General features: G+C 51.5%; 9 protein-coding genes and 1 long non-coding RNA gene across 21 annotated transcripts; 5 read left to right on the top strand and 5 right to left on the bottom strand.

Annotated features, from left to right (window-relative positions):
* The first annotated feature begins 20,954 nt into the window (after window positions 1-20,954).
* LOC137853761 (epoxide hydrolase 1-like) lies at window positions 20,955-30,752 on the top strand. Its single transcript, XM_068676521.1, has 10 exons — window positions 20,955-21,095; window positions 22,453-22,476; window positions 23,325-23,538; window positions 24,228-24,408; window positions 25,179-25,409; window positions 25,713-25,842; window positions 26,196-26,410; window positions 29,053-29,161; window positions 29,347-29,472; window positions 30,448-30,752. Exons 1-10 carry the CDS (start codon window positions 21,067-21,069, stop codon window positions 30,647-30,649), a joined length of 1,461 nt encoding a protein of 486 aa, XP_068532622.1. The 5' UTR covers window positions 20,955-21,066; the 3' UTR covers window positions 30,650-30,752.
* A 1,048-nt stretch (window positions 30,753-31,800) lies between these two features.
* MAD2L1BP (MAD2L1 binding protein) lies at window positions 31,801-34,326 on the bottom strand. The gene is made up of 2 exons (XM_068676524.1): window positions 33,631-34,326; window positions 31,801-33,159 (listed from the first exon to the last, which is right to left on the bottom strand). The coding sequence occupies exons 1-2, from the start codon at window positions 33,916-33,918 to the stop codon at window positions 32,629-32,631; spliced, it is 819 nt and encodes a 272-aa protein (XP_068532625.1). The 5' UTR covers window positions 33,919-34,326; the 3' UTR covers window positions 31,801-32,628.
* Window positions 34,327-34,901: 575 nt separating this feature from the next.
* Window positions 34,902-43,459, top strand: GTPBP2 (GTP binding protein 2). Its single transcript, XM_068676520.1, has 12 exons — window positions 34,902-35,179; window positions 36,306-36,332; window positions 36,623-36,807; window positions 37,115-37,223; window positions 37,740-37,937; window positions 38,234-38,408; window positions 39,058-39,277; window positions 39,680-39,815; window positions 40,183-40,241; window positions 40,961-41,132; window positions 41,406-41,570; window positions 41,954-43,459. The coding sequence occupies exons 1-12, from the start codon at window positions 34,961-34,963 to the stop codon at window positions 42,149-42,151; spliced, it is 1,863 nt and encodes a 620-aa protein (XP_068532621.1). The 5' UTR covers window positions 34,902-34,960; the 3' UTR covers window positions 42,152-43,459.
* A 1,847-nt stretch (window positions 43,460-45,306) lies between these two features.
* Window positions 45,307-52,559, bottom strand: POLH (DNA polymerase eta). The gene is made up of 10 exons (XM_068676519.1): window positions 52,332-52,559; window positions 52,121-52,255; window positions 51,827-52,038; window positions 51,328-51,497; window positions 49,297-49,400; window positions 48,163-48,282; window positions 47,752-47,875; window positions 47,242-47,307; window positions 46,641-46,804; window positions 45,307-46,231 (listed from the first exon to the last, which is right to left on the bottom strand). Exons 1-10 carry the CDS (start codon window positions 52,466-52,468, stop codon window positions 45,424-45,426), a joined length of 2,040 nt encoding a protein of 679 aa, XP_068532620.1. The 5' UTR covers window positions 52,469-52,559; the 3' UTR covers window positions 45,307-45,423.
* A 100-nt stretch (window positions 52,560-52,659) lies between these two features.
* On the top strand, window positions 52,660-79,362 carry XPO5 (exportin 5). Of its 4 annotated transcripts, none has more exons than XM_068676515.1 (33): window positions 52,660-52,832; window positions 53,435-53,556; window positions 54,189-54,261; window positions 54,821-54,958; window positions 55,265-55,447; window positions 56,355-56,396; window positions 57,261-57,287; window positions 57,483-57,668; window positions 58,334-58,410; window positions 58,866-58,965; window positions 60,032-60,115; window positions 60,537-60,662; window positions 60,782-60,872; window positions 62,123-62,251; window positions 62,516-62,631; window positions 63,574-63,729; window positions 64,146-64,187; window positions 64,787-64,876; window positions 66,217-66,416; window positions 66,999-67,098; window positions 67,973-68,154; window positions 72,746-72,846; window positions 73,606-73,702; window positions 74,120-74,256; window positions 74,377-74,474; window positions 75,031-75,077; window positions 75,437-75,531; window positions 76,330-76,392; window positions 76,725-76,807; window positions 76,952-77,059; window positions 77,228-77,365; window positions 77,496-77,660; window positions 77,797-79,362. In XM_068676515.1, the coding sequence occupies exons 1-33, from the start codon at window positions 52,662-52,664 to the stop codon at window positions 77,935-77,937; spliced, it is 3,708 nt and encodes a 1,235-aa protein (XP_068532616.1). In that variant the 5' UTR covers window positions 52,660-52,661; the 3' UTR covers window positions 77,938-79,362. The 4 variants fall into 4 exon arrangements, with proteins under 4 accessions (XP_068532616.1, XP_068532615.1, XP_068532618.1 ...); XM_068676514.1 differs by having other exon boundaries at window positions 64,769-64,876; XM_068676517.1 differs by lacking the exon at window positions 56,355-56,396 and having other exon boundaries at window positions 52,661-52,832.
* A 560-nt stretch (window positions 79,363-79,922) lies between these two features.
* On the bottom strand, window positions 79,923-82,648 carry POLR1C (RNA polymerase I and III subunit C). Its single transcript, XM_068676522.1, has 9 exons — window positions 82,491-82,648; window positions 82,333-82,404; window positions 82,131-82,238; window positions 81,618-81,750; window positions 81,379-81,498; window positions 81,015-81,167; window positions 80,691-80,840; window positions 80,401-80,517; window positions 79,923-80,212 (listed from the first exon to the last, which is right to left on the bottom strand). Exons 1-9 carry the CDS (start codon window positions 82,557-82,559, stop codon window positions 80,094-80,096), a joined length of 1,041 nt encoding a protein of 346 aa, XP_068532623.1. The 5' UTR covers window positions 82,560-82,648; the 3' UTR covers window positions 79,923-80,093.
* Window positions 82,649-82,677: 29 nt separating this feature from the next.
* YIPF3 (Yip1 domain family member 3) lies at window positions 82,678-87,090 on the top strand. Its single transcript, XM_068676523.1, has 9 exons — window positions 82,678-82,837; window positions 82,916-83,116; window positions 83,191-83,297; window positions 83,846-83,891; window positions 84,292-84,384; window positions 84,723-84,854; window positions 85,105-85,218; window positions 85,508-85,631; window positions 86,598-87,090. The coding sequence occupies exons 1-9, from the start codon at window positions 82,739-82,741 to the stop codon at window positions 86,717-86,719; spliced, it is 1,038 nt and encodes a 345-aa protein (XP_068532624.1). The 5' UTR covers window positions 82,678-82,738; the 3' UTR covers window positions 86,720-87,090.
* On the bottom strand, window positions 86,752-91,134 carry LOC137853765 (uncharacterized). The gene is made up of 2 exons (XR_011094696.1): window positions 90,641-91,134; window positions 86,752-89,972 (listed from the first exon to the last, which is right to left on the bottom strand). It is a non-coding gene; the product is annotated as an uncharacterized lncRNA (long non-coding RNA).
* Window positions 91,135-91,233: 99 nt separating this feature from the next.
* On the top strand, window positions 91,234-96,536 carry LRRC73 (leucine rich repeat containing 73). The gene is made up of 6 exons (XM_068676513.1): window positions 91,234-91,732; window positions 92,133-92,293; window positions 93,110-93,232; window positions 93,869-93,969; window positions 94,582-94,765; window positions 96,109-96,536. Exons 1-6 carry the CDS (start codon window positions 91,461-91,463, stop codon window positions 96,177-96,179), a joined length of 912 nt encoding a protein of 303 aa, XP_068532614.1. The 5' UTR covers window positions 91,234-91,460; the 3' UTR covers window positions 96,180-96,536.
* A 494-nt stretch (window positions 96,537-97,030) lies between these two features.
* TJAP1 (tight junction associated protein 1) lies at window positions 97,031-131,622 on the bottom strand. 9 transcript variants are annotated; one of them, XM_068676504.1, is made up of 13 exons: window positions 131,498-131,621; window positions 130,768-130,839; window positions 130,385-130,467; window positions 110,899-110,993; window positions 109,473-109,526; window positions 107,816-107,974; window positions 104,994-105,022; window positions 104,138-104,299; window positions 103,586-103,652; window positions 103,076-103,105; window positions 102,105-102,212; window positions 101,591-101,674; window positions 97,031-100,129 (listed from the first exon to the last, which is right to left on the bottom strand). In XM_068676504.1, exons 6-13 carry the CDS (start codon window positions 107,939-107,941, stop codon window positions 98,810-98,812), a joined length of 1,926 nt encoding a protein of 641 aa, XP_068532605.1. In that variant the 5' UTR covers window positions 107,942-107,974; window positions 109,473-109,526; window positions 110,899-110,993; window positions 130,385-130,467; window positions 130,768-130,839; window positions 131,498-131,621; the 3' UTR covers window positions 97,031-98,809. The 9 variants fall into 9 exon arrangements, with proteins under 9 accessions (XP_068532605.1, XP_068532607.1, XP_068532613.1 ...); XM_068676506.1 differs by having other exon boundaries at window positions 130,390-130,467; XM_068676512.1 differs by lacking the exon at window positions 107,816-107,974 and having other exon boundaries at window positions 131,498-131,622.
* Window positions 131,623-135,677: the final 4,055 nt, after the last annotated feature.

Raw genomic sequence — 135,677 nt, 5'->3', positions numbered from 1 at the left:
TTCATATGCTCGAGCCACATAGTTGTGCTTGCAAACTCCAGCCTTTCCTGGTTTGATCTCTTTTCTATTTCTCAAATCTTTAAAGAAATGAAAGAATTTATAGGGGAAAAAAAATAAAATTAAAAAAAAAAAAAAGTGCTGTTAATTTAGAGGTCTTCCTTTACATGAGCTCAGCTTCAGTTTTACAGGTAATACCTGTAAACTTCAAGGATGGCGAGTCACTGTGGGGTTGCTTACTACCTCTAGCAGAATTAACTATTCCTCCAGTCTCACTTGTGGTCTTTAGTTTTACTGAAATACAAATAATACCACATATAATAATGGTAATAGTGACTACCAGTTTGCATTCCTGCAGTAATGTTTATTTGCCTGTGTTTCTACATGCCTCTACCTCTGAATTTTCCATAGCACAGGTTGACACTGTCCAGCAAAGGCTGGAGATCATTCCAGATCTGAGCTGGGGAAATTTGCTCTATGGCTGAAAACAGGTTGGGCCTCCCATATTCAGCTGCTTAGCCTTTATAACCAGCCACAGGGCAATTACATGCTGACAACAACTTTCGAGGTGTAGAGATACATCTGAAGTGAGGCTTGGGACTGTTTTTCCAGCTCAGAGCCCCAGATGTGCACCACACTTTTCACGTCCTGCTTGCTTGACAGGATGCAGTCCAAACGTGTAAATGTCCGTCCTTTCCTCCCTCCCCTCCCTGCTGTGCTTCCTGGTTTCCAAGAAAACTGGGACTGAGGGCAGGGGAATGGGTGGTGTGGTGAACTCATAGTTTAGACAGCCGTAGCGTCTCTTATGCTTCACCTCAAACTAGAAACAACCCATCATGAAGCTCGAATTGCCACAGCAGCATCACTGTGGGACGGGCTGTCACCAAAGTCAGATAACCTGGTTGCCAACTTCTGAGCACCTGAGACATGCAGGCTGGGACTACAGGGGCGCTTTGGAACCAAATTTCCTTACCCAGAGAATTACCGTGATGCAACCTCAAGAACTGTGTTTGGTTTTGGTTTTGGCATTTTTGTTTCTTCCTTTGTTTAATAGCTGCCAGTACCAGCAGGGATGAGTTAAGCTCTAATTGTCTGGAGAAAGCTGTTCAGGTCAGTACTGACTGATCTGGATGTCTAGTTCTGGGACTTCGGTGTGTAAATGCTTAATCAGTTACAAAATACAAAACAACTTAATGTTTCTTTTTCATTTGACCACAGCTTTATTTTTGCCCCTGTTGACCCAGAATCACATCTTGGCAGCTTGAGATCATTTGTCTTTGAAGTGACAGGCCACAGCTGTCTGAATTTGGCTGAGGGTAGGCTGCCAATTTCAAAACATTGTCCACTTGGTGTAAGCAGAGATCAGAGCTCAGGTAAGCTGTCAGATGTGTCTATTGCTAAACAGCTGGAAAATCTGACTGAGAAAAAGAATAAAATGAGAAACTGTTTCTGGGTTAAAATACAGAGGCTAATGATTGAAGCCTAGGTCTCACAGAAGTCAGTGGCAAAGCTTTCATTGATTTTGCTGGATCAAGATTTCATCCGTAGAGTGCAAATGAGGAGCCAGTGGAATGACAGTAGCGGACATGGCAGTAAAATAGTTGTGGTAAAGTGGGATATGGTGCTCAATGTTTTACATGGAGAAGCAAAATCATAAACCTACAATACGTACACGATGAAAAGAAGTAGTTGTGAGGTAGTTACGTGCTCTGAAGAACAGCTGTAAGATTAAATCATGGGAGGTGATCAGGGCATGACTTCGGCACTGGCCATTAGGAGTACCCCTCTCCCAAAGAAAGTGGACAGCTGTTCTACATTACTGACCAATGTGGACTCCTGAGGGTAGAGATGCCTCCCAAATTACTTACGAGAGCACAACAGCATGGTTCAAGCTCCCAGAGGATTTCTGGTTACAATTATATAACAATGCTAAAGTCCATGGAGCTGATTGCTTAAGTAAGAAGTAACCATGGCTGATGACAAGCTGCCTTGTATGCCCTAGCAATCCTACCTTGCAAGTATTCATCGACTTTGTACCCACCAGAGCAGCCCCCCAGCACCATCAGTCTTTAGAAAGAGCATCAAGGCATTCATTCCTACCATGAAAGCATGAAGAATTTGATTTTGGAGACTACAGCATGAAATAAATATCTTTTTTTTTTTTTTTTTCTGTTCAGTGTGGTATTAAATAGCACCTCCTTGAGAGATATGAGTAGCTGAAGAATAGTAACATTATAATTTCTCCTCCGTTGTTTCTCAGCTGAGAGACTTAGTGCCAATAAAACCTGAAGTTAGCAAAGGGAGGTTTGGTTTGTTCATTTAGTAAGTATTTCTCCTTTTTAAATCACATTTTCAAAGGATTCTTTCTCTGCAGGGTCATGACTAGAAAAGATCTGGGGTGGATGAAGAAATCTCTCTCATAGGCCTTGTGTTCCAGAAATAGGTGTGAATTGTAATTTATGGGTAACTCATTGTTTTTTTTTATATATTTTTTATAGGCTGAATCAAAAAATAATGGGGCTGGTGAATATAGTCAGGAGAGCAGGCCTGTGAAAGTAGACAGTGGGCAAGCAGCAAATTTTAATTCATTGAGTGGATTTCATACAAAAGCTTGGTAGACAGTGCCCTCTTTGTTCCACAGAGAAGAATGCATCTCTCTGCTATTACTAATTTGCTGTTGCAAGTAAGCAAAATCCTGGCTAAGAAGCGTGTTGAAGAGGTTCCAGCAGTTCAGCTTGGGCTGCTTAATCTTTGTTTGCCTGGAAATCCTGTGCAACTCAGGGTTCCTCCAGCCCAGAGTGGTGACCATGACAGATATTTGAGTAGAGACTTTTGTGTCCCTGCAGAGAGGTCTAGCACAGACAGGGACAGACAAGGTTTTGCAGGAGGAAATAGAGGCCTTGATCCCCTGTAAGAGCACCGAAACTGGATCCATTTTAAGTGCTGTTTCTGGTGAAAGGGTCTTGGAATTTGGAGACTTTGCAAGACCCAAATGTAGGGACCCAGTGAGATTGTCTCTCATATTCCCTGAATATTACTCGAGTACAGCCTGGCCCTTCACAAACTGGAACTTTCTCTCCCCTTCTCATTTCTGTAGCAGCACGAAGATGGATCTTCTCAGGTGCACTCACTGCACCAGAATAACGGGAGCCTTCCTCTTTGAGAGGAACACAAAATGCGGAGGTGCCCGGGGACAAAGAGCAGTGCTTTCATGCTGCACGTAAACCCAAAGCTTGTGTGTTTAGAATGAAAACGTGCGTGGGAAGGATCTAGAAGCAGGCTGTTGCACAGTGGCGGGGAAATACGTGTGGCTGCCAGGCTGCGCTCAGCAGCTGGGGACGCTGCAGCTGCCGTGCCTGGCGCACGCACACAGGTGCTGCAGAGGAGCACGGCTCCTCACAGTTCCTGGAACTGGAGGAAGGGGAAGCCAGGAGCAGCAAAGAAAACACAAACTGAATAATCAGGGAAAAGAAGATAAACTGTGCTGAGTGGCAGCTGGTCTTTCAAGAACGGGCTGTGTAAATACCCCGAGGGCCTTGTGCATCATCCCAGGGAAGCGAGACCCCAGAGAAAGACTCAGCTGGATCACCACACCACTCCACACTGGAGGTATGTTTACTTCTGCACAGTCCTCAGTGTTTCCTGTGAAAACATTCCCCTGCTCATAACCAATATATGCTGACCTTTCAACAAGCAATCTTTCCCTTCTGTGTCTATACACATCTGTCTGTGCCAGGAAAAGCCTCCAAATAAATTATTTATTGCTCAGCCTCTTCGAGGCACAGAAGACAGAGGTGCAGTCCAGGCTCACTTTTCCCAGTGCCCACTGAGGATACCAGCCACCAAATAACAGGATTCTTCATCTTGTCTTTCGAGCATAGGTGGCATACAGTGTAGTTTCTCTACCTGTATGTTCTTAACCTGGAAGCAGTTTTTAGGAAGAAGCTGCCTGGCTTAATTTTTAGTGCCATATACACTGACAGCCCTGTACTGTTATCTTTATAGTGGTCAGTATGGGTGACTTTGGGAAGAGGAATGCAGCTTGCCAGCCCATTGAAGTTTCAGTGCCTGCCGTAAATGCTGCTTCTGACTGTAATTGTGCAAACCACCATTCAATGAATAATTAATAAAAGGTATCACCAGTTTGCACTTTTAATTTACCTTCAGGTCCACTTTGTGTCTGCCACATCCCTTTATTTTTCTTTTTGCCCTTTGCTGCATGTCCCTCTTCTCTCTCTGTCTCTGCCCCTCCCCTGGTTCTCCAGCAATGTGCCTGGTTGTGTTTGTTCCCTGTAATTCGGTTGTAATTCGGCTGTAATGGTAGACTTGCCAGTGCTGGAGGCACACAGCAGTTTTGGCGCTGGCTTTGACGTGATCTCCAATGATCTTGGCCAAAGAACTGCCTTCAGCCGGGAACTGTGGGTTTCCTTACAGGGCTCTGCAGAGGCCCCACAGAGCAGGGAAGGCCGAAGGAGAGGAAGAGCTGAAATGATTTACTATTAAATAGTTTTTTTCAGAAGTTGAGGTTTGGATCAGAACAGCACTGCTGTCGAAGCAGCACTTCAGAGCCTTCCGGTTCTGCTCAGCGCCTGGGCTGTCGCTGTTGCAGCAGTGAGATATTTGGTCCTGCACCAACCAAATCCTCGTGCTCCCTTCCACTATGCCTAGGCTGCCGTTTACATCCTCCTTGTCCACAGTTTTGATACCTGTCATCACCCAACGTCTGGTTCAGCAAAGAAGCCATCTGACAGACAACATTCAGTTGCTGATTTACTGCAGGAAATTAATAAATAAGGAAACCCCGTACGGTCTACACCAATGGCTTGACATAAGAGCTACAGTGCTGTAGGCACACTGTGCTCCACGACACAAAGTCCCTGCTCTAAGAGACTGACAGTCTGATTTAGAAATGAGAAATGGCAAGAGACTGCAAGGAAAAAGAGCGATGATACAGACCGTGGGCAGGGATCAGCCCTTGCTCCAAAGCACGCACATTAGTGTGTTTATTTCATGCAGGGGAAAGAAACTGGGGATTAACTGTTGTCTTTACTCTGCAAGTGAGAGACAGATGTAGTAGAGACAAACCAGGGAGCGGAAAACAAATGTAAAGAAAGAATTTGGACATTCAAGAAAAGAGGTGAAAGGGACTTATCGCATTGTGAGTCCTGGGGTCTACTCCTGAAGTTATTGCCCCACTCCTTAGCTCTCTATTTAAGATCCGCACAGTGTCAGTTAAAGATCTGAGTCATCCTCTTGTTATTTATTGCCTGCTGGTGGTGCCCACAGGCTCTAAATGAGAACAGATAATTATTTACATTTACAGCAGAACCAAGGAACTTCTGCTGCGGATCAGAATCTAATTGTACTAGGAAGACAAACAAACAGAAAACAGAGAAATGGGGAAAAAGAAAATAAAAAAGAAAAAAAAAAGACAAGTTGCTTTCAGTCTAAGTAGGTAAAAGAAAGAGCTGAGGAGAGAAAGCATTATCACCTCTGTTTCATGGAGGGGAATGAGAGCATTAAAAGATCAAATAACATGCTCAAAGTCATAGAGAGGGTGGGTCAGGAAGTGAACCCAATCCATCAAGACTCCTTGCTTGCAATCCCATCTCTTCTTGGCGTAAGGACTCTGCTCCACCTGTGCAGGGAATGTGGTCCTTAGCTTCCAGGCAATAGTCTGTAAGCGGACATAAAACTCCTGTTTTACAGCACATGCTAAGCCGTAGCTTTTATAACATGTAACAACTAAATTTGGGGATTTCTGTAAGAACTGAAACTAAGAATGACTGGCTACTCAAATCCATAGACCCATGAGAAGGACTCAGTCTGATGACTTCTGTATTTACATGTGCTTGCACCTGAGACTTCCCTACACCTGGCAACTTATAGGAGACACAATAACCACCTAGACACTCAGGGTAAAGTTTTAGGAACTAAGAACCTTGTAACAAAACTCTGCTTTTTGCTGTCTATTTTTAATAGGAACTGTCTTGAGTATCTTCTTGAAGAAAACCTGGCCAGAAGTTGCTGAGGACAGGAAAAGGCTGCTTGTTTTTCCAGAGCCTGAAGTGGTCGCAGCCACTTGTTGTACTGCAGGTGGGCAGTGGGCATGCAGCTGGTGACTCCTGTGAGCCCATCAATTTGCCACTGTCATCACAGCTGCTGGAGATCCATGCCTGCATCCTGCACTCTGTAAACAGCAGCTCCTAACCGCAAAGCACCCAGTGTCTCTGGTCCAGCATCAGCTCAGGGAGCCAGAGAGCTGCCTGCTGAAAGCTGCCTTCTGTTTGCTTGCAGACGTGTCAATATTTACTGAGTGAGGCTCCACTTTTGCCCAGCTGGAGCATGACAGCTTTGCCACTCTTGCACTCAGTAGCCCTATCTTCCAGCATTAACATCAGGAGGTGATGAGTGACCAGGCTGGCCTGATAAATGAGAAGAGATCTGCAAACAGAGAACAGCAAACACTTCCTGGGGGGCTCAGGACACCTGCTGAGAAAGATGTTCTTTTTTTTTTTTTTCCAAGTATCAGGTAGCATATGATGCTGTATCAGGAGAGACACAGAAAAGGTGATATTCACGGTGATATTCATGGAGTCGGGTGCTGGGAAGATGCAGCTATGAGCAGGGGTGCATGGTGAATCATTAAGGCAGCCTCACAGGGATGGCACAGTGTGATCTCAGAGACGTAGCCCCATCATGGGGTTTTCAGCAGAGCCCTGTGAGTGCAGCAGCCTGAAGAACCATGGCAAGGAGGGGGCAAAACCAGTCCAGACATGCAGCAACAAAGGTGTCCCCATCTCCCATTTCTGAGTATATAGGAGATGGGGAAGGCTGGACCTGGGATGCACTTGTGGGGAAAGCACCATCACAGGCTGAAAGGCAAGGAGCTCACTCCACAGTTACAGCTGCAGCTTCTCAGCTCGGCTGTAGGACATGAGGGAGCTGGCTCACGTTAACAAACATGCATGAGCGAGCCATTATATGCAGATAAATAAAAATCAAGAAGCCAGTTTCTGCCATTACGTCTTCAGGCTTAATTCTCTGGGATTTCACAGCTAATTGACGGTACTTTAGTGGTAGGCACGTTACAAGTAATGGTTTGAATTTGGCTTGAGCTTGCAGGCGTGTTCTGCTCTGCATTAGATGGACAATAGCTCCCAGTGGTGGGAAATGGCAGAAGGGAGGGATCAGTAAACAGCAGAAAGGGCTTAGAGATACTGAGGGAGAATATTGGAAAAAGAATAAGCTGTTCAGTTTGGGCTGTTTCTTCTTGATCAGTTTTTTTTTTTCATCCCATTCCACCAGGACCCTCCAGGAAAAGAAATATAAATGACTGAAGGCAGGGCCTTTTTCTACAAAGAGACACGAGAGCATAACTTCTCCAGAAGCTGGCTGAAGCACATTCAAAAATCCCTCAGAGATGACAATGTGGGTGGCGGCATTTCCCCAGGGATTTAGGAAACAGAGAGGTTGAGCAACGAGGATATGAGGCGAGGGAGTCCACCCCTTTTATGAGTAAGTGGTGGCTTGGTACAGCAGAGTGAAGAATAAAGGAGACAAGGATACAGACAGTATTGAAAAGAGGGCTTTGGACAATGAAAGGAAAGCAGCAAAAAGATAACAAAACAAGAATAATGTGGCTCATGCACTAAGTGAGAAAAAATAGTTTGAGCTGCTGAAGCATGTGTAGAGTCAGGCGGTGTCAGAAGCCCCTTCTGCCTTTTCTGATGGCACATTGTGTGTCATGGATGGCCTAACCTGCCTTGGGACTAATGACCCCGTTGTTCAGATCTTCTTTCCTGATAGGAGTTGGATAGTTCACCTCAGACAGGCCCAGTTTGCAGTTTGAGCAGGGACCCAGTGTCCTGCAGTCAAATGCTCATGTCTTATGGTCACAGGGGTTCATTTAAAGGAATTTGTACAGAAAGGCCTCCCCATGAAACAAGCTGCCAGGGCAGAAAAAGATATTACCTTGAGGATATGCACCTCAAGAAAAGGAGCACACTCAGTACTGTCCTCTGAGGGTCATGAGGCTGCAAGAATCCCAGCCCTGCTGCCCTGCCCTGAGCTAGCAGGGCCCCGGGCAGACAGCAGCTGCACTGGGCTGCTTCCCAGGAGCAGGGTGGACACGATCAGCCAACATCTGTTCCCCTTTAATCTCCTCTTCATTTACATTTTGGTGTAGTGCTTTTGTACATAGTGAGTTGCGTGCTCTGGCGCATCCACAGCCGCTCTCCTGAACAAGCTCCCGTGGACAGACAGAGCTGTACAAAGGGCTCTTTGCAGCTGAGATGTTTTGAGAAACCGTGCAGGCTACAGACCCAAGTTTATGCCTGATGGTGTTGTCCATCCTGTCCTGCCAGACTCTACAGGGTTCTCAGGACCCACCAGACCCCACCGGGAAGAGGCTGAACTGTTCAGGTTGGTTCCAATTTGTGTCACAACGTCTTCCATAAAGGCCTTGTGCTTTCTCAGCTTCTGCTGCTGCCTCCAGAAGTTCACTGAGACCCTGGGAAGGGAGCCAAAGATGGCTTTCTGCTGAGGAAAGCAGTCTGTGGCCTCTTTCTCCATTAAACACTATGCTGAAGGAACTGACAAAGCAGCATCCAGGGCAGTAGCCTGGAAGGTAAAGGCTTTCTTGTGATGCAAAGGGATTAGATAGATTTTAGGAGACAGGGAGGGAGCTTTTCTCTCCAATCAGTGTGGGAAACTCTAGATAACTTCCTAATGCCTTGGTGGTTGATGGTGTCCCTGCAGCTCCTCTGGGTCGGAAAGCAGAAGATGGTATTAATTGCCTTCCATCTCTAGGCCCTTGGAAACATGAGGGCTGGGATCCATGCAGATGCTCATCATCCAGGAAATCACCAGCAAGAAGAATGAATGTACACAGGACTGAACTTAGCTGAAGCAACAGCTTCTGCACGATAGCAAACTGCAGCCAGGAGCAGTAACATTGGCAATGCCACACATGGGAGAGCAGTTAGATGGAAAGGGGATGTCAGGAATACACAGTGGGATAGATACTAGAGGCCAGCACACCCGGAGCAGCTCCAAAGGATTGTGAAATGACCCTTCTCCATGTCCAGCTGTAAGACAAAGCTGGCTGGATCTATATTCCCAAAACTCAGAGCAAAGGAGGATGAATAAAGCATGAGGCCCTAAGCAGAGGGAGCTGCTGGCTTCCAGATTTTCCAGACCAACATCCGTGCAGGCTGACCAGTGTGTCTCTATTCTGGTGGACATGTTCTCCTTTTCAAGTCAAAAGGGGAAAGGGTGGGATAACAGCACCCTGCAGCTAAAGTAAAAGAGCAAGAGGGCAACTAGAAAGCCGAGCTGCTGTCCTTTTGACACATCTGAGAGGCAGGGCCCAACAGGAAGACAGAATTTCCATAGCCAGCATTGGCTGTGAGCTGGTGGTAAAGCACCAGGAGATATTTGGGCACCTTTTTCTGGCCCTGTCTCAACGGTAGGGGTAGGATGCTGGGCTTTCTTACACCTCTTGCCTCAGTGTCTGCACAGCAAGGAGGGGGCTGTCATGGTCACAGGACACAGGTAACTGTGGGCACCATGGCTGTCCCACAGATCACTGTTTGAGGGCTCATCCCTTTTCTCTTTCACATTCACAACAGATATATTTTCCAGAAGCCAGTTAAAACAGGTTATGATGACATCAAATTAATATCTCTGACTACTTCTCCCAGGAAAACAGCTGGTGGGCAAGGACCCTACCAACCCACGGAAGAACAGCCAGGAAAAATAAAACAACCTCCTAATGATGACTTTCCCTCCAGCTAGGGAGACCTCTGCCATTTCTTCTCTAAGAGAACAGTTTGTATCTCCCTCTTCATGTCACTGCACAGGTCAGATACTTGAGTGTGTTGCCAGATACCCTTTGTATGTTGTTTTTCAACAGTGGAATGTAAGGATTGGAGATACTAGAAACCAACACAGAGCAATAAGCACTTCAATACTGGTGTCCGTTCCCCATGTCATCCTCAACTCTGAGGTACCAACTATGGGAACCTACAGAGGGTGCTGGTAAAGAACAGATAGGGCTTTAGGGTGCCAGAAGACCCATGGGCTATTGTCCTCAATTGGAAAACCACTCTGCTTTTTATATTTTTTTAAAAACAATTTCTTCTAATTTTGAATTATACAGCCTCTCTTACACCCTTATATGCTCTGGGTTCTAGCTGCTGTGCCATAGAGGCATGAAGGTCTTTGGGGCACAGAGCTACCAATACAAACAATCCAGATAGAAAGAGAAATTTGTCCTCTTTCCTGGGAACCAGTGGTTCTCAAAACAAGTGAATGCTCATTTGTTTGCTTCTACTCAAACAGAGATCCAGGGTGTATTCGGTATTAGCGTCAAAACAAAAGCTGTTTGCTCTTTGATTATTAATCTTTAGCAGTAATCTGAAAACAGCAGGCTGTGGGGATAATGCTTTGGAGGATATGGTGCATTAGACTGGCTCCAGGGTCTGAGGCTGACTGAGTTGAGTGTTGACTCCTTGATCTCTGAGAAAAATAAATATATTGCTGCAAACTGTAGGAAAGGGATCTAGATAGCCATAATTGCAAATAAGCTCTTTGAGAGGAGACAGTAGATTTACCCCTTTTTCTTAAAAAAAAAAAAAAAAAAAAAAAAAAAAAAAGTAATTTGTACAGGTAACCAGAAGAATTAGGATTTTCTTTCTTCAGTGGGGGTCCTGGGAAGGGAATGAGGGGTTGCTGTTTTCTATTGCTTTCCATTTAGGGTCAGTTTAGTTACTTGAGCTCAGTTTGCTTCCCAAATTTTCAGGCTCCGTCACACTCAGGGCATACTTACCACAGAATCAGAATGTTTAATTGCAGCATAGCAACTGCAAGTAAACTCTAACAGTGATGAAGTAACAGCAGGACAGACTTCCAGGAAGGCCAGACAAGTCTAATCAGGGCTTGAGCAAGCTTGTTAGGCCTTGCTGCTGCTGCTTTACCACTATTGACATCCCAGTTACTTAGAGATAGATAAGTCTGCCCATTCAGCATTCCCTTCCCTGACTGCATTTTAAATAAAGAAGATCCTGCAAATCTTTCTGCAAAGTCATGGCGTAAAGCTGGTGCTCCGGACATCGGGCAGGACCAGAATCCCTTCTTTTCCAGGGCTTTTCCAGGGCTTTCTGGTGGCCTCAGATCACCCTGAAGCTTCCAGCTCTGCACTTTTTAAGAAAATGAATCCCAAATCCTGTGCCACCGAGATGCAAGTCTACAGCTGCTAATCATTTCCCTTCAGGATTAGCCGAGCCTGCTCCACTTTTGCCTAGGGGCCTGGCACTTACTACAACACCAGGCAGCTTTCCATGGTCACAGGGAGCTCTGCGCTAGGAGCTGGTTTTGATGCTGGCACGTTCCAAGAGCTGGTGTGGTCCCCTCAGGTCAGTGACCAAAGGAGGCGGGTGGAGGGACAGAACGGGAAGAAAGGCAAAGCCTGCTGATGGGAAGATTGAAATTTGGGTGCCAGGTAGAGAGCTGAGGGAGGGGTGGGGAAGGAGGTGGTTCTCAGCTAGACCAGTGCCACTCAAACCTCACCATCAAGGGATGCTGAGAGGGAAACAGGGCAGGAGAGCCCACAGGGTGGTGAGAGGTGCTGGATAGTGACTCCAGCACCTGCACAGAAACACTGCCACAGCCACAAGGGAGCTGGGTGCAGGCTAGGCCGACACAAGCAGGCAGGAGATGCTGGCCCTGTGCTGCCCTGATTCATGACATTTGCTTTATTGAGTCCCACTAACCTGCACAGGCTGGCAGCACCTACCAAATAGGTAGGCTGTTACTATGCCTTAGCACCATCACCCAGCAGCTCCAGCCACCTCAGGCCTTGCTTCTTCTGTGGAAACAAACACAGTTTTCCCCTTTCCCATGGACCTGCTTCCCGTAAGGCATGAGAGCACTGAGGGCGTATTGACCTCGTTGGCTGGCTCCACAAAGAACACGCTGTGCCCCCGTCATCCCCACCACATGTGGTGTACCAAGCCACGTGAAGCTAGCTTCTCTGCACCCCTTGCCCACAGACCTACATGAGGCTGAGCTGAATCAGATTTTCTTGCGTTGTGCTGACAGAGGCATTCAGAGCCCCCCGTGAGCACTTGTAAGCTTTTCCCTTCCTGAGCAGAGGACAGATGCTGCCCAACCCCTAGTGGCACAGCTTTAGCTCGGCAGCTTAGCTCTGCCTTCAGGCCTGGCACGGCGTGATCCTGCCAACTATGTGCGTTCCCAGGTTGCTAAAGCTGCTTTTTGTCCCGAAGAGGCAGGGGCAGCACACGGGCTTGCAGAGCGGCAGTTCTGCTGGCTTGCCCAACACATCTATCTCACCCCATCCCATCCTCTTTATGGCCATCCTGTGGCCCTTCAGGGAGGCTCACAGTTGTCCACACTGCACAGGACCCCATACTCAGTCCCACTGGTAAATGGTGTCTCTTGTGTCTGGCCAAGGACCCAAATGCCTTCTTCCTTGGAAAAAAGTGGGAAGGTGAAGAAATAGCCCTGGCCTGAAATCGGTATTGCTCTATAGCATCCAAAAATTTGTCATAGACCAATAAAGACGAAAGAGACTTCTTGGGACCACATGTATTGTGAAATTTTCAGATGGGGGAAGACAGCCTGGTGTTCCCAGGCCTTCAGGTATTTTTCCTGGAAAAATGACTTCTCTTTCTCAAAGAACTGCATATTTTGTGCTATCTTCCTGCCCCACAACAGTGATGCACTTTACTCATTAGTCATATCCTGGTTGCCACTTGACTATGAGCTGCTCTTCTTGGCCAAGAGTCTGTGGTCCTGGCCTGTACCACAATTACCTTGACAGAGCCTTGATCTTTATTACACAATCAGAAAGTCAATACATTTAATTCCCAGACCAGTATCTCACAGGTAGGAAAAACACAACAGGAACACCAGGCACATTTTCCTTGCCTCATTTCCACCAATTACTCCTAGTTCTATGTTCCTTTATTATGCTGAATAATTTCTCTTCACTCTTCAAATATTTGGAGGTCAATATGCTAATCAATCATTCCTTAGGCAAACTCGATTTTGCTTTTGTATTTTTTTTTTCATTTTTTTTTTCTACATGGTAGCTCCAGCCTCCTAATGATCATTGCTGCTCTTTGAGTTGCTTCTAGTTTGTCATGGTTTTTTGTTTGTTTGTTTTTTTCTGGTAATACGGTTCCTGGAACCAAGCGCGGTATTGCAGGCACGGGAGCTCAGTGCGGGTGATTGCATGTGTGAGATTGCCCTCAGGTGGTTAGTCCAGAGAGAAGATGTGACCTTGAAAACAAAAACTTATCTTCAGGACAGGGGCTTGTAGATGCATGGGAGCTATGGAAAGAGTATTTGTCTCTCCTCTAACTCAACTCTCCACAAAGCTAAGCCATGCTGTTCGCTCATTCTGTTCTCCCATCACAGCCTCCACTGTTCCATGACTGTTACACTGTTTTATTTTCTGCCTTTTCTACTACTCTCTGCAGTTTAGATAAGGAAGTGATCGTATCCAACACAGATTTCAAGGTGGTGATACACAGATGACTTATTTAGGAATTATTAAGACAATATATAAATTCCCATTTAGTACATGACATCTTATTTTGGTTTCACTTTGCTCTGCTCTCAGCCTCATCTCTAAATACTGCATTATTTGCTAGGTTAAAGGTTGGACCAGATGGTCTTAGAGGTCTTCTCCAACTTAAATGATTCTATGATTATCTGTGGAAGAACCCAGGTTTCTTCCCTGAGATCAGCTCTATTGCAGAATTTTTCAGAGTGCAGATAAGTAAAACAGTTTTTCCAGCTTTCCATGACTTAAGCTGGCATGCACAGAGCTCCATCTGCCATCACTTTTTCCCACTTACCTAAGTTTTGCTTCATTCCTGCTCCCACTGAATCTAAATGTCAAAACGTGCATTGGATTTAGAAGGAGCAGCCTTTGCTTGGGTCTTTTGAAGTTTTTCCCAACCATTCTGTATCTCATATAGACTTGGCCATTTCACTGAACTCTTCATCTTCTGGATGTGGTGCAAAAGCAAGCTGTAGCCTCAGTAGCAGTGTTGAAGATTCTGCCACTGCAATAAAAGAGTTGGAGTGGGTCATTTTTGGCTGCTATACATCACAGTGCTGATCATGGGAAATGCCTCGCAACTCCTGTTATAAAGCACTGCTAAGAAATGGATGCTTCCTCCTATGTTTTCATTCACAATTTCCATTTATTCCCTTGTTTTCTGCAGAAACAATGCTTGTTCAATCATTTGGTGTGTCCCCCCAGTAATTTCTTGATCTATTTGCTGATCAATTTCAGCAAGCAGCGACTTCAAAATAGTTATGAAATGTGTTTGTACACATTTCATGAAATCTGATTGTTCTGGGAATTGCAGGGGGAAATTTTTAAATGTGCATAGAGAAAACAAAGTCTTAAAATAATTCAGTTTAAAAGTTTTTGTATTTGTATTTGCAGATAGTAGCCATATTTTGCAAATATGTTTAGGAAACAAAGCTTCATTAGTTCCACTGCTTGTGGAACTGCTTATTAATCTTTGGCAAGTATTCATCCTGCAAGCTGTTGTTGCCAAGCTTTCTTAATAGCCATTTGCAAAGGGCTTTATCCTTGTACCTTTGGGAAGGGCCAGTTACGTATGCTGGGATAGTGCTTAGATAAGTCTTTCCAAGAATGCTGAAAAGCTGAAGGAGAGAAAAAAAATAATAATAATAATTATACTTACAGACTTGTTGATAGAGTCTTGTTTACCATAATCAGCCTGATAGCTTAAAATACAATACCTAATTATTTTCCCAGCTGTATTTGTAGGTCCTCTTATAAGGCTTAAAGTCCGCAGCTCTGTTTTCTTTAGAAGAGATGTCTGCAGTGTTGTTATTGCATTATACACAAACTTCCCTTGTTTCCCAAACTAGCTGATTTTGATGAAAAATGAAAATCATATCCTTATGTTAGAAGTTCAGCTTATTGGGTCTTGATTTGCTTAATGCCTCTGGACAGAGTTTCTTCATGTCACTGTTGTTGTTGTTACACAATGTAGGCATAACAACTAATAATGAACAGTAGGGAAAATCACACAGAGAATAAATGATAATTCAGAAAGGAGGCCACAGAAATGTTTCCAGATAGCTAGCGCCGTTCCCAAAGAGGGAGGAATTGACGCATAGGATCAGAGCAGAAAACTTTCTGAGATTTCTAGTGAAGTGAACACGCCATGAAACTGACTTCTCATTAATTAATTAAATGCGTAAATAAATAAATGAAATCTTCTTTTGCTTGCATGTTTCTTCAAGCCTGCAAAGGGGGGCTTACATACTCCAGCGGGCTCTCATATCAGTTGTGGGAGCTCTGCTGGTGTCTCTGCAAAACCATGCTTAGGTTTGGGCTTCTCCCTTTCCCTGTGAAGTCCTTCTTTGAAGGAGGTTTGCCTCGTCTCAGGACTGGCTGGCAGACCTATGTGAGAGCAGTGGGGCAGAGACTGCCTGCCCCTCTCCTCCAGTGCACCTACTCCCCGCAGCCACTGAGCACTGCTGCCCACCAAAAGCAATTCCCAGAGCTTGCCAGGACAAGGGCTGAGAAAAGGAACCGGTGATCATAATCAGCATTGCAGGATCCTCAGCAGCAGTCATTGTTATGGAGAGGGATGGAGTTCATTCTCCACCATTTCGTTTTGCCTCACCCAAATATTGCTTTATTCAGTATTTTTTGTTAAACTAAATAAATTATTGAGTACAGACCACCTGTGCGTACTGATTTATCTTCAGCCCTTTGATGAAGATAAGGCCTTCGCTTCTGCCTCCAATATTTCCATCACGACACTAATGACAAATCACCCAGAATATTCTTTTCTATAAGGTATTTATATCTTTATTGCCCTACAGATCTTAAGACTGGTCTTGAGTGCCTTTGGTAAGTTGCCTCCTCTCTTCTTCAATGATTCTTGTTTGCTTTGTGAGGTGGTGATTTGGGGCAACTGTTGCAGGAGGTACACGATGCCCTGCTAAGATTGTAAGGCAATGAAAATGACATAACTGGTCGGGGTTTTAAAGCTGCATCTGCACTGATTGTATGGAGCTCCATCCCGTGTCGGAGATTATTATTTGATGCTTAATGCATAGCTTTGATACATAGCCCTTAGGACATCATCCAGAGATCCAGTCTCTTGGGACACACGGCTTGGGAACAGCACATTCAGCTTTGATGCTCTCAGCCTCCAGCAGGGATTTTACCCATGTCCAGGCTGCCAGACTCCTGGGTTAGCCTCAGCCACACTCACTCCATGTGTCCAAGGCCAGGGGGGCTCTGCCTCAACATTACGCTCCGGGATTAGCAGGCCTCATCTGCAGCACAGCGGGATCCACATCCCAGAGCACAGAAAGGGGCCGAGCACCCAGCTCCTGGCGCTTGGAGGGGTGCACATGCGGCGACCACCACGTTTTGCACATCCAAGCTCTGAGCATGAGTTCCCAGCGCCCGCTGCCTGCTTCCCATCACCGATATCCCCGAGATTATCCCCGGGGTATCAGTGACCTAAATACGCTGTTTTGGACTTGAAAGTTGCTTTTGTTTTTAATGTTGCAGAGTCTCTACAAACCAGCACACGTAACCAACTGCCTGTTTCCAAACAGCTGTTGTGTAACTTTGCTCCCCACCCCCTGAGACGTTGCCTGCCATTCATTTAATGGGCTCGGTTTCACTGGGAAGTGCCTGGGGGAACCTCTTAGCTCCCTAATTAGCAACAGAAGGGGCCAGTCCTTGCTGGAGGTAGCAGGGAAACATTTGTGAGGTCTCCTGAGAATAAGGGAGGCAGAGAAGGGGCCATTTCCAGCTGGGAAAACACTAACTTTTATTCAGCCTACACTGCAGTGCAAAGGACTAAACAGATGGGGAAGGGGGGTACTTGCAGAAGAGAGCTGGAGAAATGAAGATGGGCTTTCTAGGCAAGAAAGGAGCATTTGTGAAGGGGGAGGAGGGAAGAGGAGAGGTTGTCCATGGCCCTCCCAAGTTGTTCATTGCTCCTGCCATCTGAGTTTTATATAAAATAGCGTGGAGCAGCCTCGTGGGCTGGCTGCTGGTGGAGGCAGGAGCGAGGTGTCGCTGCGATCTGCTCTCAGATGTTTGGTCTGGCTCTTGTTAATACAATTCGGGAATTAACAGCTTGGAAGCGCTTAGGAGCTCAGTGTTTCCTCCGGGATGTAATCACTGAGGCCGAACACAGAGGCAGCCATTCAGGGCTCAGGCAGATTTTGGTGAAAAGCAAATCTTCCGCTGACCAGCTGCACTCCCCGAGGCCTCGCCAGGAAGGTGAAACCTCTGCCCATCCATTGTGGGCAGGGAGACACGCTTGGGGCTCTTCCTTGGCCCCCAGGACACAGCCACACGTGGTAAGCTCTGCAGTCCTTCCTGTGGGATCCCATTGCTGGGCAGTGTCGTTTTCATACAACACCTGTGGAAAGAGACCTGCGTGCACGAGCAGACCCAGCTTGGACCCGTTGGGTTGTGCAGCCTGTTTCCCTCCAGGGTTCGTGCAGGGAAATGCTGCATTTAGCACCTGGAGCTGTCTTTGGTTTGGGGGAGCAAAGGTCCAGTCAAATTGAGGAAAGCCTCCTTAGCCTTCGGGAGTCTCCTTAAAAGAAAAGGAAGAAAATGGAGTGTCACAGAGAAAGTGGGTGTCATCAGGTGATGCCACGGGTCGAGCAGGGTTGTGTGACAGCCTGGAAGGGGAAAAGAGCAGCCCTGATGTTCCCTGGCACTGCCCTGCCCTGCAAAAGCATCGGCAGCCAGCAGCTCGCCAAGTGGCCACTCATCAGCTAAAAAGAAGACAGCTGGTCCTTGGTACATGGCAGGAGACCACATGCATAAAGATCTCCTGTTACTGCACAGTCTTTGCTCTCCAGTAATAATCTCAAGATAGTGAACCTGATTTTGCACATGCAAAAGGAGAATTAGATAGGGAATTCTTCATACAGAAAGGTGAAGGGCAGAGCATTACAGGCAGGAGCATAAAACCTAAGGGTCAGAATGATCATTTCCAAGTTAGCCCAGCATCTCAAGCTGCAAAACAGCTGCAGTCAAAGCTTTTGTGCTCCAATCTTAACTCTGTTCACAATCTCGTTTCATGACCAGAAACCACCAGCTTTCCTCCCCACGTCTCAGGTTTTGGAACTAAGGGCATTTAGGAGGCTTCCACTCTGATTATGTGCAAAGGACAATGCGAAAACCACAAAGTGTTCAAATAAGGGAAAAAAAAAATAGTGGTTATTATGCTGTGCACTCTGAGCTGCTCTTCCCACCAGAGGGCACCCAGTATTTGCAGAAGTGCTGCGAGTGCCTCTGCTGGCACTCGCTTAAGCTCTGCTTGGGCTTTTGGTGCTCGCTGTAGCAGCAGCTCTCCCTGTGCCAGCACTGTGAGTGGCCCAGGGAGAGCTGGCAGGTTTTTTATTTTGTGTTTGGCTGCTGCTGCTTGTATCCAGGTGGGAAAAATGCACTGCAGTTACTTTTCCGTGTGCGTATTTTCTATTGTTGGTGCAGGCGTGATGCTGCCGATTGGTGGCAACAGCAAGGGAAAGAGGAAACAAGCCCTTTATTCACATGGGATTTGTGCAATGGAAACATGAGAGCCTTTTAAAGTTTAGACAGATGCAATAGTGAAACACTATACACCAATTATTATTCTTCCTTTTTTTTTTTCTCCTCCCCATGCCAGAACAGCAGTTGGACCAGGAAAATCACAGCACTGGGACAGGGGCAGAAAATGCTCTAATAGTGCTTCAAGGAGGCTTTTTAACAACGAGTTTGATAAAAAGTCCATTGTCAAGATTAAGGGATCCTGCCCCAGAGCAGGGAGATGCTCAGAGACATTCTTCTGGGTCCTTTCCTCCAATAGTTACATTTATGGGACGTGCATCACAGCCTCCTGGTAGGCAGCCTTGTTGACACCATGCCTGGAGTTGTGCATTTGGGCCACTAGGGGTTGTAAGAGAGAAGGGTAAAAACTTGTTTTCCAGTGGAGGGACAACCTGCTGCAGTATCCCAAAGTGGAGGATTTCCTCCAGGACCCCTTGATCCCTTTGCTCCAGCACTCACCAAACTCTTGCTCATATACCCTGCATTTTAGACAGTATCCTAGCATCTCAGCTGTTTCAGATTTATCAGATTTATCACTGTCTTGTGGCTTATGGTTTTTTTGTTTGTTTTGTTGCCTTTTAGCCTCAGGATATTAATGGCCTTGGTGTGTCCCCCTGTATCTCAGAGAAACCTGTTCTGATAGTCCCAAACCTTTTAGACAGACAGCAGCAGCTTGTGTCTTTTCTCTGCCTCTTTAACTAGCTCTGCTGGCTCTTTTCCAACATTCCCAGAATAGAGATTTTCACTCTCAGTTACTTCAGCTAGATCTTCCTCCTTTGTGCCTTTTCCTAGTGATAGGTAAGAAACAGAATTCTCTCAAAGTCTCTTTTGAATCCTAGACACATCACAGCCTGTTGTACCCCAACACGTCACACTACGGGGGTCCTCAACTACCTTTCACCCAGGTGATCGTTTTTTCCTCCTGTTGATCATAATTCTCCAGTCTTCTGACTACAGCCCTCTCTGCAATCAGGGATGCCATCTTCCAAAAGACCTCCAGACCTGCTTTCAATTTTGGAAAAAAGGCCTTAAAGCTAAATAATCCCAGCCATCTCCCAGCCATAACCAGAAGTAGCTGTGGTGTAGCAATAAACTGAACTTCAGCCAAATGTAGGATTTACAAGGTTTTCCTCCTGATAGCAATTTTTAAAAGTACAGCAATATAAGACATGATCTTCACAGATCTCATTGGTGATGGGACTTTACTTTGAGCGTTGCATGGAGGTAAGAATCATTCCCTCTGTCAGTAAAATGTAGCTATCCCTGGAGCAAAACACAGCAAGGACAGTGTGCAACAATTCGGGGAGAAAAAAAAAAAAAAAAAGAATCTTTATCCAATAAGATTTAATTGACCATTGGGGAAATGAAATCTAGTTCCCTGAGCTAAATCAAAGCACTAGTTTCTGTGGTATATGAGAAAATGTAACTTTTCCTTTTTTTGTTGTTTGTTTTGTTTTGTTTTGGCTGCTGCAAAACACAGGCACACAAGGGATTGAACCACACGATGCACAGATGGAAGGGACCTGTGGAAGTCAGCTGGTCCCACCTCCTGCACAGAGCAGGTCCAGGTAGGTCAGGTTGCTGAGTGCCTTGCTCCTAACAAATTCTGAATACCTCCAAGCATGGAAATTGTAGATCTTCTCTGGGACCCTGTTCCAGCATCCTTTCTGGTACACATTCCAGTGTCTGAATGGGGGACTAATTTATCCCAATATCTAACCAGAACTTCCTTTGTTGCAATTAGCATCCATTGCCTTTTGTCCCTCCACTGTTGCTCCCCCGGGAAGAGTCTAGCTCTATTTTTGCTATGCTGTCCACTAGGCAGCTGTAGCCAGCAGTAGCATGGACACACACACACACACACACACACACACACTTGCCTTCTCTCCTCCGGGCTGAACAAGCACAGGTCTCTGCCTCTCCAGCCCCTGGCCAGCCTGGTGGCCCTGCACTGGACTCACTCTGCTCTGTCCTGTACCAACAACTCCAGACCTCAACACAGCGCTTCCAGACACGGTCTCACAAGGGCCAAAGAGAGGGAAGGATCACTTCACACAGCCTGCTGGCTAACGTTATTTGCTGTATAGATACACAGCTAGCCTTTGCCAGAAGGTCCCCTCCTTGCCTGATTCACTTGAGGACCTCAAATCAGGCTCTGCAGAGCTGCCTTCTGTGTTTTTTGGCACCCAGCCTATGCAGGAGCACAGGTCTATCCCCTCCCCATGCAGGACTTTGTATTTGCCTCTGTTGAACTTTGTTGAACCTAATTTGCATGCGCACACTTAAGCAATAGGTGGCACCAAAGAATGATGTAGCTTGCCTTGTCACTGAGAGAGCGTCAGCGCCAAGAGAAAGCCAGCCGAGGAGACACCTGGGTTGCTTCGCTCGGAGCTGCAGCAAGGCGAGGAGGAGCAGACATGTGGCAGGAGGTCCTTCCCAACGCCTGGTGAGATGCCCTCAGCGTGGGGAGGAAGGGCCCAAACGGGGCTGTGCCGTGGTTGGGGTGGGGGAAAGCCCTGCGGGGTCACCCAGGCTGAGCCAAGCCATTGGAGGGTATGGGGAGCATGCAGCTGGTATCTCCAGAGCATGACTGAGGAGGAGGTTGTACGAGACTGAAGCTTGCTTTGTGTTGCTCACAGAGCTGTGTCTCTGGCATGCTTGATTTATTAACAGTGTTGAGCTGGTGCTACTGCCACGATAACTTGCTCCATGCCTCCGACTCACTAAAGTCTGGGATATAAGTGCACGGGGATATTATTACCTGTTGCATAAGCTGCTCAGCCTCCATGAGGTGGAGGGTGACACTGTTTGCTTACAGAAGCTTTGTTTTGCCTTGGCAGGGAGCTGCTTAAGGAGGTACCTCCTTACAAATCACACACGAGCTATCAGAGATCATTACCAAATTGCTGTGGGGACTGCTAGGGTCTCCAGTGCAGGCACCAGGTTATGTGCCACAGGTAGTGGTGGGAAATGATAGCAGGCAAAAAGAAACAGCGAATGGGTGTGTGTCTTCATGGAGTTTTGTGTCCTTTTATTTGTTTTGAGATACCTTAATTATGATGCCAATCAATTGTGCAATCAATTAATTATGCTCCCTACTTTAGCCACCTTCCCTAAGGCGGAGTAACAAAACTTTTTGTTGTTACTTCTAGTTTGTTTTTTTTTTCCAGAAGTAACTATTCTTGCAAGACAATCCATCAGGCTAAAACAGAACCAAGGAGGAATTTTCATTTTTCTTGACGGCAGATGAGACCTAAAAGCTCAGTATCCAGTTAGGAGTTGTTAGAAGTAGGAAAGTTATAGCAACTCTCTGAAATCTGAGCAGGTAAAGGTCCTACAAGCCTCTCCTCGTGCCAGCCCTGTGGCACAATGAGCACGGCATGGCTGGGAGCAGGGTGAACCTTGATCTTAAAAGTTCCCTGCAGGGCTGTGTGCTTATCTCCATGCAGTGGTCTAAATAACTGATTTTCCTGGCTGAAGTATCACAACCACTCGTAGGATGAAAGTCTGCAAGGACAGCTACCCGTCTGTTTAGGGCCTTTTATCTAAATTGTGCTGAAGGAGGTAACATTATTTAAACAAGATATCTAGCTAACATGCAGCCAAGAAACATTGCCTCTGCACTCCCTCTCTTTCTCATCCAAATGTACAAGAAAAACTGTAGTGTCCATGAGTCTAAACAGCTCATGATCCCAAGGCGGGTGAGGTTCTTTGCACTGTCCCCAGGGATTGGTACCATTCAGAAAACACGATCAGTCTGTAAAGATCTTTTTTTTTTTTTTTTCTTTTTCTCTTTTCTTTAGGGAGAGCATCTTATCCCGCATCAGGTGAGTGAAACAGCCAAGCCCTCCACTTTTCATTTAACACCCTGGCTGGGATACAGCATAGTCCTTTCCCACCTCCATATGACAACAACAAATTTTCATTTGTAGTCCTCCTGCAGCCCCCTGCAACAGGCACAACTCCTAATCCCCAGGGAAAGCTGGAGATCTTGAGCCACAGGTCAGAGGGACAGGAAGGTACACTGCATTTGGGACTGATTGTTCATGCATTTAGAGAGCTTCAGAACATGCTACATGTCTGTTAAAACCAGCAAGTTAGCTCCCATATTTCAAGAAAGTCCTAAACTCAGCTGTGTGGAACAGAAACGGGGGCACCAAACAGAAAACCTAGACCCCTATCTGTGGAAGGCTATGTTAGAGGGCCAGTGTTGCCCTAAGAGATGCTTGAATTTGTAGGGTAGCTATGTGTAAAACACTGCCAAGAAGCATACATCCAGCACATCAAGCTCCTTTTAGCAGCTGAAGACCCTTGTCTACTCAGAAGCCTTGTGATGAGCAAGTCATGATCAGCAAGAGCTTGAGATCCCTAATAAGCACTGGTAGATGTAACCTTGAGGCTTCTTGTCTTCAGACTCTTGTTGTTGAGTTTAATATCTCTATACTGGTTCCAGATTGCAGAGCTGGTATTTGTGGGACTCATTGCCCTCTGGGGGGCTGCCCCAAATCTTGCATGTGGTCTTCAGAAATAAGAAATGCTCAGCCCCTGCTGACTCCATGTGGTGTTTGGACATCTGCTAATTATTGGGCCCAACCACTGTGAAAACAAGCCTCTCAGCACAGTCCCACTTCCCTTGGCGCTTTTGTTATTGAATACAAATGTTGTGCCTCCCTAGGTCTTTTCAATATTCACAGAAGAATGCAGTCTTGGTCCCTGCAGCCGCTCTGGGGGTCGGAGGAATGGTGGTTTGCTGGCTGATGTCCAGACGCAAGGTCAAGAGACTTGAAGTGGGTGATGGATGGTGGGGCTCCGGTGAAAGAGCCCTAAGAGAGAAGGAAGATGAAAGAATCCGCCCCTTCAGGATTGAAACCTCTGACAAAGAAATTGAGGTACCAGTGGCTGGGGTGCAGGGAGGGGAAGGAAGCTGTGAGATGGAGCCTCCCTCCCTGTCACCACCTTGCTGCTTACAGACACACCAGTGCAGTTACTTAATACCCTTAGATGAAGCTGTCTCATCATCCTTTTTGAGTCAGATCTGGGATCAGATTCATTGCAATGTCCCCTGAAGACTTTCAGATGTCACAGCCCCTCTGTGCAACCTTGAGCAGCTCAGTTTGCCAGTGGGCTGTGGGCAGCGGGGTGTAGGGCCAGCAGTGGCTACAGCACAGCAGGGCTGAGGAACTCCCACAGAGAGCTACCTAGAAAGGGTGAAGGGACAGAGACTTGATGAGTTGTAGCACCTGTCCCTAATTATCCAATCAATTAGCAACACACAGCTGGGCCCAATATTTTTTAAATTCTTTTTCCAGCCAGCAAGGCCTGGAAGCTGCTAGCACCAAAAATCCTAAAAGAAGTTAGCAGCAAGGCAGGAGTGGGACCCTCTTGGGGGAACAGCTAATCTGTAGAAAGATGTATTCCCCACATAAGTGATTAATGAGATCGTTTAGAGCATGCCACTGCTTCAGCTGGGCTCATGGCGGCCTAAAAGCTGGTAGGACCTGGAGAGATGGCTCCTGCTTGTGGCTGCCCTGGTGCACACAGTATGGGGGGCAGCTGGGCAGCCTCGCTTCTCCTGCAGGACCTGCACCGCCGCCTGGACCAGGCTCGCTACGCACCCCCGCTGGAGGGGGCAGCTTTCCACTATGGCTTCAACTCCGACTACCTGCAGAAGGTGGTGGCCTACTGGAGGAACCAGTTTGACTGGCGCAAGCAAGTGGAAATCCTGAACAAATACCCTCATTTCCGCACCACCATCGAAGGTGAGGGGGTCACTGTGTCTCAAGCAGGTCCACGTGGCTCCCTGGTCCAACACAGGGTGCTTCTCTGGCAGATACTAGCTGCCCTCACTTTGCTCTTGCTAGTGGTACATGAGGAGCTGCTGGAAGCCCAGCTCTGATGGCTAGTGTACGATGGTAGAATACTTAAGGCAACAGTATGCTTAACAGCTTAGTGATATAAGGGAAATATCACTAGGGTGGCCTACTCTATTAGTAATCTTGTATAGATCGAGCCCATCATATGTTGGCAATAAGTTTAGGTATGCTTCAAGATAGTCTTCCTCTGGCTCAGAACCTGTGTTAACTAACAGTGGGGATTTCTGGTTTTCTTCTAGTGATGCACTGACAACACCTTCAAAGACTGCAAAATTTATCCAGGCTCTAAGGCTAGAATATTTTTTCATGTCGTTATGTCATGTTTTTACATGGTAATGCCCAATGCCTCACCTGCATTATGCTGTGCATTCAAGTGTAGCTCTACCCATTAGTGTGAAACCACTTTCTCAGGAAAGGGATGTTCAGTCTGCTGAAACCCCAAATTCTGGGGCTGGGATCAATACCTCGTCCAATACACAAAAGATGAGACATAATTACGATGCCAGGCATCCCCCTTTCGGCTGGGCATCTTCTTGCTGTTGGTTGATTGTATAACTTCTGCTATGAAACCTGATTACTACTTTGCCAGCCTCCTTCTTCAGAGTCCGGAACAGAATTTGAGATGGAGCTTAATTTATTTCTTTGATGTCTGGCAGGGATTGATATCCATTTTATCCATGTGAAGCCCCCCTACGTCCCTCATGGACGAGCTGTTCAACCTATCCTGATGGTCCACGGCTGGCCTGGCTCCTTCTACGAGTTCTACAAGATCATCCCTCTGCTCACAGAGCCAGCCAGGTACGGCCTGGGTGATGGTGACGTGGTGTTTGAGGTCATCTGCCCATCCATCCCAGGCTATGGCTTCTCAGAGGCTCCGCACCAGAAAGGTAAGTGATGAAGAAGCTCCATCAGAATCACAAGGTTTTTGGCGTAACGCTTCAGCTATCCCCCAGCCCCCTGTGCACTGCAGTCTGTGAATGCAGGAAGGCAGGCTCTGAGTCTGAGGTTCAGTAAACTTGGCTCTGCACGTATGCTGACGTGACTGATACCCTGGGGCTGGTTGTGGAGATTTGGAAGGCAAAAGTAGCTGGAAGCAATCTCTGCTTTCCACTTTCTCCTCTTTGCATTGAATTTATATCATCACGCTAGGACAAACAGGTCTCCAGTGTGGTGTTTCTCTTTACATACAGGCTTTGACACCCGCGCAACTGCTCGGATATTTCACAAGCTGATGAAGAGACTGGGCTTCAAGGAATACTATGTTCAGGGAGGAGACTGGGGATCTGGTATTACTACAAACATGGCCCAGATGCTTCCAGAGTGAGTAGCAAAGGGAATCCTTTCAGCATAGCACTTTCCCACCTAAAATGCAAAGTTGAGGGAGCCTGATGAGAAACGAAACATAATACCTTCCTTGGAAGATGGCATTGTAGCTCAGCATTTAACACCTAAAAACTGGCATCGTACCAGTGGCACAGCTGAACGGAGATAGCACCAGCTGTATCGTTTCTAACTCCTACAGTCTTAACCATGATGAACCTTTCAGGTTCTTTCAGGGCTTTATATATCTGGCTCAGTGATATGCCTCTGTCATAGCACCAGTCACACTTTCTGGAAAATTTGGACACAGAAAATTTCTTGATTTAACTTCCTATTCATTGATTTGATTTTAGATCTGTGAAGGGGGTTCATGTGAATCTTGTCTTCATCACCATACGAGGTTTTAAAAAGTTGATTCAAGCGATGCTTGGGGCTTACGTACCATGGCTTGTGGGCTTCACTAGGGAAGATGTTCGACGGATGTACCCCTTCATGCAGAAGAATGTATATGATATTCTGCGAGAATCTGGCTACTTACATATCCAAGCCACCAAACCAGACACTGCAGGTAATGAACCTTCTTTATATTGCTATATATAGTATACAAACTGCTTGTGCAAATATTACTTTTAAAACTGTTTAAAATGGAGTACCACTTCTCTTGAGGAAAGAACCCCTTTGCAAAAAGCCTCTTGAAGTGAAGCATAGGGTCTTGAAACTGAAGCTTCTAGAAACGGGTGAAAACATGAAAATAAGCAAGCGTAATGTGAAATTTGCAGGAAGGTAGACTTAGCCCTAAATCTTAAAAGCCCAAAGGCTGACAGAGTCAGTGTGGCCAGTAGATAAAGAGTCAGAAGAAACATACGGCCATCTCAGAAAGGTTAAATTAATTATTTGTGTTAGTCCACACTAATAAAGATTATGAGGTATTCTAGTGAGAGAAACACTCAGAAGGAATAACAGCAGAACTGCCTCAGACTGGTCTCACTAGCAGAGATCACAGAATGAATACTATCTCAGCCTGCTACTCATTGAGACATTCAGAAGTAAATGAAAGTGAAATGTTAATACATAGTCTGTTGCTTGAACTCATCACAATACCAAAGAAATAAAAGGAGGCAAGCAAGATAGCAGGGAGTTTTTTGTTGTTTTGTTTTTGTTTGCTTTTGTTGTGTGTGTTTTTTTTTTTTTTTAATAGACAAGAATAGAAGTGGTGGGACAGCAGCCCTGGAAAAATACAGATCAGTGTGTCTAGTCGTTGTGATCAGCAAGCTGGCAGAACTATTTTAAAGAAGAAAATTGATATACAGGTGATAGAGTCACAGGAAAATCAGGGCTCAAAGATGAGAGCTCTGGCAGAACCAAAGAGCAGTGAATCCAGTAGTATAACATATTTCAAATTCCAAGAACTAGGTTTTGTTGAGGTTCCTCCCTGATGTTTCCCCCAAAATTAAAGTGCCTTTAGAATAGGACTAAGTTCATGACTAATAACTGGTTAACATGAGAATCTGAGCACAGGAACAAGTAAGCAAGTTCCAGGGGTGAGGAGAGTATCACAAAAATCTGTGCTGGCACCTGTACAATTCAGCATGATCCTAATTTCTCTACAGAGGAAAGTTAATTGTTAAGTGAAAAACTGACTGCTATCCAGGGCTTAGTTTAATCTAAAGATAACTGCAGAGAGTTGCGAAAACATTTAATTGACTAGTTGATTAAACTGGCCAATAAAATTTGATGTCACCAAAGTGCAAAGCAATTAGGGGAAGAAAATCACAATGGGCTCCTCTTTAGCTGTTGCCATATAAGAAAATCCATGAGTCATGGATAGTTCTTTCAAATGTCAGCCAGCTCAGCCAAAGTTCAAGAGCATTTTACAGACTGTCAAACAAGCAAAACAACAAAAAAAGACCAAGACAAAATACCAAATCCATGATATTCAGGACCCATTGCATTCCTGTTCAGCCTGTTTCATAAGCATGCCTTAGAATCAGAATACAAAAAGGGGGGAAAAAAGGAAAATTGAAGTGATCAAGCAGCTTACATAAAAACACTGTACACATTATAGAACTCTGTAGCATGGAAGAAAAAACAGCAGGGAGTTCTTAGCACACTAGAGTTGTGAAATGTAGAAAATAAATATGAAAAAATATATATGTATTCCCTACTCAGTCTTAAGAAATATCTACATTATCAGTTTAGTTCTCATCAGGCAAGTTTAAAGCAAAGTCACCGTATTTTCACACAGCACCAGTTGTGGCGTGTTGAATAACAAGCTGCAAACAAGACTGCTATTTGAGTGTCTAATCCACAGACACTCAATAAAGTGGTTCAGAGGCAGCTTTCAGCCCAGAAACTGCTCATCTCCAGATGGGTTGTATGCTGGATGACACATTTAAGCCTGCCCTACTGTTGCTGGCCAAAGCATTTATATGATTTCAATCTGTAGCACATTACTCAAGGCCTGACGTGCAGGAAATTGTTGTGCCAATGTACAAATTTCCTTAGCTAGACCCACTATTAAACTGAGACGCTGGTGTGCATCATCTTCTAAAAAGTCATTCAGTGCTGAAGTCACACTAAAGTACACCTGAAAGTACTCAATGCTTAGTACACTCTAAAATTACAGCCTGGATTACTGTCAAGGAATTTTCTGAAGGCAAGCCCGTATCACTACTGAAGTAAATATTATCCTTGTTTTACAAGTAAAACATGGATATAAGGTACTATGTATGTGCTACCTCTCTAACATTTCTAACATAATGCTCCCCAAGGGCAGGAACAGGTAGTGGATACACAGCACTCCACTCCTTAAATGACATAAAAGGTGATGAACTGTGCTCCGTGTCCTGATTACCCATCCAAAGCAGGACAGCATTCCCAAATAGTTTATTTAAAAATTCTTTGTAGAGTGTAATCCCTTTCCATCCCAGTGTGCTCCTGCCGCGTGCCAACAGGAAGCTGACGGGTCTGGTTTTGCTCCTTGCTTCTCTTGCATAGGAGCCAGGTGTGTTTGCAGCACTGTCACTTACAGCTGGAACTCCATAGGGGTAAATTCATCACGAATAAAGTACTGCCAGGGCAAATTAAAAACAATCTCTCTGCCAAATTCTCATGTAAAACTCCGAGGAACTTGTGAAAGTCCAGTTTAACTTCAGTTGCGATGTTACAATGCCATGCAAATGCCAAAGCTCTGCTGTTCTCCTGAATTAGGTTGTGGACTGAATGACTCCCCGGTGGGGCTTGCTGCATATATTTTGGAGAAATTCTCTACCTGGACAGATAAATCATTTCTGCATAGAGATGATGGAGGCTTGGAAAGGTAAGGAAACAAGTGCTCTTTGATGAGAAAACTCATTAAAAGGAAGCGTGATGATAGCTAATGAGGAGATAAGTAAAAGACTGGGTGAATTTTAAGGATGAAAGACTACGTGACAAGTAGTTAACTTGTAGGCTGCCTGCAAGCTACTGGTTCAGATAAATTGCTTCTTCTTTCTCTCTCCATAGGAAGTACTCACTAGATGAGCTTTTGACCAATGTGATGATTTACTGGGTGACATCGTCTATTGCGTCCTCCATGCGATACTACAAGGAGAACTTATCCCGGGATCCTGCTCTATCTGATAATACCAGGTAATGAAGTGGCAGGTGCAAAACAGATTTGCAGACAAGACAATCAGATTTGCCTGTACAAACACTCAGATCTCTCACAACAGCAAATCTAACCCAGGCAAGAAAACAATTTGAGTTCTTATTTTCTTTGATAAATTAAAGGTCACTTTTCCTTTGAACCTAAAAACCTACACAGGCTGGCCTGTGGTCAAGAAAATAGGTAATTCTGTCTTGTTTTCCAAATACAGGTCTATAATTTACCAAACAAACAAACATAATCCATGTTTTGGTTTGGTAAAAACAAAACAGAAAACCATGAGCATTTCTAACACGTTTAAACTGAATTAGGAAGGATATGGCTTACTGCTGGATAAGCTATGAACTACAGCTGTTAAGCAGAAACTTGTAGAAGCAGTTCGGGAAGGGATTTTTCTAAGTAAACAAGCTTCCAGGAGAGCAGTACTTGAAACTCAACACCTTCTAACAGCTGCTGGCTTTAAGATGACTACAAGAGAGGCTGACCAGGAAACACACCCCTGAGCAGAATTCCTCTCCAAGTGATTGATATTAGAAACAAAATAGGGGAGTCGTATTCTCTGTAGACTGACAACCAGTTTACCTTCCCTCTCAAGAGAGTAATTTATTATTCTGGTACCATAAATCCTGAAGTAAATATGAGTTAGCCTATTTCTGAGTTTCATGTAGAGATGTGATGTATCACCAAGCTATACAGCAATCTCAAAAACCTGAAATATTTTTCAAGATTTAATACTGTTAGTGGGCTTCATTTTATGCATCTTTGGATATAACATTTTTGAACTCGAAGAGACTCAAATACAAATTGAAGCTCTTCAGCAGAGTGTAGACTACAACGTGGTAAAATTTCTCCGACTTGCCATGACAGCTACCAGAGTCAGAAGGTTTTACTTCAGACTCTGAAAGCCAGATTTTCCCTAAGAACTCTTTTAAAAATGCAGTTAACTAACATCTTTTTAGGTTTGGAGTGTACGTTCCTGCGGGGATCGCAGCTTTTCCTGAGGAGATAACGCATGTACCACGTTGCTGGGCGAAGACGATCTTCAAGAACATTGTCAGTTATTCTTACATGCCCCGCGGAGGGCATTTTGCAGCTTTTGAGGAACCAAAGCTTCTGGCACAAGACATCATCCACTTTGTGAGAAGGGTGGAGCAGCTGTGAACCTGCTGTTTGGATACATACATAGAAAAGAAGCAAGCTGCTCTGCTACCCACAGAAGCCTTACTTTGAGGGATTAAATAAACAATGTAATCACAATACAGAAGGCAATGTTTTATTTTGATAATGATTGTAACTACTAGTTAATCAAGTTCTAAAGCTCTTCCTATGTAAAAAAGCATCTTGTCATCTTTTTATTTCCAGCACCATATCATTGCTGCATTCATAGTTCAAGTATAACAGAGTATGTAAACAGTTTAATGCAGTAACATTGCACTCATTTGGGGGATAAAGCAGAAAGGAACATGCCCCTTGATCCTCAGAACTAAGGCGTCTTTTCAAAAGCTTCCTTAAATTCTTGAGTGCCAGCATTCTTAAAGACGTGTTACAAGTAGCTTTGGTGGAAGTGCGGAAGGGCTTTGATCTCCTGAGCACATCAAACACTCCTACTGAATAGTTCAAGTTACATTTCATTTGAGAGACCTGTGATTACATTCCCAAGTGGGCAGCTGCTTTATTTTAGCAGTTTTCCCCTGGAGCTAGCTTTAGCAGTTACTACACATTATATGACAGTTTTCAGAGGCTAGTAAGGCAGAGACCATCCTCCTAGTGTTCTCCAAGCTCAAGAATATGAATTCAACTAATTTCCCTCCAGTTCTACAATCTTATTCCACGCCAAAATGTCACACAAGCTTAAAATATATAACAGGTATGGAAGGTCACTTCACCCTCTGATCTCCTTTCAAAGGACTTTTAGCACCCCATCGAGCAGCTTTTGCTAGCAGATAACTGCAAGCAACCTCACTGCCAATAGACTAGAGATTCTCTTCAAATGGGATGGAGCTATTAAGCTCATTACATTACAAATACATGCACAGCTGATTCCAGACAACTCCAGCAGATATCTAGTTCTGGCACATTGTGCTTTACAGGTTTCTCTCCCTCCCTCCATGTCTCATTCTGTACTAGACATTAGTCCAGAAGAAAGGATTCAAGTTCTGCTTCCTGGTAAGACATTCTGACTTAAAGAAAGTGCTGAACTTGATGACATGCCCCTTACCTCCTCTTCACATTTCAGAAACTTTTAGAGTCTAAGACTCTGAAATATCTGAAAGGCAAAAGCAAGCAAGAATTTTGCCTTTTTTTTAAGAAAAAAAAAAGGCAGAATAAACTAGCACATTGGGGCAGGAGTCCTAACTTTCTCTGAAGAAGGCTAGAGAATAAATTGCTTACTCCTAATCTTAACTGTATATCAAACTGATTGTCAGCTCTGATGGACTAAAGGTTAGTAGAAAACAGGAAGAAAACGCGCTCCCTTGCCTCCACAGGACTGCTTAACCTCTTTCCACTGCCTGTAAAAGGCACTGTGCTAGGCATGAAGTCTCCCAACTGCTGAAAAGTGCCACTCCTTAGATTGTTAAACTGGAACTGAGTCACGGGAAGTCTGATTTTGTGAAATAGATGGGCAAGCACTTCAGTACTCGAGCCTGATCAGACTGCAGGAAATGTCACCTTTCACAGCAGTGGGGTAGATAAGAATAGTTACAGCCTTCATTGTAAAGGCAAACTATATTAATAATTGCATACATTATCTAGAATCCCAGATAATCAGCTAACATAGTCATTATTACCAGAGATATGGCTGCAATAAAACTCAGAAAACTGTATCCAGTATTTGTCAGTTCAGCAAATCTGTGGCTAAGAAGTTTTATTCCCAAGACACTAATTCATTTCCTACGCCTCAGGTCAGGTCCCTAATGAATCATGGTATCTGTATGCAATTGTGCCTTAGAGGGTATTTGCTTTCAAAGACAATTCAGGAGACGAACTTGGAAGAACACAGTCCAGCTACAGGAAGGCAGTAGGTACCCTGGGGAAGAGATCCAGATAGATAAAAACGTGCTGTTGCATTTGATAAAATTACCACATAAAGCAGCACCAAAGGTTATTCAATACTCCATTTAAATTCTACAGAGCACAGGTCATTCATGAAAGCCCTTGAGCGTCACCGGTGCTTGAAACCATACGTAGTCCTCCCAAGCAGAAGTCGTACTCGAAGGAGCTGAGGCACTTATACTGATATCTCCATCACAGGACAAATTAACAGTTAGTTTCCTTCCTCGGGTTGGCACTTTATAGTTGAGCTTGGGCCGGAACCATTCAACACCACAATCGCGGTGTCCTTGGAGCATAACAACAGTGCCCATGGCAGGCAGAGCCTTAAGTTCACTGAAGACATCCGCTATGAAGAGCGAGTGAAAGAGCTTACGCACACAGGATGTGGTCTTCAGGCTCTCCTCAGTGCTGCCCACACACACTGCCTCCAAGTTGAGCTCGTAAAGCTCCTTGGGACTCACGGCACTGCCTCCGAGCAGGATAAGGACCCGGGGAACCAGAGTCAAACTGAACATCGTTTCCAAGTGCTGGAGCATTCCCTCCAGATCCGTCAGCACCTGCTGGCATTTCTTGCTCGCCAGGTCCACAGAGGGTGGCTTTTTAATCATGTCCCCAACCTGGAAACCGAAACAAAAAACAGGTTAGCACAGTTATGAAGAAGCGGAGAGGGCCCCAATGCGTTCTTCAGAAAGCACGGCACATGCCCTCCCTGAAACATGAGGAAGATTTGTAGGGTTTTATGCTTCTTTTAAAAGGTAATAAAGTATTCTAACGTGAAGTCAGGAGGCCTAGGAATAACAGGAAATGCCACATTACTGCTGCTCAATTTGAGTCTGCATCAAGCTACCAATGAATCTTAAAGATAAGAAAACCCATCTTTCAAAGACCAACTTCCACCCTGAAGCCACTTCAAAAGGCTTTTGCTAGCCTTATTTGTGCAAGAAGAGCGACGTGTTTTGAGTGCAAACTGAGGCAAAAGGGGGTAAAAATAACAACTCGCTGAGCCCCGCCAGCCGCTTCCCGTAACGTTGGCGGAGTTCCTCAGGAAAAAAAATAAAATAAAATAAAAAAGCAAAACCTGCACCCACCTGCGAGGGCCGCCGGCAGAAATACGCGAGCTGCTCGTAGGGCAGCGGCAGCTGGTGCCGCTGGTACAGGACGTGCTTCAGGAGCTCGCAGGCGAAGCGGCAGCAGCTCTCCCGGCTCACGGCGCCCGGGAACACCACGGACACCGTGGGGCTGAGCGGCGGCGCCGCCATCCCGCCGCGATGAGGCCCCCTGGCGAGCCCCGGGGCTGCGGGCGGCTCGGCGGGGAGCAGCGGGGGAGCGGGGCTCGCCCCCACGCCCTCTGCCTCAGCGCCCCCCGGCGCCGCCATTTTGTCGGCGGCGGCGGCTCCCGGCTCGGGTTTGAATGGCCGCCGCCGCGGGGCACCATGGGAGCGGCGCCATGCCCGGCCCCGCGCCTTCCGGAGGGCGGTGGGGAGGGAGAGGAGGAGGAGGGGGCTCTGCGTGTGGCCGCTCGGTGGCTCCGTTTTCTCGCCACCCGCCGCGCTGAGGCGGCGTGGCGCTGCTTGCACCAGCCCTGAGGCTCCCTAAGCGTGTGTTGTCCCTGTCCGTGGCGCAGTGGGAGCCCTCCTGCGGCCAGCGGGGTTTTTCTCCCCGCATCTCCCGTGGTTGTGAGGGAGCCGCGGCTGTCCCTGCCCTCACTGCCGGCCCGGTGCCCCCCCCGCTGGCTCCGTGGCGGCGCCTCCCCGCGGCCGAGGCGGGGAGCGGGGCCCGGCGGCGGCGGGAGGAGCGGCCCCGTGTTTGGCAACAACGTGGCCGCGGCCCCATTGGGCGCAGCCGCCGAGCCACGGCGGAGGGCGGGCGGTGGGACGAGCGAGCCCGAAGCAGGCAGCTCAGTGACAGCGGGGCGGGGGCGGGCACGGCAGCTGTCCCCAAAAACAGCCCGCGGGTCTGGCTGCCGGCCCCCTTGTAGCAGCAGGTCGCGGTGTCTCTCCGAGCAGCTCGAGCCGCTGCCGTTTCTGCGCAGCTGATGGCGAGCATCTTGGCAAACGCGCTGCCTCCCCGTCCCTGCCGGCAGCCGGCGAGCTGCCAAACCCCGAGACCCCCGCGGGTACCCCCGGGAGGCACGGAGAGACCGCGCAGGGGAGGGGGGGGGGGAGAAACGGCAGCGCCCCCCCCCCCGAGGGACTCCAACTCCCATCATCCCCCGCGAGGCGGGCTCCATAGAGCAACCCGCGGGGCGCGGCGCGGGGCGTGCCGGGAGTTGTAGGCGGGCGGGGGGCGGTGGGCACGGCCTCGCTTTCCCGTGACGCCGCGCAGCGGGCGGGGAGGGGAGGGGAGGGGAAGAAGGAGGGAGAGAGGGAGGGAGGCAGGGGGGCAACGGGGAGCCCGGGCGGCGAGCCCGGGGCCGCCATGGACTCGCGGGTGTCGGAGCTGTTCGGGGGCTGCTGCCGCCCGGCGGGCGCCGCGCTGCGAGGGCGCGGGGGGGGCGCCCCCGGCACCGGCACCGGGGGCAGCGGCGGCGGCTGCGGGGGGAGCGGCGGCGGCGGCGGCGGCGGCTCCAAGGCGAAGAAGAAGAGCGGGCGGAGCCGGGGGGGGAAGGCCAACAACCCGCCCTACCTGCCGCCCGAGGTGAGCCCTCCGCCGCCACGGGGCTCGGCGGGGGTCGGGGGTCCTCGGGGGAAGGGGGTCCGGGGGGGCTGTGCCCGCCCCCGTGCCCCCCGTGCTGCGCCTCAGCCCTGCTGGGCTCGCAGCCTGCCCGGGGGGGTGGCACGGGGGGGCTGGCAGGTCCCCTCCGTCACCGGGATCGTCCCCTGCAGTCGTTGTTCCCCTCGGCCCTCGGCGCTGTCAGCGCCGCTTCCTCTTCTCGCCCCCCCCCGCTTGCTGCTTCTCCTCCCTCTGCTGCCTTGAGGCAGACCCAGCCCTTTTATTTGGGGTTTTTCTCACCCTCCGCCAGCTTCCGAGCGCTAAGAAAAACCTCCCGCGTACACCCTGCTGGCTGCACAGCCCCGCTGCCCCAGAGCGCAGCTGGCAGCTCAGCGCTTCCCTCCCTTGGTTTTTGGCCACCAGAAGCCGGGCTGTGGCCAGCAGCTGGGCTAGGAGGCAGGGGCAGAGGGCTGCTGCCTCTCCTCACCTGCAAACTGGTGTCTGGGGGGAAAGGAAGCGCTGAGCGTGGGCTGGCAGAGCGCTCGGCTCCCGGAGCTTAGAGCAAACGAGTGCAGGAGTTACTGGAGGGTATCAATAAATGAGCAAATACACAGCAATTTTTGTTCCCCATCCCCTGTCTCTGTGCACACCGGGCGAACAGAAGGTGCTGGACGAGGTGGGAGGGGGATGGTTTGGCTGACAGTGTGGGGTGTGAGCAGGGAGGGGGGAACACACTAACACACTTCATCATATGCTGTACGTTTTCTGAAACTGGAACTCTCTGTGACTGTCCCTATCTTTTGCTGGCGGTAAAAAAAATAAATAAATAACCCCCCCCAAAGCGGTATGATGCCCTGTGTCACTCTCTAGTTTTGTCACCTGGTTTTCATCATTGTTTCTGCTTCTATTTACATCACACAACCTACAGTAAGTTCCAGTTTAGTTTAGGAGTGAATGGCAGAACGGGCTGCGACCTAACAGTATATTTCTGCAGTTTTGCCTCTCTGAAACTGTCAATACAAACTGCAGAGTATCTGTGCAGCTGATATAGCCCATAGAAGTCCCTGCTGGCACAGCATCTAACCTTTGTTTTGTTTTATTCTCTGACCAGGCAGAAGATGGGAACATCGAGTACAAGGTGAGCCTTTTGTGGTTGCAGGAAGTCTTCCTCCCAGACAATTACCTTGCAGTGAGTAACGTATGCAAAGGCAGCCTATGGGGAGCACGTCAAAGGAAGGGACAGAAAAGCAGCGCTGCACTAAAGAACAATCTCTGTGCCTAGCAATGCCCGGTATGCTGAGCTGGAAGAGTTTGATCTCAGGGTTGGGGGCATTGCTTCATGGGGTTGGTTTAGAGAGTTGCTGGCTCGGGCAGTGGGGTTCCCTCTGCACCCGAGCTGCGGCTGTAACTCCCCGCTCTGTTAAACAGCTGAAGCTGGTGAACCCCTCGCAGTACCGCTTTGAGCACCTGGTGACGCAGATGAAGTGGCGGCTACAGGAAGGCCGCGGTGAGGCCGTCTATCAGATCGGTGTGGAGGACAACGGGCTGCTGGTGGGCCTCTCGGAGGAGGAGATGCGCGCCTCGCTCAAGACGCTGCGCCGTATGGCAGAGAAGTACGTCTTCCCTTTTGTCTGCGGGACCCGCGGGCATAAACAGCCTCCAGTACAGAGACTTGGCTCCGGGAGTCCCCAGAGGAGCTGGTGGCTCCGTTCCACAACATCTTTGTATGACTGAAATTCCCTTATCACGAGGCTCTGGAAATAGGAAGGCAGCTCGAGGACTTTTTGGCTTAAAGCCTGAGGCGCCTGCCTTGCTATTCCTAGCTTTTGTCCCGTTCCCTTTGCCAGGTCTGACTGTGCAGGTACAAGGGGTGCCGAGTACAAGCATGTGTCTCACTCTTCCCTCCTGTGTTTGTGCCAGGGTTGGGGCTGACATTACGGTGCTGCGGGAGAGGGAGGTGGATTACGACAGCGACGTTCCAAGGAAGATAACAGAGGTGCTCGTCCGAAAGGTGCCTGACAACCAGCAGGTAGGGAGCTGAGGTTTGGCTGTCCTCTTCTGCTGGCATCTTAGAGCCTTCACATAAGAAGCTTGCTTTTGGGATGGGAGCCTAAACCCTAGAGGCACTTTACTCTAGGTTGGGACATAGCAGGTGCTTTAAAGAGCTGCCAAAGGGCGACTTTGAGGACAGCGCTTTTTATCTCCAAGGTTGTGGTTGCGGCAGATTCCGAGTAGCAGAGATTGGCTGGATCGGATGCGAGAAACTATTTCGCTTCTTTGACAGCAGTTGTGATGCAGCCCAGTGTGCAAACAAGGAAGAATTTAGACTTCCTGCTGATGAGTCAAGTCACAACACTCAAGAGTGTATCACAACTCCTCAGCTGTCATTTGCCATGAGCAGGAGCAGAATCAGAGCAAGATTACACTGCAGTGTCCATCGTGGAAGGAAGCTCTCTGGGGCACGTCTCCATTGCCATGCAGTGCTCACACACACCCAGCAGAGCAGCAGTTTGGTTTCATTTTTTCTTTTCTCTTTTTCCCGTAGTTCTTAGACCTGCGGGTGGCTGTGTTGGGGAACGTGGACTCAGGGAAGTCAACCCTGTTGGGTGTCCTAACGCAAGGTGAGCTGGACAACGGACGGGGCCGAGCACGCCTCAACCTCTTCCGGCATCTCCATGAAATCCAGTCAGGAAGAACATCAAGCATCAGTTTTGAAATTCTCGGCTTCAACAGCAAAGGAGAGGTGAGGGAGGGGGCTGCTGAACTCAGCTGGGAGTGGTTGGGATGGTGGAGGAGAACAGGACTACCCTTCTGTTACAGCACTGAGGGGGACATGAGAGAAGAGAGGTGGCACAGCTCCGTGTCCCCTTAACTGAACTTGAGTGCTGCCTGCCCATTTGCAACAGAAGTAGTTTCTTGCACCCGTGGTAAATGATCTCTCTTCACTAATTTTGAGGTCAAAGTGGACTGATAAGAGCTGCCCCTTCCTTCACTTCCCTGCTGAGGCTGCTCCGCTCACCAAATCCTCATGTTCCTCAGGTGGTAAATTACAGTGACTCCCGAACAGCAGAAGAGATCTGTGAGAGTTCCTCCAAGATGATCACGTTCATTGACCTGGCTGGCCACCACAAGTACCTGAAAACAACCATCTTTGGCCTCACCAGCTATTGCCCGGATTTTGCCATGCTGGTGGTTAGCGCCAACACTGGCATTGGTAAGTCTGGTGCTGTCTGCATACACCAACAGCAGTGCGAATAGAAATGGGGAATGTGGGGAGCAGGTCTTTGTTAGCAGTGGTAGTTGTCAGAAAAACATTTTAGTCTGCGAGTCCCTAATGATTTTTTTGTAGGCCAATGCCTCTGAGGGCCTGGGAGGGGAGCAGAGCTGGGTTACCAGCCGTAAACCACATTAAACAGTGCTCTGGACAGAGAAGCTTGTTTGGAATCTGGGGCTGTGTTTGTTAGGGGGAAAAAAGAAAAAAAAAAAAAAAAGCTTTTACATATTCTTAGGGGTGCCGAATCCTTCAGCCTTGTGAAAAGGCAGCTGGAGTTCTCCCACATCTTTCTGTGACATTTTTGTGGTTGTTCCCTGGCAAACTGTAGCTCAAGAGGGAAAACTACCGCCTCTTTCTGAAGCAAAGAGATCACTTACAATAATTCTGGGTTGTTTTTATTTTTCTGGAATGCTCTTGGTTTTTGTTGAAAAGAATAATTTCGTTTGTTCGTTGCTTGATGGACTGAGCAGTTGGGGTGAAATCTCAAGGGTGGGCAATTAGGAGGGCCTAATTGGGTGACGTAGCTGTCACGTAAGCAACCAACAGTGGTGAATGCTGCTGCACCAACACTCTCACTTCTCTCCTGCAGCAGGCACAACGAGAGAGCACTTGGGCTTGGCCATGGCCCTCAAGGTCCCCTTCTTCATCGTCATCAGCAAAGTTGACTTGTGTTCCAAAGCCACCGTGGAGCGGACAGTGAAGCAGCTGGAGCGAATTCTGAAGCAGCCGGGCTGCAACAAGCTCCCCCTGCTCGTCACCTCAGACGATGATGCTGTTACAGCAGCCCAGCAGTTTGCACAGTCTCCCAAGTAAGGGATCATTCTTTTCTGCTGGGACCTGGCAATTCAGACTGGGCTGCTGTGCGGAGCTGGGAAAAGGTGACCACAGGGGAGAGCAGCACATTTTGAACATCTGGGCTCCTCATCAGGTTTCCTACCTCTGCGTTTTTGCCTCCCAGGCATTTTTCTGGGCTCTGGGAGCAGAAGGTGCCAGAGGTTTCATGGAGCTGCTTCTCCAAGACAGAAACGTGGGTTGACAGAGGGTTGGTGCCTCAAGCAATCGCTGAGGCAGGGGTTACTGCAGGTTTGCACCTAGCCCATGTGCCCTCCTGCTCTGGCTGTTTATCTTTGTAGTCTCTGTCCTGTTGCTGACTGGGTAGATTCAGAATCCCAGCCACCTTCTGCTTACTCCTCTCTCTTTGTGTCTGGCAGCATCACCCCAATCTTCACACTGTCCAGCGTTTCTGGGGAGAACCTGGATCTCTTGAAAGTCTTCCTCAACATCCTTCCTCCACTGACCAACAGTAAAGAGCAGGAGGAACTAATGCAACAACTCACCGAGTTTCAGGTACGTAAGGGTAGTTTGGCTCGTTTTATTACTGCACTTGTTGTGCCATGTGACAAACATCTGGGAACTCTGGACACCACAGGGAGAGACACGGTGAACTCCTGAGCTGTTGGTTCAAGTAAAGAAAGAATTAATTTCTTGAAAAAAGCTTGTTAGGCTAGGCTCTGTCCTAAACAAGGGATGTACATTCAGAGAGAAGATTTTTTTTTCCCCTTAAAAGGCAGAGGGTCCTCTAAGAGAAAGGTTGTAGAGGCTGATGAAAGCTCTCAAGTGGTGCCTGATGCCCCCTGGGTGGGCAGCTTGTTCTCATCCTGGAGTGCTGTTCCTCAGGTGTCTGAGCAGCTTGTTCCTTGTTTCCCTGTTGCAGGTTGATGAAATTTACACTGTGCCAGAGGTGGGGACTGTTGTGGGAGGAACTCTGTCGAGGTAAGTGAGGCCAGGCAGACGGGCGTGGGTGTGTGTGGTTGCTGGGGTTCCCACAAGGTTACAATTACCCGCTGCAGGTGGAAGCAGAACAAAGCTCCGTGCTGACTCCTGCCAGATAACTGGGCCAAGGGAGGATAAAGCCCTACAGAGTGCTGGGAGGTGCCCCGAGCAGATCGTTGCTCGTGCAGTGGCAAGCAGGGTGATAGGAGTGTGACCTGGAGTGTGCTGGAGGAAGGCACGCTGGCATCCAGAGGTTAGCCAGGATCCCAAGGTGTTGCTTTGCTTCTTCCTCAAGCAGGGGGAGATGTAGGAGGCAAGTCCCCTGATCCCAGGAGAAGCAAACCTCATGCCACCCCATGAGAAGCCAGCTGTCCCTCAGCATTTGGGAGTGATCAGGGCAGTTTGGATAAGAGTGCACTAACACAAAACAGGTGGCAACTGCAGTCTCTCCAGCAAAAACAACGCAGTGTGGCAGAGAAACAGGCCCCGTGTGAGGGATATTTGGTATTTTGTGGGGTGATAGCGTGGCTTTTGCTCCTACTGTAGGAAATCCTTGTCCCCACCAGTGTTTTGTCCCTGTTAGTTGGTCCCACGCCTGGGTAAAAGCCCAAAGGCGCTCACCTCCCTGGCCCTGGGGAGTTTGTGTAGGGTGATCTCAGAGGGTGCATCTTCCTCCCTGTCCCCTGACGAGCTCTGTCCTGCCGTTGTGCCCCGGCCAGTGGGATCTGCCGAGAAGGGGAGAGCCTGGTGGTCGGCCCCACGGACGACGGGAAGTTCCTCCGGCTGAAAGTGTGCAGCATCCAACGCAACCGCTCGGCCTGCCGCGTGCTGCGGGCCGGCCAGGCAGCCACGCTGGCCCTCGGGCCTTTCGACCGCTCCCTGCTGCGAAAGGTGGGTCCTGATGCTGCCAGCTTCATCTCTGCTCTAGGGAGAGGGACTGGAGGCTTTCCTGGGGATCCCCTGTTGGTAGAGCAGGAATGAAGGAGAGATGTTTGTAGAAAACCTGTTGGAAGGGAAGGAAATGGTCTGTGAAATAGGGTGAGTACTGGGCTGAGAGTGGGCTGCAAGGCCACGTCCCGGAGTGCAGATGTTTGTGGTTTTTGGGTGCTGTTCAGAAGCTGGGGGATTGGCCCTAACCGGTCTGAGCTTTGGGTTGTCGTACAGGGCATGGTCATGGTGAGCCCCGAGATGAACCCCACTATCTGCTCAGTGTTTGAGGCCGAGATTGTGCTGCTGTTCCATGCCACGACTTTCCGGAAAGGCTTTCAGGTGACAGTGCACGTGGGGAACGTGCGGCAGACGGCTATCGTAGAGAAGATCCACGGAAAGGTAAGGCATGGGAGGAAAGTGGAGGAAAACACACCTCCCTGTGAGGTTTGCTGGGATTCTGCTGTGTCCCCTACTAAAGCGAGGGGCTACTGCTACCCTGAGTACTCATGTCCCTTCCTAGGAGCACACTCCATCCCTTTACCCTCTACCCATTTCCCCTCCCAACGTGTTAAAGAGTTTCCTCCTCAGCAAGACTGAGGAGGGGGATGAGCTCTGCCTTCTCCAGAGCTTGTGTTTTCCTGCCCTCCCCTGTGCCAACAGCAGTGGGAAGGACTCAAGCCGTGCAGCCTGAGGGAGTCAACCCGCTCGTTTGCTTCCTCCCCTTAACATCTGCGTGCACGGACAGGGCAGATGGGTCTAAGCTGTGCCCTTTTTCCCTTCAGGACAAGCTGCGGACGGGAGAGAAGGCCGTTGTCTGCTTCCGATTCATCAAGCATCCGGAGTACCTGAAGATCGGAGCCAAGCTGCTGTTCCGTGAAGGAGTCACCAAAGGCATCGGGCACGTCACTGACCTCCAAGCCATCACCACCAAAGAAAACGGCCTGGAGGAGTCCCTGGGGCCTGGGCAGCTCAACTTCTGACTACCACGAGGTCAGGGAGATCTCCGCTCACCGACGGCCAGGGAGAAGGATGGAAGCTCCCGTGGCTCTCCGAGTGGTGCCTGGAGCTGCTGCTGTCCGGTTCTGGCAGGGGTGGCCCTGCTCCACGCTGGGAGATGGAGCCTCGGAGAGTTTCTTGCCTTCAGTGCCATACGAGGGGCAATCTGAGCACTTTCTCCGCATTGCCTGCCGCTTTCATTACCCTGCCCTCCCTCAGAATAGATCAGAGGCACCTGCAGACCTGGGCAGGCAAGTTCTGGCTTTGTTTACTGTTTGGAAATTACTGGTTGGGAGGAGCAGAACCCTGGGAGACGAGCAGTGAAGGGATGTTTTCCCACCTTGCATACGGGATCTGGCCCCACTCCAGCTCTCCGAGCTCTGGGTTAATTAACGCAGCACTTCCTCGGGTCACCCCGCAGCACATCCCTCCGGGCCGAGGGGATGGAAGAGGCCCTGCTCGAACCTCTCGAAACGCATTCAGGACCCTTTTTCACCGTTTTAACCCTGGTTGGCTTTTAATCTGCGGTGTGTCCCTTCGTCTGTTGGTTTTGCATCACTCCAAGCCGAGTGCCTGACTGTCGGGCGGGCGCCCTGTCCCGTCCTGTCCCCGTGCACTCCATCAGCATCCCACTTTCAGACTCTGAGGAAGCTGTGGGTGGTGCAGGACGTTTGCACTCGGGTCTGCTCCTCGCAGCAGCAGAGCAGGAGGCTGTGTGGTGGTGCAGAGCGGGGCCCGGGCCCTGTGCTGGCACGGGCAGGTTGTTTTTGTGGCCGTTCGGTGCCGTCAGCGCGTTGGCCGCAGCGGTTTGCAGCTCGCTGCTCCTCACACGCTTGCCTTAATGTGTGGGGGCAGGCAGCCTCGCTAACACCAAGGTGACTTCTGTGTGGCTGTGATTTGATAGCGACGGGAATTGCTTTCTTTTTCTCCTCAAGAAAGACTTTATTTTTTTTTCCCCTTGCCACTGGGGCGTGCTGCGAGAGGAAAGCTGGTGCTGCCAGCGAGGACTCTGGGCACGAAAAGTGGGGCACTTCTGGTTTTCACTCGCTGTCACGCAGCTCCTCCGGGCCCCTCTGAGCCTGGAGGGTGCAGCAGGGGCTGCCGAGCTGTACATAAGCTTCTGGTTTTGCTGCTGACTGTTAAATCGTGGGGGTCAGCCACGAGCACCAGCCCTTCAGCACGTCCATTTGGTGCTAGAAAGCTGCCCTGTACGGGGGGGTGATGCCAGCTGGTGGCAGCCGTGTCCCCCAGCACCGAGATATCACTGTACAGAATAAAGATGTTTTATTGAGGTGGCTGGAGTCGTGCAAGGAGCAAAGGCGGGCTCTTGTCCTGCTGCCAGGGTGCTGGGTCACCCCTTCCTAAGCTTCCTGCACTCAGCCCTATAAATCCCGTGGCGTGGTGGGGCTGCTGTTTACAGCCTTGCCCTCCCGGCTTATCTGAGCGAGCCCGGGGTGGCCACGTCACCCTGAGCACAGCACTTCTGGCTGCTGCTTCCTCACGGTCACGCATTCCCTCCCAGCCTGGTTCAAGGGATGCTTTCTAGGGCACAGACCTAAGCCCCGGCTTGTTTTTAAAATAGTGTCAGCCTTATCAAGGGGTTTGCCAGCGCCGCCCATGAGAACACGTCGTTCCCTGGGGACGAGCAGGGACAGGAGGGCTGCCCATGGAGGTGACACGGCACTGAAGGGCTGTGCCTGCTCTCTGCGTGGTTTTGTGGCAGGCAGTGGCACCTGCTGAGGCCGGTCCGGCCAGACATTTAGGATGTGAGGTGTGCTGCCGGCTCAGGAACGTGAGACAACCCTACCCGACTGGTTGCTGTTTCCCTTTACACACGGGGACTTCAGGGAACCTGTCACTTCGCAGCGTGAGGGCTGTCATTAAGGGGAGGGACGCTGTAATTCCTTCTCGTGACTGCAGGCACAAGCACGGGCTGTGCCCTGAGCTTCTCAAAACTTGGTGACAGCTGCCAAGTTGGTGGAGGGAGAGCAGCTCGGCGGTACGAGCAGGGTGGTGCCCCACAGAAACGAGGAAACGACAGCGTGCAAGGACAGCTGCGCTTTGCATCAGCTGCTGCCCAAAAGGCTCTCCCCCTGCTGAAGGAGGGGAAGGCTGCAGCTGACGAAACCCTCTGCAAAGTTTCCAGCCCCCACCCGGCGCTGCTTTGACGTGGCGAGTTCCCTCCCCCTGCCTGGAGCCAAACCCTTGCGGCTGCACAGCTGGAAGAGCTGAGCCCTGAGCGCATCTCCTGCCCTGCAGGGCATCTCCCCTTCTCTGTGCCCGCAGTTTCCATGTAGGATATTCAGCTGTCTCAGCTCCCTTGCCTTTTTGGGGAGGCTCTCATGTGTGAACCGTGGCCCAGAGAGCAGAACAAGTTGTTCTGCCAACCAAAACCAAAGCAGATACCTCTAATGGAGCTGTGTGCGCTATCACCCAGAGCCTGTAAGGAGGAGAATTGTGGTTGCACTGTCAACAGCCTGTGTGACTAGCCTGCTTCCCCCTCCCTGGCATTAGGATTTGGGCATATGCATCAATGACAATTACCTAGAACTAGCATTGAGACTTCAAAAAGCCCACTGAAAGCATGACCCTGCTGCTCCAGCCTCCTCAAAGCAGGGAGCAGCCTTTCCTGGGTGGTAAGCAGCTGGTGATAAGCATCATGCACTCAAGTACTACATAGAGAGAGTTGTCAGAGTGTATATTTTAAAAAAAGCCCCTCTGTAGAAGAAACCATGCAGTGGAAAATGCATTTTGGTGGAATAAAAAAAAAAGTGTTGCTCTCCTGAGTAGAGAAGGGAGATGTAACCATCAGACTAAGCTACTGTACATAAAATACAGTAAGGGCAAGGCCTGCAACTGCAGCCAGGGGAGAAAATCATGAGGTGAAGGCTTCCTCTGAAGTGACTGGGTTGGGGTTCAGGCCTGGTCTTGGCTGGAGATGCCCTAGGATGAGCCACTGTGCTCCCAGCACCTGCTGTTACAGTGTTGGGAGCCCCCGTTCCCATCCCATGGAAAAGCAAGAGCAAGATGTGAGGATGATGCAGAGGCAAGCAAGCTGCCACCAGCCCAGCTGAGCAATTTGGGAAGCTGGGTACATCCTGCACCACACGCTATTCATCAGTTCCAGTTCCTCTTAGACTTGGGGTAGAGATAATTTATTAGACTTCCCCGCATTAAAACCTGGCAAGGCAGGATAAAATCTAATAACCGTATTTAAAAACGGCAATTATCTAAAAACTCCCAGCCCGGCTGGATGTTAAGGAGGCAAGCGTTTAAAGAAAAAATCTAAAGTTCTTGTCACGCCTTCCCTAGGGCGCTTTGCACTAGATCCTGCCGGAGTCTTGGGCTTGTTCTTTGCCTTGGCAGGAGAGCTGGCAGCTGCAGGCGGAGCCGTGGGGAAGCTGGCCTCCAGGAAGGAGCTTTGCAGCTCCACAGCGAAGTGGTAGTCCATGTGCTCCGGGAGCTCCCACACCAGCACGTGCTGGCCGCACTTCTCACAGCGCTGCTGGTCACCCGGCGAGGCAGGAGGGAGCAGGGGGAGCTCGGGAGAGGGAGGCAAGTTCTGCTCGTTGCCTTCCTCAGCTGGCTCCGATCTGCGAAGCATCCTGGAGCTGGGTGGGGTGGAGGGCGTCTGCGTGGCATCAGACAGCAGCGGCTCACAGGGAAGAAGCCTCTTGCTCGGAGAAGGGCTCCCATCTTTGGGATTCTGCTTCACGGGGGACTCCAGATCACGCTGCTCAGAAGTAAATCCAACAGCAGCTCCCTGCGGGTGCTCTGAGGAGCTGGTAGCAGCTGGCAGGCTGCTTGCTGCTGCCTGCGACTGCCGCTTTTCTGCTGCCTTCTGGAAGAAGGACTCAATAGCGTTAGCTGGCTTCTGCCTGTGCTCTTTGCTTGGGCTCCTGAAAAACTTGACCATGGGCCCCCTGCCAGACGTGGCCTTCGCAGTGTCAGTGCCATCAGGCTGGGTGTCACTTGTCAGGAAGGCGGCGATGCCCGCAGAAAGGTGCGTGGTGGCCTCCGAGAACTTGCTGGCTGAGAGAAACACGGATATGAGCGGCGGAGACCTGCAAGGGACAGAACAACAGCCACTCAGACACCATCCTGGGAAGCAAAACGCCCTTTGAGGTAAGGCTTCAAGCAACATAAAACGTTCACAGGCAGGGGAGGGAGGGAAACTTGCAGAAGAGCTTAGTCGGAGTATCTGGCACGGGGTGGGAAGGAGGTTTCCTGTGAGAATTGCTATCTCTGCAACACAGCCTCACGGACACAGCAGGCTGGGTTGGGCAGAGCAGAAAGTTTCCCAGAACAGCATTTCCCCCAAGAAAAAAAGCAACCAGGCACTGGAGCAGGGGTAGCGAGCTGCCAGCCTGCACTGCCAGCCCACCACAGGCTGGAGCTGCGGTGAGACCTCAAGTCAAAGACAGAGGGCAGGAGGGACACGAATGGACACGAATCTTTTCCTCCCCCACTCACCAGGCTGCCTGGTGAGCCCCAGCCATGTTGCAGTTTTGGATGAGGGCGAAGGCATCGCTGTAGATCTTCTGGGCATCGTAGCGGGTGATGGCGCAGAAGCGGGACAGCCGGGTGTCTCCCTGCATGCGGATGACCACCATGAGCTGCTTGGCCACTCGGTGGTTCTGGGAAGAGAAGGCACAGCTGAGTTGCAAGCGACATCTACAGGGAAGAGCAGGAATGGCTCCAGAGACGGCCTCGCTGCCCGGAGCCCTCTATCAGTTACTTCTGATGCTGGGTGACAAACAGCAGCTTGTCCTGCCCAGCCTGATCTCCCAGGGATGTGACACGGGACAGCAAAGGGCTTGCAAGCTGCAGCAAGGCAGGATGAGGATGCAGCAGGCTTTAAGGACCAGCCTTAGCCCTGCAGCGTTCTAGGACAGAGCCATCCTTGCTGGCCAGACTCTCACACACCTTTTTGCAGCACCTCAGCACAGGAGAACACCTGAGAACAGGCAGACCCTCCTCCCACCACCACCAGCCTCCTGCAGACAGCACCCCGTGGCTTCCCGAAGGCCTGGCCTCCTCAGGCACAGCAGGAAGGCTGCTGTCCACTCCTTACCTGATTCCTGTCTTGGATCAGTCTGGATTCCAGCTCCAAGGCCAGCTGCAGGAGCCAGTGTTGCACCTGGACAAAACAACAACAGGATTGGGCCCACGCTGACAGCGCTGCCACCAGGCCAGAGCAAAGCCCTCCCCAGAACACATGGAAGGTGCCTCCTCCCTCTTTCTTTGGGCTAATTACCTTCTTTCTAGCAACCAGCCCTGGAAGTTTGGCACCATGAATACCTTTTGAACAGCACAAGCCTATTTTGCTCATGGAAACGACATGGCTGGACCTTTTTGTGGAAGAGTTTGTCAATGCAACTCTGTCAACAAGAGATTTCTCTAATTCATGGGACCTAAATCACTCCCTCCTACCAGGTCCCTGGCTCAGGTTTCAGGGCACTGTGACACAGAAAAGCACTGTTTTTGCTAGCTAGTTTCTGCTTTTAATGTTCTTTTATTCCCTGGTCCAAAGGCCAAGCTTTTTTTTTTTTTTTTTTTTTTGCCAGATGTGGGCTTCTCCTACCTCCTTCTGCGTGGCCAGGGCTGTCTTCCCAGGGAAGTTCTTGCTGCAGCCAATGGACAGGGGCAAGTGCCGATTTTTGACAGGTTCGTCATCAATTCCTCTGCACAAGTCATAGAGCCAGGACCTGAAAGCCAGAGGAAGCACGAGGTAAAGGCAGCCAACGGAAAATGTAACCATGGAGCAGGGCAGAGGAGCTGGTGACAGGCAAAACGTTGTCTTGGTGAGGGCGTCAGGGAGAGGGCAAGCCCAGAAGCCTGTTTGTGGGCCTGCTGCACCACTGCTTCTGCCCCCTCAAAGATCTCACTGCATTTTTGCCTCCCAAGCTTCCGAACCGCTCCAGAACAACCTACAGTCAGAAGGAAGTCTCGGTTCCTGCCAAGAGCCAAACGGCAGCAAGCGGTACCTCCTTACCCTGTCTTGTCTCCAAAGTGAGTCTGGAGCTCCATCTCGCTGAACTGCGCCACCTCCCCAATGTACTCCACTTCCAGGATGTCCATGATGGCAGCACCGAGCTTGCCCCCCAGGTTACGGCTACAGCAGAGACAAGAAAAGGAAATGAAACACCGTGGGGACAACTACAGTGAGCCTTTGTGCAGCAAAAGCTGCTGCTGTTCAGGGCAACCAGAAGTTAGGAGGACAAAAGGGAACACTTGGTACATAACAAGTCTTCTGCTCACAATAGAGGAATGCGTAAGAGATGAAGTGGGAATTGCTCCTTCTCTCACCCAGTTTCAGTGCCTCTCTCAGATCCATCTTCGGAAGATGATCCCAAACTATGCCCTGAAGAACACCTCACGGGCTCCCTGCTTCCTTTCTACATGGACGGGACCCTTCCCCCCAACATTTTTCCATCACCAGTGACACACCGAAGGCAGAAAGCCACTGCACGCCTGGACACCGGTGACATTCCTCCAGAGCAGTGGGGCTGGTGACACTTCCCCACACAAGGAACAGCACTGGTGTGTGCAGAATAAAACCAGAACTGCTTTCTGGGAGCATGGCTCTGTCACTCGCACCGGGGCACAGCTCTGGTCCCCTTGCCCAGGGCTGCTGCTGCCTTACACCTGTGCATCCCAGCAGTCGTTTTGGGGACAGCTCTTCCCAGGGAAAGGCTGCCCAGAAGATGCTGCTGAGCTCTTCAGGTGTGGTTCCTTCACTGGCAGGGCTTCGACTCCCCAGCATGCTCCTCTTGAACTGCCACGCACAGCTGTGAGGGATTCCTAGCAGGATTTCCTCTCCCTCTTACACACGCTGGTGAGTGGTTACTGTGGATGAAAGCCTTTGCTGGCTGATATAAATTGAGATGAAATTGCTCTCTGTTGAGGCAGCCAGGAACCGTTTACTACCCCCAAGTCACTTTGGTTCTCCTTACGCAAGCAACAACAAAACCCACAGACACGTACCCCAGCAATGAAGACAATCAGGGCCCTCTTCCTGATAAAAATCTGGATTGTGGAAGCACAGCACCGGCATTTCAAGCACACACTCTCGCCACAGACCAGCTCAGCCCAAGCCCCAAGCTGCAGGCAGCTCCCCAGCACTTACATGTTGCTGACGGGCATCTGGCTGAAGAGCTGCGGGACAGATCGTGAAGGTACCAGTGTCTGGCGGTTGGGCTTGTTTAACCCACAGGCCAGTTTTGCCAGCATCTGTAACGTGGAGGAGTGGAAAGCCTGTTATTACAAACCAGCATCATTGCAAAGCACTGTACTTAACGGCACGTGCTGCAGCAGCTGCTAGGAAGGACGCAGCATAACGCTGCAGAAGAAAATCTGCAAAACACAGAAGCTCTTGGAAGGGATGTCCTCTCACCCACCTGCTGTACAACTTCCCCTCCCACCCTAATCTAACTCAAGATCAAGAATACACAGACTAGCCAGAAATAAGCATAGCTTGTTTTTTAATTAAAAAAAAACAACAATGATTTTCCTCTTTCACTGCTTTACATCCTGTAACTAAACAAAGCTTCCCACAGATTAAGTTATGACATTTATTAGCAGCCTTTCTCACAGGCTTACATGTCCTCTCTCCTTTCTAGAGGAATTTGATCTTTTTCTCTTCATTTTCTCTTCATATTCATTTTGCAGATGCCCAATTATTGTTATTCTTGTTTCACTGGAGGTTCTTCCAAGGCTACCCACACTATTCCTGTGGTGAACTGCTGCAAACTGAACCAGTGGCTGAGACTTCATGGGGAGAAGTAATCTACTTTTTTCCTGGCACCTAATTAACACATGCTGAGGCAGGACTTGCCTTTTCTACACGAGCACCCCTGTTACTGACTCATCCTGATGATTGTCCACAATAACTCCAGACTAACTCCCAACTTACTGCAGTTCCCAACAATTTAAAAGGAAAAAGAACACCAGTTTGTGGCTCTGAGGTGAGTTGAGTTGCTTTTTCTCTTTCTGGGCAGTCTTTACCTGCCGTTAGCCATGCTGTGGGTGCTGCTCAGCCAGCTGCTGAGAGCTGCCCCAGGAGCACTTCATGCACGACAGCAGCTGCAGAGACAAACTGCCTTTGATGCTGCTGCAGTTGTGGATGGTTTCCTGCTGGGCGATATGCTTTGGGTGGTTTACTGAGAGCCCCTAACAGGAGATTCAGCCTATGCAAAGAGGGGCTCATCAGTTACAACTTTAAATATACAGGCTCTGACCAAAATAATAATTTAAAAAAAAAGATAAAGACTAAACAGATGTTTTGGAGCTCTCTCTGCAGAGCTAGCTGAGGAAGAGCACCGGTGTAGGAACTTCCAGTGGAAGGGATGCTCAGCTGGCCTTTTTGCTCTCATTAACAGCACTAACAGAGAACATTCCTGCTCTTCCTAAGAGCATCTCCCAGCTCTCATCCAGTTTCTATGCCAGCACTGTGTTTTATTTTTCAAGGGAAATAAGGAAATTACGATGGACTGTGCTGTCCCTAAAGAACTCTATCTATGCTATCAAGCACAATGCAGAGACCACCAGGTCAAAAGCCTGCACGTGACTGTGCAGAACGTGCTAAGATGCTTCCACAGCCTCTGTATGCACCAACCTTTTCTGCAGAGGCTGAAACAAACATTAGGGGCTCTCAGTAAAACCACCCAAAGCATATCGCCCAGCAGGAAACCATCCACAACTGCAGCATCAAAGGCAGTTTGTTTCTGCAGCTGCTGTCGTGCATGAAGTGCTCGCAGCAGCTGGCTGAGCATCACCCAAAGCGTGGCTAACAGCGGGTAAAGACCGATTGACCAGAAAGAGGAAAAGCAACTTGACTCACCTCAGGGCCACCAGACTGCTACTCTTCTTCCTCCAAGTCACTGGAAAACAAGTCAGTAAAAATATTCCCTGGATGGACCCACTGTTCCCTAAAACTCAGGATGCGACCTGCTTTAAGCTCTTGTGTTTTGTAGTTCTCCTGAGGGACTCCAAACCATTTTCTTCCTAGTAAGAGAAGTGGTTAGAGTACACCATGAAGGCGTGCTCACACACGGCTGCATTCCCCACTCATCTTCCATCTGGGAGGAGCACAACAGCATCTACCGCCCGTTCCGACCCAGCTACTCGGGGAAGTCGGGCTGACACCCTCCACACCTACCTTGTTGTGCGAAATCCCAGCCGAGCACCTGAACCCAGTGGCTTTCTCCACGGCCACCCTCATTTCTTCCACGATGACCGCTCCCATGGTCAGCTGCAGGTCGGGACAGTCGGGGTCATCGAAGGAGAGCGAGGCCAGCCACTCCTGCACGCCAAGCTCCCGCAGCTCCTCTGCAAGGGGGACACAGAGGGGACTGGCGTGGGCATCGCTGAGCCCAGCAGAGGGGCTGGTACCGCTGCAAGCCCTATAGGGAAGGGCTGCGTGCACCCGTAGCTGCAAGGGGAAGAAGCAGGCGACTTAGCGGAGAAAACAGAGATCCTGGTCACAGCGCTGTGTCTCCAGGAGGGATGAAGCAGCTCATGCTCTGCCAGGGGATGGGGAGCACGCAGGGGAGCAGCAGGAGCGGGCTCATCCCTCGCAGCCAAGCCGTTGGAGCATCCCCATCGCATCAAGCTCCGGCCCGGCCACCGGGAGCCCCTCGGGGCGAGCTTCTGCCTACCCTTGGCGGCGTGCTGGGGGTCCGTGCTGGCGGGCAGCCCCTGCACGAAGGTGGTGGGCAGCAGCTGGGCTGCCAGCGGCCGGCCCCGCAGCTCCCGCAGCCTGTCCCGAGCGCTGCCCGTCAGGTCCAGGTACGCCTCGTCGATGCTGGCCCGCTCGATGGCGGCGAAGCGCGACAGCACCTCCATCACCTCGGCGCTGGCCTCCCGGTACCTGGCGGCCCACAGGCTCAGCCGGGCTGTCCCCGGCTGTCCCCGGGTGTCCCCGCAGCCCCGTCCCGCTGCCCCCCGCTCACCGGCTGAGGTCGGCTTTGCCCCTGGCCTCGGGCACCCTGGCCAGCAGCAGCTCGGGGCACAGCGCCCGCGCCTCGCTCGCCCACATGCCGCGGGCCACGCCGAAGGAGCGCGCCTCGTAGCTCACCGCGATGATCCTGCAAGGCAACGGGGTGGGCATGGCGCCGTATCGCGACACGGCGACACGGCGAGAGACCGCGACGCGGCACCTACCCGCCGCCCTGCCACTTGTTGTACTGCACCACGGCGCAGGGCCGGCCGCGCAGCTGCGGGTCGAAGCGCTGCTCCACCTGCATGAAGAAGCAGTCCATGTCCACCAGGGCCACCACCCGCTCCCGACCCCGCGACATGATGGCGGCGGCGGCGGAGCGCCGGCAGCACCCCTCCTCCCCCTTCCAGCGCCACCCGCCCGACTGACTGCCTCACCGCCCGCCCTCCCGCCACCGCGCCCCGCAGCCTATCGGGAGCTGTAGGCGGCGCGCGGGGCACGCCGGGACTTGTAGTCCCACCAGCGCTCCCTCACGCACACCTTCCTCGCCGCGCATGCGCAGAGCGCCTCCCCCCCCGCACGCCGGCGGCCGGTGGCGAGGGGCCGGCGCCGCCATCATCATGTCGGCCGAGCAGGTGAGCGGGCTGTGCGAGCAGCTGGTCAAGGCCGTGACCGTGATCATGGACCCGGCCTCCACGCAGCGATACCGCCTGGAGGCGCTCAAGGTACTCGGGGCCCTGTCCCCGTCCCTCCCCCGGCCACGCGGGGCCCCGCAGCGGGCCGCTAGGGAGGCGGGGGGGGGGGCGCTGAGGCGATGAGGGGGGCTCTGAGGCGATGATGGGGGCTCTGAGGCGATGAGGGGGGCGCTGAGGCGATGAAGGGGCTCTGATGGGCTGAGGGGAGCTCTGAGGGGGGCTATGAGGGGCTCTGAGGTGCTGGAAGGAGGCTCTGAGGGACTAGGGGGGCGCTGATGGGGGCTCTGAGGGGCTGAGGGGGGCTCTGAGGGGCTGAGGGGGGCTCTGAGGGGCTGAGGGGAGCTCTGAGGTGGTGAAGGGGGGACTATGGAAGGCCCTGAGGTGCTATGAGGGGCCCTGAGGTGCTATGGGGAGGCTCTGAGGGGCTGGAGGGGGCTCTGAGGGGCTGAGGGGAGGCTGCGAGGTGCTGAGGGGGAGGCTCTGAGGGGCTGGGGGGGGCTCTGAGATGCTATGGGGAGGCTCTGAGGTGCTGAGGGGGTCAGGGGGGTCCCCACCAGGGGCTGCTCAGCTCCATGGTGAGGTGAGCAGCCCCGCTGAGCGCCCACCGCGTGTCTGTCCCTGTCCCCGAGCAGTTCTGCGAGGAGTTCAAGGAGAAGTGTCCCATCTGCGTGCCCTGCGGGCTGAAGCTGGCCGAGAAGACGCAGACGGCCATCGTCCGGCACTTTGGCTTGCAGATCCTGGAGCATGTGGTCAAGTAAGGGTGCTCCTCCAGGGCTGGGGGCCAGCCCGCTTCCAGCCAGCCACCGGTCCTTGCTCCACTCCCCTTCGGTGCCTCATGGCTCCAGGGAGAGGTTTCAGCACACACAGAGCCTGTCCTGCAGCAGAGGATGCTGCTGGCCCGCTTGCCATTCCTTTTCCTCCTTCTTTCTCCTCCGAGGAGAAACAGGCTTTCAGGCAGGTTGGGAGGGTTAATTCACCACGCTCTGAGCCGTGTTGACACTGCAAGACGTAAACAAGCACGCAGGGTTACCAGTAGGTCCTTTGCAGTGCTCTCTGTCATTACTCACACGCTAACAAAGAGGCTTTGTATTAGTTCAGTTCTGAGATTCCTCTCTGTCGCCTCTACAGACCTGATGCTTTGTGCTTTTGCTGCTGCTTCTCGTGTCTGTTGACCTCAGCAGTGCACGCCCGTTTGCCAGCAGCAGTTTTAACTCAGCCTTTTCGTTAAGCGATTGGGCAGTGGCAGGGACATTGGGCTCCAGTGTCTCGTTGTACCTAGTTTAGGTAAAGAACTGGTGGTCCAGTGAGAATTGAGTCAGAAATCTTCATAAATGTTTTGACTCGGTGTCCTTTCCTTTCTCTTTTCTTTCTAACTCTTGTGAACAGGTTCCGCTGGAACAACATGCCTCGCCTGGAAAAGGTTTATCTAAAGAACAACGTCATGGGCCTCATATCCAACGTAAGTACCTTCGAGCCTCTGAAGCGTGATTCTTTCACTTTGAGATAGAAAGTGGGAGCAAAAAGGTGGAAAGGCTCCAGTTAATTAGCACAGAGGACCTGAATTCAAGTCTGGATTTCGTTACTTTCTTGCTGTGCATCCCTGGTTGTTGTAGTGTTGTCATCTCACGTGGCAGGAGGCTGTGAGGCTTCTGTGAGTTACTTTTGCTTTCAGAGAAGGACCTTCAGTAAATACAAAAGTTTTATCTTTGCAAGAACACTAAAGCCATTATCTTAGTCGTGTTTACTTTACATTTGTGGTTGTTGTCATGGCTGGGTGAGTTCCCTTTGAGGAAAATGGTTTGGGTTCCTAGAGTTCACCAGCTGTGGATGCTTGGGAGGGCAGAAGTGCTTCTCAGGGTAGCTGAGATGTGGAGTTTCCCTATATTGTTGTTCTTGGTTTTAGTGGTGTTCTTTTTATTATTTTTTAGAATATTTGCAATCCCTGTGCAGTTCTGTGACAGAATTACAATTGGCTGGTGTTTCCTTGCTTGTGTAACTGCGCCTCTCTCCTCTCGCAGGGAACTCAAAGTATTCTAGAGGAGGAGAGTCACATTAAGGACGTTCTGTCTCGCATCGTGGTGGAGATGATCAAGCGTGAGTGGCCTCAGCACTGGCCTGACATGCTGAAGGAGCTGGATACCCTCTCCAAGCAAGGGGTATGGACCACACCTGTCTGTTCTCTTCCACTTGCTGGTAGGGTGGGTTTCAGTCTTCCACAATTCTGAGGAAAGCCTAACTCACGGTCAGGTGAGACAGGTTGATGACACACTCAAAAAGTACCTGCAAGAGTCAGTTATTCGAGGAGATGGTTTTAGCAGAGAGGGAGCCCTCCTTCTGATTTATTTTCCCAAAATGTGTCTCGTGTCTTCATGTATGATTATTTTCTGCATCTCTGAGCTTATCTGTAGGGATTTTAATGTTTCAGCCGTGCTCATGGAGTCTGTTTCATTTTGGGACATCAGGAAACTCAGACAGAGCTGGTGATGTTCATCCTCCTCCGTCTGGCAGAGGACGTGGTGACTTTCCAAACGCTGCCCACCCAGCGGCGCCGAGATATCCAGCAAACCCTCACCCAGAACATGGAGAAGATCTTCAGCTTCCTGCTCACTGCCCTGCAGCAGAACGTCAACAAGTACAGGCGCATGGTAAGCGGCTCCTTTCGTCAGGTTCACTCGCTGCTCGGAGGCATTTAGGAACTGGCATGCAACTCGCACGGCTTGGGAAGCAGGGGCAGAAACGGTCTGAAACCCATTGCTGGAGGTGTGGGGCAGGGATCTGCTGTGACAGGGCTGACAGGTTTAGTGCTGATAGTTTGGATTTGGAGTGTAAATGGCTCGAGTGGACGCGTGCCTCATGAGCACTGCTGGAATGCTCAGCTGGCTGACACCAGATTGGGGTAGGCAATGTAACAGGCAGTGGTCAAGTGATGTCGCCCCAGGCTCAGCTCTGCTGTTGTTTGCTGCAGTCGTGTTTGTGTTGATGCACACATCGCATTTCTCCGGTCCTTTTCTCCTAGAGCTCAGGGCAAGAGGCCCTTCTCTGCCAAGGTGTGGTGAGGAATGCTCTTCCTTTTTGCACAAAGAGATTTTTTTGTCCTGAATTCTTACCTATTGTCAGAGGTGTGCAGCTTGGTCAAGATGGAATAGTGTAGGCAAATGTCTGCCCCCGTCTGTGCTTGTCAGAAGGAAGTGAATTTGAGAAAGTGAAGCGGAATTCAGAAACCAATGTAGAAATAAGTTGCTCAGGTGTCTCTCTCGTCCTTTTTTTCCCTGTAAATTGAAATCCAGAGTTACACTAAAAGCAAAACTGGGATGAAATGGAAAAAAACATGCCTTACCTGACTTCTGTTCCTTTTCCTAATAAACTGATCCACTGAACAACCTCTCCTGCAGAGCAGACAGTGCTCTGCGTAGGTCATGGTGGTGGGTGGGAAGCCCTGGTGCGTTTTGTAGTCTGGTTGAAATGCATTTCCAGGTAAGGTTTGAATTGCAGTGCTTGAGGTTCTGAAGTGTGGCTGCTTCTGCTAACGGTGGCATCTTTCTGATTGGCAAGGTTGGAGCACCCCAGGAACAAGAAGCCCTCACCACTCCACAGGTTAGCAGATTTTGGGATGTTTGTGCGCAGGGTAAATGCTGAGGGTTGGGTGCACACCGAGACTGGGGGAGATGATGGACAGTTCCCCAGGAGCTGTTGATGGACAGTTCCCCAGTGCTTCTAAGTATGTAGTTGTGCGGTAGTAGCTCAGTTGTTAAACATTTGGGACCCAAACAGATTGACTGAAAGTAACTGCACTGAATACATCAGCAGACAGTTTCCAAACCAAAACTTTGCAGTGGAAAAAAATGCTTCTGGTGTCTTTGCATCTGCAAAACAAGTAACATTTGCCCTCTCTGAGAGCCTCAAACTGTGTGTCAGGGAAAAAGATGGTGCAAGCGGTGCCTTGTGAAGTGTTTGCAACTGTGAGTCACGCTGTAAGCTCTTGCCCCAGCACTCTCTCCAGCTGCCATTCTAACCACAGACAAATTACCTATCATTTTCACACGTGAATCTTAGTAGTTTAAAGCCACCAGCATCTTTCAGAGACTGACTCTTGGGTGTAAGACACTCTAAAAAGGTCAAAAGCTTCTTTCCTGGAAGCTTCCAGGAAGCACTGAGATGCCTTTCCTTCTTGTCCGCTGTCTCCCTGCTGCCTGCTGATTGGAGCGTCATGTTTTGGATGAGAAGGAAACTGTGGCTCAACCTGCAGCTGAAAGTCCTGCTGTCTCACTCTGCAGGCAGAGGTGGTTCTGATGGCTGTAGCAGTGGCTTGAGCAGGAGACGGCTGCAGCCTCTTTCACTAGGGAGCTGTTCCGTGGAGCTTCTTCTGGCTGCGTTCTCAAGAATGAGCCTGTCCAGCAGCGGCTGGGAGTAAGCTCGTGCTGTCGCTGCTCACTCACCGTTCCTTCTTTTCTTTTTCAGAAGACCGATCTGGCTCAGGAACCAAAGGTGAGTGGAGCTATGGAGGCATTGGTGCACCGGCCATTTTTAAAACCAAGGTTGCCTAGAAATGAGCCTCTCCCAGACTTTAGAGCCTGTTACCTGCAGATGGGTTTGTTCACTCATTAGACTAATTACTGAGAAGAGAGAAGTGGGAACCTGTGCTTCTCTTCGGTTCTGACTTCTTGCCTCCTCTGTTCGCAGGCCCAGGCAAACTGCCGCGTGGGGATAGCAGCACTCAACACGCTGGCTGGCTACATTGACTGGGTGGCCCTGAGCCACATCACGGCGGACAACTGCAAGCTCTTGGAGATGTTGTGTCTGCTCCTAAACGAGCCTGAGCTCCAAATAGGAGCAGCAGAGTGTCTCCTGATTGCCGTCAGCAGGAAAGTAAGTTCTTTATCAGCCACCCTGAGTCCTCTTTGTTTCCCTTTAATTCTATGTAATTCTTCAGACCAAACAATGCTATCTTTACTCTTTTATTTAAGACAACAACATTCAAATGTGACTGCTTTGTGTTAATGACATTTATAGTGAATGTCATGCCAGCACACCGTGTGGAGCAATTGTTGGAACGCTCCAACTTGCGTGCTTGCCTCTTCTCACAACTCTGGAGATCCCCGTTAACATTTTTTTTCATTTCCTACAACTGGGGAGTGGGAAATATGTCACCTAGCTGCGTCATCTAGCAGCTCAGAGCAGAGACAGCAGGTTCTGAGCAGGTGATTTGCACTGTTCACAAGCAGCTAAGTGTCAAGGCTGAGAATTCATCAGCTGCCATTAAGTAACTAGCCAGACTGCAATGAAAAAGAGCTAGCGTCTGAGGATCAATTTTTCAGTTTAAACCAACAACTGAGGTTGCTGTGGGAGAATTCTTGGAAGGAAGAATACCTTTTTCTTTGTGGGGTAGAAGGGTACCAGTTTTTACTGAAATCATTTGTGAAATGCAAACCTTCCCCTAGATGGAAGAACAAATGGGGATCTTCCAAACTTCACTTGCAGGTGGGAATAAGTAGTAGTGTCTAATCGAAGCATTTGGCTTTTCTTCTACGTAGGGGAAGCTGGAGGATCGGAAACCTCTGATGGTGTTGTTTGGAGATGTTGCCATGCACTACATTCTCTCCGCTGCCCAGTGAGTACCACCTTGCTGCTGTCATTTCACATAAAGCTGCATAGCAATGGCTTTCTGTAAGTAATTTACCAAAAAAAATAAAAATAAAAATAGCGCTGCTCAGCTGCAGAAAGCTGGAACTGGGTTAGGAGAGAAAAAAACACAACCTTTTTTTTCCTAAACGTGAAAAACTGCATTTTTTTTTTCAGATTCCATATTTAAAGGACAAAATGGGATAAATATCAGCTTCCCCAGCTTTCTCTTTTAAACTAAAACTGATGAGGGGGGACTCTGAAAGAAGCTATTTTAGAGGTTTTAAATGCCAGTAAAGTATTGGTTTTTGATAGAAGCAAAGAAAATCTCACCGTGAAAGAACCTAATTGCTCTAGTGTTCTCTTTGTCTACAAGATAGTTACTTACAGCATGAGTAACTGTTTTTGTTTTGTTTTGTTTTTTTCCATTCCCTTCACACCCAGGACAGCAGATGGAGAAGGCCTGGTGGAGAAACACTATGTTTTCTTGAAGAGACTTTGCCAAGTTTTGTGCGCGTTGGGCAGCCAGCTGTGTGCGTTGCTAGTAAGTCTCTACTAATACCAGCAGCAGTCTTGGCAAGGCTAGCTTCTAGGGTTGGGGGTGAGACAACCCTGATCTGATGTGAGAACAGGGTTCTGTCTGCACGATTGGCAGCCCTAAGGTTCTCCACACATTTGGAAAAGGCAGAAACGACTCTGCTTGCAGGTAGGATAACTGTGTCCTGCCAAGTCATAGGAACACAGAATGAAGAGACCCTGCCTGATTTCAGGCCTCTGCTGTCATCAAGAATCATCTCCAATAACCTCTGTAATCTGCTGAAAATTGTTTCAGTTTCTCACTGCCTTTTACTACAGGAAAACTGCTTGAGGCAATTACTCATGTGGGAAGCTTTTTAAATTTCACCACTAAAAATATCTAGAAGATAGATGTTTGTAACATACATATATAGCATCAGAGATGTTCTCAAAGAGTATACCTGTTTATTCTTCTACCAACGTTCTCTCAAGAAACAAGAAACTGTTTTCTGTTCTGCTGTTGATCTTTTTAATACTGTTTGTGTCAACATTGAGATGAAAGTGCACACTGATGCTTTGGATGCGGTGCTGACTGCTGAATTCCCACTCCCTTCATTCAGCACAGTGCTCCTACAGCAAGGAAGGCAGGCTTGCTGAGAGATACTTTTCGTGAGGAGACTGAGGCAGCCAGCCTGTGTAAAGTGATAGAGCAGAGTAAATTCTCACAGGTAGGGAAAGAACAAAAAAATCTTTGAGAATTTATCCCTTACAATAATAGGCAGCAAACAAAGGGTGAGTTATTACTTCCAGAGACAGGGACTTCACTTGGTGTTAGGCACTGGGAGTTGTTAGTCCATAACGAAGTAATGAGGTCGGGATTTGAGTCCAGCACCCCCAGGCTGGTCAGCAGAACTTGCTACTCGTTAGGCTGCTGGTTTCAGAAAAACTCACTGGTGTTCTGTGGTTTTGTCTCTGCTCCTTCACAGCCTGTGGCCTTGGATGTAAGTTCTGCTTTACCCAAAAACATGGCATTTGTGAACCCAGCATGACACGTGTTCAGTATTTTTGTCTGAAATTCTTTGTCTTCCTCGCAGGGCTCAGATTCTGATGTGGAAACACCCGCCAACTTTGGAAAATACCTTGACTCATTTTTAGCCTTCACAACCCACCCCAGCCAGGTATGTAGAGGGCTGAAAGTCTTGTGTAGGTCTCTGTAAGGATGTGTGAATACATAATTAAACTACCCTATAGAAGACTGCAGAACTTCGTCTGCCGAATATTGCTTTCCAGTCTCTCAGTTCAGCTGAAGACCTGGAATAGAGTGGATTCTCCTTCATTACCACCCCATTAGGAATGGTACCTGACACACAAAAGTGTTGAGTACAGAATCTAATGCAGAATTTGCAACCAGCCCTAGTTCTTATTATAGAGCTTTTTGACTTTCTGGAAGTTTAGGTTGAGCCTGCAGGGTGCCTTGGCCTCAGCTGAATAGTCAGTATAATCTGCTCTTACCTTCTAATTGCAACGCTGGAGGTAGCAGTGGAGATTCCAGTACTGAAATCCTTCTCTGTTCCCATTTTTCCCCTCTTCCCCCCCCAGTTTCTGCGATCTTCCACTCAGATCACGTGGGGAGCCCTTTTTCGGCACGAGGTTCTGTCTCGCGACCCCTTGTTGCTGGCGATGATCCCCAAGTACCTTCGTGCATCTATGACCAACCTTGTGAAAGTATGTGGAAGTTATATTGCATTTTACTGTCTGCTCCTTCAGTCTCGCCTCCTTGAAGCCTGTGTTAGCTCTGACGGGCGACTTCTCTTCCTTCCTGATGTTGTCCACTCTGCCTCTAGGTGGGCTTTCCCTCTAAAGCAGACAGCCCCAGTTGTGAATACTCCCGCTTCGATTTTGACAGCGATGAGGACTTCAATGCCTTCTTCAACTGTAAGTTGCCCTCACCCCACATGGATGCTGTTGTGCGTGCCTTTCCTCTTACGTTCAGCTGCTGGCCGAGCTTGGAGACTGCCGTGTTGATTTGGCAGCTTCCAGTCACATCCTGACTCTTTCAGCCTGAATCCTGAAGCTGAATGAGTTTGTGGTTTTCCTGCAACAGCTCGGGCATTTCATTTTACTTCTTTGCTATCATACTTAACAATTATTTTGCTTGCTGGCCAGGTGACTGGTCAAATAGCATTTGCTACCTAGTGTCAAAGAAAATAGCTCTCTTGATCACCTAGATGAGGAAATGAAATGGCCTGGAATCCTGCTCAGACTAGGATAGGAAAACACCTTATGGAAGACTTCATATGTCATTCCAGAGAGTCTGTGTTGGCCCTGCTAAGAACTTTTGGTTCAGTACCAACTGTGTGATTGAGCAATTAAAACAGCTGATCTTAATCATGATCTTATATCAGCAAGCAGGGAAACCTGGATTTTAATAATTTTATATTTGCTTTCTTTCTGTATTTTACTTTCTACAAGTGAGGTTGGCTCTCACTGGCTGGTGTAGTTTGGTACTCGGTGGCTGAGAGGGTATTCTTAATAACTACTTGCTTTTTACTTTTACTTTTTTGTTGCATCTGTAATCAATAGAGCTGTTTCTTTTCTGTGGTCATGTCCTGGAATATTTTGGAACAGATAAAATTCTTGTTTAGACTTTGCTTTTGTTCATATTTCTGGAAACGAAAACAAGGCTTGCTGGTTTGGTGTAGTGTTTTTTTGATTCTTTTTTTTTTTTTTAGCATTAGCTTCTCAGCCTGTCACTTAACTGGGTAAAGTTGAATAAACTGTAAAAAGTGTTCAGCTGTGGGAAGTGATAGTTAACCTACAGCTGGGTTTTGTATCTCCGTATCTCAAGGTGCTTTGTAACAGCAAACATGTATAGTTTAAAGATTTTTTAAAATGAAAACAGAAGCTCAATTTTATTAAATCTCAGTTTAGAGTAATTTTAATAATTCATATTGCATTTTAATTGTTTTTATTTAACCCATTATTTTTTAGTCCATTTGTATCTCTTCCAAAAAAAAATGTGCATCCTGTTATAGCTAGTTTACTCACTGAGATTAATACACAGCTATTGCTGGAACAACAGTCCAAAACGTTCCCAGGTCTGCAAAGATGCAGGTGAGCTTTGCTGAGGTAGCAGCGTTTGTAGCATCAGCTCATTGCATGGTGTCTGATTGTTTTTACTGCAGCTTTCCGAGCCCAGCAAGGGGAGGTGATGAGGATGGCTTGTCGTCTGGACCCTCGAACTGGCTTCCAAATGGCTGGTGAATGGCTGAAGTACCAGCTCACAGCTCCTGTTGATACCGGACCCATGAACTGTAAGTTATCTGAAAAAAAAATATGATTTGGTTTGGAATTCAAGTCAAGATGGACTTGGTGCTCTACGAAGTCACGCTGAGGGCAGTCTTGCCTGCAGTGCTGAGTCTGGGCATACGGCCCTTCCTTTTCTTTTCCCTTCTGTGAGTTGTTTGTGACAAAAGTACTTGGGAGTGCTGAGATGTTGCGGTGTGGGAGCTTATCAGCCTGGTGCTGTGTGTGAGGGGAGGAGCGCGGTGAGAGCTCCAATGTTTTTTTCCTTTCAGCTAAGACGGGTGAAGGTCTCTGCTCCATCTTCTCCCCATCCTTTGTGCAGTGGGATGCCATGACCTTCTTCTCAGAGAGTGTCATCAGCCAGATGTTTCGAACCCTGGATAAAGACGTATGTGTACCAGATGCTCTTACCTGTTCTCCTGGCTTCTTTTGGGTTGATCTGTGTGTTTTTTCCAGCTGTGTTGTCCTTGAAAACTTGTAGTTACCATTCATCCCCATGCAAAGAAAAAAAAAAAATTGTTTGGTGAGTGTTTCTCATGAGTACTGACCCTTCTTTAGGTGGAACCAGTCTCATATTGGCTTATTCTGTCAGACATTTTTTGGTTCTGGATGGTAGGAGAGGTCACAGGAGAGTGCTCAGATGACGTGGTTTGACAGTGCCTTGCTAGAGGCCTGCTTAAGCAGAAATTTCCTACGTTTATGTTTTTTACTCATCCTCAAGATTTGACATGTTTTTTCTTCTCATTTTCTGTGCTTTTATCTGAGTGAGAAAGACCCATGCTCAGGGTGTGGGAGATCAGAAGATCTGATAAAATTTTTCTCTGCTGTTTGTTCAACAGTAGGCAAATCAGGAGAGCATATTTTCATCTCAGTCTCATGTAGACTGGCTTGATTTTTGTCCCGTTAGGCTGCTCACACTAATTCTAATCACAATGAAATAGTGACATGGGTTGATGTAGTTGGTTAAGCATGGAGTCTGTTGGACAGTGAAAAGGAAAATTGGGATCCAAACAGAGAGAGGAAACTTGCCTTTCTCAGAGGCACAAGCAATAGTGGGGATTTCAGATTGACATGTAAGACTGCCCTGGCAGCAATGGCAATGCTGCTCTCCTCCTCCCTCAGCAAGTGCACACAGCACGCAGGTAAGCTGAGGTTTCTACTGCTTTTCTTTCTGCTTTGAGATAAGCAGTCTTCAGCTGAGAAGCCTGATATCTTAGCAGCAGCAAGTCAGTCTAGCTCTAAGAGTTGTAGGCTGTGTGCTGCAGGCTGAAGTACTGAGTGTTGCCTCCTTTTTTTCTTTCCTCCTCCTTTCCCTTCCCTGTTCCTGTAGGAAATCCCGGTGAATGATGGCATAGATCTCCTGCAGCTTGTCCTTAATTTTGAAACCAAGGATCCTCTCATCCTGTCCTGTGTGCTCACCAATGTCTCTGCTCTCTTCCCGTTTGTCACTTACCGACCAGAATACCTACCGCAAGTACTTTCCAAGGTAGGTGCTTGCAGGCCATGCGAAAATCAGGTAGGCTTTTTGTGGAGCAGGGCCCTTGTACGAAGCTGCAGTAGTTCATTCTCTCAACATTCCCATCAGGGAAAGACTGTCCTCCGTGTTAATGATGGTAAAACACTTGGAGTCTTGTTCAAGAAGAAACTGTCAAATAACACAAATTTTGCAGTTTCCAGCCTTAAATCTTAACACTGGGTGCACACTCTGGCCAATGAGCACCATGTTTTATTTCAAGGCCTCTCTGTGCCTATGATTCATCTTTCAACCTAGTCAGGTGTTAACTGACATTAATGAAATTGCACCAAAGTCTTATGATCTGTTCCTTGAGCTCAAAACACCTGTGACTGCTGGATATTAACAAATGACATGGGCTTTTGGATTTTTCCTCCCTTTTCTCACAGCTGTTTGCTTCAGTTACCTTTGAAGTTGTAGAAGAAAGCAAGGTACGTCTGAATTAATCTCTAATACTCTGTAACAGTTGGATCAAATTATGTTTTATTATTTAAGAGCATGCTGAGTCTGAAGACTCTGCTGTAGTAAGCTTTTCAAGTATAGCCCTGCTCCTGGAAAGAGCTGAGGAGTCTAAATATAACTGATCTCCTGATGGACAGAGCCTAATAGGCTTTGGCTCACACACGTAGAAGGCCACAGGCATTGTCTGAGGCCAGTGCACTTGGTCCCAAGCCTATGCTGGCCCTCCTGAGAGTGAAATATATTCATTAGCTGTGGGTGGTCTTCAGGGGTTGGTATCCGTGGCTGTGAGCAACGGCTGTAAAGCTGCCAGCTACACTTGGAGTCTTGATGTAGTCATTAAGATCCACAGCATCGCTCCGGGAGCACAGCTTGTCCAAGTGTAGGTTCCTTGGGTTGCTTTCCAGAGGAAATTGGTTGTTGCATGGCTGGTCGGGGTGTGTAATGTTGGGGGGTGTTTTGATGTGTACTCAACGGTGCAGAAAAGTGTATGTAATGCATTTGTCTCTTGATACCCTGCATTTGTCTGAACTTTCGTTTTGTTGCATTGAAGTTTGTTATGTCTGTCCAGGCTCCTAGAACTCGAGCAGTGAAAAATGTGCGAAGGCATGCATGCTCCTCAATCATAAAGATGTGTCGGGATTACCCTCAGCTTGTCCTGGTACGTAAATGCAGCTCTGTCACCAAGAGTCTTGTCTCAATTTCAGCTGGATTTTATGGGATCTTCAGTTTCCTTGGCTACAGCCTCTGTTTTTCTTCAAGGAAATGTTCCTGCTGCTCAAATGATGAAGTGGTTTTTATTTCCTTCATCCTGCCCCACCACCCCTTGCCACCCCCCAAATTTTTTTTTATGACTGAAAAGCTGAATTGTAAAGTTAAGAATTAAATTCAAAAGGGATGATGAGGAGGAAACAAGCAGTGCTAGATTCATTTTGTGGGAATGTTTGCTGATTTTCTGTTTTGCAACTTGTGGTAGTCTCAGTTGACTTCTTAGCTGAAGACGTTATCAATGACTAATCTCTAGGCTCTCTTCTGTTACTTAAAAGAATGAAGGAGCAAGAGGAGACTATTTGTTTCTGGATTAGCTTGAGGAGACTGGAAAATACAGACATTCTTTACTTTTGAAATCCACAAGCTGATGTTCTGTTTGATTTTGCTGAATTAAGTGGGCTGCACACAGCATGAATACCTCTTGAGCTCCTTTCTTTCTTGGTGTTTATCTTAGGTGGCTCTAGAGTTAAAGAAGCACAAGAGGGAATTGCTAGTTTGTTTAAGCAGGGTTCTTGAGGATGCTGATTAAGGTAGTTTAGGGGTTCTAGTCTGCATTCTGCAACAGCTACCAAGAGTTACTGGGTTTGTCTCTTTCCCTCTGTACTGGTCCCTGAACTACATCTCACAATGGCCAACCAAATACTCTCCCTGGAAGAGCCAAGGGCCTAGAGCTGCTCCCAAAATATCTTGATGACTTTGCTGCAGCAAGTGATTTCTGATACTTACACAAAATTACAGGAAGACGTGGTTACACTGGAGTAGGTAGGGAAGAAACTCAACCATTTCCATGGAGATAGCGTTGACCATATGAATCATTGTTAACCTAGTTTGTGAGCAAAGATTGGAAGAGTCACGTAGCCAGAAGAGCAAGGTACTTCCTGTGGCTAAGTATAAGGACCAGAACTATTTTGAGGTGTGACCCTACTGCAAGGGAAACGATTGCTTAGAAGAGAGAGATGTCCTCTGCATGCTTCAGTCGTTTTGGAGACTAAAGTAAACTGGATGCTGAATGATGACAGAGGAGCAGGGAAGAAAAGAGGCTTTTTTTTAGACTGAACATTCAGAGGAACTTGAGACTGAAAAGGAGATGGATATGTGGAAAAAAACTTAGAACATGCTTCTCCAGCTGTTTTGGATAGTGCAGTACACCCCAATTCCCACCCCTGTCCTCCCCAGTGGTTCTCCTCCACACCAAATGGTGACGCTCTTCCACTTGGATGTGTTTTCCAGCCAAACTTTGAGATGTTGTACAACCATGTAAAGCAGCTGCTCTCCAACGAGCTACTCCTGACCCAGATGGAGAAGTGTGCACTGATGGAGGCCCTCGTCCTCATCAGCAACCAATTCAAGGACTACGAGCGGCAGAAGGCTTTCCTGGAGGAGCTCATGGCCCCCGTTGCTGGCTTGTGGCTCTCCGCAGAGATGCAGAGGTACGGGCGCTGTGCCCAGCTTTGAGCTGGCCGTGTTGCAGAGGTGGTGGGAAGCCCAGCAGGGAGTGTACCAAAAAAGGGGGTGGGGTGGTGCCTGGTGACACCTGGGCTCTGGGTAGTCATTGTCATCATAGCTCTGCCATCCAGAAATTGCCGACTCAAGTCTAAGTGCTGTTTGTTGAACCTTGCTAGGGAAGAGTTGTTTAACTCTTCCCAGTATGCTTAAAGCATTTGCAGAAAATGAGAAATGAAAGATCTTTGCTCAGCTCCTGCAGAAGCTAGGGAGCTGAGCTGTTTCTGCAGCCCTGGACAGCTGGGCATGCACAAGAGTTTTCCCCAACAATGCTGTCTATGTGAGATTTAAACATCTTGGGTTCTTATGGCCCAAGAGGACTGAAGATGCTTGGAGAACATCCAGAACTCAGCTGTTTCTTTTTTTTCATTCTCTCAAGTACAATGTGGAGTGCTAGCCAACCTCTCTAGCCTGTTCTGTATTTTTAAGATGTTTATTGGCCAGTGTAAAGCTCTGCTAAAAGTACCCTGGTACAAATAATAATCCCCTGTGCTGTCTTTTGCTGCTAGAGTCCTCTCAGATCCTGAAGCCTTTATCTCCTACGTGGGTGCAGATAACAAAATTGCTGATCCAGTCTTGGAAGATCCCAGTGGCCTGAACCGCTCTAGAGTGAGTATCATTACCAGGAGAGGCACAGTCCCTAGAGAGGGGCCTCACCTCCTTGCATCCTGCATTTCTGTTGTGGTTACACATGAGATCTCTCTCGATGATCTCTTTTTTTAGTGTGTGGATGAGTAGGTTTTTCTGATGGCAGAGTAACAGGCAGTTTTTGCCTCTCCAGTGAGCATGCAGGCCATGCAATATAGATTATTCAGCACAGTAAAGCACTCTATTCCCTACTCTGTGTGGCAAAGTTTGATTTTGGAGAAGCCATTGTTTACACAACTTCTGGAAATACAGCGTGCTGAGTTGTGCTTTTTGAGCCAGGCAACATGGAAAGTGTCGTGCTGAGACTGCAGCATGCAGTACAACTAAAATTCACCCAAGGACATTCACACTGTTAAGGTTGCTAGTGACATATCTTCACTTCTGGACAGGCTGCAAATGGAGCTGCTGTCACTAGGGCTGCAGAAGACGCTGAAATGCTCCACGGAGCTGTGCTTGTGATTTGATGCTAATGCTGTTTGACAGCTGTGCTATTGCCCATGTCCACATCTGTCCCGGTGCGTGAAGGAGTTGAAGGACTGGTGGTGCTGAGCATTTTAGAGGGGAACCTGCCTGGTTACCTGAATACGAATTGGACTGTATCCATTCATGTTTTGTCTAATAATGAGCCCTGCCATGGCTGAGGGTCCCTGAACATGATGGAAAGGAGCACGATTTTTTGCTGCGTTTTCTTGGTAACAAACCCACCAGAGTTTGCTCCTAGTTAGGCTCACTAGAGTCTTCCTTTTGAGATGGGATGATGACAGGTTTCTCTGGATACCTATTTATTCAGGCTGTGCTTTGGCTGAAAACGCCCTGTTCCCCTCTCTTGCTGCAGATCAGCTTTTGTGTGTACACCATCCTGGGAGTTGTGAAGCGAGCTCGCTGGCCTGCCGCAATGGAAGAGGCGAAAGCTGGAGGATTCCTGGTTGGGTTCATGCCCAGTGGAACTCCGATCTACCGCAACCCCTGCACTGAGCAGGTCCTGAAGCTTTTTGACAACTTGCTCGCTCTCATAAGGTGGGTCGAGTTGCCTCAAAATCATTTCTGTTGCCTTAAGAGTCTCTGAAAGCTAAACCGTGATAAATTCAGCTTCCTGGTATGCTCGGAGCATGTTCCCCCAGCGAAGCCAGTGGGAACGCAGGCTGGTGCAGGTGCCCAAGTGCTGTTCCTGACTGTTCACAGTGGGGAATGGCACTGGGGAAACTGGAGCCTTCTGAACACCCCTTGGCCTGGCCTGCGAGTGTCCATCAAAGCCAATGGGAGCTTGGGCTGGGATTGCTTCCCCCACCTCCACTGCTATAAATCTGCCACACCGTTAATCGTTTCTCCACTAACATCTCTGCTCTGCCCTCAGCCCCCACCAGGCCACCTCTCCAGTCACCACCGGGGCAGTCCCAGCTCTCATCGCCTCCTGTTTGCCTTGTTCTCTTCAGTCTTAAATTAAGCTGGTTTTGCTGAACGTGACTGTCAGCTGCCTGAAGCGCTGCCTGCTGCCGGAGCCAGCGGATGCACACTCTCAGGCTCTTGCTACCCTGCTGTGCCTCTCTGCACATCCCTGGCGGTGTAGACATCTAGGGCAGCCAGAGGAGGGAGAAAAATCTGGTAGAAAAAGGGAATCCTGCATAACACTGTTCCTACGCTTACAGATGAGGAGTTTATTTCAGGGTGACAGTGGGGTTTTGCCCTTTTACTCGTGCTGTGCAGTCAGGTGTGTTTGGTAGTCACTGCTGAGCTCCAGGTTGTGTTGCTTCCAGTGAGAAGCTCCGTGCTGGGCTGGCAGGACAGGCACACGCTGTCTTGGCCCGCTCTAGCACTGCTTCTCCTCTCAGAGCTCCGTGTGGCCCATCAGGTGGTTCTTCGGCCTGTGGTTATGGCTGTGGTGCAGGTGAGCTGTGCTCGAGGTGGTTTTGCCTTTCATTATGAAGGAAATATCCAAAGGGGTGAACTTCTGGGGCAGGTTGGGTAGAGTAGAGTTGTGCTCCTGCCAGAACTCGTGCGTTCTTAAAAACATTAGGCATCCCTCTTGCAACAAGCTTAGGAAACTATTGTCAGCCACTCTTTTCTGTCAAAATTCTACTGCAGTATCTGTAAAGAAGCAGAAACTCTGTGTCTGCTGTTTTTCTCTTCCAGGAAAATGCATAAGCAGTGTTCTAGTCTAGCACTTCCCCATCAACATAAAGGAGGAGGCTCCCTTGCTGTTTTCTGTCGTAACGCATCAGTGGTGTTCAGGCTTTTCCACTGCAAACTAAAGGCTTTGTAGGATTTTTCTGAGCACTTGGTAGTGTACATCAAGTGGCTGGTAGTGTACATCAAGTGGTTTGTACTTCACTCTGAGGTATTTGGGCATTTCTGAAGGCTGGGTGCTCCAACAAGAACCTACATCTGAGGCATGGAGAGAAGAGATCCTCCACTCAATTCCTTTCCTGGCAGCTGCTGGACACAGAGGCCTCTTTAAAGTGTAAACGCTGCTGATGCTTACGTCTTTGTGGAGAAGCTGGTGGTGGTGTTTTGGCATTTCTGGTGCATTCTTTGCTGGCTTTGAGCACCTTTTCCATGTGTTGCTTCCTCGGGCCCTCTAATACGGCTTGCACAAGTGAACAGGGAACCTGTAGCGGCGTGTCCACAGACAAGCAGAGATAGGAGGAGGAAAAAGCCGCTCATGTGAGGACACCTTCAGCAACCTGGCTGTGCTGGGGATGGATGCTTCTCTTAGCTGCGTGCAAGCAGGCAGCCCTGCAGGGGCAAGCCAGGCCCGGCGTTGCTTTGTGCTTCTGCTCGAAGCAGATGTGGACGTCCTTCGCAGGTGGTGCTGGTTGCTGCGTGAGCAAATCTGCGAGCAGCAGCTGCACGGATCCCCCTGAGCAGCTGAACTGAATCCACATCAGGCAGCAGTGTGCAGAAAAGGGCACTCGGCCAGCCAAGCAGCTGGGCGTGCTGCTCTCTGGGTCCTGCGTGGCATTTTGCTGCTGCGGTTTTGGGTGGAAACGGTGAGAGATGCGAAGCTGATGGGTCCTTGCCGAGATAAGGAGCTTATGGAAGTGACCAGAGAGCCAAGCTGAATGAGAGGGAGCCCAAATGATAAGGAAAATCAGGGAGTTCTGAGCGGCAGAGGCAGCACGGTGTGTTCCCTGCCAGCCTCTCTCTTTGTGCCTGGCCGCGTTTGTTTCAGGAGCTCTATTTAATGAATGATTTTGAGGTCGCTTTGCTAATCACTGCTTGCAGCTTTTTGAACGATGACTCTCCTGCTCTCTGCAGTACCTCCTTTCACCCAGCTGCTTTCTAGCTACTGGCTAAAATGATTCTCTCCTGGGTTTAAACCCCAAACAGCAATCTCCAGCCACCAATGTTACCTCTAGGTGAGGGCACTTCTGGAGCCAACAGCTAGCTGCATGGGCTGACTGGCACAGCACCTTTATTGTGTTCGGATTTGCTTGTGGCTTTTTTGTTATATATATATATACAAACGGCCTGATCAGGCGCAGCAAAATACTTTGCACAGAGAAAGGCTTTTCTGGAACTGCTCTTGATGAGATGCTGACCTTGTCAAGGCATTAATGCTGGTGAAAGAGCTGCCGGGTAGGCATGGATGCTGTAGCATTTCCAGTGTAGGCAGCTCCAGGTCTGGGTCAAGACACTTCAGGCATGGACTGTCCTAAAGGACTCATCTCCTGGCCTCCAAGCCCACACCTGTAGGCATCAGACACTCTTTCCAGCAGAGCTGTGACCCTTTTCTGAAAATATACTTCCTCGAGTATTATATCCTTTGCTTAAAGTATAAACATCTCTCAATTTTTTTTTCCATGCTTTCTTGTTTGTGGGATGCCCAGGAATGCTGCTCAGTGATGAGAGTCTCAGCTGGACCATGCCTAGGGACTAGATCTTCATCATGTACAAGGGCTGCTGGATGCTTTTTTAACTCCCAGGGGGAGCAACTGAGATGTTGTCTCTCTGTTACCACTGAGACGTGGCTGAAATAGTGAGGGAGATTGGCCTGTGAGTGAATATTTGCCCTCCCAGCTGGCAAACTTGAGAAAATGCCTTGGGGACTCTGAAACAGCTAAGGACCAGGACCACAGCTTCAGGATGTGACTGTCTGACCCGTCCTGCTGGGCTTAGAGCAGTTTCAGGGTTCACCCCACAATACCTTTGGGTTTGCCTCACTGCCCTTCTGCATGGGGCAAAGCCAATGTTGGCTTGGAGCAGGCGGGAGACGTACGAGAGGTGATTTTAAGTGAGGTTTCAGGGTAGCCTCAAGCAGAAACGCACAGTTCTGAGTCGCTGGAACAGCATTAGCCAAACTTTTGGAAGCGAGGCTAAGCCATGGCCTCTCCTGAGAAAGTAAAACCAGCTTCTGTCCCCTTTGTGGAGTGCTGCATGCTTTGAGACCCAGCCCACAGTGAGAGCGTGAGTGGCAAAGGAGTGATTTGTGCAGCTCTTCTGAGACTTAAATACTTGCCTTCCTCACCTGCAGTGAGCGGGGAAGTATTGAACACGTGCAGAGAGAAACGGGAGAGTTGCTGCTTCAAAGCTAACGCAGGCAGCTATCGCTGCATCGGGGTTGCCAGGATTGTGAACAGCCACCTTCCAAAAAAATTAAAATAAATCCAAAAATAAATCATTAAGACATGAGTGAAAGCTGAGACTCTGGAGAACGTCCTGAGGTCTGTCTGCGCTCCCTTCCCCCAGCCATTCCCGTGTACCCCCCTGCTTTGGGAAACGCTGCTCTAGGGAGAGATACTGAGTTGCCCTTGATCACCTCTAGCAGCAGGTACAATGGCATTGCAGTTTTGGAGGAGGCTGCAGGATTTGTGCTGTGTGCAGCTGGCGACACCCAGAGTGGAGGTCTGAGGTCTCAAAGGAGAGAGGTAGGTGAGAGAGACACCCCCTGCCGAGTCCAGCTCTGAGCCTCAGGGCCCCGGCTAAGAGGAGGGGGCCCATTTTGGCCTGGATGGCAAGAGCCAGCCACCCGTGGCCGACTTGGTGTCCCTCTCGGAGAGCTGCCCGTGGCCTCCCGCTGCCGCGGAGCTGTTCCCAGCTGGACGCCTTGTCCAGGGGGCGCGGGTGTCCGCCACCAGCAACACCTGCAGCAGGCTGACGTTCTCCCCGCAGTCCCTCCCATGCCGCCTGCCATTCTGGGGACTGTGACCCAGCCCTGGGGGGCAGTGTGTGTATTTTTGGAGCTGAAGCAGCCCCTCCCTCCGCAGGGGCTTCAGGTGCCGAAGATCCTCCGAGATGACAGAATCCGTGTCTTGTCGTTTTTTTTAAAAAGACGCTCTCTGATCCCAAGCTGTTGCCAGCATCAGCTGGGGGAACTGCTGGGAGTTCTCACTGCCAGTGCTTGCGAGGGGTGGGGCGGACTGAAAGAAGTAGAAGGGGGCAGCCAGGAGATTCAGGACATGAGGTGGAATCACTCCATGTCTCTGTCGGGTGAGCTTCCCCCAATATTTTTGCAGGTGGGGAAGGGGGATCCCATGCACACGTGCTTGGTCTCACCTTCCTCATCGTCTGCCTCAGAGGAGCTGTTGACAAGCTGAAGGAGAGGATCCCACTGTCCAGGGCAAGAGGGGGCGAGCCACATGAATATAAACCAAGCACTCTTCTGTTTCAGGACTCACAACAATCTCTACATGCCAGAGATGGTGGCTAAGCTGGGGGAAACATTTGCAAAGGCTCTAGACATGCTGGAGGTGGAGAAGAATGCCATCCTAGGTAAGGAGCTGCTCTCGAGGAACGTGCGGGCAGGGTCTTCAAAGCTGTATGAGGCAGTGGTCCACCACCACTAGCCGTGGGAGCAAAGAGGGGCTGGAGAGCCAGCTTCCTCACAGTATTTGCAGCTCAGCTCTGCTTTGAACCTGCTGAAATGAAGCTAAAGAAGTTGTTTGTCTCGGACAGATCTCCTTCTGTTTTTTCTGCATTAAATTTTTCTGCATTAAATTAAAAATTAAAAACTGCAGGTTTTGCCTGAGCAAAAGACTTTGGGGAAGTTGCTTTGTCTTTCTTATCTCCGTTTTCTGTCTGTAAACCGAGGAGATGCTTCCTTTATCTGTTTTCTGTGACCTATAAACCGTCTGTGCCCTGTGCACATGGAGCCCCAGGGCCTTGATCTCTTCTCTAAGCTTATTAATGTTGCAGTCTGGCAGTAAGTAATACGTGTGCTGACAGAGATGAATACAGGCCAGGAGGGACGGGCTGTTAGCTGAGCTGCAGGATGGTCAGCTTCGCTTCTGGGTGGGTTTGATAGCTCCATAAGTTCCGCTCTGGAGAAATAAGGAGGCTCTACCAGCCCTAGCATGAACACCTCTGCCTTGGTACCACCACTCTGAGCTTCACTGACCTCTGCAGAGAGGCTCAGCTCTTCCTACGGGCTGCGTGTTGCCTTGCTGAGTGCTTCCAGGCCTGGCTGGGAACGTGCTCGGAGGGGTGTGCTGAGCTCTCCTTAACGTAACTGAAGTTTCTTCTTCCCCACAGGTCTCCCTCAGCCTCTGCTGGAGCTTTATGACTCTCCTGTTTACAAAACAGTCTTAGAAAGGATGCAGGGTTTCTTTTGTACCCTCTACGACAACTGGTAAGGGCACCAGACACCCCCCCACAGCCCTGCATGGCGGGGCTGGAGCAGTGGGCTGGGGCTGGGGCTGACTTCCAGGCTTGGGCTTTTTGTAAAATGGGGATCTGCTTTTTAGCTCTTACACAACAGGGTAGTCAGACTGGAGCACTGGGCCTAGTTTGTCTCTTTGCCCTTTTTAATTGCTACTGACACATCAGCACTTGGAAGTGCATTTTACTGCTTAAATGCTTGATTTATGGACCCTCTCTCTGCAGTTATCCCAAAAGAAGACAGATGCTATGCTAAAATTCCTCTATAATATTTCTTTTAGTACATGGCAACTCTGTAATCTCAGGTTAATAGTTCTTGCAGCCTTTCCAGGTCAGATACATGGTACCTGTTGTCTGGCACAGTTCTAATTTTTATTTTTCCCTGCAGTTTCCACATCCTGGGGAACGCAGGCCCTTCCATGCAGCAGGATTTCTACACCGTCGAGGGTCTTGCCGCCCAGCTCCTCAGCTCAGCTTTCATCAATCTCAACAACATTCCTGATTACAGGCTGCGTCCCATGCTCCGTATCCTTCTCTCGCTGTCTCAGGCCAGCTAGGGGGGGCTTCAAGCACGTCAACTGGAAGCCTGGTGGCTTCCCAGCGTCATTTTAAGTGCTGTGTCTCTTCCTTAAGTGCGCTGTGCAGGTGTGTTTGTGAAGCCCTTGGTACTCTCCTGCCCTCCAGAATACTACGAAACCCTTGTCTGCCCCATGCTGGGACCACTCTTCACCTACCTGCACATGGTAAGGAAACAGCTTGTTCTGGTCCTTCACAGCCCAAGCTCCTTCTAGCAGCTGGCAGCAGTTTGTGAGAGCCTCTCTGTCTCTCCACAGCCAGCAGGGACGAGGGCAGAGCCTTGATACTAAACGATTTTTATGCTGTTGGGGCAGGGGGAGAGGGTTTTGATGTTCATTGAACCCTGATTGTCCCACAGCACCCCTTGCTGTGAATTCAAACCTGTGGTTGTCAGATCCTCAACCTTCAGCACTGAGAGTGTTTGAAGGGGACTTTTGCCTGTCCCCCCATGTTAGTTGTGACAGCTCCCTTGGATTCCTTGAGCCAGTGCAGCCACAGCGGTGTCTTTCTGGTTCTTTGGCACAGTTGGCGGCAGTTTCTGTCCCATTCCAACTGAGAGCTGTGTTTAAGGCTCTGATTTTGCTTCCTGAGGCAGCTGTTGCTGCTTGCGAGTGAGAGTGGCACCTGTGCCTCTTTGCAGCATGTCCAGTCTTCTCTGGGGAAGGTTTTGAATCTTCTCTGGGGAAGGTTTTGTATCTTCTCTTTTGTCTTGGTCTTAAACAGAGGTTGTCTCAGAAATGGCAAGTGATCAACCAGCGAAGCATGCTCTGGTAAGCACCCCGTGATGAGTACTGGGGGATGGGGAGCGGGGTGCAGCTCTGGTCTTTTACGTGGCCCTCTGCTCACGAAACAGCCTTGTTGGTAGAGAGATGGAAAACGCTGGCGCTTCTGGGGCTCTGACTCGAGTTTGCAGCTCTCTGGTTTGCTCTCAGACTTGCTACCAGGTGGTGCTGGCGAGGAGGTTGCTGAACCTTGCCACAACTGCACCTCGGTGCTCCCCATGGTGCTGGGGGAGTGGTGGGGTTAGTGGGGCCCAGGGCTAGCGCGGTGCCTGCCCTGGGTGCCTGCCTGGGCAGAGGGGGTGCTGTTAGGCTCTGGCTCCCTTCCCACCAAAACCTGTTCTCCTCAGCGAGGACGATGCTGCAGATGACAACCCAGAGTCTCAGGAGATGCTTGAGGAGCAGCTGGTCAGGCTGCTGACCCGAGAAGTCATGGATCTCATCAGTAAGTGAAACCAAGCAAGCTCTGCCGGCACGTGGGGAAGGTTTGCCCTGGGAAGGACTACGGGATTTCTAGCTTGCAGTAAAAACCAACCTCCATGGCCAGTAGCAACTCATGTAATCCTACAAAGCCATGTGTGAGGCAGTTAACCCTGTCAGCATCTCATCTAAAACCTAGTAAGAGATCGATTTAAAACCTTCAGAAAAAAAAAGTTTTGTTTGTTTGTTTCCATTTTGTTAGCAGTTAGGGCTCCGTGCTTCTGGCACTGTCCCCATAGGAGCCCAGTCCTCCTTTGGAAGCTGAGCGTAGAGCAGTTCTGTTGCAGACAGAAGGGAAGCGTTCCTTCCCACAAGCAGTCTCCTCTCTCTGTGTTCCCTTTCTCTAATGTTTTCTTCCTGCCAGTGTGGCTCTGAGCAGATAGGCTGGGAAAATTAACTCCACGTAGAGATTACAGGTCCTCAACCTCGTATCACCTTTCTTTGTCAGCCCTGTTGCCTTAAAATGCTGCTCTTTGTAGGTTTTAGGCTTCAACTGATTTTGCCCATTCTTAGTAATATGAAGCAGCCACCATGCAGCAGGTTCCACTGTGGGAGGTGTTCCAGCCTTCCAGTTAGTGCAGCATTTGGCCTCTTATGTTGTGCCGTCAGATTCTTCGGATGCTGTTTGAGGAGAAAGGTCTAGGGAGAGAGCTGGGGGAGCTTGAAGCAGCTCTGACCCCATCACAGTAGGCAAGATCATCTCTGCATGTTCTGAGCTAAATCTTGCCTGTTCTGCTCCTCTCACCTCCGATTGTTTTTGCAGCCGTTTGCTGTGTGTCTAAGAAAGGGGCTGAGCATAACTCTACTGTTGCTGTGGACGGAGATGGTGAGTAACTGCCTGCTGTTGCCTTCCCACCCCTTTGGTGCATGCAAACCCTTTTCCCATTCCTTAAAAGATGAGACCGGCCTGCTGCTGGCAGTTGTGCCTGAGTGGTGTCTGCTTGGTGCACAGCCTTCAGCCCCATGTGCCTGGGGGCCACAGAAAATCCCAGTCTCACCTAGGCATGAACGTGCTGTGGGGTGTGATCCTTGCGGCACCAAGGGGAGGGCTGAGGAAAAGAGTGGGATGTGCAATGCTCCTGAGAGCTCAGTCCTTGCTCTGTCTTCCTGAGTCCTCGGGAGGCCGTGTTCACAGCCTTGCTTTTCTCTCCTCTGCAGACGATGAAGCCATGGCCACAGAGGTGGCTCCCCCTGCCAGCGCAGAGCTCACCGAGCTTGGGAAGTGCCTGACGCAGCAGGAGGTAAGAGCCCCTGCCCTTACCGCCACCACCCTTTCTCTGTAAAATCTCCCGGAGCTGTCCCAGGAGCCCACGCGTCCCTTCTGGCTCGAATCACAGAGCTGGGAAACGGCTCCTGAGCGGTTTCCTTCTCCGACTCCTTTTCAGGACGTCTGCACTGCTCTGCTGGTCACTGCCTATACGTCCCTCTCCTGGAAAGACACCTTGTCCTGCCAAAGAACCACGACCCAGCTCTGCTGGCCGCTGCTCAAGCAGGTAACACGCGGGAGGCAGAGGGGAGCATTTCTGGTGGGATGAGGGGAGGAAGCAGTGAGGAGCACGGCTGCTTCACCCCGGGAGCCCTCTCCTTTGGGGCAGCTGCGCTGCTGCAGAAAGGCAGTCGGCCCCCGGGGTCCTTGCGTGCTGACAGTGCCTCTCCGCCAGGTGCTTTCAGGGAACCTGCTGCCCGACGCCGTGTCCTGGTTCTTCACCGGCGTGCTGAAGGGCCTGCAGACGCACGGGCAGCACGATGGCTGCATGGCCGCGCTCGTCCACCTGGCCTTCCAGATCTACGAGGCCCTGGTGAGAAGCTGCTCGTTGTTGGGACGCGGGGGGGGGGGGAAGACAAATCCCAAACCCTTGGGACTTGGGTTGGGGCGGAGTAGCTAACAGCCCCAGCTGCATCACCCCCATCTCTGCAATGCCCCCACAGCGCCCTCGCTACGCCGAGCTGAAGGCCGTGATGGAGCAGATCCCCGACATCCAGAAGGACTCCTTGGAGCAGTTCGATTCCAAGCTGCTGAACCCAGCGCTGCAGAAGGTGGCAGACAAGCGCCGGAAGGATCATTTCAAGCGCCTCATCACGGGTTGCATTGGGGTAGGTGATGCCCTGGGGGAAATGAGCCCGTTTCCTTCTGTCCTGTGCCCATGGGGTTTGTTTGAACACAGCTGTGAAGGGGGTGCTGGCCACTCTGCAAAGGGTGGTCATGACTGATCCTCTCTGTCCCCTGCAGAAGCCCCTCGGGGAGCAGTTCCGCAAGGACGTGCATATCCGGAACCTGCCGTCTCTCTTCAAGAAGGTGAAGCCATCGCTGGAGACAGACGTGCTAGACAACGAGGATGGAGAAGGTCTTAACACACTCTTTGAGCCCTGAGCCCGGGATGCTGCAGCTGTCTCCTCTCCTCCCTTCTATTTTGTCTCTTCTCCTAGTAAGCACATTAGATTCTCCTTGTCATCGCCTCCATCAGCGTCCGTCTGAATAAAGCCCTCGCAGGCCCCGTCCCGTTCTCCTCCCGATGGGGCCTGCGGTGGCGTCTGACCCAGTCTGTTAGGCTTTCTCTTGTTCCTTCCCTTCCCCTCCGCTGGATCAGCACCTTCAGCCCTCGCATCTCCACAAGGCGTAGACTCTGCTGGGCGAAGCCCGGTCATCCTGCAGCCTCGGCTCACTCTCACTCCTTCATCTTTTGGGGTTTAGGAGCAGTGCTGCCTGCCAAGGGGGCTGCCCTCACCTCGCTCTGGGTGCTTGTGGCCAGGCTTTGCGGGGAAGGCACCGGGCACTCCCGTCACGCCTACCACACGTGTCCCTAGTGGGACAAGTATTCTGATCACCCCGTTTCCAGCCGGGATGCTGAGAGCCTTGGGCTGAGGGCTGGGTGCCAGGAAGCCTCGCGGTGCTCTAGGATCTCCTTGAGAGTAGGCTTTTGAAGGTGCAGCTCCTCTCGAGGAGGCAGGCGCCACCATACCCATATATGTGGAGGTGTATCTGATCATCCAGCGTGTTCTACCCAGAGCCAAAGGGAAGGCTTTTACCTTCTGCCAGCCTTTCTTGGCTCTCCCTCAGGGGGAGCAGGACAGGTTTTATTTTTTTCTTACTTTTTTATTTTTACCACACCCTGGTCATGGCCAGTGCAGGGTATACAAACCTGGACCAATAGCCGAAGCACCTGCAGCCCCACAGGGATCTCCTCCCCCCGCTGCTGGGGCAGGAGGCTGAGTTTTTCCCCAGCCTGCTCCTTCCCAGAGAACGGCGGCGGGGGGCAGACTGCAGTTTACAGGGAGGAGCCAGGCCAGAAAATGGGGTTCAGATGAGGTGGGGCTCCTAGCAAACTCCACAAAGCTGGTTCTTACCTGACAAGCGGCTCCCTCACCCTACTCCCCGTGGCACAGGAGCTGGGAGGGGCTGCCCAGAGCCAGCTGGCAGGCACTGAGCCTGTCTGGGGTCGTTGCTTGGGCACACCAGGCAGAAGAGCTTGGGGCGGAAAGGGTGGGAGCACAGCAAGGGCGAGCAGGCCTTGGGAAGCTGCTCTCACCCTCCTGCCCCGCTGTTCCACCAGCACCCTCCACTTTCTTCCTGGCCTCAAGACTTTTTTAACCTCTAAGCTAACGTGGCTCCTGGCTCTAGCAAAGGCTGGGTGTATTTATTGTGTTTTAACATTCTGTGACTTCATGCTAGACACAAGGTTTTTTTTTTTTAAATGGTTTTTAGAACCTTTTTTTGTAGGAATGTTTAAATCGGAAGCTGTCTCTGAACTGGTTGTGTTACACCTCTGAATGTCAGTAAAGCTATTCCAGTTTCATACCCACGGTGTCATGATTTCATTTCTATTCAGCACGCCTTATCCCAGCTGCCAAAAAAGCAGCACAGGGGCTGACAGTCGCTGTACCTCAGCAGGGAAGGGATGCACCACTCCGGCATGGGGCAGGGAGGTGACAGCAGGGGTCAGTCGCTGTTCCTGTGCTGCTTCCAGCCCGTCAGTGTGTGTACACCACATCCCACTGACACCAGTACAGGGAAAGCAGCACTTGCACTCAATCCAAATAATTTGGGCACCTGGAACACTCCCAGCCCACTCTGGTTTTTCCAGAGCATGTTCTCACCTCCACCTCCCCTCCCGTACAGAGAAGCCCAGTGCTACAGGACAACGCAGCCTGTAAGCGACCAGAGCTTGACGCCTCCAAGCAGTCCCGAGCTGCCAGGGACCTGTCACCATCTCACTGACCTGCTGCCAAGTGTTTTACTATGCTGCTGTATCGGTCCTCTTCACGCCCTGCTTGCGACCTGAAATAAATGCTAGAACTCAGCTTCAGGCCTGCTGCCACCTCCTCCACACATGTGTTAACAGCACAGAAGCAGACAGCTGTAAAAGAAAGCTTTTATTTTAGTCCGTCTCCTCACTGAGGCTCATTACAAACAGTATAAAAGTTTAAAGAGATGGTCTGAGGACTCTTAAACCCATCTCAAACCTCTTTCCTATGGAAGAGGAACCGACTCCTGCAGGCAGGTGCCAGAAGCTTCTCCGCTGCCCCCGGTCACTCCATCGGCACAGCGTCCAGCTCGTTCAGGAAGCGCTGACACTTGCCCATCAGGATCTTGATGGCTTCGCTCACCAGCACGTCTGGAGGCAAGATACCCGTGGACTCCACTGAAACTGCAGAGAGACACGAGTCAGCACCCCGCTGCGCAGCATTTCTGTCCCCCATTCTTCCTTCTTTGCAGCCAGAAGGGAAGAGGTTACACGTGCCAGCAAGAAACACAAACACGATCAGGCCCAAAGCTGCCCCTAAAATTTGCACAAGCCAGAGGAGGTCTCTGCTGTGAAAATAAAGTCACACTCACAGATGTAATGATTTCGCACTCTTGCCAGGCGCACAAGGTTTTTCAGACCCTCGTGTCGGAAAACCTCCCTGCCGAACGTGTCCAACCGTGCATTGGCGACTCTCGCCACCTTTTTTCCTGAAAGGGAAAAGGACAAAACCTGCAGCAGATGGATGCCTTGGAGTCATGAAAGGTACCAACCCCTCAAACAAGCACTCTCCCATCAGCAGAGGCAGCAAAGCCACAAATACAAATCAGTCTCTGCTAAGACTTGTAAGGAACAAGGCACTTTAGAGCAGGGAAGAAAGTACCCTTGATGTTCTGGATCTCAATGACTCCAGGGGAAAAGCACTTCTGCAATGTCTCGGCTGCCTCATCCTCAATAGGCTGCAGGAGAGTAATGTCAGGAAGCAGTCGATAGCTCGCCGTGGCCACAGGAGAAAACTTGGCGTGATCTTTACCTGCACAAACAGTTAAGAGTTAAGGATGAGGGCAAGCCTCGGGGAATGAGAGTGCAGTGATGCCAGGGCCTGAAATTATGGGGGAAAGCCCATTCTCCACAGTTCCCCTCCACACAGCTGTGCCCAAGTCAGAGCACACACACTCCTCTCCCCCCTGCCCCAGGAGCCACTCACCTATACCCTTGACACAGTGCATGAGCACGTCTATTTCCTGGCCAGGTCGCAACAGTGCAATGAGGATGTCGTCGTGAACAGGTCGGAAGTCAGCATCTGGGAAGAGGTCTGTCTGATTCCCCAAGGGCACCCACGTCATGTGCTTACTGTACACTGTGAAGAGAAGCTGCAAGCATCAGCCGCTGCTGCCTCAGAAAACAGGACTGGACAGGACAGGAGGTGTCAAAAGTGAGTTTAGCAGAACGACTGAATCAGCTGTCTCTGTTCACAGGCCTGAGAGAACATCCAAATCTCATCTCCCAAGAACAGAACAAAAAAGAAAAAGAAAAAAAACTCCTAATTTTAGGACAGGGAGATAACTTACCTTTATGATTGAAATACAGCTCGTTAGGGTCAGATGATTCTTTGGCTGCCTGAGGATTTCGGCTGCATTTTATTTTCAGCTGGAACTGCAGTGTATCAATTTCTGTCCCTTCTTCATCTCCTGGGAAGGAGAGAACATCGTGAGTCTTTGCGGAATCACACTTCTGCTCAGTTTACGTGACCCCAATTTCTGCCTTTGGGTTCACCCTTCAGTACGTCTATTTGATCCAAGACTCTCACCTTGATTTCTGTATTCAAAGAGTCGAGGGTCAGCTCGGATAGGGATAAGGCCCAAGCGATGAGCCAGAATCTCGTCCTGCACAATGGATGTGTTGTTGTACACAAAAACCTTCTCTACAGCCATCGTTGGTACCTCAAGGAGACAAGAGGTTGACTTAACAGGAGAACAGTCAAAGCAGTCATCAACAGAACATGCAGATAGAGCGGTCTTATTTTCAGCATCCCTTCCCTTCCTTAAATAATTGCTCTGCAGACTGTTTTCACTGGTATTCTTGCCAAATGAGGCTATCCAATAAACCCCTTCTCCCTTCTTTTTTTTAAAATGGGATGAGTGTGAGAGATGGAGGGCAGAGCAACCCCCAAACTCTACCCACAGCATCCTCAAGAGCACTGAGCGGTAACGCTCAGGCTCCTAAGCTCCCGTCTCTCCTTGGGCACAGGTGCGAGGAGAAATTTCCCTCATTTCCCGAGGCTCCAAGGGCTCCCCCAACACGAGAGCACCCCCAGCCCTACCTCGGCGAGCAGGATGCGGCGGAAGGCGTTGGCGATGGCAGCGTCGATGCCCACCATGTCGAACTCCAGCACACCATCCTCCTCGCCCACCACGTCCACACGGAACTCCTGGGGAGAGGACAAGCGGGATGTCACCACAGCGTGCCCCAAGCGGGGACCCCACAAACACCCCAGGGCCGGCACCCCGCCGCCCTCTGCCCACCTCCTCGAAGCGCTGCTGGTCCCAGGCGTCGTCGTAGCCGGGGTAGTTGCCGGGGAAGTCGGTGCTGTGCACCTGAGGGGAGGCACAGCCCGTGAGCACGGCGGGACCCCCCTCACGACCCCGAGACCCCTCACCCTGCCCTGCCCCGCGCCCCTCACATTGCGGACGCCGAACTCGCCCAGCACCACCCGCTCCCGCATCTCGTCGGTGCTCCGCCTGCTCGCCATCTCCCCGGGGCCGGGCAGAAGAGGCGTGCGGCGTCCCTTCCCCTTCCTTTTCCTTTCCTTTTCCCTTTTTTTTCCCCTCCCCTCCCCGCCCGCCGCCGCACACAAGATGGCGCCGCCGCCATCCCGCGAGAGCCGCGTCAGAGCGGCGCCGCCCCCCCCAGCGCCTCACAGCAGCGGCCATGGCGGCCCCGGGAACGGGGACCGGGCCGGGAAGCGGGCCCTCGGGCACCGTCAGGAGCGGTGCCGCCGAGTGGGGAGGCTTCGAGGACAACATGCAGGTGGGTACCGGGAGGGTGAGGAGGGGAGAGGAGGGAGAGGCGCGGGGCTGACGCCTTGTGGCCCCGGCTTGGCCTCAGGGCGGCGGCTCCGCCGTGATCGACATGGAGAACATGGACGACACGTCGGGCTCCAGCTTCGAGGACATGGGGGAGATGCACCAGCGCATGAAGGAGGAGGAGGAGGACGACGGCGAGGCGGGGGGAGCCGACGAGGAGGACGGCGAGTTCCTGGGCGTCAAGGGGCTGCGGGGGCAGCTCGGCCGGCAGGTCGCTGACCAGGTGAGGCCAGACCCGCCGTGGCCCCCCGCGCACCCTTGGCATCACCGCTGCTGCCCGCTGCCTTCTCCCCGCAGGTGTGGCAGGTGGGCAAGAGGCAAGCGTCGAAAGCCTTCAGCCTCTACGCCAACATCGACATCCTGCGGCCATACTTCGACGTGGAGCCCGTCCAAGTGCGCGCCAGGTGGGCAGCCCCTGCCCGAGGGCACGCGGGGTGGGCTGCGGGCTTCAGGGCATGGCCCCGACACAAAAACACAGCGTGAGGAGCCCGCTCCTCGTCCTCAGGGCACCCAGGAACAGCAGCAGCCCTTAGCACCCAGCTGAGCTGCTCAGCAGAGAAAAGTTTAACAAAGTGAAAAGGGCTTTAGGACATCTTCAGCCTTTTCTATTCACTGGGGTTATGTGGCTTCTGTTGGGATGCGTAGTGCTGTCCAAAAAGGCCAAGTTTTAGAGGCCGGCTGAAGAAACCCTGCTGTTCTCCCAGTGATCACTCATCCCTGAGTGGATCCCTAAATATCACCTTTGAATCCTCCCCAGCAAAGCTAACCCGCTGACAGTAGGGTTTTCTTTAGTTACCTTATGTGACCCCCTAGGACTGGCTCCCACAAGGCCCATAAGCCACGGCAGAAAGCACTGGTGATGCATGTGTGGGGTCTGGTGCTTCTGGAGTATCTTACTCACTCTCTTCTCATTCCTGCTTTCGATGTCACTCCTTGCTTTGCTGCGATGCAGACTGCTGGAGTCCATGATTCCCGTGAAGATGATTAATTTCCCACAGGTGAGTTCTCTTTTGCTGAATGAGACTCCATGCTCTGAGTGAATGTCCCACAAACACCCTGTAAAACTTAATTAGTCCGTGTTATTAAGGATTTGAGTTTGCTAGGTGTTTACCTCCCTGAAAATACAAAAGATGGCAAACCCTTTCCTATAGTTGTTCCAAACCCCATTCTGGTACAGTTCTAGACCTCTAGATTTTAATTATCCCCTTTCTGCATTCTGTTTAACACCACTTTGACAACTCCTCACACAGCCTGTTCTGTCTGGCTCCAGTCAGCAGTGGCACTGCTGTTACTTCTCAGGTGACAAACTACCCAAGATAATCGTCATGTCACCTGGGGTGGGGAGCCTGGTAGCCAGGAGCACTGACCAAACCTTCCTCCCTCTCTCTTCCCCTGTAGAAGATTGCAGGTGAGCTTTATGGACCCCTCATGCTGGTTTTCACCCTGGTGGCCATCCTTCTGCACGGGATGAAGACCTCGGACACCATCATTGTACGGCGAGTCTCAGTGATAAGCTGGCGTTTGACTGGGTTTGGGAAGGACAAAGTGACAGTAAAAAGGGAAAGGAAGCCTCCTGTAACAGAATAGCACCTTGCTGAAAAGCTTAGATCTGAGGAAGAGCTGGTTGGCTCAGGGAGGGGAGGAACGACACATCAGAAAGTCTTGATGCTCTTCTGCTGGGAGAACTGGGGTGTAGGTCATGTGGTGTCCTGTGTGCTGCTAGCCAGCTATTTGATAGCTTATGAAAGGCTCTGGGTACTTCAAGGTGGAATTCGGGTGCTGGCAGGCCACTTCTCTGAGTTTTCTTCATCCTGACACTGTCTCCGCAGAGGGAAGGCACGCTGATGGGCACGGCTATCGGCACCTGCTTTGGCTACTGGTTGGGAGTCTCCTCCTTCATCTATTTCCTGGCATATCTGTGCAACGCCCAGATCACGATGGTGCAGATGCTGTCGCTGTTGGTACGTATGGGGGGGCTGCGCCAAGATGGGGGGGCTGCACGGTGTGCCAGTGGGAGGGTAGCCTGTGAGCTGTTCTGGAAAAGTCTTTGTAAGTCAGCGTTGCACTGGGACAACCTGGAAATGGTTGACTCTTGAAGGAGTGGCTTGCAAAGCTTTGCTTTGGTGAAACGTTGCAGGAATAGGCTGCTCGTGCTCAGTGAGCATTTGCGTGAGAGTGACATTTATAACGTGGCTGTTTTTGTTTTGTCAGGGCTATGGGCTTTTTGGCCACTGCATCACTCTGTTTGTCACCTATAACATCCACTTCCATTCCCTCTTCTATATCTTCTGGTTGGTCGTCGGTGGACTCTCTACACTACGAATGGTGAGTGACAGGCAGCCTGAAGCCCTCCTCTTCTGGGGACCAAAAAGGGAGGGAAATGTCTCCTGCCTGAGCCTCCTGAACTCCTGGTGAGATGGGGCAAGATGAATTTACCCAGACAAAGTCAGATTACTCTGAATTTGCTGGTGCAGACTGGGAAAAAGGCTCTGAGTGCTGTTTCCACTGGCTCTCGCTACTTGGCCCATCCTCCTGTGTGCTCCTGACCGCAGCACCAGAGGCTGAGGTGGCAGCTGCCTGGTCTCCAACCTTCTGATCTCCACCTCTCCCCTAGGTTGCTGTGCTGGTGTCGCGCACCGTGGGGCACACCCAGCGGCTCATCCTGTGCGGGACCCTCGCTGCTCTGCATATGCTTTTCCTCCTCTATCTGCACTTTGCTTACCACAAGGTGGTAGAAGGTAAGCAAGGGAGAGACGAAGGGAGCCCCTGCGGGCAGCGTGGACCTGACCTGAGGGCACCTGGGCCAGTTTCACACCCAAAATCGAGCAGCACCAGCTTTGTTAGCAGAAGCTGTCAAAGCAGGGCAGGGGGTTGACATGGGGAAGTCTCCGTGTGCTGAATTTAGTACTAAAGACATTAGTTGTGAAGCACAAAGCTTGTCTTTACCCACAAGTGAAGAGTTGCTGCAATGACTGCTCTTGTGCAGATGTTTGGTCCCTTCCTGAGCGCTGGTGAAATCAGGCTGCTTTATCCTGATCAGGAAACGTGTCACAAAAATATTCCTTCTTTGCATAACGCCGTTAGAGCTTGTGTTGTACAACACAGCCAGCAGAACCTGCATTTCCTGCAGTCAGTGCTATTTACCAGGCTGTACAGATTCAAGTCCTCTCTTTATTGTAGTATTTCTCCTATTAGCCCCTTTAAAAAAAAAAAAATTCAAATCTGCATAATTTAGGGTTACAGCGTAGCATTTCAAGTCCTTTTAGAGATAAACACTGTTCTTTCCTGGGTCTGCTCTCACCGCTAAGGTTCTGAGCCCTGATCTGCAACTTCTTAGCACATGAAACAGGGTAGAATATAGCCGAAGCAATTTTCTTCAAGGATCTCCAGGACCGATTTTCAGGCTGGAGAGGGTAATTGACAGGAACTGGAGAGCACTTGCAGCAGTATGTGTGCTTCCTGCCAACCACAGCTCGTGTTGGCATTGCAGTGATACAAATTCCGTATCACACCCCCAGCTGCAGCTCCTGCTGTAAGCCCGCAAGGGTATTTCAACAGAAAAGCAAACAGTTGGTCTAAGAGCAGGATACTAAGTGCTGGAATGAGGTGGAGGGAGGCTTTACGCCTCTCGCAGCGTCTACCTTCAGGTTCACCTGCCTCTGAGCTAACTCCTGCCCTTCTCCCCTTTCTGCTGTTCCCCGCAGGCATCCTGGACACGTTGGAAGGACCCAACATGCCGCCCTTCCAGAGAGTCGCCAGAGACATTCCAGTTGTTCCTAACGCTGTCCTGAACACAACAGCCAAAGCCGTCGCGTTGACCCTGTAGTTTCACAGTCTCGGACTCGCTTCCTTCACTACTTCTGGGGCTGCATAGGGCCAGAGGAACCTGCTGCCTCTTAGGAAAAGGACAGAACAGCAGGAGTTAAGACTTGGTTTTGCTTTCTCGGACCTGTCCATCGGGTTGCAGTTGTGAGCAGCTGAGTGGACAACACCTCAGTGACTCAGGAGGATTACCCTCTTCTGCCACCCAGCTCGGGGCTGTCTTGAGTAGAGTGGCTCTGTCGCCTGCATGTTCAGCTGGGATTCCCCAGCTCGGTTTGTCCCTTACCCCTCTTTCCACTCGCTCATGTAACCCCAGGGCTGCCTGCTCTGTTCCTGTCCCGAAGAGAGAAGAATTAAATTGATGTTGGTGCTGAACGATGTCTTACGTTTGAGCCTACCTATGTAAAGGGAGAGTGGTGCGGGGTCTCTACATCTTGATCCACCCCGTGCTAGGCTCAAAGCAGGATTCCTGCACTTTTGTGCTGTCCTACTTCAAATGTTTCCAAGTCCTGTCTTGGACAGAAGGCACATGAATTTCGGTGTCACTGCACATTTTCAGCAGTAGTATGCTTTTTTTACCATATTCTCTTCCTTGTCACATTCCAGATCGATCCCTCTCTTTTCACTTGGTCCAAGCTGCTGTCTCACCTCACTATCCCTTGTGTACGTTAGAAATCTGTCCCTGCACCTGTAGATATTTCTGTTGAGGAGGGTCGTTCACCCTCGTGCAGCTTGCTCTCATTGCTCTGTCAAACTCTTCTCCCACAGCAGTGTTCCCATTAATCAAGGGGAGCAGTGGGCACAGTTCGGTCCAGCAGCCTGATGCAGGAGAGCTCCAGCAGGAACAGGGAAGGAGAACAGCCCACAAGGCAGGCAGCGTGTCTGAGCTGCTCTCTTTGGCCCCTTCCTCTTGTTGGTGGGGGAGGACACGGCTGTGGGGGCATTCAGACTAGAGCCACAGTGCAATGAATGACACGAAGACGGCACCAGCTACTGTGGACAGGCTGGTCGCCTGCTTCAGTTAGAACAAAAACATCACCGGATAGGACTTAAGCATTTTGAGTCATAAATCTCCCTTCTGCAGCTTTGCTTATTCCTGAATTTATGATTTTTTTCCCCCTCCAGGAGCACAGAGCTCATCTCCCAGCACATACATAGCAGGCGCGTTCTCTCACTGTCTTCCACGCCCCCACATTTATTTTGGCCGGAGAACACACCTCAGAGCAAGTTGCTTGGGGAATCAAATCATTTGGGCCAATATCCCCCATGGTTTTTGGAGCAATTGAAGCAGTGTCAGCCCCTGGAAATCCCATTAACTATCAGACTTAACAAAATGGAAGCGTCAGTTTGTAATGCTGTGTGAGCCTGCTTTTTCCCTCTTTATAGCTCCACGGGAGGTTGGCTTCTAATTTCCTGACTTGTGCCTCTTGCCCTGGCTGCTTCTCTTGGAAGAAACTCTCCAAGTCCAGGCAGAGGGGAAGGAAAGGAGGCAGATGATTGCAAGCAGCATAATTCCAGATAAAGAAAAATCACCCTAACGCTATCACTGCTGATCTATACGCACCGTCAGAGAAGACCTATGCCCCCCTCCCACACCCAGCCACGTCACTGGGTCAGAGGGATGAAGCTGGGCCCTGCGTTTTGACTCAAAGCACAGGAGACAGCAGTGAGGAAAGTCCTCAGGCTGCCCCTGTGCAGCCTGCATGCCCTGTCAGCTGGGGACAGGTGACCAGGGCGATGACAAACCCCTCTTCAGATTCTGTGGGGCTTGCTCTACCCCATTCCCCCAGTTCCGATTTACTGTCTGTGTGGCAGCAGCTGGAGCTTGAAATATTCCGTGCTGCCACAAGTTCAGCACTGCGCTGAGAGATTCAGCCTCCCCTCTTGCTGACAGAGGGAGACACGCTTTTGCAGGAAAACGCATGTGTGCTGCAGTTCCACGGAGCGTGCTGCACACACTGCCTCAGTCAAGGCTTTGTGGGAGGGCATCTCGGTGCTTATTCAAGGCCTCTAGCTACCAGCACAAACCTCACATCTCCATCACACCAGGCTCTCTCTACCTTTAATGCCTTTGTTTTCTTCTACGGCTCCTGCAACAAAGCAAAAATCATCTTCTCCCTCCTCCCTTGCAGCAAATCTGACATAATTCCCCTGCACACACACAGCTTTTGAAGAAGGATAATGCTGCAAGAGCTGTGTAAGCCCTTTTTTTTTTTTTAATTAAAACTGAAATAAACATTCAAGGCTGCCAGATTAGAAAGAAGTAATATATATATACACATTAAAGCATGCTGTGACCTCCTTCTCTCCTCTGCAGTGCCTGGGAGACCGACCATTTTTAGAGTCTTTCCTTGTTGCACTTCCTGTCACCCTAGTGGTGTTTTGGGTTACAAGTAGGCTGTTTGTTCTCCCATTTGTCTTCCTCCCTACATCTAGTCTATCTCTAGCTGCTCGTCACCCACTGTTTTTCTCCATTTGTGTGTGAGGAATTAATGGCATCCACCTGGGGAGTCAGCTCTGTCCTTACACCCCAGGAGGAGAACAATAAACCACCTTCCTCATACCTGCTGGGTAACTGCACGTGGACAAGGAAGTAATACCTAATCCTTCACAAAACACCGCTGCCAAATCTGCCTCTGCACAGCCTTTGATGAGGCTTAGTGAACCAAGGCTTTGAACCACAACCACTAGCTCCTGTGCCACTTTTCCCAGTGTATATGAGCATAAATCAAGGTAGGACATTTGTCTCCTCAATGTGTTCCTGCACCTGACAACAGGCAGCGAAGATGCCAGCGCTAGGGCTTCAGAAGCAGCCTGATGCCCTAAGCAGTGCTTTGAGGCTGCTGCTGTCGACTGAAGTGGGACGCGTCCCAGGGGCTCTCCTCCAAGTGCCTCTCTAATAATAGCCTTGCTGAACGAAGCATGGGTTAATTACTGCCCGGAGGTGAGCGTGAGGTGAGACTGAGTGCAGCCTTCCATGCGACCTGTGCTGCTCAGCAGCTGCTGTTTACTTGGTCATACCCCTGCTCAGCACCCTGACGTTCACTCTCTGCCACTCACAGCCCTGAAACACACAGGATCCCGTTCTCACCTGCACCATTTAATGACCTCAGAGACCAGGAGATCCTTTCCACCTGCACCAGGACCCTGCTGATGTCTGCATACAGCTGCTGTGCATATCCCAACGCAGATGTGTTGCCAGGCCTGCTGTCTGCTCTTGATGCAGCTTGCAGATGCTGGAGTGAGTCCATGCACCCCTATGCAACAGGAAAACAAGGAGACACATGTAGATAGCCCTGAAGAGCAGCAATGGATTACTCAAAGAGCAGGGTGACACCTATATTGTAAATTAAACGCTGCAGCCAAAGTCTTGAAGTTGATATCCAATTCTAGCTTATCTGCTCTCTCCCTTGGCCTCATCCAGGACACAACCTACAACCCTGTGGCTCAGGTGACCTGCTCCTTCATTTCAGAAGGAAGAAAACTGCTTCATATCCCCCTTCATACCCCATGTTTCTCCTCGCTTTCCACCTCCTCCTGGGCTGCAAACAAAGCAGAGGAGCCCAGGTTTGCCCCTCAGTTACCCACTGCATCGGAATTCACTTGAGCATTGCTGTACGCAGCAGCCAGGCTTTCTCCTTAACAGATTAGTTACATGCAGAAAGCTGCCTACTTATGTGGTTTAACCTAATTTCCACATCACTGGCTTCCTTTTTCGGCTCAGCGGAGTAGAAACGACAAGGGCCCTGCTTCATCTCTCTCTCCAAGCACAGCACTGCCAGAAGAGGGGAAAGAGGGAGCAAATCCCTGCGACCTGCGCCACCAAATCACAAGAAGGTCAGGCGTGCCCCTCACATCTCTCATCAGGCTGAGGCTGTGTGCTGCTGAGGGGGGCAAACCTGTGGCACTTCCCCAGCCCCAATACCTTGTACCAGCTGCCTCCTGGCACGTAGCAGGGCTGGTGACGAGCGGCAGGGTCTCTCCTTTACCAGCAGCCTCTCTCTGCCAGAGCCATGTCCCCAGTGCCTGAGGAAACATCCGCCTATCTCCACAGCCCCCTCGCTCTGGCAGGCACACATTTGGTGTTGTTTTTTTTTTTTTTTCCAAAACACCAGCAGAGGCGTGATAAATGGCCTGATTCCCTCTGCTTCTCCTGCTGCGCTCCAGAGCCCTTCTGAGGGGAAAATACACAAATTAACCTACTTCAGCACCACACCGCAGCCTGCTATAGCAATCTGGCCAGCTGTGGAAGCACAAATTTCATCCTCTCCACAGGTTTCAACCCCTGGACCACCCACTCTGCTCCAGCTTTTGCTCTCCTCAAGACATTGGCTTAGTTTGGAGAGAGCAAAACCCCCCCCCAGACCCCAAACCCCCCCCGCGGGGCCGGGCACCCTTCACCCCACACCCCTCAGGGGCCTCGAGTGGCGGCGGGGCGCAAAATGGCGGCGGGGCCGTGACGGGGCGGGCTGGGCGGGAGGCGGGGGGCGGGCGGGAGGCGGAGCGGCCCCGCAGGTGCGGGCGGAGCGGGGCGGGAGCAGCGGGGCCGCCCGGCCCCCTCTGGCCGCTGCCGGCTCGGCGGAGCTCCCCGGCCGGCTCAACGCCTTCAGCCGCCCCGCCGATGGCTCCCCCCTCGGCTGTCGGCGGCGGCCGCCGGTGAGGCTGAGCCCCCCGGGGCCGCCCCCGGGGCCGCGGTGTGGCCGGAGCTCGCTGCGAGCCCCGGCGGCTCCCCGAGGCTGGGGAAGATGCTGCCGGGCTCCATCCAGATCTCCGGCGAGACGCTGTCGGGAGCCGAGATCCGGGACATCTGCGAGAGCCTGCGGGAGAACTCGGTGCGGCTGCTGTCGCTGCGGGGCTGCCAGCTGTCGGAGCGGGACTTCGGGCACGTCTGCCGGGGGGCGGCCGAGTCGCGCTCCCTCGCCCAGCTCAACCTCAACCTGGGCATCGTCTCCAACATCAACCGCGTCAAGCAGCTGGCCGAGGCCCTCAAGACCAACCGCTCCGTCCAGTCCCTCTTGTGAGTAGCCGCGATCCCCGGCCGGGTGATGCTGCTCGGGGTGCCCGGCAGCTCCCCGGAGTTTACGTCTCCTCAGGGGAGAAATGCCCTTGACATTGCCTTCACCCCTCGCCCTTCACCGGGCTTTCCCGCCTGCTTGGCACGGTTTCAGCCCCATCCCCCAAAACCTGGGTTCCCCCACACCCACCTGAGCCTCGCCGGTGCCCTCCACACCCCCTCGTCCCTGCCAGGCTCCATAGCTGCTGGCTGGCCCCCTCTGCAGAGCCCTCCTGAGGCTTTTTCCCTGCCTGACACTAGGATTTGTCCCACTCCTCCTCCTCATTTCACCCACTTCTCGCTCCCCACCGGGTCAGCTTGCCCCTAGAAGGCTCCGTGGTAATTTTCCCTTTGACCCACGCAGCCTCCATGGCAGTCCCCTGACGGATGCAGGCTTGGCCCTCCTCAACCCGGCGCTCTCCATCCATCCCTCGCTGGTGGCTCTGGATTTAGGAGACTGCATGCTGGGGGACGAAGGCATCAACCTGATCTGTGGGCTCCTGCCACCCGATGGGGCTAAGTCAGGTAAGCACCAGGAGCCGTGGGCTGCACAGGAACCGGCGGAGCTTTTCCATGCAGCAGTAAATCCTCAGCCCTGGGAGCAGCAGGCTCTGTAGTTTGGGCTCAGGAATTTATTTTCCCGACTTCAGCACAGCAGAAAAGCCAAGCGATACAGGACCGGTTCCCTTGGGCAGGCGTGGGCTTTCTGCTATTGATCTGTCCTGCTGGCAGTTTGTTGCTCAGAGACCAACAGGTTGCTTCTGCTTTATGACAGCAGCATGTGAAACTGGAGGAGGGGAGAGCTTGGGCTTTGCATTTATTATCTTCTGTTTATGTGTTGATAGTGACCACAGAGAAATATATGGCGTACCCCCTACCCCAGCACTTGGGCTCACTGTCAGCGCCTGAGAATTGTCCCCACTTATGGGTGCACTCGGTGGGTGTGTAGATAGCTGGTGATAGCCTTAGTGGCTTAGCACTCCTAGGTGCAGGCTTCAGAGCCCACCATCCCTGTGATCCTCTCTCTGACCTGTCACCTCATGCCGCCTCCTTCTAGTCAGTCACCTCGCACAGCCCTTGTCTTGGTTGTGCTTGCTATTTAGGGTAAGCAGAGCACAGGTTGTGAGAGCAGAGAAATGGGGCAGTCACAGCATGGGCAGATAAAGGGACACCATGGAAGACAGTGATATAAAATATGATGTTTGTTGGAGCAAACCAAACCCTGTAACCTGTCGGAGTCCAGGGGACACGACTCAAAGCTGCTCTGGTTAGCTGAACTAGTTCCCCTCCGGCTGCTTTGGTGATCCTCAGGCTCTGGTTTGGCTTCTCTCTCTTCTCCAGGCCTCAAAGAGCTAACGCTGAGCGCCAACCCGGGTGTCACAAGCAAAGGCTGGGGCCGCCTGGCCATTGCAGTGGCTCACAGCTCCCAGCTCCGAGTGTTGAACCTGGACTACAACCCCCTGGGTAAGCTGGGGGACCGGGGAGGGCGAGCAGGGGACACCGCAGGGGACTGACTCCTGCCTTCCCAGGCTTCTGCAGTTTGCTTTGCTGGGTGGCCAGGGGCCGAGCTCTGCGTGGGCAGCAGAGCTTCCCCAGCAGGATGGGCAGCTCCTTGCACTGATCCTGTCTGGTTCCCAGCAGTGAATCCACCCTGCCAAGCACCCTTGGCACTCGGGAAGCCAGCCTCGCTGCTCTGGGCGGCGTGGCCACATGCCCTGCCTGCGTTTGCCATCACGTTTGACCCCCTGCTTCTGCCCCGTGGCCTGATGTCAGCTCGGCAGAAGCCCAGCATCCCCCTGCTCCCCCCTTCCCTTCTCCCAGAGCAGGGAGGAGGAGGAGGAGAGGCTGGCATGGGTTGCCATAGAAACCAACTCTCTCCAGCTCTGCTGCAAGGTGGTGAGGAGGAGACCAGGCTGGGCCTCCCTACCCGGCACAGCGGCTGGGCGCTTCCCACCTCGCTTCCCTGCTGGAAACGGAGCCCCCCTCCAGGGCGGTGAAGGCCCCGGGGTGTTTCCGTGACACCCCCAGCCCCACGAGGGCAGGGGGGGTATGTGAGCGAAGGCAGGCACTGCCGACAGCCCTGGTTTGCTTCTCCTCCAGGTGACCAGGTAGCAGGGATGCTCGCTGTTGCTGTGGCCTCCAGTCGAACCCTTGAAGTGCTGGATTTGGAGGGAACAGGACTTACCAACCAGTCGGCCCAGGTAAGGAAACCTGTTACTCTGCAGCATCACTGAAGCCCCACTGAAATTGGTCCTGGCCACCTGTAGGGGCACCAGGACCTCTACCTGCCTCCCTGCCCTTTCCAGACTCCACACACATCCCCTTCCCTCCCTGCACCCAGAGGTGCTGCTGCTTTCCCCAGGCTCGCAGCACTCAGCCACAGGAGGAACTTGGAAGGCACAGCTCTGACCTAGGGCTCCTGGGCCTCCCCCAAGGCAGCAGAGAAAGTCACACAGCTCTGCCTGTAGTTTGGGTTTCTTGGGAGAAGTAAGGGGTTGGATTTGTGATGGAGAATCAGAGGTCCATGTGCAGCTCCCAGCGGTAGGAGGGGCCTTGCCTGGGTATGTGGGAGCAGCAGGTGTAGAGCAGCCTCCTTTTTGGACGGAGCCAGGAAATCCAGGCTCAGTTCTCCCCACAGCAAGACGAGAAGTCCTCAAAAAGTCTGGCAGAGGGTGGTCAAAGCTGAAGGATGGCAGAGGCAGAAAGAGGAGGGCTGGAGCCTGTGGGGAGACAGGGTGCTGAAACTCTTCCTGTTGAAACTAGCTGCTGTTTGTGCTGCTCATCAGCCTGCTTTTATCTCGCTCTCTGCCCAGACCTTGCTGGACATGGTGGAGAATTACCCCACGGCCCTACGGACACTCATCCTGGCGGAGAACAACATCAGTCCGGAGCTGCAGCAGCAGATCTCTGACCTGCTCTCGGAGGGCGAGGAAGAGGAGGAAACGGAGGCTCGCGAAGTCACGGCCAGGGAGAAGAACCCCTGGATCTGCCAGAACAGTAAGAGCTCTGGGGCCTGGCCTGGTGGGGCTGGCAGACGGCCATAGGGATGGTTGGGGTGTTTCTAGTGCCACTGATCTCGTGGTGGGGTTGGTCCCTCATCCCTGTGAGCTGCAATCCAGACAGCCCCCAGCCACGACCTTGGCGTTAAGCAGCGTTGGGCTGAGCCCTGCTTGGAAAGGGAACCTCCAAGGACAATGCAGCAAAGAGCAGAAGCGGTACCTCAGAGGCGTTTCTCCTGATGCTGCAGGAATTAAATCTTTGTGCAAAGCCTTAAAACCAAGGGCAGGAGCATTCAAGATCTCAGGGGCCTTTGCCAGACATCCTAGCCAAAACTCGTGTCATTCCTCACCGCTTCCAGAACCTCCCTGGAACAGGCACGGGAGCAGCTTTTCCTATCTCTGTGGCCTAAACTTGCGAGGGGTGAGCCAGGTGCCACAGCCTGCCTGTGCAGGGGCCTGTAACAGAAAATAAGGTACATTATGGGAAGAGCAATTGCCTGTTGTGTGTATAATATTGTACATCGCCATGCCTACATCATGATCCTGCTGGCTTGGTGGTTTGGGGTTTTTTTATTTTTTTCACCTTACATCTCTAATTGTCCTTCCCTCCCTCCCAATTCTAATATCAGGCTAGCAGACAAGCCCAAGCACTCCCAGCGCCTCACAACATCTGGTTCTTCATTTGTTAGAGCCATAAAACTCCTTTGCTGGCAGCTTTGGCTGAGTTTGGGATCCAGTTTCCAGAAACCGATCCCCAAAACAGAGATCCCCCTGTGCAGTTTTGAATATGCGAGGTCTGGATCTGAAGCACAAGGGCTCTAACTATCTCCCCCCCTTTGCATCCAGGAAAAACACTTTTTCTGTGGTTTAGAAAGCCTCCTGCTGCCCTGCTGGCTTCTTGGTATGCGTGCCCATCCTCCCTGCAGCCAGTTCCCTTGGCAGGGGGAGTCACCGAGCTCCTGGCCAGCACTCTGTGCCATCCCCAAGCCCGAGGACTGCCCCGGTCCTTCCTGAAGCCAGGCGGAGGAGGGAGGGCTGCACAAACCCTCCATTCACAGGGCACACGATCAGGATTTCCAGGCCTCTACCACCACAAAACGGCTGCTTGCCCGCGTGCGTTTGGGCTGCGTGCAGCTCACCCCAGCTGGCTGCTGGCTGTGGAGCTGGGAAGGTGCTCGGTGCCTGCAGGTTCAGAGCTGTGGGGCTACCTAAAGGCACAGCTGGGTCAGCGGGACCGGTACCACTGCACTTCACGTGTCGGGGATTCCTCATCCTCATCTCTGGCTCTGTGCTCTCCCACAACCCAAAAATCTCATGGTTTTTCTCCCTTTCTCGCCACAGCTCCCAGCTCCCAGATGGTCCTGATGACGTCGGGACTCGGCGACAGCCTCCTGGCAGAAACGGAGATGTAGCTGGGCTCCCCTGCCTGCTCCTGCCCAGGACAGCGCCGGCGCTGGCACCACGCACACTGGGGACGGGGAGCACGCACCCACCAAGCCCCCGTGCCTCCGCTGAGCTGCCCCGAGGCTCTCCTCACACATTTCACCTCCCGTCGTTGGCTCCCGGAGCACCAGAGCTCGGTCCGAGTGAATCTCCACATGCCTCTCTGTGTCGCCACGCGCCCCGTCGGCCGCTTGTGATTGTCCAGTCACTGCATGCGTAGCTCACGCTGCCCTGCCTCTCTCTGTCCCCCCCACGCCTTGGCTGCGCCCCGCAGGGTGCGGGCTGTATTTATTCAGATGTGTATAAGAGATGGTCTTTCTATTGCCTGTCCTGCTGTTGCAACCAGAGTTTTATGAAGGGCACAGCCACGGCACTGCTCGCAGCCACCCGAGCATCCCGCAGCCTTCGTGCTGAACCAGAAATGGTGGCAAAAATGGGAATTTTTATTCCTGTTTTGCCTCTGCTACAGCAGTGCCCCGGCCCTGCTTGAAGGCAGCAGGGGGCAGCACCGCCCTGGCATCCCCTGGCTCCCCTGTGGGCTGTCTGCGTGCCCGCAGTCCCGGGGGTCTGCTCATGGCCCAGCTGAGCTGCAGCTCCAGAAATAAGGGGCTGGAGGGCAGCACTAACTTGGCTCAGCTGTTTTCTGGGTACTTCTGAGCCTACTTAGGGCATCACAAGGCAGGCACGGAGCGGGTGATCAGCCAATTCAGTGCCTGGCACGCTTGCAGGTGGCACACACACTCCACCAGAGAGGCTCTGCTCCTCCACCAACACGCTCAAGAGCGGTCTCAGGTGAGAAAACACTGCAGCCATCCCCCCCTTACTTTTAAAATAGTTTATTTCTGCTCTTAAAATATACATCAGTTTGAAAATTTCAGAAAACAAAAACAAAACAAACCACGTTAGTTACAGATTAACAGTCTGGAGGTGGGATGCCGGGAGCGGGGTCAGCTCGAGGCCCCGGAGCCAAGGGGGGCGCAGGGGGCAGGCACCGCGCCAGCCGGGGAGGGCTCCGCTCCTCCCGGCTTCAGGGCAGGAGATAACGCCCTGCGAGCTGAAGGGAGGCTCCTGCTCTCAGCACCAGCCTGTTTGCACAGGAATCGAGTGAAATACTGCAGTGAAAGGCCGAGCCCCAGCTCCGCAGCTGCCTGAGGTGGGCCGCAGGGTGACGGCGCAGGGGCCTGCAGCCCCTTTTCACAGGCCCTGGAGCCTCTGGGCTGGGGCTGAGGCCCCAGCTGCAAGCAGCCCTCTGAAAAAACGGGGATTTGGGGAGGGCAGCAGGGCCCCCGGGCACCTTTGGGCTGCATCTCTGGCTGTTGGCTCCCTCCCCAGCAGAGGGATGCCTTCCTCTAGCCCAGCAAGGAGCACTGAGGGAGCAGGGCAGGAAGACAATGCAAATCCAACTAAAAAAAAGAAAAAAACGACAGCCAGCAGGCCAAGGATCAGCCAGCAGGTGTGAGGGGAGCACGGCCCAGGAGCCAGGCTGGCCCTCTGCCTCAGCCCCCTGGGCCAGGTGAGAGACACGAGACAAGACAAGGGCACGGGACGAAATTAAAATGGGACAGCAGGCCATGAGAGCCCTCAAAAAAAAAAAAAAAAAAAAAAAACCTACACCTACAGACCTCTCCCCTTCCCTCCCCCCTCCCCGATAAGACACTGAGCACACGAGACAGCGAAGAAAAGTCACGAGATCACGCTAGGCTAGGAAAAAAAACATGCCTGGAGGCCCTACCCAGAAGGGGAAGCCCCAGAGAGGCACCAGAGCCAGCCTGGGGCCCCCCCAAAAGAAGGGGGCACAAAGCCCCTGGCAAAGGGCTGCTGCTGAGCCGGGAGGCAGGGAACAGCTTCCCAGAGTGCTGCCCTCACATCCCCACGAGCCCTCCTGCCCCCAAAATCCCAGCAGCATCCTTCACCATCTCGTTGCTGAGGCTGGAGGGCTTTCTGCGGGCTGGTGAGAAGGGAATCGGGGCTCGGGGCCGCCCTCGGCGCAGGGAGCAGCCTGGCTGCCAAGCGCTGCGGCTGTTTCTGCAGGGTGGGGAAGGGAAAAAAACAACCCACCCCAAAAACCCGAGGGCGGGCGAGAAGAAAGCAGCCCACCCAAGAGGAGAAGAGGCAGCAGCCTTCCAACAAAACAACAAGAAGAGGTGTGAGGGAGGAGACGCACAAACAAAGCCCCAAAACCAAACCTCCTCTGCCCGGGGAGGGGACGCACGGAGGCAGCCGGGGCCCCCGGGGGCTCCCAGGGGCTCAGACGCCACCACCGGGCGCTCTGCCCCGTTGGCACGAGTTGAAAGAGAGCAGCCGGGGCCTCAGGTACCTGAGTGGGAAGGGAAAAAGGGAGGGTGAGAGCACGGAGAGGCAGAGGCACGCCGGGACGAGGGGTACCCAGAACAGAGTCCGGTACAGGCACCAGTGTGAGGCTGCGGGGACAGCCGCGAGCGCGCCGGGGCAGCGGGTGTGCTGCGGGCCCGAGGGTAGCCAAAGAGGAGAATAAATAGAAAACTTCAGAGTGTGAGAGGGTAGCGAGAGGTTTTTCTCCCTGGGAAGAAAGTGGGGAGGTGGAGGCATCCCGCGGCGCGTGGCTGCTGCTGCTCCTGCCTCAGCTGAGCAGGTTGCCCTGCTCCTGGGCTTGTGTCAGGCTGTCCTTGCGGTGCAAGTGGTGGACCCCCATCCTCTTGGGGCTGCGGTGCGGCCGGCCGAAGGGAGGCCTGGCCCTGCTGCCCTCGCCGCTCTCCTCCTGAGCTCCTCCTTGGCTGCTCTCCTTGCATCCCGGCAGCAACATTTCTCTCTCGTCAGCCGGGCTCTCGGGCAAGCCGAGGTCCACGTAGTCCTTGTGCTTCTCCGGCGGGGGGCTTCCAGGCTCCGCGGGGCCTCCGCCACCTCCCTGCAGCAGCTTCTGGGCTTCGTCCTGGGAGAAATCCGTGCCGTAGTCCGAGGAGAAGTGGCTCCGGCGGGCTCTGGACTCGGTGCTGTCCGTGTCCACGCTCGAGTCCCGGCTGACGGTCCAGCTGCAGCTCTGCGCCGACTCCTCGCCGTCCGAGTAGGCCGAGGCCGCCCTGCCCAGCTCCTGCATGGAGCGGCTGAACCTCTTCTGCAGCTCCGGGGCGGTGTCGCGGCCGAAAGCCGTGCGGTTCAGCAGCGCCCGCTCCGAGCTGGGGGGCGCCTTGTCCACGAACACGCGCTGCCAGTTGGCCAGCAGGTCCTCCTCCGAGCTGGCCGAGCTGGCGAAGGCGCTGGGGATTTGGGGCGGGCTGCTGAAGGGGCTGCTGTGGGACGAGCCAGGAGCCCCGGCTGTTTTGGGGGACTGCTGGCAGGAGCAGCTGGAGGCCGAGCGGCGCCCTTCGGATGCGGGGCTGCCGGGCAGCGTCCGGTGCCGGTCGCAGCTCTCGTCCTCGCTCTGCACCAGGCTGAGCGAGATGGCCTGGCGCGTGGCGTACGTGCAGTTGGGCAGGGGGCTGTTCTTCGGGATCCTTACCTTGTCCTCGGAGAACTCGATCACCTTGCGCCCGGGGTAGATGGGGTGGGGGGGAGACGGGGTAGGGTATGGGCTGAGCTTTTCAAAGGCCGGCGCGTCCTCCGGGACGCTCTCCACGCTGCCTTGCGGCTTGCAGCCGCCGTTCTGCTGCTTGCCCGCGTCCCCTCCCTCCTTCCCCGGCTGGCCCACGCTCTGGCAGGCCTCAGGAGGGGCTCCGCTCATGTCCACGTGCACAAACACGTCCTCAGCCATGGGGCAGCTGCCGCTGCTGGACTTGGCCGAATTCAGCACCAGGGATTCCGGCTTCTCCAGGACTCTGGCGATGACCGAGGTGGGCACAACATCAGATGGGGCCAAGGTATGGGTTGCCTCTTGCCCAGGGCCTGAAGACTCCTGAGTGCTGTGCAAATGCTTGTTGACCATGTCCTGCAGCTCGTAGGGAAGCTGGGGAGAAGGAAAAGGACGTCAGAAGGGTGCTGCCACAGAAACCATGACGCCCCAGTTAACCTGCCTTTCCCAACCCATCTTCACAGGTACTTTTACTCCTTATCTCAACCCTAACATTCACCCAACTTGCCCTGAGGAAGAAATCTCTTTCCACAGAGAACCTGCCCCATACGAGGGACTAACAAGGCTCTCTGGCTGTCACACCAACCATGTTTCCAGGCCATGGCTCTCACACCCAGCTCAGAAAAAGGCCAGGAAAAGGTGGCAGGCGGGACTCCGTCCCCCACGCCTGTGAGCGCAGAGGCAGGGCCCTGCCAGCCCATGCTAGGGGGAGGCCTATTGATCGGTGGAAAATCCGCTGGTGGTTGCACCAGTGACTGAACAGCCCCCAGTGCAGGACCCGCAGCGCTCCCCACACGCGGTAATTACAGCCTGGCCGCCCTGGCAGCCCGCCCGTGATCGGGATCGATGCCTTCCCTCATCCCTGCTGATCCCACTTCCTCCCTCTCTCCGTTTTGGAGATGCAGAGGGCGGACAGCAGAGCTCCACCAGCCGCTCCGTGGCACAATGCGGTCTGTCCCGTGTCACAGCCAGAAGGAAACCCTGTCCCAGGCTGGAGGCACGGGGCAGGGTGCGTGAGAACAGCTGGCGGAGGGGCAGACCCCCCCTCCAGCGTGGGACACGGCCCTCTGGGGGGGCAGAATGCAAAGCCCTGGGGAGGGGAGACAGCTGGGAGAGGGGTCAAGGTTACCCCAGCAGTAACTGATACACACGGACCTCAGGAGCGCTAATTTGAGACACAAAGGGGGAGGGGGACGCATCGGTCACCTGCTGAGTTACTAAAGATGAGCACACGGCGTTGCTGAGAGGAGCTTACCAAGGGCTGGGGACTAAGGGCACGGGCAAAGAGAGAGCTGGGGCGAGGGCCCAAAGCAGATTTCATGTTCCCAACTGGAGAAGTGATGCTCTCCCTTCGCTTACCCTGAAGGCAGGACGAGCTGAGCAGACCCCACAAGGGGGAGCACGTCCTGGTACTGACTTCTCCCGTTCAGGAGGCCAAAAAGACACCCTGAGCGCTGCCCCCTGAACTGCTCCTCAGCAAACCACTGATCTGCCAGCGTGGCCCTCGCACGTGGACAGGTGAGAAAGGCAAGAGGACGGAGCAGGGTAAGAGAGAGGTCTGTCCTCCCGCCAGCTTCCAGCAGGCACCCGGCAGGCTATCGAATTCAAGGTTATTGTGCTTTTTATAACAGCTCCTGTGAAATGGAGCCAGGGTGAAAGAGGAGCTGGCAGAGGCTCTGCGCTGCCCTCCCAGTGGGAGCGGGAGCAGGAGCCCCCCACACCTCTGCCCGGGGCTGAAGAGTGAGAGGCCAACAGCCCGGCAGAGAAAGCTGGAAAAAGGCAAAAAGGTGGAAACTACGAGCCCTCCTTCCCCGCCTCCGCGGGGCTGCTACTCACATCGGCAAACTTGTGGTTCCTGAAGTGGGACTTGTTGCACTTGAGCAGCTGTACCGCGAGGTTGCAGTCCTGCCGGTAGCGTTCCTGCAAGAAAGGGCACAGCGTGAGCCACGCCAGGCTCGTAGCTGCTCCCCGAAAAGCACCGTGTGGCCAGGTGCTGCTCAAACAGAAGGGCCATGTATTTCTCAAGGCTCAGCCAGCACATCCCTTTCAACTCCTCCCTCCCCGTGGAATTCATCTCCACAAGTCCCCTCAGTTGGTACAGCCTGGGCTCAGGTCAAACCTTAAGCTCAGACACCAAAAGAGTCTGATCTTCATCAGACGTGGAGATCAGCCCTTCCTTGCCCAGTCCCTCAGGCCTTTTTTCTGTTTGCCTGTCCCTACCGCTGCGTGAAGCTCCCCCGCCTTCATAAACACTGAAGTCATCCCCGTGCTCCTCTACGCCCATGACTTTGAACCAGAGGATGAGCCCACACCTCACCACACTTGCACAACCCTCTGCAGACTCACTTACGTTGAGTTCTTCCAGCTTGTTGATGGTAGTTTTGGCATCGAGCAGTTTATTAGTGAGCTCCACAATCTCCCAGTCCAGCGTCTTGCGGTCCATCTCCGCCTTTTTGATCTGGGATGCGAGAACAGAAGGGTGTAAATCCCCCCAGCACAGAAGAAACCGGCTCCACCACCCACCTCATCCCCAGCATAGCACAATGCCACGTTCAGCTGGGATACAAAGACTTCCAGACAGACAGACAAGGGGGACAGGCTGGCTCTTCACCCAGGGAGGGCCTTCGAAGGCGAGAGGAGCCGGCCACTCTGCTGGTTGCAGAGGCGACAGCTGAGTTGAAAGCTCCTTAACGCAGCACAACCACGTTTCCTCTCTGCCCTGGTTGATGGGGTGCCTGATGGAAAGCTGGTGGCTTTGAATAGTTCATCCCATCCTGCCACAGCAGCAAGGAGCTGTAAATTTGTGATACCCAGCCCTCTGCTCTGGGGGAACAGAGCAAGAACGCTGCCCATACAGGTCAGTGGGCTGTGCTGAGCGGACAGATTTGTTTGGCAGGGAAAGGACACCACCTTGAAAGAGCTCAAGCCTTGCTCTGGTAAGAAAAAGGACCTGGAGCTCACTCAACGCCCACCCTAATGCAAGTGGTCCTGTCTCTTCAGACTCCCTAACTGTTTAGGAGCAGGGCAGGCGGAGACCCAGATGTAAGAGGGGCACAATGAATACTGACCCAAGAAATTCAAGCGACAGATTAAGAAGAGAAAACTGGCTCGGTGTCAAACGCTCTTCGGATGGAGCGCTGCAAGCCAGGGCCTGCTGCAGCTGCGGGCAGCTGCTGGATACCAGGTGAGCCCTTGGCTGGACGAGGGCTGGGGGCCCCCCTCCAGCTGGGCTGGAGCATGTGGGACTGCCAATGAAACCGACAGGCCGGGACACGTAAAAGGGGGAAAAAAAGAAAAAACACACAAACGAAAAGACGCAACTGCAAAAATCCAGCTTTGGCTGAGAGAGGCCTGAGAGGTGAGCGCGCCCAGCGTGTGCCAGCAGCAGCGTGGGGAGGAGAAAGAGAGAGAGAGAGAGAGAGGGGGAGGGAGAGAAAAGAAACAGCCATGAGTGTTATGAATGCACACAACAGACACACACACGCACGCTGGCTCTGCTCTGACTGCCCCCGTCCCCCCAGGACGAGCCCCCCAGGAGCGGCTGGCACATCCCTGGCATTTCCAGAGGGACTGAAGCAACACGATGGACGGACACCATGCGGTTATGTTGTGGGCAACCAAGCTCACGTGCATGACCAGGTAGGGGCTCCGTAAACCAAGGAACCAGCTCACAACACCAGCCAGAAGGGGGATTAGGTGGTCGTGGCCAGAATCCCAACCCTCGCCCACCTCCACGCCTGCTGGCTAAAGCCAGGGCCCCTTCCCCCTTCTGCTCCTAGCATACAGCTCTACCTCCACCTCCTCTCTGTAGGGGCTGAGTAAGGCACTTACTAGGGCGTGCAGCTTCTCCTCCAGGTCCTGGTTGGTTCTCTGGGAAGCGGTGTAGCTGTTCTGCAACCTACAGAACCAAGGTGGTACACGTGGGAATGGATCTCGGGCATTCACACAAGTCTTCTTCATCACTGCCCAGCAAACCAATTAATCCACACCTCCAGGCAGACTGATATTCCCAGCACTAAGACACCAAGGCACGTCAGCTGTGCCTCACCTCTGCCTCATAATGGCCTCCAGACCCCAAATTACTAGAGGCGAGCTGAGGTTGGCTGGGTGACCCTTCATGCTTTTGCTGGGGAGGGTGTGAGGACGTTGGATGACTCCTCTGAGCTGTGACAACCCCTCAAGCTAGCAGCGTGCCTGCTGCACCGTGGAGGAAGCAATACTTGTGAGGCTTTCACCCTCCCCTCAGTCTGGGGGAGCATCTTTCTGAGGACAGCATGCCTCCGATCGACACAGCAGGGCACAGCCTGCTCGAAGCAAACGAGGGAGCCCTTGGTGGGAGTGATTGCTCCAACTCTGTCCCTCTTTTTTTTTTCTTTTCCATACCTACGGAATTTGTCTTTGAATTTCTCCAGCTCCTCCCGGTTCTGGCCCAGCTCCATCTCCAGGTAGTCCTGCCCCGACTCCAGCTCCCTCTCCATCGCCTCCATTTTGTTCGTCACGTAGGTCAGCCGCCGGCGCAGCTCTTCGTTCTCGTGCTGCAGCAACCTGGGCACACAGCGACAAGGCCCCACTGCTTTGGGGCTCAACATCCCACACAGAGGCCCCAGACGTCAGGAACTGAACCGTCAGGGGACCCCAGCCCACGCAGTGAACGATGCACCACAGTTAGGAGAGGGAGGCTCAGACCCAAGCCCACACGAGCTGTGGGATCAGCTCCTAGCTCCCTCTCGGGTTACAGAGCTCGGGTGAAGTCCGCTCACCAGATGGGCTGCTCAGCTCACTGCTGAATGGGACCCACTCAATAATTTATCCCCGAGCAGGTTAGAAGAGGATGAAGCGCAGTGCTAGCAGCTGTCTGGGCCCCACACCTCACCCTCCCCCAGCAGCAGGCCCTTGCGTGCTGGTTTTGGTGGCTCACACTACGACAGTGGCAACGAGATGAAGGCTTAGAAGAGGCATCCTTCCCTCCACCCATGTTAAAGGCTTTATCTCCTGCTTTCCACCACACCCACAGACTCCTCTGCCTGCACCTGCACTGCAGATCTGCAGCCCCACGCCTCCTGAGGTGGGCAAGGCACAGACCAAAGCTCTGCCCACACGGCCCCAGGAGGGCTGGAGATGTGAGAGGAGCCCGCAGGGGCAGCCAGCTTCGCCGTGCAGGTGGCACGACCACGAGGTGAGGGAGCAGCACCCACGCAGGAGCGGCACAACAAGAGGGAGGGGGGAGCAGGACACTTACTTCATCCTTTCTGCATCCGTCAAGGGCTCCTGCACAGGGAAGAAAACAGATGTGAGATTCTTTCAGGGGAGGAGTTGGTCTCATACTGTCCCCTAAAGGGCAACGTCTTGTTGCTAGACCCTAGCAGGGACTCTTCCTCTGAGGGGTCAGGGTAGGTAGATTAGAAGCTGGGATCTGTACACACCACCCCCATGTGTGATGCTAAGACAGACTGTGTGCTCTGGCTCAGAGCAGCTGAACCAGAAACCACCACACAAGTTGGGTAACTTCACTCTCCCATGGTGAGCACCAGCCTCTCCCACCACACGGCCACCTCTGCTGGTGTTTCACCCTCCTGCCCATCCACGATTAACAGGGAGCAGGAATCAGCAATTAACGTGCCACCACAACACCCTCGAGGCCTCCCAGAAGAATCAGAGCGTGTCTTTTGGGGGATGAAAAGAGCTGTCTGTCCAGCAGTCACACCAGCTAGACGATGCTGTGAAAAGGGTTTCTTTCTGCAGACCTGAAGAGCGCCACTGTAATTATTCTGGGACAGCACAAGAAACACTAAAGGGCAGAACAGCCTGTGAAAGAAACGCTCTGGGCAAGGTCCCCGGAGCTGGTGGGAGCAGGGACCTGCAGAACAAGGCGAGACAGTGCTGCACCAGGAGCACGTGGCTGCGCTGCTCTCGCTCCCTTCACGCTCTCTGTGCTAACCCAAAAGGTGGCTGCTGCTTGCCAGCACAGCTGGGCGAGATTCAATCAGCACTAGCAACAACCACATTTTTTGTGAAAGCTCGAGGCCGTGACCATTCTCGAGGCCCAAGCTGCCCACGGAGCAGTTTTGGTGCGTGGTGTACCTGCAGCACTGAGCTGCCACACTTCACCTTGCCCATGAAGCGTGAGAGGCCACGCCACAGGCAGCTGTGGCTGAGGTTGCCGAGCTTCCAGCAGTGTTCCAGAGGGCAAACTCATCCCAGCCCTGGCCCTCAGACACCACGGGGCTGCTTCCTTCATCACTGCTCATTTTAAAAGGATGGTCCTCAGCGCCTGCACCTACTTTCCTGTCCTTAAAGGCAAAGCATCAATCCACCCTTTCCTCACATCCCTACCCCACAAGGCAATCAGTAATTCACACAATTACCCAGCAACTGCCTCCCCAACCCCTCCAAATCCACACCCAGCACAGGGCAGCGAGCAGGCAAAGGGGATAAGGTGATTTCCAGTAAAATGAGACAGTGGCCCCAAAGCAGGCTGGAGAAAAGAGGGGATGGCTTACAAAGACCCGAACCAGCCATCAAGGAGAGATCCAGCTCCCCAGATAAACCAAAGATAAACCCAGCCTGCAGCAGCGACACGAGCAGCACCACAGGACAACAGCTTCTGGTGACGAGACGCCCACAGCTTCAGGGTTGGGGGCCCGCTCTCTCCCCCCACACTGGCATTAGGGGTGAGGTGAGATCCAGGCTTTGGCCTTGGTGAGACCCCCGTTTGCGAGAGCCAGCAGACCTGGCACCTACCTTGTTTAGTGCCAGGCTGCAGGAAGGGGAGGATCTAGGTGGAGCTGGCCCTTCCTCCCGGCTCCAGGGTGTTGGAGGGGAAAAGGATTCTTTCTCTGGGTGGTTCGGCTCCACTTTCTGCTTCTGCCCGATTTTAGCAGACAGATGGTGTGGCTGTAACAGCCGGGAACAGGGACTGCTTTCATCCCTTCTGCCCTCTGCACTGCTTTTCCATGAAGACAGTGAGTGCTACTGCCCAGAGGATGTCCCTGCCAGCCCCAGGGCTGCCAGCTTCTGCAGCTCATACTGACACAGATCTACCACCCTTCTCTCCAAGGAAAGAACTTTCTCCTTACTGTTCTTTTTCCCAAGAACGGGCTTCTTGCTCAATCTGGAAACTCTCTCAGCCTCCTCTGCACGATTTCTCTGACACGAAGCCGTTCCCGGCCCCTCACATTTCTTTGCTGTTTTTCTTCTGCTTGGGCACGAGGATCTTTCTTTCGCCCGCTTGGTTTTGACCTCTTCCAGATGACTTTCCCCTCGGCTTTCTGGGGCAACCCCCTTGGCAAAACGGGCAGAGTTCTGGCTTTGCTCTGTTCCCCTACTTTCTCCCAGCGAGCGCACGCGGATGGGACTCAGCACCCGCTGGGTAATCTCATCCAGGAACTTGGAGAAGAGCATTTTTTCTTCTCTGAGCTTCTCCTTGCGCTTGGCAGAGTCGGCAGCACTGCCACTGCTGCGCTCCAGCGAGCATTTCTCCCTGCAGCCAAGGCCCAGCTGAGGGTCGCTGTACTTGCGGGAGCTGCGGCCACGAGGAAGTGCCTCGACGGAGCGGGACTTGCGGAGGGTCTCCGGGCATGCACCCCCCCGCAGGCCGGTCTGCTTTAAGATCCCTTTCAGAGGCAGGTGCGTAGGGGAGACCCGAAACTTCCTCGGTGCCAAGACTTCAGGAGGCTCTTTAAACATAAGCGAGCGTTCCAGGCTTCTGCTCTTGAACGAGCAAGGAGGGTGGGGTTTTTCATCTCCAGGCACCACGACCGTCTCCATGCTGCGGCTCACAAATTTGCTGAGGTGCCCACGAGCGCGGTTCGGGCACCGCTTCCCACTCCGCTGTGCCATCCTCCTACCACGCGGCAGTGCTGGCTGGCTCTTGAGGTTCAGCTCTGCTCGGCGCCCTGCCGCTTCCTTCTCACTGCTGGACTCCAGAGACCACGACGAGGAGAAGTTGGGGCTGCAAACCTCAAACCCCTCCGCCTGCTCGAGCTGGCCCGCCTCGGCGCGACTAAACCCTGCGTGCTGGCGCGCCGCTGCTAATCCCTTCGCCACCCGGCAAGCTGTTACCTGACTCTGCTCGGCCAAAATCACTCCATCCTGCTCGTCCCGAATGATGGGGACCTCGTGGCGGACCTCGCGATGCTGCGGAGGCGCCTTGCGGTAGGGCTTCTTGGAGGGAGCCGTGCTCGACATCCTCCCGGCTGCGGGGCTCCGCCGGCGGGCTACCTGCCAAGAGCAGAAAGCGCACGGGAGAGGGAGTCACACGTGCTGCAGGCAACCCTAGAAGCAACCCAGCAGGACGTCGGCTCCCCATGCAGAGTGTGGATAGAGCAAGGAAGGGATGTGAGCGCACGGCTTGAGCGGCGGCCGCAGGAGAGGGAGCAAAGTCAGAGGTAGCCGTGTCCTCCCAGCCAGGGGGAGCGGAGGGCTGGCACATCCTCTCCCCCCTTCTCCACACGCTCACTCACGTAGCTCGTGTGGAGCTGGATTATATATAGCAAACCAGAAGAGGCCTCACAGCAGCCTATCGATCAGGCTCTTTAGGAAAGGCCTCTTCCAATATGGACACAGCGAGCCTGCCAGGCAGCAGTGACAGCAGGGGTTATCGATTATGTGCTGCCGGCAGGGACTTTGTGGGAGGAGACTCCGGTCATTAAAGAGCCCAAACTGAGAAGAGTTTTTGCTAACACTGGGCCACAAGTGGGGCAAACCATGGGAGGCTTGTCAGGAGGAGGTGCCACACCTTTCCAACTGCTCACTTCGTCAGAAAAGTGAAAAGAGCACCCCCAAGTCACAAGTGGCATCAAATTAGGGAGCAATGCCACCGATGTTGGTACCTAAGGTCAGATGTTGCAACATGCAGCAGTACCACTGCAAGAATGCCCAGATTAGCTTCTGTGCCTTTACCCAAACTGTGCTGGGCAGGAAGAATCCACCTGCTGCAGGAGCAGGAGCAGCACAAGAGCAAAATATGGGGCAGAAGGAAAGCAGCTATCCTGTATGCATGGGATAATCTTCCTTTCCACCACTTTGAGTGGAGGGCAGGAAGACTTCCCACCCAGCAGCCTTGCCACTTGTTTTACACGTTGTTCGGTGTCTAAATGGAGCCCCTGAAGAGTTCTCTGCAGTTCTCATCCACTCTTGCCTGGCTGCACCCTCTCAGCACTTAGACCGGGCCCCCTGGGAGGACTGAAATGCCTGCACCAGGCACAGAGTGGCTCCAAGCCACAGCAGGCTTTACACTTCACAGGGCAATTCGTGAGCTGTTCTCCACTAAAAAAAGAATAACAACACAGGCTCGCTGAAGTCTCTCATGTGTTTTCCACATACATGAGCAACTTCTTAAAACTAGCCTGTCAAATCCACTGTCGAAATCTTGAAAATTCAACATTGCTGCAGTTGTTCCCTCAAGATCCTTTCCCTTAAAAGGAACCAGTGAGGTGAAGTGATCTCTAATGCTTTAGAAAAAAACACGTCCAGTAAAATAATACACATTGCACTGCATCTCCAAACGACACAGCTGGCTCTGCCTTGCTGTGAAGACATTTCTCCTCTTCAAAAAGAAATGCTGAAATCCTGACCAGCAGCAGGTTTGTCAACACCCCACCACCAACCAGGTGATCTGTTCTGTCAACTCCTGCCAGGCTAAGGGCAGGAGATACGCAGATATCCCAAGCTGAAACCACACTATCATTTCTCTAGCCCCTAAGACCTGAGCACTTACCAGCCTCGGCTCAAATTCAAAGCTTCATGAAGCACAGACCCTCACTCAGATGCCCTGAAGAAGGGAAACAAATAGCTCAGAATCCATAAAAGAAACAGTTTGAAACCTCACCCCATGAATATTTAAAGGAATGGGGCATGTTTATAACCAAGGACGACAGGATGTTCATCTCACTCCAAGTGCCCGCCCCAACCCACAACAGATCTTCTGAAAGGAAAGGAAATTAGCTCAGGACAGTTGAGCCACACGGCCCTGCAAGAGCTGAAAAGCCGCTTGGCAAGGACACATCTGAGGTGATCAGGACCATAAAAATTCAAAATTTGTGAAGTTCACAGAGAACCTTGGTTCCAGGAAGGACTACAGGCACCTCCTGTGAAACTGGACCCTTCCTGCTCATTTCCTCTGCGCAAAGCCTTAGGGACAGGAGCTTGGTAATGCTACAAGGCTGAGTGAGGTAATTGTTAAGTCTGTGCACCTACAAATGAGCTGGCAATTAGCAAGCTCTCCTCAGAGCCAAAACATGACGTCCTTGTGCCTACCGCTGTGATGGCCCACACCTCTACGAGGCAGAGGAAGATAAGCTACTCTCTGGCTGCCAGCAAACAGCGTGCCACGCTCTACTTTGCTGCTAACAGGCTGTTGTAAAATACTCTCCGTCCAACCCAGGCCATAACACAAGTTCAGAAAGGATCTTCTGTGCTCACGGCCCAGGGTATGCATCGCCACAGGACGAGAAATGGGTTCACCTGCGAGCTGCCTGGAAGAGCTGAGCTCTGCGGCTATCACTCTGCCCCTAATTTAAGACATGGCAGCGGAGTCTTCCTCTTCCTGATGCACTTCTGCTGCTGCGCTGCTTCTTCCCCTGCCCGTGGCACCGAGCCCTGGGAGGCGGGACGGGAGCGCAGGGTGTGGAGCAGTTGTATGCACACAGGGAAAGCCAGATGGAAGGTGAATGGCACAGGCAGGCAACCAGGACCACGCAAACTCAGGCGCTGCCAAAACAAACTGAAAGGTGCCCTAGCGCTGGCCCAGGCCCAACGAGCTGTCTGGCCCCCTTCCTCGCTGCAAGGCTGCGGTCGGGTCTTGACTAGCAAAGGGAAAAACAGCTTCACAACAGTCTAACTGCTCTGCAGGGCAAAGCTGCAAAGCACAGGGAGGGAGAGAGAAACAGATTCAGGCTTCACTGATCTGGTCCTTCCTGGATTTACACCTTCTCTCTCCCCCTCCCGATGCTTTGCAGCGTTGTAGTGAGGAGAGGCGTAGTGACACGCTTCTGTCCTGCTTCCTACCCAATACTGCCATCTCCTCCCCACCTACATCAAAAAGCTACCGGGACTGGGAACCTGCCCCCACGATCTGAGCATTTCCAGAGACACTCAAATACTCGCGGTGCCTCCGGGCAACTTCCCCTCAAACAAGGACTTACAGATCCAAAATGACGACGTGTCCAAACATCTCTGGCTGCCCGTCTCCGAATCAGCTTTCTCCTGTCAGCATCCAGCAGCATCTGGCCAACAGCCCCTGAAACATGAGAAAGGAAACTCGGTGTCAGTCACCCATCAACACAACGCATGGAAACAGCCAGGCACGCGCAGGCCAACCCACGGCCAGGTGCCGGGATGGGAGCCAGCAGCAAACTGCTGCACCATCCGGCCACTGTCTGATGACGGGACCATCGAGTGAAGCAAGCTCCTTGCCTTCACTGCGTCCCAAAGAAGAAGTGGTGTGTATTTTTTTTAAGCAGCCCTTCAGTGAGCTGGATGCCTCTGCAGGATGGTAACTGGGCTCTGCAAGGCGGATGGTTCTCCTAGGTGGCTCCAGGGGTCACTGCTTCCCAGCCTGTGCTCCTGATCAGCGCCAGGGATCAGCCTCTGTCGTTCCTCCATGCGTGCCCCAACCAGCCTGCCACCCCAACCGAGTTTGTTTTGCAGACTTCCTTGTGCCAAACAGCACAGTTAAGCCCTCTCTGCCTGCAGTGAGTGGGCATCCTTTGCTACCACAGAGACAAACCCAAGGTGGCTCAACTCCCCGTGCCTCTGTTCAGAGAGCAGCAGACTCTCTGCAGAATAAACAGACCTTGTGCTTCAAAGCAGAAAAGGACACAGGCACAACCTAGAGGTTTAAGACAGCGCTATTTCTGCCCTGCACTCACCACACTATTCACAAGCTCCTCTCCGAGGAAGCTCGCTGTCAGGTCCACATTTTGACTACCCAGGAGAAGCTCGGCTTTGTCCTGGAGCTACAGCAGCAGGCAGCTCTTCAGCCCGGTCTTTGCCATCCTAATTAGCATTGTAACACAAGAGGAAACTTAACCTCCTGCTCCTTTTTTATCTGCCCTGTCCATCTCTCATTGGCAATGTCCCTTAGGGCTGCTAGGAGGAGAGCTGTAAATGCTATCATCTGCACTAGCTCCAATTCTTCCATCTTCTAGCTACTACCCACAGCCCAGAGTCATTTCTAAGCTCATTGACAGAGACAGCTTCACTGGAAGAGCTCCCTGAAAGCCACCAGGCTTGGGTCTGCACCCCGACCAGCCTCAGCAATAGCCTTGTCTTCCAGGCAAAGCCACGAGCACATCGAGGCTCTGAAGACTGCAGTAGAAACCTAACAATTTGCTCTGTTAATGCAAAAAGCTGCTGATTCCTCCACCCCCTCACAAAGAGGAACCACACAGCCCCTCTTTTCACGGTGACAGGGACTGAGCACAGCTGTGTGTGCACGCTTGACTAGTTGCTGCTCTCAGGCAGCAGCCCTCTGTGTAAAACCCATCCTCTCCATCTGCAAGTGGCTGTGTCCTCTGTGAGGCTTGGGAAAGGCCAAAACTTTCACCAGACACCAGGAGCAGACGTGGTGCAGCACAGAATGGCTTGGGTTATTCCATCCAGGGCCTGCAGAACCCACGACACCACCTCACTCACATCACGTTTTCTCCAGTAACACATACAAACCCTCTGGACAACAGGGAAAAAGCATCAAAGGAAAAAAAAAAATAATAATAATAATATTTGCAGACACTTATTGCCTTCCTGATACTTGCAAAGTCCCTCCAGCCCCGAGGTAACTAATAATCAGCTTTGGTTTTCAGACCAGGAGTTGCACGGTCAGCTCTTGTTTGCTGTTGGAGCAGCTGCACGTTCCCTACAGAAGGGCAGAGAAGGACTTGCAGGGTGTTCCTCATCATTACCTTCTCATGTCTTGCCTTTTCTGATCCCATAAAACAGGCTGCTCACCAGTTCAGAATCAGCATTTCCCTCACTTAACAGAAATAGGGTGACTACACTGCAGAAAGTGTTCCTTATTTCAGGCGTTGTCATCTTTCCAGTGTTTTCCTTTTTAAAGCAACGTTTCTTTGATCTTGCCCTCTATTCAGAAAGATAAACTTGTACGACAGGGAAAACACACTCCATAGCACCATCACAGCCCCATTTGTTTCTAAAGCAACACTATGGGAACACTCATTGGCTACCACCAAGTCAGAGTACTCCAAAAAAACACTCCAATCACGTACTCATGTGTAAAAATAATCGCTGCTACCGTCCTGTGCCACAGAGCTGATCATCGCAGCTAACCCAGAAACTTCACGCTGTTTCAGCCAAGCTTTAGTGCAGACACAGATCCAGCACCAAAGATGGGCACAGCCTGCTTTCATTTCAACAATTTCTCCTCACTTGCCTTATGAGAAGCAAGAAGAGGGGCTTGCCACTTGCCTTGCCATGCGTAAGGACAGAGCCAACCTTTGCCTCCGCGTGTCTCAAGCCAGATGAAGTGAGAAGCTGCTGCAGCAAGCCTGATGGAGACAGCTAATCAGAGAGAGAGGAGATGTAAAAACTGCACCAAGAGGTCTTGCCTGGGACAGAACAAGCTGCCTGAAGTTAAAAGCAGCCCCTGCAGCCCGCTCGTGCCAAGCACAATGGAGAAGGACGGCAAGGTTATTACAGGACGCTTTAACATTTAATGAGAGCTTTTCATTCAGGGAAGGAATTCCAATTAAAAATATGTTCAGATCCATCCTGCTGCTAGTTACTTTGAGGCTGGCTTTAAAATAAAAGGATGACAGCTCCCAGTGCAGAAACTTGCTTCTCGGTTCTGCCTGCATGTTAATGCGCACGATTCAGAGCTGAGTAATAGCATTATAGTGACTCCTGGATTAAAATTGAGTTTCAGGAGGATTATTGCTCATTCCTGCCTTTTCAGACCAATTAACCTTGACTGTTAAGCAGAAATCTCTGCTCCCTGCATAGGAAAAAACTCCAGAAGATACCAACAGAAAGGGATCGGGCTAGCTGTTGAACAACAGGCCACGGAACAAACCCTGCTTAGCACCTACCGTGTTTCCAAAGTAAATGAAATCCAGTCTTATGTAGTTCTGGCTGAATATAAATACCACTGGGCAGCACATATCGTGTGTCTGTCACATCCATGCACCCTGTGGAAGTCTCTTCCATCTCAGAATCAGACTTCTCTTAGTCCCATCCCTCTTTCTACAATACAAAGACCCCAGTGCTGCCAATTCAGCTGGACTCCCTACCCTAAATATGCATTAACACAGCGCCTAGAGTAGCTGGTAAGAGCAGCCTAGCTTCCCTAACCCCTTCATAAAAGCCAGAGCAGATCAGCACTGCCCAAGAAACACTGCCATGGCTCACCCGTAACTGGAATAGAACACAACAGCTGATTAACATCTGAACAGGAACAGGACAGGAAGCGAAGGACCCGAATACAATCCCCAGAAGGAATGTTAATGGAGAATAAAAATACCCAGGGGAGATTCTGACCAGGAAATGAACGCGAGCTTTCCAATGCACAGAAGAGCATAACCACCTTGAATGGCTACCTCTGAAACCGCACAAGAACCAGCTCAGCAAAAAGTCACCTACACAATGGGCTGATGAGAGCCCCTCACCCAAAAACGCTGACACACCAGAATTCAGCTCATTTTGTTCAGCCATCCCTTTGGGTTGAGCTCTTTAGGTTGTTGAGTGATCCTTTCAACTCTCACAAGGTGGTTTAGGCTGCAAGCCTCCTGAGCACCGTTATTTTTGCACCTCAGATTTCACTTCCTTCCCCGCTCTGTCTCCTTACCTGGGTTCTTTTCAGATCTTCCACGGGAAGGCTTCAGGAGCACGTTTCTTTGGTATTTCAAGAGATGCATGCCCAGCCATGAGAAAACTGCTCGTGGAGGTTAGGAGTAACCTCAAAAGTCCCTGAAGATAACTACTTGGGTCCTGCTAGTAAAAGCAAACCTCAATGTCCTAACGATATTTATCTGGCAGAAGCTGGGAGATGACATGAGGGAAATCAGGGAGCCACGGCCTCACCTTTTCTCTCAGTCACAAACAGGAGAATGGCTACATTAAGCAAACAACTGAAGAGAAGCGAAGGAGGGAGTGGGTGAGCATTTCTGTAGAAAATCAACACGTAGGAATCCCCTTCCCGTGCCAATTCCTCCACTGTGTAGGAGAGGAAGGAAAAAAAATAATTTTACATTACCTTCCTAGAGCATAAAATGAAAAGGCATTGGATTAGGACAAACTGGGAACAACTTAAATTTTTCAACAACCTACAAGTGGCCTTCTCAGCACCTCTAAGTATTCCCCCAAGCCTCATGAAGCCCCCAGCAATCCTCTTGTTTCAGCCCACGGGTTCCTACATTACAAGAAAGCTGTGGCCTCCGATTCTTTAATTGCAGAGACCGAAAGTCACCGAGCCACAGCGGAACAGCAATGCGAGGAAACGCTCCGTTACTGCAACCTATAGGCTTGCCTGAAACGCAGCCTCCATCTAGGAGCTGTGGCGGTGCACAGATGGCCCACACGCCAGGCAGTACCCACACAGACTGACAATGGAGCACAGCGCCCCATTTGCATAACTTACAGAGGACAGATGGACAGGCTCGTCGCAGCGACCCAACCTACAGAGGACTCGCAAGGTTGCAGAGGCTTTCGGCACAGCCCCGATGCGTGCAGGTGGTGGCAAAAGCACATTTCAAGACACGAAAGGCGTGTTTATAGCAGTCGGCTTTCTTCGGAAATGCTGCCACCACAGCCAGCCTTGCGGAGTAGTCCACGTGCCAGTTTTGTTCCCGTAGAGCCCTCGCTCACATGGAGCAACTGGATTCATCCTTTCCGATGGGAAAGGGAACTGGCACCTGCAGTGCTCCTGTTGTAACTTCTTCTTTAGCCATGAGTCTTGCAGAAGTCACCCTGCATGCCGAGTCACGTAAAATATGGAGCACGCTGGGGTGAGGTGGTGCCTGGGAAGCACCATTAAATTACGCGAAATTTCTCTCCAGCTCTGCATGGCTGCAGAAAAGCCCTGCACAAACCTTCTCAGCCATCCTTTAAAACACAAATGATTTCAAAAGGTTTTGAGATGCTGCTTTTGGCTGACCGGGTCTGCGGGCACTTTTACTGGCAGGCTGAGGAACAACCCCAAGATAATATTCCAGGGGCTTCACACCTGCGCTAGGAAAGACAGCCCCATTTGGTGAGGGGGAACAATGACTTTAATCACCCGATAGGACTGAGAATGCCCAAGCTGCAGGAAGGTCTGCGGGGCTCAGAGTGCCCATCCTCCAGCGACACGGCCACAAGGGGCTCTTTGATTCCCCGCTCACCCGGCCGCAGCCCGACACGACAAACCGCTCAGCACGTAATAAAAAGGAGCAGCTCTCTCCCCAAGGTCTCGTCTCCATATACACTGCAGTAAAGTCAATTGAGTTAGGAAATAATGTAAAGTGGTATAACCCTCCTGGGGAAATGTTTTTAATTCAGTTTAAGAGCACTTTGTGTTGAATCAACTTAAGTTAAATAGATAGATACAAGACAAACGAAATTAAGGATGCCTATACAAGAATGCCGCCCTAATATAATCACAACTGTTTCTAATCTGATTAAGCTAAGTCAGTACAACTTCCCTGCAAAGGCATAATCCTTAACAATACTGCAGTTAACCCTTTTTGCCCTTTTCTGCTTCCTAAGGTTTCGTTGCTTGATTTTTAAGAAACGAGATAAAACAGAGAATGGCACCTCTCTCAGAATCAATATAAGCCACCCACACTGCTCGAGGTACATTAAGGAATTAAAGTTATGACATTTATAGGACTTGGAGGCTTTACTACTCCCATGCCAACTAACCATCACGATGCCAAGCCCTGCACGGCACGGAACTTTCTCCTTTCTCCCCAGGCGAGGGGCACAGGGTGCTAGCAAGGCCGTGTGCTGCACCCTGCTTTCCAGACACCCACGCAGCTTCTGCTTGCTGATGTCCAACAGCTCAGACACCGGGAAGGGAATGTTCCCCGCTCTCTCATTCCTAAAGGTATGGCTCACCAGCAGCTTATCTGAGTAAACTCTTTGGAGCATGTTTGCTAGTTGCCCCCAGGCACGGTCTTACTACTGCGCTGCTTCCACGAAAGCCTGAGGTTCTCCTGCAGGAAGCACATGCACAAAACAAGGCTGAAAGCACAGGGCTGCAAACCCACACCCTGAAGTCACCTCTCACCCCTCCGGCTCCCACAGCATTTCCCCCCAAAACAAATTTGTCAACATTAAACTCTAGCAACTCCAAAATTACCATTTTTCTCCCCTCAGTCCTCAAGTTTCAGCTATCTGAACCATTTCTCCCTGAGTATCAAGACTTAATTTATCTTCAGCCTTTTGGTGCCCTCACTTCCATCTCTACGGGCTTCTCCAGCGTGGTCTCTGAGCTCCCTCCAACCTTCCTCACATCCCCTCCAGCCACACAACCTTCACCGCTTGCCACTGCCTTCTCCTGGGGCCACTACCTCCTGGTGCAACAAGTCTTCCCTGTTCAGAACAGAAAGATAAATGGAAAATACTCTGAGCCCCTTGCAAAGAACTAAATCCCTCCTCAGCCATCGAAGTAACTGTGCCACAGCCCTGGACAATAGGATGAGCCGTCACTTCGAGTTCCAGGAGCAGCACTGAAATCAACCCGAGTTCCAAGTCTGTTTATTATTTTTTTTGCAAAGAGCTATTTTGAAGCCCTCATCCCACGGTAACACTGTAGGGCTGTAGGTACATGCAAGAGATCAGTTGCTAAGGGAACTGCGCTTCCACGTTTTCTATTTTACGAGACTGAAATGTAAACTCTCCGAGGGCCGCAGGTACATTTTCCCATTAAGCTGCTTGGTCTCAAATCTCAGATGGATACCAGTTGCTTCTAGCAATTACAAGGTTTCAGGTCCCCAGTACCAGAGCCAGGATTCACACTCAGCACTGTGTGAGACAGGAGCAATTTCCCCTAATCAAGAAATTGAGGCACCAGGAGAGAAAACAGCTTCGTGGGCTGCGTTTGCTGAAATCCCACGTAAAGAGAAACAGCCTCAGCTGCCATAAAAAATTGAAGTGCGAGAAAATTCAGCGAGGCAGCCTCATTTCTTGCACCTAACCCAGGAGTGATCCGGGGTAGAAAGAAGGAAAGTGCACGAGCTGAACACCTACCTGACAGCAACGAGCTGAATGGGCTGCAATTCTTTACAGCCACAAATAAAGCAGCTCTCCTGGTCCAGCAGCGGGAGAACAATAGTGGTACTATTCTCAATTTTCTCCGCTGCTAGGGTTTAATCCCGGCAAGAATCGCTTTGGTTTAATTAGCTTTTCCCTAGCAGATGGTCAGATGTGAGAGGCAGAGAATGGTACGGGCTTAGCTGTTGTGTGATTGTGCAGCTGCAGCTGTAGCTGAAGAGCTAAGCGTGGCCAGGAGTCCAGCTGTAGCCTGCACGACACCGTCCAGCCCTGCCATTAGCCAAATGGCAGCTTCCTCCTTCTCCAGATTAGATATCAGGGGCACTACCCAACAGCAGGCAAAAACTAACACGCCGCCTCACCACCATCCCCTTTTCTCAGGGAAAACCTTCAACCCTTCCTCAACTCCAAGTCCCTCTGTCTTTGGTGACACAGAAGCACATTCAGAAGCATTGCCATGGAAACCCGGGCCATCCCCTGCGCTATTTATCAGCGAAAATCTTCCAGCAGAGAAATATTTTATGATCTCTACCGCGCCGAATGCAGACAGCAGAACAAAGTAAAATTACAGGCTCCAGTGCCGGGTAAGGATAGCAGGAGGTCATTCCTCCTTCAAGCACTGATCCTCGCCTCACCTACAGCTCCTTAGGAGCTGGCAGGGAAGAGCAAGGTGGCACTGAGAGGAACAGAAGGGGCGTTAGGGCAACAAACCCCATCCAGCCGCAGTTTAGAAACGAGGAGGGTGTTCACCGCCCTCTCCCCCCCTGCTGCTTTCCCTGCAGAAGCTGAGAGCGCTGCTGGGCCCAGCAGATTTAGGGCCTGAGCCAAGGGCAGGATTGGGCACAAAAGCTGTCTCAGCTCTGTCAACAGCAGCACGGCGTGGCTCCTGAAGCATCTCCTCTCTTTTTTGTGGCTGTCTTGCTCCCTCGTCCCATACCCCAAAGCTTCACCTTCCCCCTCTGCAGGATCTTCCCTCTGACACAGCGTTAGCACTCTCCTCAACCATCTCTTTCCACGTTTGTCATCATTGCTGACACCAGCGCAGTTCTGTGGGAGGTAATAACGAGCACAAATTGTCCCAAAGGGCAACCGCAGCAAGGCCAGGCACTTCTGCTGTACCACAAGGTCAGCGTGTCCAGACTAGCACTCCATCCCCTGCCTGGCACTGCTCTTGTAAAACCGAAGCGCCTGGTCTTCGCCGCTGTTATCCCCTGGGATTGTACAAGCCTGTTAATTATTCTGAGGTTACGGGAAAACATCTTCTCAGCAGCAGAGGCGAGTGCTTCACCATGCTGCAAACGACAGCACCACTGCTCACCTCTCCTCCAAGGGGCTCTGCGAAGATGGTTGGTACCGGATGCCCTGCAGAAAGCAGGCTGCCAGGTCCTGCGTACATTTTTGTGGGGAGCTATCACAGGAAAGCACCCGGAGGGCTAGCAGGTCGCCACTCATCCGAGGGCAAAGCGAGCGGAGGAATGCCAGTGCACTGCCAGGCAGATGTGTGGAGGTGTTTGTCCAGCGCTGCTGCCTCATCCCTCTGCTTCGTGCAGCTACAAGAGCTGGGCTCTAGAGTCCGTGACTCCGGCCTCAGGAATGTCTCGGCTGGAGGCACACCACACCTGCTGCCGGCTCAAGGTGCTCCGGGGTCAGAAGGATTCCTGGTACTTCCCTCTCGGGCCGCAGCGCTGTTTTCTGGGCCCTGTCCCAGCAGGGGGAGATGTAGCTGCTTGGTGAAGGATCCTGCTCCAGCCACAGGAGCACATCTCCCTGGCAGAGGTGCTCGGGACTGGACACTGCAGCATGAGGACCTGGATTCCTACACACTTCTGAAGGCCAACGGGGAAGCTGAACCAACTTTCTTTCCTCAACATATTAAAACTCACTGACGGGGAAGCAAAAGACCACGGATCAGCCTCACTCCTTTCCTGGCAAGTGGAAAGTTGGATTAAATATTGCTCCAAGTTCGCCATTTCTGCAGCAGTTGCCCATGTTGCATGACAAAGCCGAAAGATGCAACGATTACATACACCTAAACGTTCAATCAATAACTTTCCACCTAATCCTGTTTCATACCTATTTATATTTTGTTCCACTTCGTGTTGCCACAGGAGATGTTGTTGAATTTGGCATCACAGAACAGAGGAAGGAAAGCAAATACTCGAGCAACACGCTTTCTCCTGAACGCCCAGGTCTTAAAAGGAAGGTACAGAGCCAGCGGCCACTCGTTTGAAATAAAATTGCATAGTTTGTGTAAAATCAGGGGAGAAGAGAGCCCCATGTGAAAGGACTGGATATTATTTGCAATCACAATTGTCTTTTGCAACAAGTAACGTGCCCCTGATCAGCCACCACTGAGATCCTGCTTTTCAAAGCTGTGCATCTTTCCTAAGAGCCCGTGGCATGGAGCAGTCTGGTGGCAGGAGCTCTGCAGCAGCTGATCCAGAGATTGTGGCCCTGGCCAAAAAGTAAAAGCGATGCTATGAAGGCAGAGAGCTACCAAAAGTCAGTTCTTTCGTGCCTGTTGCTGGCTAAGGATGGCAGGAGGGAGGTCTTCTGCAGAGGATGAACTCGGATTTGGAGATGCCTGGCTGGTCAGGGAACTGAAGGCTGCTAGAAATTGCCAGAAGGGGAACTGCAAGACTGGAAGATCAAAGCCAACTGGCTAATGAGCTGGAAAGCTCAGAGTTTGCAGCAGGACACAGAAGGTGTTCCGCTGTTCTTCCCACAAACCTTGCGCCCATACTCGGATTGATGCTGACAATAGAAGGCATTTCTCCCCCAAGCCAGACAAACAAAAGACTTATGTAAATAGGACTGGGAGGGCTCCCGTGACAGCGACATACAAAACTTACTGCCTGTTCCTCTCAGGCATCCCCGCAAGGATCCCAAATTAATGCGTCTGCATCCTGACCTGCCATCCTGCACCAAGCTTCCAGCTCTTGAGGTACTAAGGCAGAAGAGGAAGGCTTCTCCAGAAGAAGCTGGGGCAGTCAGGCTGCGGCAAACACGTGTAAGAACATTTATCCCACTGGCTGGGGGGAAGCACTCCTGCCCAGCTTAAATCCTGGGCCCATTCCACCCCTGGGCAGGCATTTCATGCAGTTTGTACGATGGCACGAGTCACTCAACCGTTGCTGATTACCAAGAGCATACAGGCTGCAGGGGGACAGGCCAACCTTGATTGGCCTTATCGGCATGAATTAAACCCTACAACACACCCGAGCAAACAGGCAGCTCCTTCGGAGGAGCAGGCATGACTTATTTTGCTGCAGCTATAAAGGAAACATCGCTGCTAGGACATGCCCCTGGAGTGACTGTGCCGCTCGGCTCTCCCGCTGCATTCCTGGGGTTGTTTAGCATGGCCTCAGCTCCAGCCTCTCCAGCAGCAAGGAGCCTGAACCCTGAATGCCATCTGCAAACGCAGCCAGACTCCACCTCCTGCGTGCCTGCAGGCCACCAGGTGTGGCCAGGAATGGCACAAGCTACACACCAAACACACCTTTGATGTGGAGCTGAAAGCACGTAGCCGGGGGGCACGAACAGCACGCCGCGCCGCGCTGACTCCCAGCGCAGGAATGTGGCTGCAACCACAGGCCAAGGAAGGCAAACACATCGCATTCCTCACCGGGCAGGGGAGGAAAACAAGCAGCAAGCCCACACACCCGCCCGGCTGACACCCGCCACGCTCCCCACGCACGCCAGCCCTGCCGCTGCCAGGACCCCGATGACAGTTTCGGCCTCAAAGTCTTTTTTGGGGCCTTTTTGAACGCTCCAGGAGGCTTTGAGACACCCTAAAAAGCCACAGAGCGAGGCAGCAGGGCTACCCGGTGTGGGGATGTGAGGAGCCATCAGCAGGGCTGGAAGTAGCCCTGAGTGGGAAGCAAGAGCTGCCTGGGAAGGGAATTTCCCTGCCTTTTCCTACAAGAGGAGGGGAGATCTCAGCACTGAGCCCTGCTGAGCTGAGGGGGCAGAGCTGAACAGGAGGCTGACTTTGCGCATCAGGGGTGCTTGGAAGGGTCCTGGGCTTCCTCCTCGCCAAGGCAAGCACTCTGCCTGAAGTCAAGCAGCTTCTCCCAGATGCAATCTCTTCCTCGTTAACGAAGCCCTTCCAAAAACACTGCCCTCCTGCCCACAGAACAGCCCTGATCTGCACTCTGCATCCTCCTCCCCTCCTGCAGCATGGACACCTGGTCACTGACACGACCACGAGAGACTCAGCGCACAAAAATCCAACATGCAGCTCACCTCTAGTCCCCACACCTCACTATTTTAGGGTCACCTTAGGTTCTAGTCAGCAAACACTTTTTTTTTCCCCATGGGCAGCTCCTGGAAGTCCCAAAAGCTTTTCAAAGAATTCGGTTTCTAAACGGGAAGTTGCTCCTACGGGATAAAAGACGAACCAGGAGGTAAAGCTGTCAGCACTCAAGCCTGTAAAAGGAGGGCTGCGTTCTGCATCTCCTGCTCTGAACCTGCACTTACCCCGTGGGACACAATAAAATGCCAATCCCTGCCTAAAAACCCATCAGCCAGGGGAACGGCCCGGGATGAGGTAACAAGAACAGAGCAGATGAGGCCCAACAGCCTGCCCCGTGCCCATTAGGATTCAAGGCCTCAAGCCACCTACCCCCTCCCTGGCCGGGAGGGCAGGCTGCTGTACCAGCACTGGGAAGAAAGAGGCACGAAAGGCTGGCTTTACCAATAGATCTCTATCCGAAGATATAAATAGAAGCCTGGCAGGCTTTACAAAAGCGCCCGACCAGCTTGGGTGCCTAAATCACCGCATGCAGGAGAAAGGGCTTCTCCCCTCCTAACCGCCCCATACCTCCCCAAACCCCAACCACCACAAGAAAACCCAGTGCCGAGAGGACGGCAGCCCCTGCTGCTCTGCAGGCTGCCAAGGGCCCTTCCCCTGCAATCCACTTGGGCAGCGACTGCCCCCAAAATCCTGCAAGCCTCGACAGCGCAACCCGCCGTGGCCACAGCCCTCTGAGCATTGCCACCAGCCCGCTTCCCGGAATAGGAGCTGCCCCTTCAGCCTCTCCTCTCCCTGCCCTCCCCCTCCCAGAGCTTTATTTTCCTTTATTTCCAAGGCACAACCCTCCCTCTGCCACCGGTGGGCGGGTGAGTGGGGGAAAGGGGCCCTTTATAACCGTAGTGTTGCAATCTGCCAGCTCGGCCAGGCGGCCTGTTCCCGCCTGCACCGTATTAAATACCTTATAACTGATTACACCCCCATGGGGCATGATTAGCAGTCTTCAGAGAACAAAGTCTACTTTCATAAGAATAAGAACAGACACGTACTGCTAACCTACTACACAGCTGGGCAGGTGAGGAAACAGAAGAAAGAAGAGGCGGGGGGGGGAGTTAACTGTATGGCTAACTCCTATTCTTCCCTCCCCTGTTCCAGGGGCTCTGGGTCGCGATTTCCACTGCCCCGAATCCTTCCCTTTGGGTCTAACCCAGCAGATTCGGGTGATACAAGCTCGTAAATAAACCATCTGCTGGGCAAAGTCCTCACCCCGAGGGGTAAGGGCTTGAGGCATGAGGCTGAGCTTTGCTCGGGGTGACAGCAGCAATTCCTTCCCGGCAGCTCCAAGAAAAAGGGGAAGGTGAATTCCACAAACAGCATCGAAAACAGCACCATGGAGGGAAAGCTCAAAATACAATCACGTCCCCACGCCCCTCTAATATCTGGGAAGCCTACACAAGCAGGAGTGAAGCAGCTGATTCGATCTCGAGGTTAAGAGCTCAGCAGAGTCAGGCAGTTTTTCTCCTTGTGGGGAGCGAGGAGGCAGCAAACGGGAAGAAAACCCTCTGCAGCCGGGCGAGATAAGAGGGATCCCCAAACACACACAGTCCACACGCAGCGCCGCAACAAAGAGCCAGCTTGATGGAAACTCAGCCAAGCTGACACGGAATGACCCACAGCTCATTAGCAGGTGCCTGCCAGATCTCAGATGCCCACACAAACAGCCACAAACTTATTTGGTGCTATCTGGCCTCCATCTCGGCCAGGCACAAGGAATCAAACAGACTGCACAGCCTTTTACCAAAGAGGAATTAAAGAAAAATACAAGCGGGAGGCAACTCCTAGCTTGGACAAGGCCGGGATGAGCCCTTCCAGCTGCTCTCCCCACATCAGCGGGAGAGGAGAGCAAAGCAGGAAGCTCCAGGAAAGAGTTCCTATTTCTGAGGGATGCCATGCAGCAGCTTCAGCAGAGCAGCGAGAACCTTTCTAACTGCATCCTTCTGGAAACAAGTCACCTGCTTTACCCAGAGCCCATTTTCTCTGCCACTGGCCCCCTGGATGCTTATGCTATAGCCTGGAAGCGCTCACATTCAGCTGATGGGTCTGGCAGGGGGTGCCTCGGTGACACATTCCACCCAGATTCTTACCCAACCCACCCAGGAGAGGATTTGTGGCTGGAGACACCACGCCAGCCATAAACGAACTACTTATATCTGCATTCCTCAGCAGCTGCTCCGTCACCCAGCACGCAGGAGGTGTCCGAACCCCATTATCTGGTCTCACTTGTACAGCAAAGGCTGAATATTCTCCTTATTACGCAAAGCCTTGAGGCACCGGCTGGCTTTAGGCTCTGATGTATGTAGGAGCATCAATTCACGTCGAGTTATGAAACAGATCGTGCTTCTAGGGTTTGGAAAAAACGGGAGGTTTCACCATAAGCACAAGTTAGTCACTGGAAGCTCCTGGAGGGAATTTAAATTATTGCAGACAGCACAAAAATAGTTTCTCTTTGGGAGCTGAAATGGCAAAGGTGTAATAAATCCAGGCGGCATCGTAAAACTTTTCCTGAAGGCTTCGGGTTAGCTGTGAAGCCCCAGATGCCCTCCTATCATCAAATTCTGCCACCACAGCCTAACAAAGGGGAAACCACTCTTCACACACACACACGAATTAAATAAATAAACAAACCCTGTAAAGCCCTTCAGCTCCTAAGAGACAAAAGGAGTCTGCTTGCATTCTGTACACGTGATGTATGTTACGTTTATATTTTTATATGTATGCACACATACTAAATAGAAATATATGAGTAACGTTTTTAACAAAACACATCTTACAATTAATTTTTCCACCCCGCACCAAGCCGGGCAGGCATTTGAGCTCCAAGGGGAGCTCTGCCACCCGATGCTCTCCCTCGGCTGCTGTACCCTCAGCGATTCCCCGCACCCACCCCCATTCCCCGAGTAAATTGCCTTCCACTGCAGAGAAGCACTCCTGCTATTCCATTACGGGTATTCACCAGCAGGGCAAGAGCCCCTAATTTAGCCCCGCACGGGCCTTCTGCAAACTGCTAATCCCCGCTACGCAGCTGTTTTTCAGATGCACGGGAATGAGCAAACCGTAAACGATTTATGGCGCGTGGCAGGAAGACTCCTGGCTCCCTGCGTAGGCGGGGTTTTGGGACAAGATCATGCTTGGACTAATGTTTATATTGCAAGTTGTCAGTCGGGCAGTAAATCATCTCCGGAGCTGCAGAGCAGCACAGTTCTCTGCATCCAGCCAGAGCCTTGACGACGCTGCATCCTGTTACAGCCATTTCAGACTCACCTAGGACCCTATTACAGGGGCATCATTACAGGAGGGGAAAAAACAGATACACTCATGAGTAGGTTCTACAGAAATTATGCAGTCTAGCCTGGCTGACTCGCTTCCAGGAGTCAATCCAACCTGGCATGAGAAGTTTTCCCAAAATTACACTCCCTGCTAGCCCTAGAAGAAAGAGGATTGAGCTCTACATAGACATCTAGTAACAGTGTATTTGCTAGCAAAATGCAGTTCGCTGAGAAAATACCTCTCAAAGTTTTCACTTCCCAGTATTTGCTTAACCATAGCGCAAGCAACGCCTAGAAACTCAGTTCTAGAAGTTCAAATAGTTTGCATACTTCAGCACATGAGATGCTTTCTGCTCAGAAAAACGAAGGTAGGCAGTGAACTTGAAGTCCATTCGAAGGAAGGTTACTTAAAACAACTCAAATTTAAACACCTATCCTGCCATTTTCCATTACCTTTCCCCCATTTGACAATAAAACAGAAGGGGGAAGAACCCTTAAATAAGGAAAAAGCAATAAATAAGATCTATCAAAAAAAACAAAACAAAAAAAAAGCCAACAATAAACAACCAGAACAGTAGAATCAACTGCAATCACTTTTCACTCATTTAAGATTAACCAGATTTCAAATCACCTCCCCAGAACTTCCCCATCAAGCAGCAGCAGAGCCCTCGCTAATGAACAGCAAAGCTGCAGGATGAAATCTGATTTAGGAGACAATGAAGCAAGGCGTCTTTGGGAACTGCACAGAGCTTGTGCAGCGAGACATTCCTGGGTCTGAACAGTTACCTTGTGTAGCACACGCTAAAATAATGGTTGAAAATCTCGCTGCCACAGTAATTATCTAATTATTGTCTTGGGAAAATAGCTTGTATTCTTTTGAAACAAATGCTATGAAGTAAAAACTCGCCTAAGGCTTTTTATGAGCCTAAGTATAATTCCCCAATAGTTAGAGAAACTACCTCATCTGTCGCTTGATTTCAGAACCATTCACATGAGCGTTACCGAATGCAGCTGGATAACTGAGATTTTAAGTGCAGGAGAACGGAAATACACAGTTAGGATTTGTACACTGCCAAAAACAGTATTTTGCACGGACAAAATACAAATACAGAACTCAACCCAAGACCCAGGAGTCACTGTGGACTCTCAATTCTGAATTTGCTGACCCCTAGAAATCAGAAACGTGAGCCAGTTCTCTCTTGCCACTAGCAGCAGGTCAGAACGAACCTCTGCACCTAAAAACCAGCCCAACCTGTGCAGAAAAAAACTTAAAACCTTACTTCCCGACCCTGAACCATTTCACTTTTTAATCGTTATTCTCTCAGTACCACACAACCTTTGTGAGAGCCGGTAACCCTTCACTCACAGCACTTACACCTGCCACAGGAGGGTTACGTTGTGCCCTGGAGCACACGCTGTTCCAGACCAGCCCATAAGGAGGGTACCCACACACAGATCTCTGCGTTTGAAAGACCCGCTCCTAGCTCTGACAATCCTCCCAGTCTGCAATTATCTCCAGGAGTTCCCCTTGCATTTAGGCAGAGATTACAAACCCTCTCTTACATGTATTTCCATACGACTGCCACTGACCTTTATCAGCAAATCGAATGCGTGCTTGTGTGATCCTCTTGATCCTCAACATGGACTAGACAAGACTGCAGGACACAGGCTGTGTTTTCCCTAAACTGAGGCTTGCACTACAACATACTGGATCTCACCTGAATAGCCTTAAAGTCTCCTGCCAGCCACCTTAAGGACTAAAGTCCACTACGGGACTGCAACGTGGAAAGGCCAAACTCCACGCGCACTCTTCCCGCTTAGAAGCGAAGGTGGGGAGCACAAATTGCTTTGTCTGAACACCTGGAGTAAAGAGACAGCACTTACCTGCCTTCACATTCACAAATAAGACAGTCCTCACCTACAGACTGCATGACCTTTCCAAGCAGCCCACTCTCCACCAGCTTAAAATCCTCAACTACCAGCCCGAACCACAGCAGCTGGGGTGCCTTTTTCTAGATGTATCACAAAAGGAAAGGTCAATAGGCAAATAAAAGAGTAAGCAAGTGGGATTCAATACCTTGCCTCTGACACAGGCCAGTACTCAGTGGTTTAGAAGATAAAGCAAGAAGCCTGAGTGGACAATTACGGAATGATTTGTCCCTTTCCCTAACCTTTGCCTGTTGGAGATTGGGTTATGTCTGAAAAATATGCCTTCTGAAACAAGTTCTTTAGCGAGAGCAAGTCTGAACATTTCCACTTGTATAAATGCTTGATCTCTCCTGAATCCCGCTCAGCATTTAGCCTCAGCGCTATTATGTGGTAGCGAATTTCCACAGATTAGACATCATGTGAAAATACTTTAAAATCATTACTCAGTTTGATGCCTATCAGTTTTACCGAATTGCATTCACCTCAACTGAAGAGCACATTCCAGTTCCTTCACCTCTGCGCAGCAGTCTTCCTCAAACTTGGCAGCCAGCGCTGCTGAAAAGCGGAGGAAACCGAGCCCACCCAAGTGATGCTTATCCTGCATTCCAGCCGCTGCAGTGCTGCTCTCCCTCCTGCACGGCCTTCCACGCTGCCTCCTTCCTAAGCACTGCTCCCACGAGGACAGCAGAGAGGGTGGCTCTTGGCACTCTGACTAGGAGACAGCCTGCAAGCCGCTTGCTGCTCTCCGCCTGAGCAATGTGTTAGCAATGAGACCATAAACATCCGGGCAACAAAGGGAATAATTGCCTAGTCTGGAACAAAACTAGGGGGCACAAAAGAGAAAAGATTAATTTAAGTCGTAAAGATTCGGCCAGATAAAGCATTACAAGCTGTGGAAACAGGAAACAGCTCCTGGGAAGGGAAAAAAGGGGTCTCAGAGTGGCTACTTGCCTTAAAGACATGGCCTGACTTAGACTCCCCAGCAATTTCATCGTGCTACAGCACTTGCAGGCCAGCGGAACATGCAGGAGTCTCCTTCATTTTGAAGGCAGCTTTGCACACTAGGTTGTCTTAAAAGGTAAGATGGGGTGAGAATTTTGCAACCGAAAAAATGAAGAGTGAGGAACAGGAATGATCTGAACACATTCACACCATCTCTGGCATCTCTGTTAAACCTCACAGTTTAACATTCTGGCCATCATTCCCCTCCAACCTGCTGTAAAGGTACTTCAGTTTTAAAAAGCAACATTCTTCCTACCTCTGTTCCAGACCCAGCCAGTCTAGAGTTAGGAAAAAGCCCTCAGGTAGGGGAACTGGCAGAGAAACGTGATAGACAGTTTCTTGCCTAAGGCATTAGCCCTATTTGCATAGATTAGGCACACAGTTCCTTTGCACTCCTGTGTAAAACGGGTATTAGAACCATATTTTTCCAGCTAGTTACTTGAAATACACACCTGGCACAACCACACGAGGTGTCACACACAAAGGGGACATCTTCCCAAACAAAGCTTTCACACTAGGAGAGCTTCAGGACCTTAAAATTACTCGCAAAGAATCAACCAAGCCCACAGCCAAGGAAGTTTGCTCCATTCATTATGCAAATGCCTGTTCCTGACAACAATGGTCAAAAGAGTAGAGAGGAGTAAAAAAACGTATCAACTACAATCTTTGTTTCTTAGTGGAGGAATCCTGCCCTCAATCAGTATCACGTGCAGGCTCATTTGAGACTCCTCCATGTAGCATTTCTCCCAGCAACAAGAACAGCAGACAAAGTACACCATTATTCTTGTCACACTGCACCGTAAAATTCAGCTCTTGCTAACAAGGACGCAAGATGGTTATTTGTTATGACCTAACCTCCACAATTATTTACTGGGACTAGGCTGTAGATGTGCTGACACGTGGAATTTTCAGGGTCCAGTTTTCAGTAGATCCTTCATAAAACGTAGCAGACATTTCAGCAGGGTAGGGAGCTCATCTTTGGAAAAATCATAACCTTCCAGGACTCACAAACACCAGGTATATGTCAAACAACTGCCAAAAAATACAGTCACCCCTCACTGAATCTTGCTTATTTTGCTACTGTTGAAACAGGTATGCTTTACCTTTTTTAAAGCACTTTCTGCACCACATCATCCTCCACAAAAACTTTCTCCAGGCTTTGGTACTCTTCACACCAGCACTGACATCCATTGTCCTACCCAACTTTACGTCTCCTGCTCTGGAACAAAAAGGGGCAGACTTGCAAAGAACTACTCCTCTTTCGAAGGTATAGTTTACTTCGTGCTCTCCCAAAATACCGTGCCACATGGTTGTACTTAGAGTGGTTGGGGAAGATAAGAATCCAGGATTTGAAAGCTGCAAAGCAAGCGACTTATCAGCAGCCAACAAACTACTTGAAACACTAAAAAAGAATGCAAGGTCATCTTTGGTTCAAAAAGCTGTTTTGAAGAGTCAACAGGTCCTTGCTTGCAACACATCCCCTCCTGACCCAACGTCCTGTTAATATTAAAGATGAAGATAGTCGTAGGTTGCACTTTTGAACCCCGCTGGCCCTTCTGAAACACATTCCCACAACTTCAAGAGCACTGGGTGCCTGGTGGGAATCAAAGCTTCTGATTACCGCAGCTAGGACCTGCTAGCTTAAGTGTTGATGTAACATCCAGAAGCTGAAAAGCACTGGACGCAAAGCACTGTCAGGACACACATTTTCTGCAGTGATCCACTAAAAGTGGAGAAAAGACGAAGGAGTTGTATTAAAGTGATTTGATGAGCAAAAGGGATGGAAAATGTAAAGGACCAAGCTGTTACCTGCCAGCAGCACACACGTGCCATCATTGGTTTGGTTAAATATGGGTACAAAACACAACGTGGTAGAAGAAATAACCCAGCAGAACAGAGGGTCACTAGAATTACCTAACTGTGACACCGCAACGACTGCAAGAGCAGGATCTTCAGAAGAGCGATCAGGATATCACCATGACTCTGGCTCAGGCCTCCTATAATTATGCAGAAAATACAGCTACATCAGCTTCTTTAGATCTCATGTAAAGAGCACTAATCTAAACCTTTAACTGAAGTTTTCCTCCGAGGGACTCTTACTGGAGTCTTTGGGGTTACTCCCATTTCATTTGCATCCCTGACCTTTGCAGCGTGTTAGGCTTGTGTTGGCTGAATGGAGACAGCACCTTAGAGAGGGCCTGGTTGTCGAGTATGCGGTTCCATAGTGCCAAAAAAACTCAAGCAGAGGGACGAAAGCACAGCCTGACTTGGCCTCAGTTCGCTCTTGGCTGTCTTACCTGCTGTCTGATGCTTCAGCGACTCATTGCCTCCTCTCACATGGGCCCTTTATCCCAGCTGTTTCTCTGAATCTGTAAAACACAGACCAACACCTCAGAAAACCTCCCTCTGGCACCCAACCGTTCCCACCTGGCAGACGATTCTTTCCAGTGGACAACCTCCGCCTGGCATACCTCAGATCCTGGGGGCTCCTGGCTTCAACCCTAATCACACACCCTGATGCTTACCAATGCCATGTCCTGCACCCCAAACTGCACCCCCAGCCCCCAAACCTCACCCCCAGCCCCCAAACTCCATCTCCAAATCCCAAACTGTACCCCCAAGCCCCCAACCTCACCCCCAGCCCCCAACCACCAGCACTCTGCCCCTTCCTCCACCCCGTGCTGAGGGCGTTGCGCTCAGACCCGGACGCACCTCGCTCCTTTCACTCAGCTTTTATTTTTATTATTTTTATTTTTTACCGTTTCCAGGGGCTGCCCCGGGTGACCCTCCCCCCCCTCCTCGCCCCGTCTGTCCCCCACACCGAGCCGGGCGATGCGGGAAGCCCCCCACACCGCCACCCCCCTGCCCTCCCCTTACCTCCTACACCCCCAAAACCTCCCCCCAGGCTCCTCCTGCTCCTTCCACGCCCTCTCAGCCCCCTCCCCAGCCGCTCCCATGCCCCTGCCCGGCCCTTCCCCGAGCTTTGCCCCCGCTTCAGCCCCGTTCCCCCCCCTCCCCCCGGCTCACGGCTTCAGGCCGCCATCTTGGCGCGGGGCAGGCCGGGTAAGCCGGCGGAATCCCCACGCCGCGCCGCGGCCGCGTCATCGCCGCGGAGGGAGGGGCCCCGAGCCTGAAATGGCGGCGGGGCGGGAGCGGGGGGAGGAGGGAGGGAGGGGTGCTGTGGGGTTAGGGGGGTGCAGGCGGCTTTTTTGTGTGGCGGAGGCAGCGCCATCCTGCCAAACTGGTACATGTGGGGCTCCCCGTTCCAGCTGTGCCCGTAAATCTCGCAGATGAGGCACCCAAGTGGTCCCACAAGCCGTGTGCCTTCACGCCGAAAGTTGTCAGGGCTGAGGCGCCTTCGTGGGTGTTTAAGGACATGGGGTGGCTACGCAGATACGCGTATTCCTGCAGCTCCCCTTCATGGCGTGACTCTTGCTGAGGAAGGATCCAGCCCCTGCTCTTTGCTTGATTTGACACATTTCTTTCTACAGCAGCCCTAGAGCGCCTTGCAGGTTGCCTCTAAGGTGATGCAGTCACTGCACCTCACAGCAGGGCTTGAGAAGGGGCAACCCAACGCTTGGGAAACGTAGGGAGAAGTAACAGGGGAGGACTACAGGAAAAATTATTACAGATTTCAATAGAGTTAAGAGTGTGGGGGCACGCAGGACCCCAGGATGGGCTCGCAGTAACTGCAGGTGATCTGCCCTCTTTAGGTCTCTGCCAGCCAGGGCAATTTTCTGGGAGCCAACATCCAGAATCGCAGCTTCCTCTGCTTGTTGTGTGCCTCAGTCGCTGAGAAACACCCCGACGCTTTGGGGCACATCCCAGGGAAGTCAGCTCACCCTCTGCTCCCTCCCCTGTTGCTCTTTCTTTCACTAACAGTTGATAACCACATGGTAGTTCATTGAGCCAAGCCCAGAGGAAATTTGCATAGCTGAGAGAAGTCCTGGCAGCATTTGGATGATACTCCCAAATGTATAACGTTTCCAAGGCTTTCATGTGTGCATCCAGGTAGTAAAAGGCTCACGGTGCCGCAAACTGGACCCAAGCATTCTCTTCTCCTACACAATAACAGGCAGGTGCTCGGCAGGACCCTGCTGCCATGACCTTGGGAATATTGTGCAAAAACGTCTGCTCTGCACCCAGCAAGTGCCGTCTGCACCATGCCACACGTCAGCCAGGGATATTTCAAGAAAGCCTTCAATACTTGTGCCCCCATAAATTCTCTGAATCCTCCCTGTGCCGGAGTCAGATAACAAGCAGAAGGACAATGGCTCCAAGAATCCAGGCTGCCCATCTGCTCTCCACTTCCAGATTCTTGCTTCCACTGCGCCAGCTGATGAAATTTTCATAGCTGATGAGGTTTCTCATTTCCAATGGGCCTTGCTGCCTTGGAGCATTCACAGTTGTGGTCTGTTCAGGTTTCCGTGGGTGCGCTCTGATGGCAGCAATGATTAGAGTCCTTTGGTTTCTTTTGGTGAGCTCTCGGAGTAGGATCAGAGAATCACAGAGGACCTGTGAAGAGGATCTTCAAGCATTTATGAGTTTAGGTGAAATAAGCCCCACGGGAAGGTGGTCTCAGTATTTAATGCTTCCGTTAAACTCAGCTCTTCTCAAAATCAGATCCCAAGGTCACACAGCCAAAGGGAGACAGAAACTGAGCAGTCACCTGCTCTAAGCACTAAAAAAACCCTTCCTCACATCCATAAGTCCTCGATTGCCAATTCCTCTCTCCCTCTCTCTCTCTCTCTCTTCACACACATCCACCCTGCCTTTTCCTGTATCCGGAATGGCTGTGAGCTGGACTTACCACTGCCCTGAGCCCAGAGATGTGACATGATGCGGAAGCATGACGTTGTGTTACATTATATTCATTTATATAACACCATGAATGCCAAAGTGCTGCTCCCAGCTAGAGCCAGTTGCTCGCTAAAGCCTCTGAAGTTCAATTAACAAGCACCAGGTAATCTAACACTTGACTCCCAATAATCCCTTTATTTTAAGGGGCCTCTGGCGGATGCTAAAGCTCTCAGCAAACAATCCTGGAAGTACATTTAGATTCTCTCAAATACCAGCTGAATTTATGACCCTTAATGAAGAGCAGGGAGGAATCTCTTCAAAATACTTTCCAACTGGCAGCACTTTATATAGACGCCTGTAACTGTATAAAAGGAACCCCTTGCGGGCAGGTGCCACCCCGTGGAGGGACAAATGTCTCTGATGTGCCTACAGGCTTGGCGAAAGAAGTTAGACACCAGAAATAATGTCTCCCCACCAGAAGAAGGCAGTGCAGGCTTGGTCCTCTCAAGTTCCCCACTGACCTAGGTCAAGCTGGGAGGACAACGGTGCTGGACCAGCCTTTGGTGATCCCTGCCTGAGAGCTGCATGAAGTCCCATTTCCTTCTTGGATGAAGTCAGGAAGGGACTCTCGGGACATGCTCATCTCCTCCTCTGTGACTCCAGCCACCTGAGGAGGCTGTGCAGAGGATTCCCCACTAGCCCTCAGCTGGGAAGCCCACAGAGGCAAGAGGTTTCAAGGATAGGCTGAGCCCACCAAAACAAAACAAAACAAAAATAAAGAAAGAAAACCAAGACATAAGGGAGCAGAGCTTGCACTGGGATGTGCCAGTACAAGAGGAGCCCAGCACCCAAACTCAGCAGCACCTCAGGAACAATAAGAACATTAAATGCAGGCAGCCTGGGACAGCCCAACGTGTCTGTGGAGGCAGATTTGGACAGCCAAACACACCCTGCCAGCATGCCTGGAGCATGCACCTACCAAAGCAAGACAGCCCACCAGAAAACCAGCTGCTGACAATACCCGGGTGCATAACTCAATCCATCCTACTGCAAAACAGCAGGGGCTGGGGCAAAATTGTAGCGTGTGTGCCACTCTCCAAAAACACCCGGAGTTTTTTCGTGGGCAAACACTGTGCTGTCAGGATCCCTGGCAGCAGTGGCTGAAGAACAGAACCGTGCTGACCCAACCTAAGTGAAAATTAAGTTTTTCTTATGGGACTACCTCGAGGCACCCATGTTGGTTGGGATGTAATTGTGCCGGGCACTGCACGGAAAGACAAGCAGACACTATATTCTGCCCCCGAGGCCTGAATCTCTTGAATTTCTCTCAAGTCATCTGTGAGCATACAGGATGGAGGACGAAGGCAGAGCCAGAGAGCAATGACAGCAAAGCCCCAGCACAGGATGGTGGCTCCTGCACGGTGCCCTCGTGGCGTTTGAGCAGAGAGGGACGCGCAGCACGTGCTGGTACTTCAAATGCACATTGTGGCACTTTTCCCTGACCTGTTCACCTGGCGGATATCCCGCTCATCGACCCTTCCTTACCATTGCTGCCATGTTTCGTGTGGTTCAAAGCACATCTGCACAAAAATAAAAAATAAAATAAATAGATCTCAGTGACCCCTACTGGCCAGTTCTAACCAGCCATTAAAAAGCGTGGTGGTTACTCATTCTGCCTCTTGCCCTGGGCCCTGGGGCTCCTTCTGGCCTCAGTGGCTGGGCTGTGGCAGCCCCCTCGCCCCTCTGCTCTCCGCTCTCCCCAGCGACCAGGTGCCTCCACCTCTTACCCTAGGGGGCTTGGTGGCTCTGCAAGGGACTGGTTACAGGGCTGTGACCTTGTGGGGTTGATTCTGATAGAAAAGAGATGTTTCCCAGCCAGGATCCATGGCAGAGTTGAGGGTGAGCTCTCTGCATCTTCTCCTCCCCTCCTCGCCCACCTCCCGCGGCGGCCTCGCCTCGCCCCACCAAGGCTGTTTGCAAAGCCTTCGCCCCAAGGGCTGCCAGTGCCAGCACGGGTGCACCCTGCAGTGGAGGCTTGCAGAGCAGCCATCCTTCCCTGCCAGGGATTGTGCCTGGAGAAGGAGGGGGGAGAAATGGTGCCCGTGCCCGAGGGCTGCTCAAATGCACGGCAAAACCCTCGCTGGAAGGGGAGGCTGGTGTCAGCCTCAGACAGAGACTCTAGGGGCTCTGAATCCGTTCCCCTCTGTCAAAACTTGTTGAGCTCGTCATGCTAATAAAGCGTTTGAAATGAACAGGGTTACAAGTATGCGGAGGGGAAAAGGGGGGGATGTCTCAGCCGAGCCTGCGCGGGGAGGCGGCGGAGGGCTGCGGTCCAGAGCATGGGGCAGATCCCTCACCCACACACGAAGGATGAAGGACATGGACGTGGCAGGGTGCCAGGGGGGCA

This window comes from Anas acuta, chromosome 3, assembly GCF_963932015.1.
Source record: "Anas acuta chromosome 3, bAnaAcu1.1, whole genome shotgun sequence".
NCBI lineage: Eukaryota > Metazoa > Chordata > Aves > Anseriformes > Anatidae > Anas > Anas acuta.
The sequence above is the reverse complement of the archived record's forward strand: the minus strand, read 5'-3'. Positions and strand labels throughout refer to the sequence as shown.

Excerpts from the sequence above, each read along its gene's own strand:
- LOC137853761 (XM_068676521.1), top strand. The coding sequence starts at position 21,067 with ATGTGGCAGGAGGTCCTTCCCAACGCCTG. Across the intron at positions 22,477-23,324 it reads AGCATCTTATCCCGCATCAG|GTCTTTTCAATATTCACAGA; the intron begins GTGAGTGAAACA and ends GTGCCTCCCTAG. Across the intron at positions 26,411-29,052 it reads CACCAAACCAGACACTGCAG|GTTGTGGACTGAATGACTCC; the intron begins GTAATGAACCTT and ends CTCCTGAATTAG.
- GTPBP2 (XM_068676520.1), top strand. The coding sequence starts at position 34,961 with ATGGACTCGCGGGTGTCGGAGCTGTTCGGGGGCTGCTGCCGCCCGGCG. Across the intron at positions 37,938-38,233 it reads GCTTCAACAGCAAAGGAGAG|GTGGTAAATTACAGTGACTC; the intron begins GTGAGGGAGGGG and ends CATGTTCCTCAG. Across the intron at positions 41,571-41,953 it reads TAGAGAAGATCCACGGAAAG|GACAAGCTGCGGACGGGAGA; the intron begins GTAAGGCATGGG and ends TTTTCCCTTCAG.
- TJAP1 (XM_068676504.1), bottom strand. The coding sequence starts at position 107,941 with ATGTCGAGCACGGCTCCCTCCAAGAAGCCCTACCGCAAGGCGCCTCCG. Across the intron at positions 103,653-104,137 it reads TTCAAAGACAAATTCCGTAG|GTTGCAGAACAGCTACACCG; the intron begins GTATGGAAAAGA and ends TTGGTTCTGTAG. Across the intron at positions 103,106-103,585 it reads AGGAGAAGCTGCACGCCCTA|GCCTCTCTCAGCCAAAGCTG; the intron begins GTAAGTGCCTTA and ends CTCACCTCTCAG.
- POLR1C (XM_068676522.1), bottom strand. The coding sequence starts at position 82,559 with ATGGCGAGCAGGCGGAGCACCGACGAGATGCGGGAGCGGGTGGTGCTG. Across the intron at positions 81,499-81,617 it reads CTTTGAATACAGAAATCAAG|GAGATGAAGAAGGGACAGAA; the intron begins GTGAGAGTCTTG and ends TCTCCTTCCCAG. Across the intron at positions 81,168-81,378 it reads GCTGTATTTCAATCATAAAG|TGTACAGTAAGCACATGACG; the intron begins GTAAGTTATCTC and ends TTCTCTTCACAG.
- POLH (XM_068676519.1), bottom strand. The coding sequence starts at position 52,468 with ATGTCGCGGGGTCGGGAGCGGGTGGTGGCCCTGGTGGACATGGACTGC. Across the intron at positions 46,805-47,241 it reads TGATCCAAGACAGGAATCAG|AACCACCGAGTGGCCAAGCA; the intron begins GTAAGGAGTGGA and ends TTCTCTTCCCAG. Across the intron at positions 46,232-46,640 it reads GGGGCTCACCAGGCAGCCTG|GTCTCCGCCGCTCATATCCG; the intron begins GTGAGTGGGGGA and ends TGTCCCTTGCAG.
- YIPF3 (XM_068676523.1), top strand. The coding sequence starts at position 82,739 with ATGGCGGCCCCGGGAACGGGGACCGGGCCGGGAAGCGGGCCCTCGGGC. Across the intron at positions 84,385-84,722 it reads AGACCTCGGACACCATCATT|AGGGAAGGCACGCTGATGGG; the intron begins GTACGGCGAGTC and ends CTGTCTCCGCAG. Across the intron at positions 85,632-86,597 it reads TTACCACAAGGTGGTAGAAG|GCATCCTGGACACGTTGGAA; the intron begins GTAAGCAAGGGA and ends TGTTCCCCGCAG.
- XPO5 (XM_068676514.1), top strand. The coding sequence starts at position 52,662 with ATGCGCAGAGCGCCTCCCCCCCCGCACGCCGGCGGCCGGTGGCGAGGG. Across the intron at positions 57,288-57,482 it reads ATCTGGCTCAGGAACCAAAG|GCCCAGGCAAACTGCCGCGT; the intron begins GTGAGTGGAGCT and ends CTCTGTTCGCAG. Across the intron at positions 67,099-67,972 it reads GTGGCCTGAACCGCTCTAGA|ATCAGCTTTTGTGTGTACAC; the intron begins GTGAGTATCATT and ends CTCTTGCTGCAG.
- MAD2L1BP (XM_068676524.1), bottom strand. The coding sequence starts at position 33,918 with ATGGCGGCGCCGGGGGGCGCTGAGGCAGAGGGCGTGGGGGCGAGCCCC. Across the intron at positions 33,160-33,630 it reads TCTGCCGGCGGCCCTCGCAG|GTTGGGGACATGATTAAAAA; the intron begins GTGGGTGCAGGT and ends TTCGGTTTCCAG.
- LRRC73 (XM_068676513.1), top strand. The coding sequence starts at position 91,461 with ATGCTGCCGGGCTCCATCCAGATCTCCGGCGAGACGCTGTCGGGAGCC. Across the intron at positions 92,294-93,109 it reads ACCCGATGGGGCTAAGTCAG|GCCTCAAAGAGCTAACGCTG; the intron begins GTAAGCACCAGG and ends TCTCTTCTCCAG. Across the intron at positions 93,970-94,581 it reads TTACCAACCAGTCGGCCCAG|ACCTTGCTGGACATGGTGGA; the intron begins GTAAGGAAACCT and ends CTCTCTGCCCAG.